This window comes from Mytilus galloprovincialis, chromosome 2 (assembly GCF_965363235.1).
Source record: "Mytilus galloprovincialis chromosome 2, xbMytGall1.hap1.1, whole genome shotgun sequence".
NCBI lineage: Eukaryota > Metazoa > Mollusca > Bivalvia > Mytilida > Mytilidae > Mytilus > Mytilus galloprovincialis.
Window position 1 is genome coordinate 107,844,890 of NC_134839.1, and position 121,896 is coordinate 107,966,785.

Consider the following 121,896-nt stretch of genomic DNA (forward strand, 5'->3'; position numbering starts at 1 on the left):
CTCCTTTTCACATTTCCAAACGGGTGCTTTTACAGTTAGAGTTCTCATCTTTATGTAAGATGTTGTTTGCAGTTTCAATAACACATCGATAAAAACAAACAAAAAATGTTAGGATGGCTAGCGTTAGACTGCTCGTTCAAGTGGGCATGAAAAGACTCGGCACTATTCGTGTTTTCGTAACAGCAGTATGCATTACACATTCAAAGTCATTATGACCTACCTCGGGAAGTTATTCTTCGTGTAGTGCACACATCAATAAGCCGATCCAACAGTTTCGTGTAACATTCCTCGGATTTAAGTGGAAGTAACGCAAATACAAGACGAATGTAGTTACCATTTTTACATCCATGTATCGAATAAACTGAGTTGGTAGAAGAATTTCGGACAGGATTTAGATGTGCCATCTATAAAAATATCAGTCATTTCATTAAATAGACATACCAAGTTGGTGAAACATGAAAGTATAACGATTCCCGAATCAAAATCATTGACTAATTAAAAGTTGAAATAAGTTTCAATTTTGTTAGTGTTCAAATCTATTTGTCTTAATGTCTCGTGAATTTCTAATCTACATTTAGGTAATTTTGGAAACTGCTTTCGCCTGTCTCTGTATAAGGACATAGCAACATTTTTCAAGTCAATATATATTCAATTATTTATAATTTACCAGGTAAATTTCCGGAAAAGTAATAATTGCAAATTGCGGAAACGTATACTTAAGAAATAATTCCTTCATGTCATGCTCTATGCTCATTTTAACATGGGTAGGCATTATATTTGTCGATATTTTACACTGAGCGTTAGCGAGGTGTAAAATGTGGTCAAATATAATGCCTACCCATGTTAAAATGAGCATAGAGCATGACATGAAGGAATTATTTCGATTCTAATAGGACAAATACAGTATTTTTATAGGTCGAAGCGTACGAAATTACCGTAAAAATGTTTGGCTGTTCCCGTTTCCTCCTCGAGGAGTCTGTGCATTGCATTTCATATTCGATAAGTTTAAAAACTACAAGCAGGATAAATATATGTTGTTTCATAAAAATGTATTATAAAAGTTTATGTTAGCTGCCTAAATGTATATATTTTAAAAAGATAACGATGGAAATAACGTTAATTTAAACAGTAAGTTTGTGCGCATGTGTCAAACATATGTTGTGCTCATTAGAACACGGCTTTGTTTACAAAGCGTAATAAGGTCGTCATATTAGAATTTAAATTTGCGGAAACGTAGCATTGGGACTTTGAAAAATTAGCGGAAATGCAATACGCCCGGACGTTAAACCCTAATTCGTCAGTATCATCCAATTAGTTCTTTTCTTCTATTACTTAAACATATGTTGTTTACAAATCATTCTAAAGAAGTAAACGGAAAGGAGCGAATGCAGCTACATTTGGTTATTTTAAGTTTCAATTCATTTTATTACGTTTAGTTCCTTTCTTCATAAGTGCAGAGGAGAACTACAGTTGTAAATGGAGGCCGGTGAAGTCCATTCGCGTTTTCGTGTTTTCCCGTTTTCGAATAGTTTTGGTTAATTATAAATATAATTCTATTAAGGAAATGTTGATAATTTGAAACAGATATTGACTGCCAGAAACAAGACGGGCACGCCAACATTTTAATCTATTTGTAAACATTTAAAATAATAGTTTGATACGAATTTCATCATTTAGAATATTTAGAGAGTTATACAATGAAACATGCTGAACTTTCAATGATTTTCTCGATAACACCTGATTAACACTTTAAGACTTTAGCCAACCCGATTAATAGTAACAGACGAACCGCCGATATAACCGCATACTCAATATAGATTAACCGACCGATCTCTCGGTTAGCCGAGTGTCGGCCGTGGACATGTCAGCTTCAGAATTCCAATATTATCACATAGCACATTAAAATGTATACATGTAAAAAGCAATAAATTAACGACATTATATCCATTTATAATGACTACAAGTCAATGTATATCGTGTTTTATCGAACAGAATATAATCGAGATTTTTAATAATAAGGGGAATAGTTTTGGTTAATTAGGTCTTTCAACCTTTCAGGTGAAAGACCTATTGTTTTTGTTCTGATTATTATTTTTTTTTTTCTTCCGCCAAATTTTTTTTCCTTCACTGTTTTTTTGTTTCCCAAGATGTCGCTTACATATATGGTATATGATATTGAACAGTTCATACGCTTCTGAAACTGACACCGCGTAACAAAAACCTTTACCATGTAAGAGTTATCTCCCCGAACACTGTTTTTCTTGTTATGTCTAAGGCTTCGCAACCGTATAAGAAACCGACAAATTTATTTTTCCAAATTGCTCGTTATATCCTCAGGATGTTCTGTTTTATTTTGACCGAAGCTATCCGGAGACTCCATATGAGCGTTATCCCCCCTTTTGTATATGATATAAGTGATATGCATTTCTAACTGGTAAACCATAAGTGATAGAGACCTAGGGTCGTTTGATTTAAGATCCTTGGTCCAAAAAAATGAAAATTAGGTCAAGGTCAAAGGTCAAGGTCAAATTCTAAATTTTGATTTTGGCTTAATTTTACTTATTTTCATTAACCTTATAAGATATCGACAAATTATTTTTACTAAATTGTTAGTTGCGACATGTCGTAACTTATAAATTTTGGTTGCAAGGGTGCGTAGACAATAAACGGGAGTTTTTGCCCCTCTTATATTTAGAATTATGCGTAAAGTGATATTACTCATGAACCATACATATTAAGGAACTAGTGTCTTTTGATTCGAGATGTTTAGTCTATGACCTTGAAATTGAGGTCAAGGTCAAAGGTTAATTGGAAGTTCTAGATTTTGACCTTTGCTCGAAATTCATATTTATACATCATAAAGCCATTGGAACTGACATTTTCAACTGAATTTTAATATTTTCATATCAAAATAGATCCTTTTTTGTTGAAAGACCTTCAATTGTTCTCTGAACAATTGGTTTTTAATTATAAATATAATTCTATTAAGGAAATGTTGATAATTTGAAACAGATATTGACTGCCAGAAACAAGACGGGCACGCCAACATTTTAATCTATTTGTAAACATTTAAAATAATAGTTTGATACGAATTTCATCATATCGTACAATATAACTGCCCACATAGATGTACTTTTCAAATTGATGCTATAACTGTTTTCAGCTTCAGTAAATTCTAGCAATAAGACCTGTCTGACTATGTTGGAAGAATTCAAAATTCATTTTATCTACTCCTACATTTATAGAAAACTGTTAAAATTCAAGTTTACTATTTGAAGATCTAGAATTAACCAATATTCGTGCAATTGAGACACTCCTAGCATTCATATAAAACAGACAAATTGAGTTACAGGTTTTGTACTTCAAATGTAAAGAAGGTCTAATTGACAGTTTTGTTTTTTAATCATTTACAAAGGATAGCAATTGTGTAGTACTTATAGGTAAAGTCCGCCTTTTATCACTGTCATAGAATGGCGAATGTGGAGTAAGCATAGGTCTGATTTTTTGACAATAATGGTGAATGTGTAGAAAGCACAACCTAGAGCTAATCACGGATCTGATATTTTGATCACGGACCTGGGATGCCTTCAATACGTTCATATCATAATAGCTGCTATACACTATGTCCTGTAGAGAATCACAGATTTGGGCTATTCAACTTATAGCTAGGCGGTAGCCTGGCCACTAAATAGATATAGTATTGATAACACTGAACTGAATACACCAAGAGAACAACTCTAAGACGAAGTTAGAATATGATCACGACGGATGAGATGCCGTGTCGTTAAAAGATAAAAACATGAAAGCATTACAAGAAGGGAAAGGTTGTCTAAGGGGTTATTCTTGTAAATGGGAATTTAAGGGCTGTCACTCAACCAAAGACGACTTCTTGATACATTCTAAAGATGAACTTATATTTAAAATCAATTCGTGATATTGGTCCCAGAATGACATTTTAAAAGTTATCTTTTGTTATAGCATATAAAGATATGCATCTAGGATCAAACAAACAGAAATCAAACTATGTGCGTGCAGTATATAGAAATATATGCCATGTGCAACGTACAATTACACGACACAGACATAGTTTCATTAATAAATAAACTAAACAAATTACCGACTCACTTTCAATAGGATTTTTGTCTATATATCCTTTCAAAAGTTGATAAAAGGACAGGTGGGTTTACGTGAAATATCATTTATTATAAAACTCATGATATTAATAAATTTTGTTGTTATATTTTATTCAATATTTTCTAGAATATTATCTTCTGATTGACTTGAATAATATGAGTTGCTAGGGATACGCCAAACAAAGACACAAATCCTTTTTTTAAATTAAAAGAATACTTGTCAAATTTTAACCATTGATAATCTTTGCTTGTTTTGTAAAGTTTTGCAAAATGGTATTTATTGATAAACTTTAATGACTTGGATCATTGGCACTCATACCATATCTTCTTATATCTATTTAACCACTATAAACTCTTGCATTTGTGGGTGGTTGTCTGCAAAATGAATACTAGAGGCTCTAAAGAGCCTGTGTCGCTCACCTTGGTCTATGTGCATATTAAACAAAGGACACAAATGGATTCATGACAAAATTGTATTTTGGTGATGGTGATGTGTTTGAAGTTCTTACTTTACTGAACGATTTTGCTTCTTACAATTATATCTATCATGAACTTTGCCCATTAGTAACAGAGAACTATATTTGGTAAAAATTTACATAAATTTACCAAATTAATGAAAATTGTTAAAAATTTACTATAAAGGGCAATAACTCCTTAAGGGGTCAATTGACCATTTAGGTCATGTTGACTTATTTGTAGATCTTACTTTGCTGAACATTATTGCTGTTTACAGTTTATCGCTATCTATAATAGTATTCAAGATAACCAAAAACGGCAAAATTTCTTTAAAAATTACCAATTGGAGGGCAGCAACCCAACAACCAGTTGTCCAATTCATCTGAAAAATTCAGGGCAGATAGATATTGACTTGATTAACAATTTAACTTCTTGTCAGATTTGCTCTAGATGCTTTGGTTTCATAGTTATAAGCAAAAAACTGCATTTTACCCCTATGTTCTATTTTTAGCTGTGGCGGCCATCTTGGTTGAATGGCCAGGTCATCGGACACATTTTTCAAACTAGATACCCCAAAGATGATTGTGGCCTAGTAGTTTCAGTGGAGATTTTGTAAAAGATTACTTAGATTTATGAAAAATGGTTAAAGATTGACTATAAAGGGCAATAACTCCTAAAGGGGTCAACTGACCATTTTGGTCATGTTGACTTATTTGTAGATCTTACTTTGCTGAACATTATTGCTGTTTACAATTTATCTCTATCTATAATAATATTCAAGATAATAACCAAAAACAGCAAAATTTCCTCAAAATTACCAATTCAGGGGCAGCAACCCAACAACCGATTGACCGATTCATCTGAAAATTTCAGGGCAGATAGTTCTTGACCTGATAAACATTTTTATCCCCATGTCAGATTTCCTCAAAATGCTTTGGTTTTTGAGTTATAAGCCAAAAACTGCATTTTACCCCTATGTTCTATTTTTACAGTGGCGGCCATCTTGGTTGGTTGACCAGGTCACGCCACACATTTTTTTTTAAACTAGATACCCCAAAGATGATTGTGGCCAAGTTTGGATTAATTTGGCCAAGTAGTTTCAGAGGAGAAGATTTTTGTAAAAGATTACTTTAATTTACGAAAAATGGTTAAAAATTGACTATAAAGGGCAATAACTCCTAAACGGGTCAACTGGCCATTTTGGTCATGTTGACTTATTTGTAGATCTTACTTTGCTGAACATTATTGCTGTTTACAGTTTATCTCTATCTATAATAATATTCAAGATAATAACCAAAAACAGCAAAATTTCCTCAAAATTACCAATTCAGGGGCAGCAACCCAACAACCGATTGACCGATTCATCTGAAAATTTTAGAGCAGATAGATCTTGACCTGATAAACATTTTTATCCCATGTCAGATTTCCTCAAAATGCTTTGGTTTTTGAGTTATAAGCCAAAAACTGCATTTTACCCCTTTGTTCTATTTTTAGCCGTGGCGGCCATCTTGGTTGGTTGACCAGGTCACACCACACATTTTTTAAACTAGATACCCCAAAGATGATTGTGGCCAAGTTTGGATTAATTTGGCCAAGTAGTTTCAGAGGAGAAGATTTTTGTAAAAGATTACTTTAATTAACGAAAAATGGTTAAAAATTGACTATAAAGGGCAATAACTCCTAAACGGGTCAACTGACCATTTTGGTCATGTTGACTTATTTGTAGATCTTACTTTGCTGAACATTATTGCTGTTTACAGTTTATCTCTAACTATAATAATATTCAAGATAATAACCAAAAACAGCAAAATTTCTTCAAAATTACCAATTCAGGGGCAGCAACCCAACAACCGATTGACCGATTCATCTGAAAATTTCAGGGCAGATAGATCTTGACCTGATAAACATTTTTACCCCATGTCAGATTTGCTCTAAATGCTTTGGTTTTTGAGTTATAAGCCAAAAACTGCATTTTACCCCTATGTTCTATTTTTAGCCGTGGCGGCCATCTTGGTTGGTTGACCGGGTCACGCCACACATTTTTTAAACTAGATACCCCAATGATGATTGTGGCCAAGTTTGGTTTGATTTGGCCCAGTAGTTTCAGAGGAGAAGATTTTTGTAAAAGTTAACGACGACGGACGACGACGACGACGACGGACGACGGACGACGGACGACGACGGACGACGGACGCCAAGTGATGAGAAAAGCTCACTTGGCCCTTCGGGCCAGGTGAGCTAACTAGTAGTACCTATAACCATCAATACTAACGGAAAACCAAAATCACTTCATATTTGACAATGTCTTCTTTAAATATAGGGTCTGGAGTTTTTTGTACATTCCAGACACAGAATGATCAATTTCAAAAATTGTTCGAGTTTGTATCGTTAACGGTTTTCTTGTTCATTATTGCCGAAGTATCTATATATACAAGTAAAGAACAGTTAAGTAAAATGTTTTAAAATACTTAAAGTAGACCGAAAACCAAATCTTTCATATTCTATCTTGTGGGAGAAAGATTTTCAGCTGTCCTAAATAAGGTGGAATGATTTGTTTGAAAAAAAGATGTCCTGTAATTTCCTCATGCAAGCTGTCAATTAGTTGAAATGAAATGTAATTCTAAATGACATACAACTTCAACAACATTGACGCATTTTCTTAAATAACTAGACTAAAAGGGAAATTAGACGTGACACTTCATCTTTTTCTTCTTAATTAAATTATTTCTCTATACCAAATATCAATAAAAGTGAAACATCTATCCCCAGAACTAATATGCTGTCTACAAAAATGGAATTTCAAGATAGTCTTTTGCAGATGGCGTCTCGGAATGATTGATAAAATTGAGAATGGAATTAACATATTTGCTCATTAAACTGAGAAGGGAGAAGAAAAATTTAAGTGGCAGACCTTACAAATAGCACCAGTCACTAAGGTTGAATTCAGATGGTTTGAACTGTTTTGTTTAACATATATGACACTGAGACATATCTCTTATCCCTGAAGCAAAGATGACAAACGCAATTTCAAGGAATCAGTCCCTGGGCAGGTAAATTGTATGAAAATAGAATATTTCTCATCCAGTTGAAGGTAACCTATCGCATGGTTTCTATAAACTAATATATCCCCCCAAAAAACTACTGGCTTCTACAGTTTACGCGTACATTTTCTTCAAATAAGAACCAACCTCTAACATCCATGCAACACCTCGAACATTTTCGGATAAATTTGCTGAAATTTCTCGACATCTCTGAATAGGTCAATCCCCGTCAGATATTGGGAATCTAACTCGTGGGTCTCTTAGAATTCCCGTTTTTTTACTTTTCTTGTGTTCATTTTATTTATCTTTTGTAAGGTACAAAAACTGGTTTATATCAAACGCCTGCTGTAAGAACCTTTCTTAAAGCAACTTATTCACAAACTTTAAGCTGTAAAATATTCAAAACATTCTAAGTCAAAGAAATATAGCTGCTATTTCTGTACAATCCTAATATGATACACTCAGGTTAACAATATACACTATAAAATTGAGAATGGAAATGGGGAATGTCACGGTCAAAGAAACAACCCGACCATACAGCAGACAACAACCCACTGCCACCAATGGGCTTCAATGTGTATAAGATACATAAAGATTAATGAATATAGAATATAGGATAAGGAACGGAAAGTCTTTCACATTGTTATGTAAATCACGAGAAGAGAACGAACAAGTAAAACATGATCTTAAGACAACTTTTCTATACTAATCTACCGCACATGTAAATGAATCTTTAACCCTGGAAGCATACACATACAACAATTATCCATTATTTAATAATCTGTAATAAGATTGCCAGATTTTATAATTAAAACTATTCGAAGGGCAAATTTGACTGCTAATTTTAATTTTCAGTGTGGAAAGATGAAACGTGACTTTATTAAGATAATTTGGTACAACTGGAAGGCTTCAGCATTTGTCAAACTACGTGAAATTTAATACAAGAAATCTGTATTCTGACAAATTAAGAAGAAATAGAAGTTAAGACAATAAAATTACCGAAGCTTGATAACGATAAACAGACATCAGTACAGAATCAGTTAGCATGTTGCATAGTTTCTTAAACATTCAATCGTTTATTGAAACGATTGAAATCTGGTATTAACCAATTTTATCACTCTCATAGACACGTCATTAAAAGTACCTTGTCATGCAAGTATCGAAGAATTATAAAATGCATACATAATAAACGTCTATATCTACTGATGGAATTATTAAGCAGTTCTACCATAAAATTCTCCTTCAATCCAACACTATTGGAATATGTTTTTCGTTCAGAACCTGTGATCTTCAAATTGGATAGCCTTGACATGACCTTCAAGATGTTTGTCATAAGTTACGTTTTGATTTTTCCTTTGATATAAGAACTTGGTATAAGAACCTGCATGACAAAGAACTCATTGACTTTAATTTGTACAGTTTAGAAGCTAAACTGTAGCTAGACATCCAAGTAGCCTCTCTTAAAGTAAAACATGTAGTTGGAACCTGAACTTTGAAATCTACTAGTACTCTTTGGGGGGGGGAATGTATGGGTTAAGTAGTAAGTTTGGTAAAATAGTAGAAAAATAAAATGCTCTACAAGGCGCAGTTTGATACGACCGTAGAGGTGGTACTCTGAACAATTGGGGCACAACATTCGAGCTTGATACAGCTCTGAATTTGGATTGTGATTAAATAGTTGACATAGCATAGGTTTCTAACACAGAATGAATGTGGTCTAATGAACTTAAAAAAATAAAATTTACTTATTATGGTCCAATATCCAAAATCTAAATACATGGATTGATTCAGTATATCAAAGAATTCCAAGAAATTAATTTTTGGTGAAATCAAACAAGTTAAATTTTAGACCCTTTTGATCTCAAAGTGGACTAATTTGATAACAGGGTCCAAAACTCAAAAATCAAGTTATTGTCTGAAAACTAGAAAAATACTTATTTTGACCCCTTGTTCCTAAAACTGTTGGGACCATTGCCCCCAAAATCAACCCCAACCTTCCTTCTTTTTTTTTTGTTTCAAACCTAGTGTTTAAATTTTATAGAGATCCATTAACTTAAACTAAAATCATTGTCCGGAAACTAAGTGTTTTCGGACGACGCTGACAACGTGATACCAATATACGAATGCACAATTTTTTTGTGGTTGTATAATAATGAGTATTTACGGAAGATAGAACCTTTGTGATGTCCACAAGATTGATTATAGATTGACCCAGTTGCCATACTGGACAAACAGTCATACTGACATAAAGTCATACCTCTAAGATGCCTTCAAGACTTGCTATAGATTGACATGCTCAACAGTCATACCTATGATGCATACAATACTGACAAAGTGCCCTAGCTAGACAAACAGTCAGATCTATGTGATGCCTATTGAACGTGTAATAGATTGACAGTGGCCAAGCTCGACAAACAGTCATACTGACATATTGGCCTAGCTAGACAAACAGTCAACCCTCTGTGATGCCTACAAAGCGTGTAATAGATTTACATAGTGGCCTAGCTAGACAAACAGCCATACCTCTGTGATGCCTATGAAATGTGTAATTGATTGACACAGTGGCCTATCTAAACAAATAGTCAGACCTTTGTGATGTCTACGAAATGTGTAATTGATTGACACAGTGGACAAACTCGACAAACAGTCATACTGACATAGTGGCCTAGCTAGACCCAGTCAGATCTCGGTGATGCCTACGAAATGTGTAATAGATTGACACAGTGGACAAACTCGACAAACAGTCATACTGACATAGTGACATAGTGACAAACAGTCAGACCTCTGTGATGCCTACAAAACGTGTAATAGATTTACTTAGAGGCCAAGCTCGACAAACAGTTATACTAACATAATGGCCATGCTAGACATCTCTGCAATGTCTACATATGTGTAATAGATTGACTTGGTGGCCAAGCTTGACAAACAGTCAGACCTCTGTGATACCAACAAGATTGGTTATAGATTGACATAGTTGTCATACTGATAGAGTGATCTTGCTAGAAAACCATCATACTGACACACAGTGGCCGACCATACTGTATAAAAGTCATATTGACCTAACATTTACCATAGCGTTTCACAAACTTTGTTTGGACTCTTTGAATCAAATAATTAACAGCTCTCCTTTTCAGAATGACACTTCCTACACAGATTTCTTGTTCTGTCAATTTTTTCATGAAAGAAGTGTATGCTTGCTTTTTTTTATTAATTCATGAAGATTGAATTATGAGAATGAACTTTTTGTGTGTATAATTCCTCATTTTGACTGTTAGGAGGTTAAATCTGTTATGCAGTCCATCCTATTCATATGTTTTGTCTGGTTATGTAGCCTTTGGTTGACTTAATGTTTGTAATTTATGTTAAGATTGCTGATAAAACTATGACAGTATTTGATTGATATCTCTTTACCTGTTATTGCACAAATGTTACATAAACACTATGTAATTCGGTTATATTAGCCCTCACCAATGTTCTTCAACGCACAAATGTAGCATAATCAACATTTGGTAATAAAGTCTAGCATTCCACTTTCAGACAGTTTTGAATTTGCAATCAGATATGAGCTTTGCTCCATGTAAGATGTCCTTAATACATCTTTAAAATGAAGAACAACAATAAAATCTTTTTTTTCGTTTTGGCATTTAATATTGTAATGTTTTATGAATTAACTACCACATATCCCTCCATTCCAAATATTACTGAAACATTGATATTCAATATTGTTTCATGTCATGGAACCTTTATCTTGTGTATAAAGAACAGCATATAAAACTGGTCAAATGTCAACCTGAGACTTATCAGCACAGGAACACAGTAAACAATGTGGAACATGTTTAATTCTGACCTAAATGACAAATGATATCAGAGATAAAGTTATGTATATGTCTATTAGCACTACTTCCATTGTTTCTTGATGGACATATTCTTCTCAGAATCTTTCTGCATAACCTGTAATGATAGAAACATCAAGTTTACATTTCTTTTACATAATATATACAATCTATTTTATGGTGATACACATGCATTCCTTACCTGGATGATTCTAAATTTAAAATAAATATCAATTTGACCAAAATATAAATATAAATCATGATGTGATAAAACATAAACAGCCACATGTCACATGCCATATATCTTCAGTCTCTTTCAAAAGACAACAAATGTGGCAAGTTTATGGCAAAAAATAAATCAATAACTTAATAATTGGGGATAAATATCAATCAGTATTTTTTAGTATGAGACACAACATTTCTAATGCAACAACGTTTGTAACGTTCATTTTGATTGGATAACGTCACTTTCTTACATGGCATCAATTGACAATTGATGCTATGGGACGTACGCGCAAGCGCAGACGGCATATGACAGATTTTAAATACATGTTTTAACGTTGTTTTCTGTCAGTTTCATTAGAATGGAGATAACAATATTGTATTTTAAGCTCCGACAGCATCAATTTGGGATTTGATGGTCGCAAATACCCGTTTACTGTCTCCGCTAATGCGTCGCTAGTAAACTTAATTTGCGACCATCAAATCCCCAATTGATGCCGTCGGAGCTTAAAATACAATACAGTTATCTCCTAACTAACGGTGTTAAAACCACAAGCCAAACATATTAAATTTATTTTATAGAATTCTGTCCTTACTTCAAATCGTTGGAATTAATATAGCGATGCTAGCTCAAAACTATAAAGACCTTGACATAAAGGGTCATAGTCCTGTTGTTCCTTATATTGCAGAACACATTTTTGTGAAGGTATAAAAAAGAAGATGTGGTATGATTGCCAATTAGACAACTATCCACAAAACACCAAAATGACACAGACATTAACAACTATAGGTCACCATAGGCTCACCCTTATGTCAAATATCAGACAGGTAAGTGTAAGGAGAATAGGATCAACGATAGGCAAAAGAAAAATCAATATAGATTGATTGATTGTCCTTTAATGCCACTGACAATCCATATCAATTTAGACTGAAGTCCTATTCACCTGCCATATATATGCAGGATTGGAACTCACAACACAAGTGTTAACAGGATAGTGATAAAATAGATGAACTTCTTACACTACTCAACCACCAAAGGCCTTAGTCTTGTGAATAAAATACAACAATTATTTTAATCAGCTCCGGGCATTTCAAAATATTTCAGTTTTTAAGGATCTTCATTCTTCTGTTATACAGTATCCATCAAAGTGATGCCTGGAGTTTTCTTAAGAAACATGTAAGAGGAAGAATTTCCATTTCCATCAGAACACTTAAAGGATTATAAGATGGATCGACACAACATTTGTGCTTAATTCAAGCATTTGAGATAGCAAAAACTAAAATCCATTATGTAATTTGAGGTTTAAAGAACTTAAGTGGTAGACCTTATTGTCAGGTGTCAATGTATCACTACAATATACATGATGTATCTTTAAATGTACCCCCCAATTAGAATGTTACTAGACAAGTAATTAGTATTATATATCTGTAATTTGTTTACTCATTATTATTCTCATACATCATTAGGACATGTCCATTACTATTCTTTCACCATCCATCAAAATTTCTCAACAATTTTGACAGGACAGAATTTCGACCTAAATGTAAGTTGTCTGTGGTATGAATACAAATCTTTAAAATGAACATCAATAATATGACAAAATTACAATTGGGTTTCAAATACATACAATTATTGCAGCACATTTTGCTTTTGTATTTGTGTTTATTTAGTGGTTGTTATCCATTTGGCAGTATGGATTTTCTGATAATGTAAATACTGGAAAATTGATATCAATTTGTTTTACAACATTGAAACTGACATCCAAGATACAAGTTACATTTCAGTAATTGATCTGTCAGAAACTGAAAAACTCCTGCTCTTATTTTAACCTTAATCTATTCCAGCAGACAAATGTTCTAGATATACAAAGAAACTTAATATATCTGATCTATATAAACCAAAACAAAGATATGGAGAAATTTGATTAAATTTCTAAAAAAGTAAAATATTAGTTAAAATATGGAAATCAAAGTAAGACCAGGTGCTCCGCAGGGCACAGCTTTATACGACCGCAAAGGTCGAACCCTGAACAACTGGGGCAAGTATGGACAAAATATTCAAGCGTGATACAGCTCTGAATTTGGATTGTGATCAAATTTTTGACATTACATGGTTTTTTTTTTACACAAAACAAATGTCAAGATTTTACAAATCAATTAAAGATTTCTTCTTCAAACTTTTTAAATCTAAAATTAAATAGTTGACACAGCATAGGTTTCTGACACAGAATGAATGTGGTCTAATGAACTTAAAAATTTTTTTTTGCCTTTGAGCAATTCACTATGCTGTTGAATATTAATCCTCTCAAAAAAATGTTTGAAGAAATTTTCTTTTTATTTATGAAATCTGAAATGAGAAAAATTTAACCCCCCCCCTTTTTTTCACATCCCCGTTTCCCTTTTTCCAAAACTGATATCAATTCAAATTTCTAATGGAGTTTGCAACAATAACTACTCTTTTTAATACATCATAAAATATTAAAATGTAAAATAAAGTGCTTGTTATCACTGAATGGTAAAGATTGGTTGGTAGTAAAAGTGAATATACATTGTTTATTGTATAAAACAATAAAAAAAACTTCATCAGCAACATTTTATATTGGCAAATTTCCAATGAAGTTATTTACATAAAGTTATTGGCAAATAAAAATAGAAAATGACATCATAGTCATGTCTGGCAAATGTCCAACATACATTATCTAAAAACATTTTAGATAAGATAAGGAAAAAAAGCTTCATCAGCAACATTTTATATTGGCAAATTTCCAATGAAGTTATTTACATAAAGTTATTGGCAAATAAAAATAGAAAATGACATCATAGTCATGTCTGGCAAATGTCCAACATACATTATCTAAAAACATTTTAGATAAGATAAGGAAAAAAAGCTTCATCAGCAACATTTTATATTGGCAAATTTCCAATGAAGTTATTTACATAAAGTTATTGGCAAATAAAAATAGAAAATGACATCATAGTCATGTCTGGCAAATTTCCAACATATATTATCAACTACTATTCTGGACAAAGAAAGATAACTCCAATTGAAAATTAATTGCTAATGCACAATATTGTGCAATTAGATATTTCTTGCTATTGTGCGTGCAATTGAAAATTTCTTGCTATTGCACAAGACTTGATATGGAATCCTGATTTGGACCAACTTGAAAACTGGGCCCATAATCAAAAATCAAAGTACATATTTAGATAAAGCATATCAAATAAGCCCAAGAATTTAATTTTTGTTAAAATCAAACTTAGTTTAATTTTGGACCCTTTGGACCTTAATGTAGACCAATTTGAAAACTGGACCAAAAATTAAGAATCTACATACACAGTTAGATTTGGCATATCAAAGAACCCATTTATTCAATTTTTGATGAAATCAAACAAAGTTTAATTTTGGACCCCCATTTGGACCAACTTGAAAACTAGGCCAATAATTAAAAATCTAAGTACATTTTTAAATTCAGCATATCAAAGAACCCCAAGGATTCAATTTTTGTTAAAATCAAACTAAGTTTAATTTTGGACCCTTTGGACCTTAATGTAGACCAATTTGAAAATGGGACCAAAAATTAAGAATCTACATACATAGTTAGATTTCGGCATATCAAAGAACCCCAATTATTCAATTTTTGATGAAATCACACAAATTTCAATTTTGGACCCTTTGGGCCCCTTATTCCTAAACTGTTAGGACCAAAACTCCCAAAATCAAACCCAACCTTCCTTTTATGGTCATAAACCTTGTGTTTAAATTTCATAGATTTCTATTTACTTATACTAAAGTTATGGTGCAAAAACCAAAAATTATGCTTATTTGGGCCCCTTGTTGGCTCCTAATTCATAAACTGTTGTGACCTCAACTCCAAAAATCAATCCCAACCTTCCTTTTGTGGTCATAAACTTTGTGTTAAAATTTCATTGATTTCTATTTACTTATACTAAAGTTATTGTGCGAAAACCAAGAATAATGCTTATTTGGGCCCTTTTTTGGCCCTTAATTCCTAAACTGTTGGAACCAAAACTCCCAAAATCAATCCCAACCTTCCTTTTGTGGTCATAAACCTTGTGTCAAAATTTCATAGATTTCTATTTACTTAAACTAAAGTTATAGTGCGAAAACCAAGAAAATGCTTATTTGGGCCCTTTTTGGCCCCTAATTCCTAAAATATTGGGACCAAAACTCCCAAAATCAATCCCAACCTTCCTTTTGTGGTCGTAAACCATGTGTTAAAATTTCATTGATTTCTATTCACTTTTACTAAAGTTAGAGTGCGAAAACTAAAAGTATTCGGACAACGACGACGACGCAGACAACGACGCCAACGTGATAGCAATATACGACCAAAAAATTAAAATTTTTGCGGTCGTATAAAAACTCTTGTTTACTAATCTGCATTTTTTTTTTCAAGAAGTGAAAATTGAAATATGTCTACTGATTATTGCAGTACAACTTCTTTTAGCTACATAAGCCAAAAGGGCAAGTCCAATCAAATTGTTTTGTATCACTTTTTAAATCAACGATACATTTTAAATTGTAAATCTGTAGACTTTAAGGATGTTCAGGTCAACTAATAACTAGCTTTTTTTTAAATTAAGAAATTGTCATTTATACTGTTTCTATAACCTATACTAGGTTACATTGATCACTTCAATTCACTTATTCACTTGTAGTATAAAAAAAAGAATAATAAATGTGACACTGTAAAAATAAGCCAAAGTTGGAGAAAAAAAACAGTCGACAGCTGAACTACATGGCTATGACTAAAATTAACATTTCATAACAAAATATATATCATCATTTAAGTTTATGATTTATGTCAAAGGGGCACTAGCTTCAAGATATATAAAACATTTAAATATGATTTTTTTCTTCAATCATTTTTGAAAGTAAAACAGTAAAGTAATAATTCTCTTTTAGCAGTAAGATGGTTCAATTTAATCAAAATAAGCTAAGAAACATCTATAATGAATTATTCGTTTCCAAGTGAATATTTTGACCTCATTGAATACATATTCATGTGACCTTCAATTTAACTAAACCCCTTAGCTAGAGATGGATAACACATGAATTATACATGTTTAGTTATTAAAAGGAAAAGAAGTCAACATTGAAAGTGAAACCAAGGTAAATAATTTGATTGACTGATTCCATTTACAAAAAGTCATTCTTATACGATTGTTAAGGCCACACCAATTTGATCCCTTGTTCGACGGACCCGCCCGCACCTATTTTTTTCAAAACAAAATTTTTTTATTTTTTTTACATTCCCGCTTCCCGCATCCGGAATTGTAAACATGTCCATTTCCCCCACCGTTTTTTTTTTTTGTAAATATTATAAAAATATATCAACATTTGTTAAATCACAGTCTAACCTGTATATAACGATTTTAAACATAAAAGCACCCCACCACACTGTGTACATATCTGTGAGAATATTTGTTTCAGCATGAAACCTGGAGTGCTCCGATAAAAATTTATAATAGCGGGTATTTCCGTGAAGAACAAAAAATTGGTTTCTTTCCCCCTTACTTATATTCCCTATCAAAAAATGTTCGTTGTTTGAATAAAGAACAAAGAACTTCTGAAGGATTTGCCTTCAACTGCAATTATATTGTATGCTGGCGAAACAAAACTATCCATAGCCGCTGCATGTTTATGCACCTGTCCTGATTGATTCAGGAGCATGTCGTTCAGCAGTTATCGTTTGTTGATGTTGTTCATTGGTATTTTCCCGTTTGGATATATAAATTAGATCGTTGGTTTTCCTGTTCGAATTGTGCACGCTAATAATTTTGGGGTCCTTTATAGCTTGCTGTCTGGTCTGTATCAAAGCCCTGTGTAAAAGGCCGTACTTTGACCTGTGTTTGTTTATTATCAGGTTGAGAACAACCCTCCCTCTGACAAGGGGTCATTTCACTGATGTAGAAAAGAAAATAGAAATACCAAGGATTTGTATAGTTCTTCTATACAAAACCTTTGAACACTTAGAATTTTGTACTCAAAAAGAGGAGAGTTACATCATATTTTAAACAAATTTTTCTAAAAGAGGGGTCCACTTATTTTGAATAATATTAAACTGTTAAAGTAAATGTGTTAACATGGTTAAAGTCCAGGAATATTACTAAATTCTTGGACATGTTTTGACCATTTAATACCAGATAGATATATAGTTCTATGAGAAAATATGAGCCCTTTTGTACAAACAAATATATTATAACTTATATTGATCACTCATAAAACATGTAAAAGGGATATTTATAACATTAAGGGGTTGCCCCCAAACTGATTATGATTTGGATGAGAATTGTCTCATTGTCAGTCACACATACATAGACCAGATTTAATTATTTCTTGGTAAACAGGGAAAAAATACTTCAGAAATTAAAGAAATGTCAAAGTACAAGTGATAAATCAAGTTTTAATATTGTCAAAACCTATTATTTTATGTTTACAAAAAAAAATTATAATTGCTCGCCTTTACTTTTCAAGCTTCGCCTCAAAAATTTGCAAATTAAATATTTTTTAATTAAAATTTTCAAATCGCTCGCTCGCCCCAAATTTTGGAGTCCAAAAATCCATAGAACAAGAAATTAAATTGGTGTGGCCTAACATGTACTTTTAATCTATAACACAAAATTAAACAATTGCATGTGTTAGCTATCTATATTTATTCTAATATTGCTTATGTGACCGTCTACTGACTTCAGAGGTCAACTTGATAGTCAACCAGATGGTGTCTAGAATAAAATACACACAAAACGAAGATACATTTTATTGAGGCCATGACTTGTTAATTGTTTATTATAGACTTTGATATTTTGGATATACATTTTAGTATTTATATATTAAATTGGTGAACATGAATTTGACAGCCAATGCCCCTTGAAAAATAGAACAGGGTTGCAAATTGCATATAGTTTATCTATCCAAGGAGATAACTAACCAAACACTTTTTTTCTTTAAAACTTTTTATAAATGTAAAAGAAATGAAAGGTGAAAATGCAATGCAATTACCAATTTAATTAGTTATTTTCAAGGGGCATAACTCTTTTCAAAATATTTCTTACACTGTTTTGCACTGAATTTTTAAATTGGCCAAACATTGTATGAGACATTATTTGAAATAAACCTACGATATAAGCATGATAAGTTTCATAAAAATCTGGCAGGAATTGTACATATGAGAGCACTTACAATAAACATTTCTGTGTATACATTGTGTAATTTATAGTTATAAGTCCATTACTCTTTTAACAGGCACACAATGAAATGTCTCGCTTGTAGGACTTATTATTTAACTCATGTTGAGAGTCTGTAATATGATGTTTTACTAAAAGTATCACAGAAACTAAACATTATCAATATTCTATGAAAATGAGGTCAAGGTCAGATGGACCATGCCAAACAGACGTGTACATATTACAATCATTCCCTACACAAAACATAATAGTCCTACTGCTAATAGTAACTGAGAGACAGATCAAACAACAAAATCTAAATATTGACTGATGAACCATAAAAATGATGTCAAGGTCAGATGAACTCTGCCTGACAGACATGTATTTCACACACTGTATATATTTGCCCTAATGGTTATAGATTAGTATCAGAGATACTGTTTTGACTATGTAACTTTAACCTTGATTTCTAATCCATGAAATAATATCAAGCTTAGAATTTAATGTAGATCAATGAACAGTGAAATGGTAGACATGTACATCCTGCAATGGTTCTATAACTTTGAAAATGAGGTCAAGGTCAGATGAACTGTTTTTTAGACATTAACATCTTACAATGATTCTTATTACCAATCAAAGTTGACCTTTTATCACTGGTCTGTGAGAAGTTACCCAGAAAATTTAGCCAAACATGTCTCATCTTTGAAACAAGCTGTCATACATATCCAACTTTACCATACGGAAGATGGTACTAAAGAAAATGCTTTTATTACCCTTTAAGATGGTATGGGTGTCATTCGCCATTCTTTGATCGTAAAAAACATAGAACCTTAAGTCCAGATTTTCAATTAAGTTAGCAAAATTTGATGCAAGAATGATGATAACTAATGTGAATTTTCCTGAGAACAAATTTCATAAGATAATAACTTAAAAATATTAATATGTTTACAGGTGTAGATCATTTTTTGTTGATTTTTATTGATGTTAGGATTGGCATCTTAAAGGGGAGATAACTCTGAAACACTGCATTTTCTGAAGGAATCTACATGGAATTTTCCTATTTTTTATTTAAGCTGGAAAAAACGTATGGTGACCTTATCTTTTCTTTTGATATTCTCAAAGCATTTTCTAAATGCTATCTTTTCGTATAATATTTTAAAATTCAATCATTTACTTTAGCTTCCAATCACACAATTATGTTTTTTTTTCTGTATAATCCCTACAAAATGTGTAGCTTAAGAAAATGTATGGAGACCTATCATTTCTATTATATTTAAACATAAATCAATATATACTAAGTTTTAGCAAGTATGAAAAAATTCTATCAGTTTTATTTTAGACTTCTTTCCCACCTTAACTAAATTATTTCCAAAAGTAAGAAAACAATATGCTTGTTTAGATATATTCTGGCTTTACTTTGTCTCACAGCTCTCTTTATTTATTTCGGGCTTTGCACTTTTACTGATGAACATTATCCAATTGATCAGAAATTTAAACAGAACTAAATCTCTTGAACAAAATCTGTTCTCACTTACAATTAGAATACAAGTTTTCTTTACAAGTGGATATTTTATTCATCACCAGACATCATTTATCAAGTGAAGTGAACATTTTGAAACTAAGTTTGAATGGTATTTAACATTAGAAAAGCTATAATCTGAGTACAGGAAGGCATAAATTCCATTTGTAATCTCTTTCAGAAATATACAAAATCATATTAATCAACAAATTAATGTTTAACTGTGCTTCCAATTTATAAAGTATAAACTTATCATATAATGCAAGTAATACAGGCTAATCTGTAGAGCAAATCAATACTTCCCCAAAACAATATTCTTGTATGGGGACAAACATCAATTGAACTCTAACAATATTCTTGTATGGAGATAAACATCAATTTAACTCTAACAATATTCTTGTATGGGGACAAACATCAATTTAACTCTAACAATATTCTTGTATGGGGACAAACATTAATTTAACTCTAACAATATTCTTGTATGGGGATAAACATCAATTTAACTCTAACAATATTCTTGTATGGGGACAAACATCAATTTAACTCTAACAATATTCTTGTATGGGGACAAACATTAATTTAACTCTAACAATATTCTTGTATGGGGACAAACATTAATTTAACTCTAACAATATTCTTGTATGGAGACAAACATTTATTTAACTCTAACAATATTCTTGTATGGGGACAAACATTAATTTAACTCTAACAATATTCTTGTATGGAGATAAACATTAATTTAACTCTAACAATATTCTTGTATGGGGACAAACATCAATTTAACTCTAACAATATTCTTGTATGGGGACAAACATCAATTGAACTCTAACAATATTCTTGTATGGGGACAAACATCAATTGAACTCTAACAATATTTTTGTATGGGGATAAACATCAATTGAACTCTAACAGTATTCTTGTATGGGGATAAACATTAATTTATCTCTAACAATATTCTTGTATGGGGATAAACATCAATTTAACTCTAACAATATTCTTGTATGGGGATAAACATCAATTTAATTCTAACAATATTCTTGTATGGCCATTGGGGACAAAACATTAATTTAACTCTAACAATATTCTTGTATGGGGATAAACATTAATTTAACTCTAACAATATTCTTGTATGGGGACAAACATTAATTTAACTCTAACAGTATTTTTGTATGGGGATAAACATTAATTTAACTCTAACAATATTCTTGTATGGCCATTGGGAACAAACATTAATTTAACTCTAACAATATTCTTGTATGGGGATAAACATTATTAATTTAACTCTAACAATATTCTTGTATGGCCATTGGGGACAAACATTAATTTAACTCTAACAATATTCTTGTATGGAGACAAACATTAATTTAACTTTAACAATATTCTTGTATGGGGACAAACATCAATTTAACTCTAACAATATTCTTGTATGGGGATAAACATCAATTTAACTCTAACAATATCCTTGTATGGAGACAAACATCAATTTAACTCTAACAATATTCTTGAATGGGGATAAACATTAATTTATCTCTAACAATATTCTTGTATGGGGATAAACATCAATTTAACTCTAACAATATTCTTGTATGGGGACAAACATTAATTTAACGATAAACATCAATTTAACTCTAACAATATTCTTGTATGGAGACAAACATCAATTTAACTCTAACAATATTCTTGTATGGGGATAAACATTAATTTATCTCTAACAATATTCTTGTATGGGGATAAATATCAATTTAACTCTAACAATATTCTTGTATGGGGACAAACATTAATTTAACTCTAACAGTATTCTTGTATGGGGATAAACATTAATTTAACTCTAACAATATTCTTGTATGGCCATTGGGGACAAAACATTAATTTAACTCTAACAATATTCTTGTATGGGGATAAACATTAATTTAACTCTAACAATATTCTTGTATGGCCATTGGGGACAAACATTAATTTAACTCTAACAATATTCTTGTATGGGGATAAACATCAATTTAACTCTAACAATATTCTTGTATGGAGACAAACATCAATTTAACTCTAACAATATTCTTGTATGGGGATAAACATTAATTTATCTCTAACAATATTCTTGTATGGGGATAAATATCAATTTAACTCTAACAATATTCTTGTATGGGGACAAACATTAATTTAACTCTAACAGTATTCTTGTATGGGGATAAACATTAATTTAACTCTAACAATATTCTTGTATGGCCATTGGGGACAAAACATTAATTTAACTCTAACAATATTCTTGTATGGGGATAAACATTAATTTAACTCTAACAATATTCTTGTATGGCCATTGGGGACAAACATTAATTTAACTCTAACAATATTCTTGTATGGGGATAAACATCAATTTAACTCTAACAATATTCTTGTATGGAGACAAACATCAATTTAACTCTAACAGTATTTTTGTATGGGGATAAACATTAATTTAACTCTAACAATATTCTTGTATGGCCATTGGGAACAAACATTAATTTAACTCTAACAATATTCTTGTATGGGGATAAACATTATTAATTTAACTCTAACAATATTCTTGTATGGCCATTGGGGACAAACATTAATTTAACTCTAACAATATTCTTGTATGGAGACAAACATTAATTTAACTTTAACAATATTCTTGTATGGGGACAAACATCAATTTAACTCTAACAATATTCTTGTATGGGGATAAACATCAATTTAACTCTAACAATATCCTTGTATGGAGACAAACATCAATTTAACTCTAACAATATTCTTGTATGGGGATAAACATTAATTTATCTCTAACAATATTCTTGTATGGGGATAAACATCAATTTAACTCTAACAATATTCTTGTATGGGGACAAACATTAATTTAACGATAAACATCAATTTAACTCTAACAATATTCTTGTATGGAGACAAACATCAATTTAACTCTAACAATATTCTTGTATGGGGATAAACATTAATTTATCTCTAACAATATTCTTGTATGGGGATAAATATCAATTTAACTCTAACAATATTCTTGTATGGGGACAAACATTAATTTAACTCTAACAGTATTCTTGTATGGGGATAAACATTAATTTAACTCTAACAATATTCTTGTATGGCCATTGGGGACAAAACATTAATTTAACTCTAACAATATTCTTGTATGGGGATAAACATTAATTTAACTCTAACAATATTCTTGTATGGCCATTGGGGACAAACATTAATTTAACTCTAACAATATTCTTGTATGGGGATAAACATCAATTTAACTCTAACAATATTCTTGTATGGAGACAAACATCAATTTAACTCTAACAATATTCTTGTATGGGGATAAACATTAATTTATCTCTAACAAAATTCTTGTATGGGGATAAACATCAATTTAACACTAACAATATTCTTGTATGGGGACAAACATTAATTTAACTCTAACAGTATTCTTGTATGGGGATAAACATTAATTTAACTCTAACAATATTCTTATATGGCCATTGGGGACAAAACATTAATTTAACTCTAACAATATTCTTGTATGGGGACAAACATTCATTTAACTCTAACAATATTCTTGTATGGCCATTGGGGACAAACATTAATTTAACTCTAACAATATTCTTGTATGGGGATAAACATCAATTTAAATCTAACAATATTCTTGTATGGGGACAAACATTAATTTAACTCTAACAATATTCTTGTATGGCCATTGGGGACAAACATTAATTTAACTCTAACAATATTCTTGTATGGGGACAAACATTAATTTAACTCTAACAATATTCTTGTATGGGGATAAACATCAATTTAACTCTAAAAATATTCTTGTATGGGGACAAACATCAATTGAACTCTAACAATATTCTTGTATGGAGACAAACATCAATTGAACTCTAACAATATTCTTGTATGGAGACAAACATCAATTTAACTCTAACAATATTCTTGTATGGAGACAATCATTAATTTAACTCTAACAATATTCTTGTATGGAGACAAACATCAATTTAACTCTAACAATATTCTTGTATGGAGACAAACATCAATTTAACTCTAACAATATTCTTGTATGGAGACAAACATTAATTTAACTCTAACAATATTCTTCTCTAACAATATTCTTGTATGGAGACAAACATCAATTGAACTCTAACAATATTCTTGTATGGAGATAAACATTAATTTAACTCTAACAATATTCTTGTATGGAGATAAACATTAATTTAACTCTAACAATATTCTTGTATGGGGACAAACATCAATTTAACTCTAACAGTATTCTTGTATGGGGATAAACATCAATTTAACTCTAACAATATTCTTGTATGAAGACAAACATCAATTTAACTCTAACAAACAATATTCTTGTATGGAGATAAACATCAATTTAACTCTAACAATATTCTTGTATGGAGACAAACATCAATTTAACTCTAACAATATTCTTGTATGGAGACAAACATCAATTTAACTCTAACAATATTCTTGTATGGAGATAAACATCAATTTAACTCTAACAATATTCTTGTATGGGGACAAACATTAATTTAACTCTAACAATATTCTTGTATGGGGACAAACATCAATTTAACTCTAACAGTATTCTTGTATGGCCATTGGGGACAAACATTAATTTAACTCTAACAATATTCTTGTATGGGGACAAACATCAATTTAACTCTAACAATATTCTTGTATGGGGATAAACATTAATTTAACTCTAACAATATTCTTGTATGGGGACAAACATCAATTTAATTCTAACAATATTCTTGTATGGGGACAAACATTAATTTAACTCTAACAATATTCTTGTATGGGGACAAACATCAATTTAACTCTAACAGTATTCTTGTATGGCCATTGGGGACAAACATTAATTTAACTCTAACAATATTCTTGTATGGGGACAAACATTAATTTAACTCTAACAATATTCTTGTATGGGGATAAACATTAATTCAACTCTAACAATATTCTTGTATGGGGACAAACATCAATTTAACTCTAACAATATTCTTGTATGGGGACAAACATCAATTTAATTCTAACAATATTCTTGTATGGGGACAAACATCAATTTAACTCTAACAGTATTCTTGTATGGGGACAAACATCAATTTAATTCTAACAATATTCTTGTATGGGGACAAACATTAATTTAACTGTAACAATAATTGATATCATTGCTGCAATAATACCACTATAATTGTGAAACACCCTGTCAATAATTATTAGTGCAATCCTCAAATAACAAACCTTAGCTACAGCTAATTCAAAATCTTCTTGTGTGACATGTACTCTTCTTTCTCTCAAAGCATACATTCCTGCTTCTGTGCACACTCCCTACAATATCAATTATGTATTTCATCAATTAACGTTTTAAGCATAGTTGTTTTTCATTTAGATTATTTCTATATCTACCGCAAATAAATGATTACAAAATCTTATAAATTGTAAAATAGAGGCATTTTGAATTTTACAAACCCTAAAGCTTTATCAATCTGTTTTTAAAAATACATCTGTACATGATTAAGTTTTTCGGAAGAAATGAAGTTAAGAAAATTAGATATTGTAAGAAACCTTTTCTTCATTAAGCTGTTGTAGACAATACATATAATATAAATTAAAGTAATTCCAGACGAGAGAATTAGATTTCTTGTGATGCAGACGACACTTTTCCTTGGAGTGTTTTGTTATTTTGAAAGAAAAGTAAGAAGATTTAAATGCTTCTGGAATTGTATTACTAATGGGCCTACTCTGAAAAGAGCTTAAATAGACATATGTAAAAAAATCTGTAAAATTAAGTAACTAAGTTAAATTCTATCATGAACATTTTCCATTAAGGTTGTTTTTAGTGGAAAAAAAAGATGTTTATCTATGAAATTCCAAACATGGACAGCTTTAAGATATATCCCATTTATGTGAATGTCAAATAAAAAAAGTCAACTTAATTTCTTCTATTCCAAGCATTTATCTGTGCAAATTTCTGCACATTTACTATGATTTCATAAAGTATACAAGAAATTTGAAAACATGTTCTGTAAAGGCAACATCAAAAGTTCAATGTACGATAAAAAACTTAATTCATATAGTTATTTCACTGACCTCCCTACTCCCTCTTACCTTAATTTGTGAAAAATTTATTGACCAATAAGGATATATATAAAATCAAGTCAATTCAACAAAATTTGCAGCAATTTTAACTCCCCACCCCCAAATTATTTGAATTAAGTTCTTTTATCCTTCATTGATTTTTTGATGTCATCCCTAAATAAAAAGTACATATACATGATTGCTTTGTACTAAATACCTACCCGTTGACATATACAAAGTCAAATTCTATGTGTTATCAAATGTCTATATGCTTGTAACAGATAGAGACATCAACTTTAAATTTTAAAATCAAATTTAATTTTATCTTTATAAGGCCTATTTTGTGAAGCCAAAAAAACAAGTGTTGAAAAGTTGTTAGAGTTCAAATAAAATTGTTTGTTTTCACATCTGATAATTATTTTAATGAAGATTTGAAATTTGATGGGTATTAAATTAAATGGTTTTATTGCATTATCCACTGATATCAAATGAATTATAATATACAAGAACTATGACTTCTCATAAAGACGGTGAAGCATTGAATTACTACTAGTTCTAGTTTAATAGAATGTTCATCAAAACTATGTTGAGTTGGAGAAATCAAAGTAGCGTTCTACAGAAATAAAGTTACTACTGTACTTTTCATATGTTTTAAATCAACATAAACTTCATCACATTAACTGGAAAATCAGGTAAAATGCAGACCATGAGCATGTCCTACATTAATATGTTCTATGCTTACCTTGACCTCAGCACCTGAAGCTCCAGGCATCATTTCTGCTATTTTTCTAAGATTAATTCCTCTAGTTAAATTCATTTTTCTAGAGTGAATTTTGAGGATATCTGCTCTGGCCTGAAATTTAAACAAGCATTTCATAATTGCATGTGGGTTTTTTAATACAAAGTATTCTTTTCCACATAAATCTTCTATAGCTTTAACAACTCTAGGATTCTGTGTTGAAATGATAATTTAACCAATCATTAAATAAAGGAATTTTAAAAAAAAACTCAAAAAATGTCCTTGTCACAGATGTGTATTTTGACATTTCGATTGAAGAACAAAAAATGCATATTAAACCAATGAGAAGCAAGTTACTTTGTGTATATATATCACTTTGGGAACCAGCTATTCAATGTAAGAATGAAGCAAGTTACGTTGTGTGTATATATCACTTTGGGAACCAGCTATTCATTGTAAGAATGAAGCAAGTTACGTTGTGTGTATATATCACTTTGGGAACCAGCTATTCAATGTAAGAATGAAGCAAGTTACGTTGTGTGTATATATCACTTTGGGAACCAGCTATTCAATGTAAGAATGAAGCAAGTTACGTTGTGTGTATATATCACTTTGGGAACCAGCTATTCAATGTAAGAATGAAGCAAGTTACGTTGTGTGTATATATCACTTTGGGAACCAGCTTTTCAATGTAAGAATGAAGCAAGTTACGTTGTGTGTATATATCACTTTGGGAACCAGCTATTCAATGTAAGAATGAAGCAAGTTACGTTGTGTGTATATATCACTTTGGGAACCAGCTTTTCAATGTAAGAATGAAGCAAGTTACGTTGTGTGTATATATCACTTTGGGAACCAGCTTTTCAATGTAAGAATGAAGCAAGTTACGTTGTGTGTATATATCACTTTGGGAACCAGCTATTCAATGTAAGAATAAAGCAAGTTACTTTGTGTGTATATATCACTTTGGGAACCAGCTATTCAATATAAGAATGAAGCAAGTTACGTTGTGTGTATATATCACTTTGGGAACCAGCTTTTCAATGTAAGATGAAATAATTTTGTTTTTGTTAAAAAGTTTTTCTTACTTCTTCGTTTGGTGGTGGAAATTCTATTTTTCTGTCAATTCTTCCAGGTCGTAATAAAGCAGAATCTAATATATCTATTCTGTTTGTTGCCATAATGACCTAAAAATGTAAATGCATTTTATTGAATCAATAACTACTGAAAAAGATAATACATTATTTTCAATTTAGATGTTATTCAGGTGTATTATAACTTGTCAATAAGTAAATGAATATTCAATTTGTTTTAAAACGCAGTTTTGAAATTCTTAGTACGTTATTCCTAACATTTTTATGCAAAATCATGAAAATTAACAAACAAGAGGCTCTCAAGAGCCTGAATCGCTCACCTGGTAAACAATGCCTTCGGCCATGTTTTTTGACGAAATAGAAAATAAAACATAAACTTTATTTTATACACCCTACTGATCATTCAAATGAAGTTTGGTTGAATTTGGTTGAGTAGTTTTAGAGGAGAAGATTTTTTAAAGTTAGCAAATATGATGAACAAATTGTGAAAAAATTGTCATTAAAGGACAATAACCCCTTAAGGGGTCAATTGACAATTTTGGTCATATTTAACTTATTTGTAGATCTTAGGGACGACATCAAAAGATCAATGTAAGATAAAAAACTTAATTCAAATAGTTTGGGGGTGGGGGGTTGAACTGATGCAAGATGTGGTTATTCGACATTGATTTTTACACATATCTTTATGGGTAAATCAATTTTTCCCAAATTAAGTTAAGAGGGGGGTTGGGGGGACAGTGAAAAAACTATGTGAATTAAGTTTTTTATCCTTCATTGAACTTTTGATGTCGTCCCTTACTTTGCTGATCATTTTTGCTGTTTACAGTTTATCTTTATCTATAATGATATTCAAGATAATGACCAAAAACTGCAAAATTTCCTTAAAATTACCAATTAAGTGGCAGCAACCCAACAATGGTTTGTTTGATTCGTCTAAAAATTTCAGGGCTGATAGATCTTGACCTAATGAACATTTTTACCCCCATGTCAGATTTGCTCTAAATGCTTTCGTTGTTGAGATATAAGCCAAAAAACTGCATTTGACCCCTATGTTCTATTTAAAGTAAGGGCGGCCATGTTTTTTGACGGATCAAAAATTGAAGCACACATTTTGTGCAGGATAATCTAAGGAACTATCATGCTAAGTTTCATCCAAATCCATTCAGTAGTTTCAGAGGAGAAGATTTTTTAAAGTTAGCAAATATGATGAACAAATTGTGAAAAATTGTCATTAAAGGACATTTACCCCTTAAGGGGTCAATTGACAATTTTGGTCATATTAACCTATTTGTAGATCTTACTTTGCTGATCATTTTTGCTGTTTACAGTTTATCTTTATCTATAATGATATTCAAGATAATGACCAAAAACTGCAAAATTTCCTTAAAATTACCAATTAAGTGGCAGCAACCCAACAATAGTTTGTTTGATTCGTCTGAAAATTTCAGGGCTGATAGACCTTGACCTAATGAACATTTTTACCCCATGTCAGATTTGCTCTAAATGCTTTCGTTTTTGAGATATAAGCCAAAAACTGCATTTGACCCTATGTTCTATTTAAAGTAAGGGCGGCCATGTTTTTTGACGGATCAAAAATCGAAGCACACACTTTGTGCAGGATAATCTAAGGAACTATCATGCTAAGTTTCATCCAAATCCATTCAGTAGTTTCAGAGGAGAAGATTTTTTAAAGTTGGCAAATATGATGAACAAATTGTGAAAAATTGTCATTAAAGGACATTTACCCCTTAAGGGGTCAATTGACAATTTTGGTCATATTAACCTATTTGTAGATCTTACTTTGCTGATCATTTTTGCTGTTTACAGTTTATCTTCATCTATAATAATATTCAAGATAATGACCAAAAACTGCAAAATTTCCTTAAAATTACCAATTAAGTGGCAGCAACCCAACAATGGTTTGTTTGATTCATCTGAAAATTTCTGGGCTGATAGATCTTGACCTAATGAACATTTTTACCCCATGTCAGATTTGCTCTAAATGCTTCCGTTTTTGAGATATAAGCCAAAAACTGCATTTGACCCCTATGTTCTATTTTAAGTAACGGCGGCCATGTTTTTTGACGGATCAAAAATCGAAGCACACACATTGTGCAGGATAATCTAAGGAACAATCATTTTAAGTTTCATTCAAATCCATTCAGTAGTTTCAGAGGAGAAGATGTTTGAAAAATTGTTAACGACGACGACGACGACGACGACGACGACGGACGCCAAGTGATGAGAAAAGCTCACATGGCCTTTTAGGCCAGGTGAGCTAAAAATTACCTCCAGTAAAGCTGACCTATCCAAGTAACATGACTCTGTGTGTACTGTATGTATAATATATGAATAAACAAACAGAAAATAATAATAATACTTTTAAGTCAATCAAAAAGCTTCTATAAAGTATATACTCATTCTCAATTTTACTCATATTTTTTTTTGCAAAATGGATTTTACAAATATTTACCACAGTCATGAAAGAAAACTGATGGACATCAGCCAAAATAATAATGTGCCCTTTGTAGTGACAGATCCCTACCCAATCAATTTCTAGCTTGAAAAAAAGAGAGTATGTGTACAAAACAGGATTTATTTAATTACCTTAATATTTTGTTTTGGTTCAAATCCATCTAACTGATTCAATAATTCTAACATAGTTCTCTGTACTTCACTGTCTCCTGCAAGATATCAAGCAAATATGTTGTAATACTTTGGTATAAATGTGATATTAAAAAAAGTAACTCTGACTGTCCGTAAATATCATACAGGTTATTCTAGGAAAGCACCTTGAAAAAGTGTATCTATATATCATTCTTTCAAGTTTTGTCTAATGAAATTGAGAAATAATCGAGAAATTGAAAATATTCAAATAATACCATGGAATAATAACAGAACAACAGCTTAGCTGCAATTCCGTAAAAGTGTAAATTGGTAAGTCTTATTAAGCCATATAAGTTGTTATTTCACATTTTACAGATTTATCTATAAAGGGAGATAATAGTCTACAAATCCTAAAAATGTGCAAAATATTCAAATGTAAGTTTTATATTACTTTGTGTACTTATTTAAAGGACTCATTGATGACCTCCGTGCAACTTTAAATCTGTTTTGGTAGATACTCTTAGTTTTATGTATTTATTGTCTTAAAATGTATAACAAACAAAACAACATCAATTAAATGTATGAACTGTGAACTTACCGCCAGATCCTCCCTCCAGACGTGATGATCCAATGGAATCAATTTCATCCATGAAAATAATTGAAGGAGCATGCTCTCTACAACATCAGATATTAACAGTTAAACACTTATCACAGATTAGTTGAGGAAGATTTTTTTTTAATTAAGAAGTTAATTTTTGAATTTTCATTTGCTATCCAGTTCATTTTTTTATCAATTTTTCCAAAGTGTTAAGGTTTAAGCCATGATGACTACATTCATTGTTAAATGTTTTTTTAATGAATATCTTCCTTTTTTCAAGGCATGTTTTCTATACTACAAAAAATCATTGCAGTAACGTTTAAAAATATCATTCATCTTTTCATAGAAAAAATCTGACATCAATTTATATTTTTTTACATTTTGTCTGACAAAAATGTTTTCCTTTAGACTTTCTATTCTTAAAATTTAATCTTCACATATTACATAATACATTATATTTTATTCCTACCTTGCCATAACAAATAACTCTCTAACCATTCTGGACCCCTCACCAATAAACTTTTGGACCAATTCCGACCCTGAGACTCTGATGAAGGTACATTCTGTATGATGGGCTACAGCCCTAGCCAGTAAAGTCTTTCCTGTGCCAGGTGGTCCATATAAAAGGACACCCTTAAATACAAAATAGACCATGAATAAAAATGTGATATATAAACATTCTATGGCAGTCTACAACTCTAGCTATTCCCTTTCTATTGGTCAAATAAAAACTCAGTCTAAAATAAAATGTATAATGGCTTGTCATAATAAACTTACTTAACAATTTTATCCACTTGGATTGTAAAGGTATGGTTTATTGAAATAACTGTGTATATTATATTTAACAACCATCTAAAAACACCTTTTAGGTCATAATTACAGGTCATATTTCATATCTTTCAGCTTATATTGTTTTGTGCCTTTAATTTTTTATGTTTTTATCTTATAAATATGGAGGTTTATTTGAAGGGCTCTATATTTGCATTGTTCTTTTTTCTTTTCAATCTGATTTGTATCTTTGTGACTACTCCTGCTATCATACCTTTGGCTGTGCTATTCCTAATGCCTCAAATAGTTCTGGATGCTTTACGGGCAATTCTATAACTTCTTTGATCTCTTTAATCTGTTTATCTAATCCTCCAACCATCTCATATGTAGAATCTGGGACTTTCTCTACCATCATCAAACTGACTAATGGATCCACCTATAAATAAAGGAGTTATAATTAAGAAATAATTCATGGGGGCTTGAATATATCGTGATTTTACCACGGGTTGGCCCTTTATGACAAATATTTTACCCCTGAGCGATAGCGAGGGGTAAAATATCGGCATAAAGGGACAACCCGTGGTAAAATCTAGATATATTCAAGCCCCCATGAATTATTTCGATTCTGATAGGACACATATGGCAATTCTTTTGGATCGAAGCGCTCTAGGTGTAGGCAAATATTTGCCGTTCCCATAAATAAACGCACTAATAAACTAGCGTAAAAGAACGGAGCAAACTGCATTAGTGACATGCTTAAACTATTTAAAATAATGTATTTAGACAGTTTTGGATGAATTTGAATGATAATTTATTTATATGTCTTATATGATGTACAATAAAGGGCTTTTGCCACATTTTAGCATCATTTGTGTATGTTTCCTTGTGATGATTTTCGGATTCACAATCGTGTATTTTCCCGTAAAATGCTTACATTCTAACTTCATTGTTCTATGACGTCGGGTATCTCATTCATAAAAAAGCATATGAGGTCCTAACAGTGGTTCCTGTTTATATCATGTAGATTTCATTTAAAAACAAATTAAACAATTTGGCAAGCCTTGCCATTCTTTCTATTTCTAAAGCTCGTCAAATAAGTTATATTTTTTCAGTCACTGTACAAATCTTGTGGAATGTGATGGCAGACATCATTTAAACAAAAGTCATATGTTTTATGTACTATCAGTACATCTTATTTGTGTATGTATTCTTGGAGAAGTTTTCAGTCACAATAAAAAAATATTTATGTACGAAATCCAAAAATTATTATCCAGTGACTTTAGCCTAAAAGGACATTGATAGTGTAATATTAAGTGAAGACTAACCTTATTAGGTAATATTAAATGAAGACTATCCTTATTAGGTAATATTAAGTGAAGACTAACCTTATTAGGTAATATTTTGTGAAGAGCATAACTATCATTTCTGAGGGCCACTCTACAGTTTGGTGTTATATCATTGATATCAATGTTTTTGTCTAAGTCTACTACAAACTTTCCTTCTGGATGCACCTGAAAAAAGAGTGTATAAATGGCACTGTTTACTTTTGAATGCCCATGTAATAAATTGCAATGGATTTCATTGCTTATATATCCATTGCTAAATGGACTTATACAAGCTTCTACCTTCAAAAAATTACAATGTAAACATGTATGACTAATTAAACAAAATTTTCTTTGTTTTGTGAGTACTCAAACTTCTTTGAGCATCTTTTAAGTTGTACTTGATAAGAGCAGATGGTCTTTCCTGAGCAATCTGAAATTTTACCACATTGGTTTGTTCTATATACCACCCTGAATGACAAAGATCTTATTTCAGTACAGAAATACAACCTAATACGCTTACGATTTGTTCTATACAGTGTGCTTATGACGGTTATATCATTTGAAGTTAAGGCAAGTCACAATTGTGCACAACTATGTTGTTCTAAACCATTTAGTGTATATGGTTGACGGTTATATTATTTGAACTCAAAGCAAACCAAAACTATGCAGGATTATTCTGTCCATAACCATTAAAGTGTATTAGGTTGCATTTCTATACTGAAATAAGTTCTTTGTCATACAGGGTGGTCTATTATGTGAGTGCTTGCACATGTTTTTCATGAATGACTGCATTGTTATCTCTTAATAACTTATTTAGCATGTTTAGGTGATTTTGGTTTGTTGGTTACTGCCTCACAGCTAAACACATGTATGTCATTGACAAATTATAGGTGTGAGAAACCTGTTCATCACAAAAAACAATTATCACCAATTTGTCAGTTTAATGACAATTCTTTGCTTTTTAATTTGTTGCATGTTAACTTTTCGAAAGGACAAATGTTCTTTACTACTTTTTTGAAGCCTAGTTTACTACTGTGACACCTTGTACATTAAAACCATATTGGCTCTTATCTTGATTTTGATCGTTTGTCATAAAAGTTGTTACTGTCATTGTATTATGTAGATACATGTAATATCACCAGACATATGTTGAGATATATCAATATTTTATACCTTAACTAACACTTTTTTCTTGTCCATTGCTTTAACTACTTCACCAACATAGGATCCTTGCTCTTGTAGAAGTTGTAATTCTTCTCTCAACATTCGAACTACAGTAAAAAAATTAGAGCCATTTGAATTTCAAATCATTTGATAACATTCATTGAAATTGTGAAATCAATTTACATGTACCTTATTACAAATCTTTTTAATTTCTGTTAATAAAACAGGAAAAATTTTGATATATAGGTCACCTTTAATAAGAGACTGTATTATGTCCTTAAATCTGTTTTTTTTTTTTTGTAATTCTAATATCTTTTTTCCCTCGAGCAACAGCAACAGCTTAACGGTAGTGGTAATAAAACATAATAAGCAACAGCTTAACGGTAGTGGTAATAAAACAAAATAAGCAACAGCTTAACTGTAGTGGTAATAAAACCAAATAGACTGTAGAGATGGTTTAATTTGGCACAGTAGTTAAAGTAAACGCAGGTCCTCCTATTGTAGTCTTACAATAGTTACTTAAGGGGGTACCCATCACTATACCCAAAAAAAAATCTGTCGTTTAATCTTTCTTAATTTTTTTTTCATTGATAAACTAGAGATAGGCCAACCTAAACATCTTGTAAATATTTTAAAAGACCCCTTATCATTATTTAAATAAGTTCTCTAAAGTTGTGACTTTTTGAAATTGTTTTTAAACTATTTTTCCATTAGACTTTCTGATCTATAGTAATCCCCTATGTTCTAATTTTAGCCATGGCAGTCATGTTGGTTGGATGACAGGGTCATCAGATACATTTTTCAATTTGTGGCTAAGTTTAATTCTATTTGGCCTAGTAAATCAAGACGAGGAGATTTTAGGAAAAAATCACAACAAGAGGCTGTCACAACGACAGCAAACCGGATTAATTAACATTTATTTGTGTCCTGGCAATATCACAAGAACCATAACGGATGAACAGTGAAGTGAAAATCGTAAATATCAAATTTGACCTCCATTTTGTGATCAGTATCAACATATCAAAATTCGAAAAGCTTAGGCTGAATGGTTCATGAGTAAATGCAACCACATGAATGGAAACACCATTCCTCAATCTTTCAAGAACCATAACTCCTGAACAGTAAAAGTCAAAATTGACATTGTTGACCTTGACCTCCATTTTGTCATCAGTAACAACATATTAAAATTTGAAAAGCTTTGGTTGAACAGTTCATGAGTAAATGCGTGGACACGACTGGAAACACCATTTTTCAATCTTTCAAGAACAATACAGTAACTCCTGAACGGTAAAAGTCAAAATCGTCATTATTGAACTTGACCTCCCATTTTGTCATCTCTATCTATAATAATATTTCAAAAAGTAGCCAAAAACTGCAAAATTTCCTTAAAATTATCAATTCAGGGGCAGCAACCCAACAACCTGTTACCCGATTCGTCTGAATATTTCACAGGGAATAAATCTCAACCTAATAGCTCATGTCAGATTTGCTCTATTTAAAATGCTTTAATCTCTGTGTTTTACCCCTATGTTCTATTTTTAGCCATGTTGGTTAGTTGGCAGGGTCATCAGACACATTTTTAAAACAAGATACCCTAATGATGATTGTGGCTAAATATATTTAAGTTTGGCCCAGTAGTTTCAGAGAATATTTTTGTAAATGGTGATGGTCGGCCGAGACGGACAATGGACAACAAGTGAAGACAAAAGCTCTGTATCCGTATTTGTCAAATTGTAGAATTTAAGATAATCTTGTTTGAAAATATAAGAGAAAGAATATTTTTTTTGTAGTTTTGCCCCCCGTTTGATAATATTATATTGATGTAAGAATATTGTACATGTATAGAAATATATCGAAGTTTGATAAATGTATCATTTTCACTATTGATTATTTATTCACCCTACCAATGCTGAGGGAGAAGAGACAAAAGATTTGACGGTCGTATTTATTTATTCCTCTGTGTATTTACTAGCTTTGTTAGATTATTCGTATTTGCTGGCTTTATAACTATTCAAAACATAGCAAAAAGCAGAAATTACAACATTTGTGGCAGCGGTGGGACTTTGTACTTGATCTGAGTTTTGTGGTAATAATAATAGTAATAAGAATTGTGTATAGGTTTCATATTGTTTGGTTGGGGCAAACGTTAGTTAAAGAACAGACGCTAAACATTTTGCAACTTTTCCATAAAGGGACATAACTCAAGAATGGTTAAAGGGATGCCACAAAAATTCAAACTTGATCTGTGTTCTGTGGTAATAAGCATTGTGTATAAGTTTCATAACATTTGGTGGAGGAACTAGAGGCTCTCAAGAGCCTGTGTCGCTCACCTTGGTCTATGTGCATATTAAACAATGGACACAGGTAAATTCATGACCAAATTGTGTTTTGATGATCATGATGTGTTTGTAGATCTTACTTTACTGGACATTCTACTTGCTATAATTATCTCTATCTATAATGAACTTGGCCAAGTAATTACAGTGGAAAATATATTCTAAAAATTTACAAAAACTTACAAAAATTTATGAAAATTGTTAAAAAATGACTATAAAGGGCAACAACTCCTTAATGGGTCAACTGACAATTTTGGTCATGTTGACTTATTTGTAGATCTTACCTTGCTGAACATTATTGCTGTTTACAGTTTATCTCTATCTATTATAATATTCAAGATAATAACCAAAAACTGCAAAATTTCCTTAAAATTACTCGTTCTGGGGCAGCAACCCAACAACAGGTTGTCTGTTTTGTCTGAAAATTTCAGGGCAGATAGATCTTGACCTGATAAACAATTTATCTCCGTCAGATTTGCTCTAAATGCTTTGGTTTCAGAGATATAAGCCAAAATCTACATTTCGCCCCTATGTACTATTTTTAGCAATGGTGGCCATCTTGGTTGGTTGGCAGGGTCACACCACACATTTTTAAAACTAGATACCCAAATGATGATTGTGGCCAAGTTTGGTTAAATTTGGCCCAGTAGTTTCAGAGGAGAAGATTTTCTAAAAGAATACTAAAATTTTAGAAAAATGGTTAAAAATTGACTGTAAAGGGCAATAACTCCTTTAGTCCTTAATGGGTCAACTGACAATTTTGGTCATGTTGACTTATTTGTAGATCTTACTTTGCTGAACATTATTGCTGTTTACAGTTTATCTCTATCTATAATAATAGTCAAGATAATAACCAACAAGAGGCTGTCACAACGACAGCAAACCGGATTTATTCACATTTATTTGTGTCCTCCGAATATCACAAGAACCATAACTGATGAACAGTGAAAGTCAAAATCAACATTATTGAACTTGACCTCCATTTTGTCATCAGTAACAACATATTAAAATTTGAAAAGCTTTGGTTGAACAGTTCATGAGTAAATGCACGGACACGACTGGAAAAGCCATTTTTCAATCTTTCAAGAACCATAACTCCTGAACGGTAAAAGTCAAAATCGTCATTATTGAACTTGACCTCCATTTTGTCATCAGTAACAACATATTAAAATTTGGGAAGCTTTGGTTGAACAGTTCATGCGTAAATGCACGGACACGACTGGAAATGCCATTTTTCAATCTTTCAAGAACCATAACTCCTGAACGGTAAAAGTCAAAAATGTCATTATTGAACTTGACCTCCATTTTGTCATCAGTAACAACATATTAAAATTTGAAAAGCTTTGGTTGAACAGTTCATGAGTAAATGCACGGACATGACTGGAAAAGCCATTTTTCAATCTTTCAAGAACCCTAACTCCTGAACAGTAAAAGTCAAAATCGTCATTATTGAACTTGACCTTCATTTTGTTGTCAGTAACAACATATTAAGATTTTAAAAGCTTTGATTGAACGGTTCATGAGTAAATGCATGGACAACATTTGGTTGCCGCCTGCCCGGCCGCCCGCCGTACATCCCCAAATCAATAACCGACATTTTTGTCACAAAAATCCGGTTAAAAACAGTAAAATTTCGTTAAAACTACCAATTTAGGGGCAGCAACCCAACAACGGGTTGTCCGATTCATCTGAAAATTTCAGGGCAGATAGATCTTGACCTGATAAACAATTTTACCCCATGTCAGATTTGCTCTAAATGCTTTGGTTTTTGAGTTATAAGCCAAAAACTGCATTTTACCCCTATGTTCTATTTTTAGACGTGGTGGCCAGGTGAGCTAAAAATTAAGTTAGAGAACGGAAACCAATTTTGGGACATACATTTGTACAGATGGACAAGGGTCAAACTTTTAAAAAGCCTCCTCCGTTACTGCAGGGGCATAAAAATCTAAATGCACAATTAAATCCAGCATATCATAGATTACCTTTTGCATTTAATTCATTTCTTTGGGCCTCTAATCTTCTTAAATTCTGTGTCTTTTCTGTATTTACTAACTGTGAAGAATAATACTTCATTTGTATCTAATCAAATACATCCTAATTTAATAGCTGATTATGTGGTATGGGCTTTTGTTGAAGGCTGTACGGTGATCTATGATTGTTAATTTCTGCTTCATTTGGTCTCTTATGGAGAGTTGTCTCATTGGCAATCATACCACATCGTCTTTTTTATATATATATAAGTTACATAAAATTGTATATGTAAGAGCTATATTATAAGAAATAGAGATGAATTATTGTTAAAACTTTAATTTGTCATCTATGGCTTTTTGGAACAACATCTACATGTGTACACTTCAAGTAGTGATTGAATATAACTAGAGCAAACTTAAACATGTGCTATTATCATGATTATCTGTATTATCTGTATTATCATGATTATTCAAATGATATCAAACAACTTAAAAAAACATGTACATGTATTACTCATTTAACTGTTGAATTTTATGTGTAATACTGTTAAAATAATATACATTTTCGTCACATTCAGTTTTCACTTGTATTAAGAATAAAATATGCTTCAATTAAACAATATAATGAATATCAATAGTCAATACTTTTGTCTTTTAGTGACTACATTTGTTACCTGTAAATCTTCAATTTTACTGATGTAATACTGTTTGATTCCTTCATGGTTTACTGTACTGTCATCAACTTCCATTTTCTGCATCAAAATCACAGATTTTAAAGAAAGTTATATACTGTCAGACTGTAGAAACATTAATTTTCGTGGAGTTAAAATTTCATGGGGATTTAATTTCGTGGTTTCCTTAAGTGTAAGTGGTATTATATGGAGGTTAAATTTTCGTTGGGGTTTTATTTTTGTGGATATATTCTTTCCACGAAATAAAAGAAATTAAATCCTCAACGAAAATTTCTGCTTTTACAGTAGTTGTTACACATATCATGCATACAATACAGGCCAAAAATAAATGTATTATCATAGTACAAAATAAAGTCCTTCATTCTAATCTTGGGCCTAAGACCTGATTTTTTCATGTACATGATGTAAAGAATTTTAGAAATTAAACATGTTAACCAGTAACGAGCTAGAGGAACATATTTCTCATTTACTAAATAGCTTTGCTGAGCACAGCTGGATACGACCTTAGAGGTCCAACCCTGAATAGTTAGGGCAAAAATGGACACAATATTCGTGCTTGAAACAGGTACAAATGTATAAATTTGGATTATAATCAAATATTTGACACAAAAAGGTTTCTGACACAGAATAACTATAGTCAAAGAACTTAGAATTGGTTATTATATATGTTTTGAATTTATATTCAATTGTTTGCTATTGTGCAATACACTATGCTGTTGTCAATTGACCCCTCAAAAAAATATTAAAAGAAATGTTCTGAAATCCAAATGAGAATTTTTTTTAATATAATACCACATCTATCGATAGAGCGAGTTAATTTTTCTCGACGTATCGTTGTATTTTGATTCAGTATTGACGGAAGTTACTTACGGAAGGGAGACAACGCGAAGCTATAATATGGAAGACTCCATTTCGGCTGAAGGGGTGTTCTAGTTACACCTTTACGTCGTGGACTATATTTATCTTAATTTAAATGATACATATGATTTAAAATTATGCAACAACAATAACCCTCAATAGCAGACAGACATAGAAAGGATCTCAAGAGTATCAAATTAATCAATGGAGTTGGGAATCCAGAGAAACCATTCAATCTGATACCCCTTGAAGTCAAGAAAACTATACGCATGAGCATAATTACCTAAACAAACCCTATACTTGTAATTTGTAGCAAGGACATATATTAAATGTTAATTAAACGACCTAGGTGGTTCTCCATTTCTTTATGGAAGTACATGTACAATATCAAATATCAGTTTCAGAACGGTGACATATAAGAAAAATTCCAATTTAGTTTTTATATGACAAAAATAGATTTATCGGAATTCAGAGAACTCTGCATTTTATCAAAACTGGGGAATTCCCTCCGACGCGTTTCTAAATTTATAAAAACACTAAATATAAATACTGCTTAATGTTGTTATAAAAACGCATATAAATCAAGGGAAATATATATGGAAACATGAAGATTATGAGAAGAACATTCAAAGAAAGTTGTCTAAATTAAATCCTTTTGTTTGTTTTTATCTTTTAAAGCAAGACAATCTTAAGAATTTGAGATGTTCCTTTATGTTTAGAATAAAACGGTTGACGTGAGGGCATGGACCTGAGTCAATGGTAAAAGTCTACAGATTGCTTGAAAGCAATCGTATCCCAAAAATTTGTAAGGGTTCCAGTGTCTCGCCTACTTTTGCTGTAATCACAGGCTCAACAAAAATGAGGAAAAAAGTCAATAAAAATATTCCTCTTGATACTATCTTTTGGTTGTAAAAATAAAGCTTCTGTCCAAGTTTGGTAAAATCCCAGGATAATTTATGAATCTTATAAATGTTTAAAAACTTAACTGCAGACTGAATGAAATGATAACTGGAAATTTCCTGGCAGAAAATCTAAGTCATGTAACAGTAAAATACAGAAAAAATGAATTTATTATTTTTTAAAATTTTCTTCTAGATACTAGCTTTTGACCATAAACAAGCTTCTGTCCAAGTTTAGTACAAATCCAAAATAGTATAAAAAAGTTATTAAAATTTTAAAAACTTTAACCAGAGTGAATGTGTTGTTTTCTGGCAGAAAATCTAAATCCATTTAAAAGTAAAATATGGAAAAAATGGAAATATTAATTTTTTTACAAAATTTACTTCTGCATGCTACATGTATCTTACAATCTGACATAAACAAGCTTCTGTCCAAGTTTGGTAGAAATCCAGGATACTATAAGAAAGTTATTAAAATTTCAAAAACTTTAACCACAGAGTGAATATTTGAGAACGCCACTGCCGCCGGCTGCGGCATGTAGCATTGCTATGTCTCGCTTTTTCGACTAAAGTGAAGGCTCGACAAAAAATGAACTAGTAAATCTGTTTCATGATTTACAGTCCAGTGATATTGTTAGCATTTTTCAAAAACTATTGGGAAAATATGAGTCATTTTTATCAAATTTGGAAATTTAGAATAAACCATGAATTTGACTGAAACTTCAATTTGCAGACCCCCTTTCAAGAGTCAAACCCTGCTTTGAAATAGGACCCCTTATTGTCAGTGGTGATACATAAATGGACCCTCAAATCTACACATATAATCATTTTAGGCATGGAAAATGTATAAATGAGTCTGTATTCTGTTTGCATTCATGCACAAATACTACTGAGACTGCACTATTTGGGAAAAAAGTTGTCTTTTTGGGAATAATTTAAAGCCATTTTTTTTTCAAATTGGGATTTTTCTCCAGGGGAAAAAGCCTTTATTCTCCAGTAATTTAAGGCAAACAATATCACTGCAGTCGTACATCATTGTTTTAATTAATTTCAAGCTGAATATTTTATCAAAACAAAACGTTTGTTTTTATTATTAATCCATCAAAAGACAAGTATCACAATAATAAGTGATCCGAATTATTTTGTCATTGAACAATTAATGATCCTAAACAAGCCATAAACTTTTCAATATTTCCATGTTTCCATAAATTTCAAGAATATATACAATGATATACCATAGTCAGATAGTAATATCTGAATACGTTTATTCAATTTTAATGCCCTGAATATTAATATTTTTTTGTAGGGCGAACAAACTATGTGGGCGAAAGAACTCAGGGCGAACATGTTATTAGGACTAACTCACTGTGGCCGTGGGCTAACTGACACCAACTCGCCCTATTTGTGATTTTACAAATAAGTTGGTCGAGTTGGTAAACCAGTTTAGGTTTTTTTTTCAAAAGTGGGTTGAATTGGTGAAAAAGTGGGGCAATTAGCAGTCTTCACGCTGAGTGGCAGCCCAGGCTGGTAAAATTGCTCTCGGGCCTGTAAAAATCATATCTACAGACCAACAGAATCTAACTAAAAAATTTCAAAAATTGAGCTCCGGGCCTGTAGATTTTGCAGTTCATCGTGAAGACTGAATTAGCCTAGGTGTGGTGCAATTTGGCAGTGGGGATATTTGTCCTGCTTCCATTGATAATTGAGTTGAGGTCATGAAAGATTTACCCAGCAATCAATGTAGTTATAATCAGAATAAGCAATTTTTAGAGCTGGCTTGTTGTTCCAACAGTCTGAAAATATTTGGAACAACTGCAAATTCATACATAAATTAAAACCTTTTGTTTAGAATATTGTGTATAACATAATTTATACCACATAAAATAAAGCTGAAAGTGGAAAGCCTGAAGGGAAATCTTTTAGCTCAGTTGGTAGGGGTGCTTACTGACAAGGGTCAATGTCTACCAATGTCTGGTGAAGACAAAGTTATGAGAGGGAAAACATGCTTTCCTTATATTTTTGAAAAATTGTTCGATAATTTGTCGTTAGTCGGTATTTACCTGATCCATTTTCGCTGAGTAGTTATAGATCTTGGTTGATTTGCTCTTCATAACAACTATTAAATACGGCGTCTAAAAGCGTTTAACTGATCTACACATAAATCAATGACGTATTTAACACAGACACTTGTAATTTGAGATACTTTGAAGTACTTTAAAGTCTTTAACTTAGGAGAGGTGGGTTAAAAGTATGGTATCCAATTTTTAAATAAGCCAGATAATTCTGATTGCCAAGAGAACAAATTAGTGTTTCCCAATTTCTTGAAATGTCATTGTTGGGGAGGAACAGCTTTGTTCGATCATGTATACCTGTTTTGATAGGGATTTGCATGGGTATAGCCCTGAACATGATGGTGGCACCATTTCTTGATGATCTGTGTGATCCCATAGATACAAAGGATACAGAAAATTTAATTAAATTACGAGAAACAAAGATGGTCCATGAGTTAGATACTAAAAACAAGGAACAAGAACCAGGAAAAGGTGAAGTGAATGACCAAGAGACTGAATCAGATGGGAATGATTTCTACATTCATGAGCAAAAATATCAGCGTGAAGAAATAAAAGATGGTAAAAAATTTGTTCGACCAAGATTTGCCTCAACTGAACTTGGTATAAGAGAAAAGCTGTTTGTTGGAGTACTCTCCACTCCTCACACAGTCAATTCATTTGGAATGGCACTGAACAAAACATTTGCACATTATGTCACTAAAACAGTTTTCTTTACAAATGGTAAAAGTGGAATGCCTCCCCCTGGGATGCAAGTCATTAGTTTTCCTGATCAGGACAATAAGAAACTTCCAATACATGCACTTAAATACATAAAGGAACATTATGCAAGTACATTTGATTATTACTTGTTCATCACTGATCGTACTTATATAAGAGGAGAAAAACTTTATGAACTTGTTGGTCACATCAGTATCAGTGAAGAGGTACATATGGGAGCCATATTGCATAGAGGTGACCAAGGAGACACGTGTACACTTGATGGTGGTATTATTCTTTCACAGGTAAATGTACATGCAATTAGTCAACGTTAGTTAAGACACTTCTTTAAAAATTCTTTTGACATTAAATCAAACATACATGTACATGTAAATGTAACTTTAGATTAAACTTGAGCAAAATAGCAATTAAGGACAACCAAAAAGAGTTTATTCAAATTCAAATATTTTATTGGACAAAGCACATATGATACAATGCGTATTCCAAGATACAAACACATTAAACATGACAATTTATGCAAATACAACATAAAGAAACATTTCAAGTACTAATACATGTAAATTATTAACAAAGATTTGTTTCTGCCTAACAGAAGTTCCCCTGGAAACTTTGTTTAAACAATGTCCTTATACATGTTATACCTGCACCTGTAGGAACAAATATTCTATAATTTTCCAAAGGAAATAATGTTACAGAATATTATGAAGGAACCAGATAAAAGGAACTCCTTTTTCGTGACAACATTCAAGCATTGTTTTTTACAATCTGTTGAACATTTCTTATCCAGATGGACCAATGCCTAAAGTAACAAAATGTTAGTTACAAATATTATCATGATTGTTATCTTGTACTTAACTTGCTTTCATCTAGGACATGCTTTTGGTTTTTTTTATCTATTTATACAATAAACTATTTTCATTTACTGTAACTAACTTATGACTCTGGAGAATAATGTAAAGTATTCATTTCTTAACAATGATTAATTAACTGTTTTCAATGATTTTGCTACATTCAAAGAAAATTTAAACATGTTTAGTAGTTTGGTGTGATATCAATTTTCATTGAATTAGTACAGATTTTTGTTAAGTGGCCAGCTGATGTCTGGTTGCAAGATTTTTTTGCGGTTTTGAAGATCCCTTGGTGGCCTTGGGCTGTTTTCTTGTCACTTAGAACCATTCCGTTTCCATTTCCAATTTGATAAACACTTATTTTTTTCCCAAGTTGCGTCAACTATAAGCTTTTTTTAAAACTTATTTTACTTGCTCATACTTGACCATGTTGACTGTGTACCAGAATAGCCTACCACAGAGAACGAAACTTGTTGAAAAAGCACATTGTACATATATGTTCATGTATATTTGTACAAAATACAATGAATTTGTAAAATACTTGGAATAGTTAGTGATTTTGTAAAATCACTACAAAATCACTAACAGTCTATTACATGTGATTACAGTATTTGAAATGCATTTTCCTAATACATGTAATACAAATAAACCAATGATTTTGAAATATATTTTTAAATAAATACATGAAATACAATGAAATAGTACAATGTACTAGTCAAAACTATTAATATGAACATGATGAATAATAGGCATTTAAACTTATACTACTGTATGATATTTCAGAACATTCACAAATGGTAGAGTTTAGATATTCTAAATGCTTGTTGAAAAGATATGAAACTTTCTTTTGAGATGCACAGCTGTCTGACTCAAAAGCAGAGCATCAGTGCACATGGGTTTATTGGGCTGGTTCTAGTACATGCCCCTAAAACATATTGCCATGTTTAATTTGGTAACAAGACTATGTCCTGTATGTTGTACATGTCCTCAAGCATAATATTTGACATCTTCATCTTACATATATCTGATGAATACCAGGGTTTTTTTTACAATTTTTTTACATTTCCACATTGAAGAACTTCATACCTACATTAAACAAATGTTAACTTTTAATTTAATTTGTGGAGAAAGTTTAGAAACTTATTTCAAGTTTGTTCACTTTGTGCATGTTGTGATAGATTTTATTTATAAGACAATATCTTAGATATGACCAAAGTCAAAATCAGGAATTTTATAAAATCACTAATCAGTTCAGTGATCAGTTCAGTGATTATACAGAATCACCGACATTTTAGGGATTTGACTGTAACCAATGATTTGTACATATAGTACAGTAAGATTTACTATACAAATCCTTGCTGTAACCTATATACTCAAAATTCGAAAGTCCACAATATGAAAATAGTCTTTTGATTTTGGGCCACCTAAGATCACTGCTACCTCTAGTTAAAAATACTGGTGCTTTGTTTTTAGGTAGAATAAAGGATATGTGGTATGATAGCCAATGAGTAAACTATCCTACAGAGTAAAAATGAAGTAGCACCGTCTAAAACTGTAGACATCAATAAAAGGCTAACAGACTGCCTTCAACAATGAGATAAACCAATACATATATTGTACATGCTGAGAAATACTACAGAGCAGATTTCATGTCCAACATCATGCCATTTTGATAAATAAATCACCACAAAAGGTGACCAATGCACATGATGCAAGTGGGATGTGTTTTGTGCACAATGTATATCTGTTCTGAATGTGATACCACACTAATTATTTTGTCAATACTTTTATTTTTGTTCAATCAGCAATACTTTTCATACTGTCATGACTGTTTTTGTGAATACTAACATTTTTGTTGTATAATTTTTTCTGAGTTAAATTATAAATTCATGATATTCACAAATGTTTTCATATTTGTCTGTTTCAGAATGTTTTGTCAAAAGTATATCCTAAAATAGATTCCTGTTTTTTGAAGTCGGAACAGAATCCAAGCCTTGCATTTGAAGCTTGTATTTTACAAACTGCCAATTCAAAGTGTTCAGAGAAAGGAGGGGTAATTTATGTTTATAATTTAGATTCTTTGAATTTCTATATATTTCATACTCTTATTTCGTTGAATCCTGTATTGCTTTAGAAATTTAGCAAATTAACCACATCTTTTAGTAAATATTATACAACCTCCTCATCACCATTAGATACAGATATAAATTTCAGAGGTCCATTAAATACACCTCACAATTATGAAGAAAGAGACCCTACATTTACTTTAGTATTGTGTATTAAAACATCAACTGTCATACAAATTCATCGGTTGCTTCTTAATAGTCTAATTTATAGATTTTATATTTTTTAGGATAAAAACTTTCGATCTTATAAAGTAGATGATTTTGAGTTTGATGATGACATTACAAGTTTACGTAACGATGCCATGTTTAACAGTTCATTCTCAATATATCCGATGCCAGACGATATATCTCTGTATAAAATACACAGGTTTGTAGTTTGTTATTTATACATTGTACATAAGTTAATATGTTCAGAATGATGCTATGTTTTCATTATAATAAAAACTATATATTGGAAATACATCAATATACAGGCAGCAACTCAATGACACCATAAAACCACTATACACCTGGAGGCAAATATACTCTACACAGAGATGACACCATAAAAACACTACACATCTAGAGGCAAGTAAATGTGCATCCAGTCTTCACACAGATTACACCATTTAAACACTACACATCTAGAGGCAACAGTAAGTCTTCACACTGATGACACCATGAAAACACTACACATCTAGAGGCACACATTCAGTCTTCACACAGAAAATACCATAAAAACACTACACTTCTAAGAGACAAACATTCAGTCCCCACACAGATGACACCATAAAAAACACTACACATCTAGAGGCAAACATTCAGTCTAAACTCAGATGACACCATAAAAACACTACTCATCTAGAGGCAAACATTCAGTCTTCACACTGATGACACCATATAATCATTACACATTTAGAGACAAACATTCAGTCTTCACACAGATGACACCATTAAAACACTACACATCTAGAGGTAAACATTCAGTCTTCACACTGATGACACCAAAAAAATGCTACACATCTAGAGGCAAATATTCAGTCTTCACACAGATGACACCATAAAATCATTACACATCTAGAGGCAAACATTAAGTTTTCACTCTGATGACACCATAAAAACACTACACATCTAGAGGCAATCAATCAGTCTTCACACAGATGACACCATAAAACACTACACATCTATAGGAAAACATTCAGTCTTCACATAGATGAGACCATAAAAGCACTTCACCTCTATAGGCAAACATTCAGTCTTTACATAGATGAGACCATAAAAGCACTTCACCTCTATAGGCAAACATTCAGTCTTCACACAGATGACACCATAAAAAACTACACATTTAAAGGCAAACATTCAGTCTTCACACTGATGACACTATAAAAACACTACACATCTAGAGGCAAACATTCAGTCTTCACATAGATGACACCATAAAAACACTACATGTCTTGAGGTTAATTTTCAGTCTTCACACAGATGACACCTTAAAATTACTTCACATCTGGAGGCAAACATTCAGTCCCCACACAGATGACACCATAAAAAACACTACACATCTAGAGGCAAACATTCAGTCTAAACTCAGATGACACCATAAAAACACTACTCATCTAGAGGCAAACATTCAGTCTTCACACTGATGACACCATATAATCATTACACATTTAGAGACAAACATTCAGTCTTCACACAGATGACACCATTAAAACACTACACATCTAGAGGTAAACATTCAGTCTTCACACTGATGACACCAAAAAAATGCTACACATCTAGAGGCAAATATTCAGTCTTCACACAGATGACACCATAAAATCATTACACATCTAGAGGCAAACATTAAGTTTTCACTCTGATGACACCATAAAAACACTACACATCTAGAGGCAATCAATCAGTCTTCACACAGATGACACCATAAAACACTACACATCTATAGGAAAACATTCAGTCTTCACATAGATGAGACCATAAAAGCACTTCACCTCTATAGGCAAACATTCAGTCTTTACATAGATGAGACCATAAAAGCACTTCACCTCTATAGGCAAACATTCAGTCTTCACACAGATGACACCATAAAAAACTACACATTTAAAGGCAAACATTCAGTCTTCACACTGATGACACTATAAAAACACTACACATCTAGAGGCAAACATTCAGTCTTCACATAGATGACACCATAAAAACACTACATGTCTTGAGGTTAATTTTCAGTCTTCACACAGATGACACCTTAAAATTACTTCACATCTGGAGGCAAACATTCAGTCTAAACTCAGATGACACCATAAAAACACTACACATCTAGAGGCAATCAATCAGTCTTCACACAGATGACACCATAAAACACTACACATCTATAGGAAAACATTCAGTCTTCACATAGATGACACCATAAAAGCACTTCACCTCTATAGGGAAACATTCAGTCTTCACACTGATGACACCTTAAATCACTACACATCTGTAGGCAAACATTCAGTCTTTACACAGATGACACCATAAAATCATTACACATCTAGAGGCAAACATTCAGTCTAACATAAAAACACTTCACCTCTATAGGCAAACATTCAGTCTTCACACTGATGACACCATAAACACACTACACCTCTAGAGGCAATCATTCAGTCTTTTCACAGATGACACCATAAACACACTACACCTCTAGAGGCAAACATTCAGTCTTTACACAGATGACACCATAAAAAACTACACATTCAAAGGCAAACATTCAGTCTTCACACTGATGACACTATAAAACGCTACACATCTAGAGGCAAACATTCAATCTTCACACAGATAACACCATAAAAACACTACATGTCTTGAGGTTAATTTTCAGTCTTCACACAGATGACACCTTAAAATTACTACACATCTGGAGGCAAACATTCAGTCTAAACACAGATGACACAATAAAAACACTACACATCTAGAGGCAAACATTCAGTCTTAGCACAGATGACACCATAAAAACACTGCACATCTTGAGGCAAACATTCATTCTAAACACAGATAACACAATAAAAGCACTACACATCTAGAGGCAAACATTCAGTCTTCACACAGATAACACCATAAACAATAATCAATGATTATAATCTCTTGTGTAAACAATGTGTTATGAATATTGTTTATTTATAGCCAACAATATGTAAATTAAAAAGAATTTTGATCTATACAATGATATTTGCAGCATGGATGGATTTATATGACTATTTATGGTGAAACAAGTAATATTATTTTGTCATAGTTATCTTTGAATATCAACTGTAATATAAGAAAGAGATAATACATTAAAGCAATTTGTTTCCATAGTGTATGTTATATTGTGATAGATGTAGTACTATTTTCAGATATTTTTGTCAGTTGGAAATCAACCTTACTCGTCAAGAAATTCAGAAAGCAAAGGACAGTATAATTGGTTTGAGTGAATTTGCACCTGGTGGAAAAGATTCTCTTCAGTGGCCAATAGGTATTTGGATTCAAACTGATCATGCTGATGTTTTTCAGAGAAAGTTAAAAATTATACTCAGTGTTGTTTTATTGGTGAAATAAAAATGCATTTTATTCAACACAAGATGCATAAATTTTGCTTGTGAATTTCTTCCATATTTTTATTGAATTTTTAATTCCTTGTTTTCCTCCCCTTGACAGAGGTATGGGAAATAATAATATTTATACTGTTTAGAATATCTATAAGATTGAGTGTATCCTCTAAGTGATAGAAGATATAAATGCCTATGAAATTGTATTTTCCTTCTCTTTTCAAAATCATGAAAACTCAGTGCTTGCAAAAACTTGGAAAGTGTTTTATGAAGTTATTGTTTGTTAATGATCCAAGTAAAAGTAAAATGCCATAATAAAGCTGTAGGTCAAATTAGGTTTATATGCTTGAATATGATAAACAATTTAATAAGTCAGTAATGTCATGGTTTTTTTTCTGTGTATTTATATGGAAATTAATCAAATACACAAATTTTCTATATCATTCCCAGTACAAACTACAAAGTGTACTGCTTCAAGATTAAGTAAATATGTCTTTGCTTGACCTCACCACAAAGGAATAAAATGTGGTAAAAAAGTAACATCATAATTTTAATGAAAATTGAATATGTACTTTCTACATAACAGGTGTGCCTGAAGCCTTTAAACCGAACACCAGATTTGATGTAGTGCAGTGGTCCTACTTCACAGACACACATATATATTTTGATGATGACTTTACCAACATTAGACCATTGCAAGGTAACTTAAATGATACTCTACCAACATTTTAATATGAGGCAGGCATTACCTGTGAATGGGGACGAAGTTTGTTTAAATTAATTTTTTTGTAACTTAAATATTTGTTAAAAAAAGAAACGGAAATACCGTAACGTTTCGGATTTTGGTTCTGTTGTTAGGGATTTTACTTGTGACGTTATTTAAGTTATGACGTCATGTTCAATGTAAAAAAAAGAAACTCAATGCATCAGGTAATGTTTATTCATACCAAAGACAAAGAATGATTAAAAATAAAATATTGGTATTGTGTTCCTTGAGTTCCTATATTTTACTAGACTAATCAAAGTCTCACGACAACAAGACCGGAAGAAGGAATTAGAGTTATGTGTTCTGCGCAGATCCGGAAATTAAAAAACATGACAAAAATAAAATTGAACGATTTTGAGTTCATTAGTACAATGAAAAATTCGGGAAATTTTCCCATTTTTTTTTTTTTTTTTTTTTTTATTGCATTTTCTACTGTAATAGGGGACTTCGTCCCCATATAAAGGAAATTGTTATTGTCCCTCTTGCAACTCATTGTGGGGAACATTGAAATACCGTGCATCTGTATGTGTGATTTTGTTAACGCTCTCTCCTGTACAATTCTTGCCAGAGTTTTCAGGACCGTAACTACCTATGAGGCAGGGGAGGCAGGGGAGGCAACTGCCTCCCCTGAATTTTCTACACCAAAACTTTTTTTTTAAGTAATAAAATGAAATACTGACAATATGTACATGAAGAACTTGAATTTATATTATAAACAACACAAGTTTACAGTTTTAACAGTGTTATCATGATACGCGATATATCTGTCATTTTCCGGATTTTTGATCGAAAGTGAACCGTTTCAGTATTTTTTATTTTTTTTTTCGTGTGGCCGTCCGTCTGTTATTCAGTTAAGCTGGTTCTCGACTGACTACTACACTTTGTTCATAGTTTGACTGTAGCGATAATACAAGCGGATTTCCAGTTTATTATTCAGTATTTGTACGAGAACAAATATGAAACTTTGCTTTTGACAATTTTGAATAAAACTTTACTATTCACATTTATTTAGGGGCTCAATTAAGCAGAGGAAGTTCCCTTTGTATTGTGAATCTTTTATGACATCGGAAATTCGTTACCGGCTGAATAAGCTGTTGGGTCATTTATTTAACCGCGTCTCCCGATCGTACGAGAACATTATGGTCAATGCCTTAGTAGTTAAACACTCCCATTCGTTGTAGCAGGGACTTTCTATACTAGTAAGTATATACTAGTATTGAAAGTCCCTGGTTGTAGTTATATACATGTCTGTTCAGCTTTCAACAATATTGAAATTCAAGGTCCTCGATAAAAAAAAAATATCTTGCATTCTATGATCTTGCTTTACATGTTTTTTTTTTAACTTACCAGTTTGATTTCTAACAAACATATCTTTAAATACAGATAATAATTGTTTGCATAAAAACTGCTTCCAGGATCCAGCAATACTGATGTTTCTTAAAGTAAGGAAATCGAAGGAAAACGGGTCATTTGTAGCCATTTTACTGAGAGAGAAATCGGCGGGGGGCTGAGCCCCCAAACCCCCTCTATATGGGGCCTGAATCGGCGGCCCCCAAACCCCTGCCTCTCCTGAATTCGAACCCTAGTTACGGCCCTGGTTTTATGAAATACAATGTATATATAATGTCCCTTATATTGAAAATTGCATCGTAAGTGCTCTCATTTGTACAATTCTTGTCAATTTTTAATGAAACTTATATCATAGGTATTTATCAACTATGTTTTGGACAAATTTAAAAATCAGTGCCGATAAAGTATTTTAAAAAAAATATGCCCCCTGGAAATATTAATTTTATAGAAAATTGCATTGTTAGCATTCTCATGTGTTAAAATTTTGCCAGATTTAATGAACTTTATAAAGATAAAATATGCACAATGGGGGGGCATTGTAACTCTTGTTTTATTTAATTTTAACTGAGAGTGAAACTTATTATCATTATGAGTAGTTTAATATAGAGGACAAATATTAATTAATGAAATTTCATTTTGTTAATTATGTATAATAAATTTAATGTATGTCAGATTATATTTGGTTTAGGTATCATTGTTAACAAACCTTAATGTTTCATGGTTTCAGGAGCTGACAAACAAGATATACAGGAAATTCAGCAGATTGCTTTTGATAGATTAAACAGCATTTATGGTGACAATTTCAAACAGTTCAAACTTGTAAACGGATACAGAAGATTTGAGCCTTCGAGAGGCATGGAATACACATTAGATTTAGAACTGTATGGTAAACATAGGCATGAAAAGACAGAACAGAAACGAGTTCATTTACTCCGTCCTTTAGGTAAAGTGGAAATTGTCCCAATGCCTTACGTGACAGAAAATTCTCAAATACATTTAATCTTGCCTGTTTATGAAAGTGAGATGGGAGATTTTGGGAATTTTATGGAAGGATTTGCAAAGACAGTCTTAGAAACCAGTGATAATTCCTATCTTTATGTTATATTTGTGTATGAGAAAAAGAAGGGGAAAAGTGGGGATCCTTTTGCTGTTCCCAAAACTGTAATAGATTACCATCTAAATAACCATCCCAGTAGGAAGGGTACTGTCACGTGGAAGGTATTAGAGACTTCTGAGAAATCAGAACTAGATCTCCTGGACTACGTTGTCAGAGATTTACAATCGGGAGATCTAGTCAGTGTATGTAGTATAGGAATGGAAATGGACATAGACTACTTGAACCGAGTCCGTATGAATACCATACCAAATGTTCAAGTCTTTTTCCCAATAAGTTTCTGGCAATATAAACAAAATATGGTATATCAAAAGCCCCCCTATCCACCTGGTGTTGAGCTTGGTCAGAGATATGGTCATTTTGACGTGGATTCTTATGAACACAGCTCATTCTACATGTCAGACTATATGAACAGTAGGAAACATGTGTCACCAAGTGATACAAAGAAAACTTCATTAATAGACTTATTCTTAAAGGTTCAAAGTCTCCATGTCTTCAGAGCTGCTGAACCCTCTCTCAGAATTCGTTGGAAATTGCTTGATTGTCCAGTCAGAGATGATGATAAGTTACGCTGTAATAAAAGAAAATCAGAAAGTTTAGCTAGCCGTTCACAGCTTGCAAAAGCAGTGTTTGATTACGCTGAAAAGAAACATTTATCGGTAGAGGAGGTTGTCAAATCTGCCAAACAGCTTACAAATACCATTGGGTAACAATTACTTCGTATCAATCATTGAATTTTGTTTCTTTCATGTTCTTACCATGAATATATAATAAGATGTAATTTTCAATCATCATGATCATCAAACTGCTTACAATAATTGCTGCCAGCTTTATGCTTTTTTGCCAATCAGCAACAAAAAAATATTTATAAGCCACAATCCCCCTTATACATTATCATGTTTATAGATACTCTGAAACAAGATGTTGATTCAGGTAAATTTGATTTTTTATTTTGCTCATCTAATTTTGGATAAATAACACGAACAATGAATAAAACAAACTTTTTTAATCAAACATGTCCATTTTGACGTCAAAGTTTCATCCAAACTGACATTTGTGCAATACAGTCACTTGCTTATTAAACCTTTTCATTTATTTTAGCATTATTAAACATCATTTTACAGTATTGAAGAATGTCTTTCTAAGAAAAGTATTGAGTAGCTCTCATTATTTATATATCCTGTTTTCAATTTTATAATCAATTGTGAGATTTCTAAAAAAATTATCAAGCTATTTTGAAAATCTGACAAAACTATGACATTCAGATGTAAAGAGACTACATAAATTATTTAAAATTGTTGAATACAACTTATTAATTTCAAAACTAAAACCAACTTTGGTTAGTTATGTTAGTATGACAATGTGTTGAAAGTGGCAGATAGATCTTAGTTACAAAGAATCTCTAGAATTCATCTCAGTGATCAAACTACTGAAGGTTAATTATTTTATAGCGAGATATATATTACCTTGTAGTACATTAAATGTACCTGCTTGATAAAATCTTGAATGTTGTGCCAAATATACATATAGCATTTATATACTTACACATATATATATTGATGTTCATGTTTTTAAACATGTTATCTTTTAAAACCTTTTAGAATAAAATTTGTTTCATTTTCTGAGGTCTTTTTATTTCATTCACAATAGTGAGAAAAGTTTCTTACTACTTATGAGCAAAATGACAGAATTCAACCAGTTGTCAATCTTGGTGGTACAAGTCTCACCGAAGGTACTAAATATAATATCAAGTGAAATGTTTCCCTGGAGGAAAATGTGATTACTAGTTAAATGTTTCCCTGGAGGAAAATGTGATAACTAGTTAAATGTTTCCCTAGAGGTAAATGTGATAACTAGTTAAATGTTTCCCTGGAGGAAAATGTGATAACTAGTTAAATGTTTCTCTGGAGGTAAATGTGATAACTAGTTAAATGTTTCCCTAGAGGTAAATGTGATAACTAGTTAAATGTTTCCATGGAGGTAAATGTGATAACTAGTTAAATGTTTCCCTAGAGGTCAATGTGATAACTAGTTAAATGTTTCCCTGGAGGTCAATGTGATAACTAGTTAAATGTTTCCCTGGAGGTCAATGTGATAACTAGTTATATGTTTCCCTGGAGGTCAATGTGATAACTAGTTAAATGTTTCCCTGGAGGTCAATGTGATAACTAGATAAATATTTTCCTGGAGGTCAATGTGATAACTAGTTAAATGTTTCCCTGGAGGTCAATGTGATAACTAGTTAAATGTTTCCCTGGAGGTCAATGTGATAACTAGATAAATGTTTCCCTGGAGGTCAATGTGATAACTAGTTAAATGTTTCCCTGGAGGTCAATGTGATAACTAGATAAATGTTTCCCTGGAGGTCAATGTGATAACTAGTTAAATGTTTCCCTGGAGGTCAATGTGATAACTAGATAAATGTTTCCCTGGAGGTCAATGTGATAACTAGTTAAATGTTTCCCTGGAGGTCAATGTGATAAATAGATAAATGTTTCCCTGGAGGTCAATGTGATAACTAGTTAAATGTTTCCCTGGAGGTAAATGTGATATCTAGTTAAATGTTTCCCTGGAGGTAAATGTGATAACTAGTTAAATGTTTCCCTAGAGGTAAATGTGATAACTAGATAAATGTTTCCCTGCTGGTTATTGACACATTGAGCCTAATAATAGAATATATACCTCATCAAAATGATTACAAATATTACATATTTAATCTGTCCTATGGTTAACTTCATCATAATGATGCATAAAAAAAGAAACAGAAATAACCACAGTTATAACACATTACGACTGATCACACCTACCACATTTCATCTCAAACAAACAATAAACAACAAAGCTTGTCTTAGGTTTATCCAACGATTGACAGCCTTTTTATGACATGTTTGGGCCGTTGAACCAATGGCCTAAGTTCCTAAAAGCTGGCAAAGCAATCTCGGACTTCACTATCCTCACATTGTATAATCATAAAACATGGTCAGTCACTATCCTCACATGGTATAGTCATAAAACATGGTCAGTCACTATCCTCACATGGTATAGTCAAAACATGGTCAGGTTTTATGTCGGACTTCACTATCCTCACATGGTATAGTCATAAAACATGGTCACATTTTATGTGAGACTTCACTATCCTCACATGGTATAGTCATAAACATGGTCACGTTTTATGTGAGTAAATATTGCCCTAACAGTTAAAAAATATGTTCAGCACTCCAGCAAACAACAAGATTTATCCTAAGTCAGAAAACAGGGTTGTGATGCTTTTCAAATGAAACTGTATATGGTTAGCTAGTTAAACAAGAAGAAACTATAACAGCTGTTTCACTTTATTTCTTCATACTTAGGTTGATTTGTCTGAGACAATGTAAGACACCATATCTATTAGGGCAGTTGATATAGTACAACCTAAAAATTCACAACATGAATTTATGTTAAAAAAATGTAATTTAATGGTTCATTTGTTTGGTAAAGCATAGATGTAATTACATCTATGAGTAAAGTGTTTAGGTAAAGATTGCACGAAATGCAATCAAAACCTTATGGGAATGACTTGTCATCTAAATCTTCCAAGGCTTTTCACTACCTTTTTGATACCCAAAATATAGTGCATTGACCATTACATTCTATACATCCTATCCATGAATATTTCGGGAAAGTTATAGATGTAATTTATACTCAGATATTCAAGGTACAAAATGATTTTACACTTGTCAAGAAAATTACATAACTTTTCCAAGGTGCAGGAATTTAATATATGTTCTAAAATATAAACGATGTCATTGTTTAAGTCATCTTTAAAAATGGAGTTATCTTCCTTTGTCTAGAATTGTGGTTTAATCAGCTACAATCAATGTAATATTTATTTTTACTTTCCACTGATAAATTGGAGTTATCTTACCATCAGTACTTGCACGCATTTTGATTGTAATTAGAGTTGTTTCTATATTAGTTGTGTAGAATAATTTAAGGGGTTTACCACAGTCAGACAGAGTTCTTATTACCTTGGCCTCATTTTAATGATTCCGGCAGTAATCTACAATCAGCCATGGGTATTTTGGGGACAAGACAATTTTTTTCTTGATCTCACACTTTTTTCCAAAATCCTTAATTTTTATACGACCGCAAAAAATTTAATTTTTCGTCGTATATTGCTATCACGTTGGCGTCGTCGTCGTCGTCCGAATACTTTTAGTTTTCGCACTCTAACTTTAGTAAAAATGAATAGAAATTGATGAAATTTTGACACAAGGTTTATGACCACAAAAGGAAGGTTGGGAGTTTTGGTTCCAACAGTTTAGGAATTAGGGGCCAAAAAAGAGCCCAAATAAGCATTATTCATGGTTTTCGCACAATAACTTTAGTATAAGTAAATAGATATCAGTGAAATTTAAACACAAGGTTTATGACCACAAAAGGAAGGTTGGGATTGATTTTGGGAGTTGAGGTCCCAACGGTTTAGGAATTAGGGTCCAAAAAAGGGCCCAAATAAGCATTATTCTTGGTTTTCGCACAATAACTTTAGTATAAGTAAATAGAAATCAATAAAATTTTAAAAACACAAGGTTTATGACCACAAAAGGAAGGTTGGGATTGATCTTGGGAGTTGAGGTCCCAACAGTTTAGGAAAAAGGGGCCAAAAAGGGGCCCATTTAAGCATTATTCTTGGTTTTCGCACCATAACTTTAGTATAAGTAAATAGAAATCTATGAAATTTAAACACAAGGTTTATGACCATCAAAGGAAGGTTGGGTTTGATTTTGGGAGTTTTGGTCCCAACAGTTTAGGAATAAGGGGCCCAAAGGTTCCAAAATTTAACTTTGTTTGATTTCATCAAAAATTGAATAATTGGGGTTCTTTGATATGCTAAATCTAACTGTGTATGTAGATTCTTAATTTTTGGTCCCGTTTTCAAATTGGTCTACATTAAGGTCCAAAGGGTCCAAAATTAAACTTAGTTTGATTTTAACAAAAATTGAATCCTTGGGGTTCTTTAATATGTTGAATCTAAAAATGAACTTAGATTTTGATTATTGGACCAGTTTTTAAGTTGGTCCAAATCGGGGTCCAAAATTAAACTTTGTTTGATTTCATCAAAAATTGAATAATTGGGGTTCTTTGATATGCCAAATCTAACTGTGTATGTAGATTCTTAATTTTTGGTCCCGTTTTCAAATTGGTCTACATTAAAGTCCAAAGGGTCCAAAATTAAACTAAATTTGATTTTAACAAAAATTGAATTCTTGGGCTTTTTTGATATGCTGAATCTAAACATGTACTTAGATTTTTGTTTATGGGCTCAGTTTTCAAGTTGGTTCAAATCAGGATCCAAAATTATTATATTAAGTATTGTGCAATAGCAAGAAATTTTCAATTGCACAGTATTCAGCAATAGCAAGAAATCTTCAATTGCACAGTATTGTGCAATAGCAAGAAATTTTCAATTGCTCAGTATTGCGCAATAGCAAGAAATCATCAATTGCACAGTATTGTGCAATAGCAAATATTTTCAATTGCACAGTATTGCGCAATAGCCAGAAATATCTTATTGCACAATATTGTGCAATAGCAAGAAATTTTCAATTGATTGGAGTTATCTTTCTTTGTCCAGAATAGTAGTTGAGTCAACTTAAATCATTGTTTTATACTATATACAATGTAAATTCACTTTTACTACCAACTGATAAATTAAAACAATCTTTACCATTCAGTGATAACAAGCACCTTTTGTTACATTTTAATATTTTATGATGTATTTAAATGAGTAGTTATTGTTGCAAACTCCATTAGAAATTTGAATTGAGATCAGTTTTGGTAAAAGGGAATGGGGGATGTGAAAAAAAAATGGGGGGAGGGTTAAATTTTTCTCATTTCAGATTTCATAAATAAAAAGAAAATTTCTTCAAACATTTTTTTGAGAGGATTAATATTCAACATTATAGTGAATTGCTCAAAGGCAAAAAAAAATTTTAAGTTCATTAGACCACATTCATTCTGTGTCAGAACCCTATGCTGTGTCAACTATTTAATCACAATCCAAATTTAGAGCTGTATCCAGCTTGAATGTTGTGTCCATACTTGCCCCAACCGTTCAGGGTTCAACCTCTGCGGTCGTATAAAGCTGCGCCCTGCGGAGCATCTGGTTTCGTTTTTTAACCAGATTTTTCGAAGTGAAAATCAGTAAATGATTTTGGGATGTACAGCGGGCGGGCGGCTGTCAAACAGTGACCGTTCAATAAAATAAAATAAACTTTGACGAAATTTGTTCAAATTTGATATATATATTTTCCTGTCACTAAATGAAACTCAAATTCAATTTTGACCATTTCTGCTTTTCTCCTTGTTAAGTTATGCCCTTTTTTGTATTGGTACTTATTATGTGATTGAGTTATTTACCTTTGAACAGAAATTTTTAATTATATATACAAAGTTCGATTACACCAGTGTGTATATATGTCTGATTACACTAATTGTTTTTAGAAAATGTTCACCTGTTTTCATATTACAAAGCATGTGGTAAATGTCTTATCACACAATTATAATTGGAGTGACAGATTTATTTGAAAATTTTCTGTTTCCTAAGTGTTGGTGATTATAAGCTATATTAAAAGGACAGTATAGATATAGGCAGAAATTAGCTGTTCATTATTAGCCATTTTTAAGATAATTACAGATAATATCATGCGCGTAGCTACGTTTACGTCAAAACGCCCGGGCGTACACTTGAATTTTGAAAATAAAACAAATATTCTACATAGAATAAGACAAACTGGTCAAAAGCTCATCAGCCTTGTTCCTTTTTGTCAATGGATTGTAATTTTGAATACAAAGGGACCAAATTTACTCAAATATATCATTTAATATATTTGTTCGAATCTTTTGTAAAAGTCTGAATCTACCATGAATTCTACGTACTTTTCTTATATTTAAAGCAATTTACTGCTCAGATTCGATATGCTGCCTTTGTATTTTTGTCGAACCAGTGATTTATGTCCCAAAAAGCGAGACAAAGTGGCGTCAACATTTAGGTTCCGAATGTGGATAAAGTCTTTTGAATGACTCTTCGTGAAATTTTACGAAAGTTGGACAGAAACTGTTTATGATCAAAAGAGTATTCAGAGCAATATAATAATGCAATTATATCTTTAATTTTCCCACATTTTAAGGACAAAATGTATTTCTTTCTGCAATTAATAAGTGGTCGCAGTTTTGGCTTACATTTTGTTATTTCTCAATTACATTAACTACTTGTCGAACCTTCATCGAATTTTATGAAAATGCCGAAGAAGCTTTTTCTATTACGTATGTCTAAAACTAAAATTTTGAAAGCATTTTTTTCGTTCATTTTACTGTTCTTTTCTGATAGACAGCCGGATAGCCGGACTCTTCTTTACGCAATTAATTGTTTTACATGCTCAATTTATAATCTTCATAGATTGTCGTGAAATATTCCAGATCAAGAAAAAGATATCAAATTTTTTTTTTAGATTTTTTTTAAATCCCTTTAAAGGAACGATACATTGATTCACTTATTGTGGGAAGAAATCCTAGGTGTTCCAGATTTTTTTTATATTGCACCTCTTAGAAACATTTTTTTTTTCGTGTTCATTAAAAGGTGCTTTTGTGGATTGTATGCTAACTTACGGCACCATTTAAACTTATTTAAAAGTAATATTGGTTTGGACGTTTTCTCTAAAACCAATGACCATTAGGCTAGCTTCCAGTTTAACACGATGATTAAGTAAACATATTACAAGATTTAACCAAAACAAACAAACCATTTAGATGCAAAAGTATGTTGCTATCAATGATTTTTTACTGATAGGAATCATTACGGTATCTCGTTCTCGATAGCTTTTGGGGGCTTCGTCCCTTTCGAACCCACTACTAGCAGGTGCTTTAACATTGAGCGGTTGGCACCCCTCATATTCCTCGCCAAGGTTCGGGCGTACACGTAAAAATGACCCGGCTACGCCACTGAATATCTGTAATTTAAAGTTTTATAGATTTTCAGAAGACATTGTATAAATGATAAATAAATTTTTCTTTTCTTTGGTAAATTGTTTGAAGAATTTTGCGGTAGGTTTGTTTGTTATTCTTTAAAAACTAAGCTTATATATTGTATATTAATAAACATATATTTCGATCTCGAGATTTCGATTTCTGATTTTGGACCCAGTTTTAAAGATCGTCCAAATGGGGGCCTAAACTTAAACTTTGTTTGATTTAACATAATTTGTGTACACAGGCATAGGCGGATCCAGGGGGGGGGGGGGGGCCCTTTCGTGGGAAAAATTTGGTTGATTACATAGGGAATCACTGAAGGCATGACTGGAGCGGGCCCCCCCTTAGGAAAAGTTCTGGATCCGCCACTGACAGGGTTCTTTGAAATGCTGAATCTAAACCTGTATTTATTTTCATTATTAATTAGTGTGCGTTCTCAAATCTTGCATGTGACCATGGTGACAGCAGTCAAGGAAACTTGACGGTAATTCGTCTCCTTTTTTGGAAATTGGTATGACAATGGTTTCTTTCCAAGGCTTGTCAAAGAGACTTGCACCATACTGCCTGGTAGAAACATTTACAACATTTTCCAATTATCAAACAATCAAGGCATCATGTCAAATCTATATTTTTTTTTTTCGTTCAATGCTACATGCTTGTAGTGTTTAATGTCTATTGTTTTCTTATTCTTGTCACCAGATTGGAAAGAAACCATTGTCATACCAATTTCCAAAAAAGGAGACAAATTATTTTTATGCTTTGTACAGAATATTACCATAAAGGACTGGGTGTCAAATACCTGCACGTAATATAAGATGTCAACATATTGATTTATATTTAGGAATGATGTCCTTGTACCGATGATAAAATCTAAATGTTTTGACTAGTTTGTGATATCGAAAACCCTGTTGTAATATTTTTTTCAGTAAACCATTATTAACCATATGTGCATTCTTAAAAATTCTAAAGAACTTCTGCATAATTTTAAATCTCTGTCTGTTTCTGAAATAAGTTCTAAAATACTTTTGACTTTTTAACCCTGTATATCACCATTTCCCAAATAAAATTATATTTTTTTTAGAAAAAACATCCAACGGCAAAATTATTTTATATTTCTTCATATGTGAAGTTTACATTTTATGGCGTCAAACACAAGAAGCAATGCATGTAGTTTTTAAATTTGATAGATGCATTTTGTGCTTTTTTGTTAAATATTTGTTTGTTTTAAGATTGTGACACAGTGATGACTGCTGTACCCATATTTTGACACTATTTTACCTATTATTTCTGTTTTGTTCACGCATCATTGTAAATATAATGGAATTTGATGCGACTGTCATACAAGTAAGAGGTTTAGCGCTATAAAAATATGATATTTGAAATGAAAATTGCCGGTTTGTTTTGCCGTTCGATTTACTTATTTCATAAACTAATTGTGTCCAAAATAGTTAGAAATAAAGAGTTAAGCCCAAAATCATACTAGTGGATAATATATTGCTGGAGACATATTGTTCGCACCCGATATTACATAATTATAACGTTAACTACGGAAATGTTAGTCCGTATCTTACTTTGTTTATTGTAAGAATAAGAAAACGAAAATAGACCTGTCTATTGGAATTTAGGCAATTCTGTTCTTCCAACTTCTAATAAAGCAACACATATAGGAATATGTCGTACAGACGATGATTCATATAAAGCTACAATAGATGAGAATTTAAAGAAAGCAAGAAGGACACTTTATAGTTTAATGGGGGTTGGACTTTATGGCAAAAATGGACTAGATCCACAAACCTCAATGTCAATTATGAATACTTATATTATACCAATAATGTTTTATGGATTGGAAATAGTGATCCCTAGAGGAAGATGTTTAGAAAATTTAAATATACAATTTAAGAAGTTCTTGAAACAATTGTTATCTTTACCAAAAACAGTAGCAGATCCTGCTATATATATGATTTCTGGGATGTTACCTGTAGAAGCTCAAATAGATGTAAAAAAAATAACTTTTTATGGAAATATTACTAGACAAGGAAAAAATTCTATTGAATGGCAACTAGCGGAAAGGCAATTAAATGTTAAAGCTATTAATAGTAATAGTTGGTTTAGTTTACTGAGGAAAATATTTTTGAAATATGAACTTAATGATCCTGCACAATACTTAGTTAATCCAATTAGTAAATGCCAATGGAAAAGGGAAATAACTTCCAAAGTTCAAAAATTCTGGATTGAGAAGATACTGAATCAAGCAAAACTTTATACCAGTTTAAAATATTTATCGTTGATAATATATAAACCAGGACAATGTCATCCTATTGCAAATACAAATACTATGAATTCAAGGGAAATTATTAGAATTCCTACAAAATTGAAAATAGCTACTGGGAGTTACATTCTGCAAACAGTTAGAGCCAAATTTATAAGTAATACAGAACTGTCTATATGCAAACTGTGTAATGAAACAGAAGAAACTTTACCACATTTTTTATTAACGTGTAAAAGTTTAGAAGATATCAGAAAACCAATTTTGGAAGATTTAATTAATTCCTGTAGTGAAGAGTTAGCTGTTTTTAATATGAAAGATGAACATTTTGACATTTTACAACTGATCATAGATCCCTTTACTTACATGAAAATGTTAAGTTTTCCTCAGTTAAGAAATGAAAAAGTTTTTAAAGTGATACAGAACATTATAGATCCAAAATGTAGACGATTATGTTACAATCTCCATTGTGAAAGGTATAGACTGTTGCAATTGGATGATATAAAGAAAAAGAAAAGAAAGTAGATAATTAAACTGTCAATTGTTCTTGAACAATTGAGAGGTCTTTCCTTTTTTAATGTAAAATACATGTTCCAACAGACGTAGAATGTATTGAAAAGGTCAAGGTCAACCTTAAAAAGCTTGAAAACACACTAAAAATCCTTTAAATAAGGTTAAAAACACTAAATTCGCTATCTGGGACATGACCTTGACCTTTGACCTTTTGACCTTTGTCAAGGTCATTGGTCCCCAATGCCATTACTGAAGACCCCAAGGGTCTAGGACCTTTGGTTATACAGTAAAAGCTGATTTTGTCTTTTCAAAAACCTAAAACAGGGGTTATGCCCCTTATAGAAAGGTCAAATCTCTTTGGTCAAAATGTAACAAAGTTGCGCCATAATGACCCAAACATTTTCCACCATTTAAAACTTCTGTAAGTATAATGGTTTCTGAGATTATCCCATAACAAGGTGTTAGGTCAAAGGTCAAGGTCAACATACAAATTTGACCTTGAGGTATTTTTTAAAGATACATGAAATGATGATGATTGGTGAAGATCCTATGTGTCTACGACTTACGGTTTTTGAGTTTTGGTGGCCAACCGACACCGGTTAATTTTCATAGGGGCATAACCCTACCAATGAGTCGTTGAATCTTTTCGATCCAAATGTAACGAAGAACCGGGGTCTGGTCCTGAACAAATTTCACCCTTCATTTTTTTTCTACCTATTACGGTTACGGTGTTGGAACGATAACAAGGTTTTTGGGTTTCGGAGGGATTACTCCGAACCGACAAAATATTTCGACTCACAGGGTGAGTTCCGGATAGGTATTCATGACACCGATACAAAGTGTGAACATGAAAGCGACACGTCTTACGGTTACGGAGGGAAATTTTGTCAAAGTTTGGCGGAACAAGAAGAATAATAATAATAATAATAATAATAATAATCAGAAGAAATACAGTAAGGTCTTTCCCTTTAGTAAAAGGAAAGACCTTAATAACATTTTATGAATCCTAAGTGACGATTGGTTGTCTACTCTTAAACAGTGATATCTTTTGATAAATATTTTAGATTTTAAAATATTTAATGAGTTGATGATATTGACATTAAGCCCAATTTTATCGTCAAGAATATGTTAACTTGTACAATGTAAATAGTGTATAGTGATATTGGTGGAAGATATTTTTTATTCATATTGTGAAATCCAATACTCGGAAGAGGTGTGCCTACATTGGCAGAATTTATATAACAGATTACAGATTACAGGTAGTTTCGCTTTGTTCTCTGTAAGTAAAGATGTCTTTTGATTTCTATTAAAATATCTACATTAAACAATACATTTATTGGATCAGTTCTGCAACGACCTGTATCTTAATGTTTATAATACAGACGAATACACATTTAAATGTCATTTTATTTTTGAGTTTCCTGATCACGAGATCATTTGTAATGTTTTTTTACACATCTGTCATTATTGATTTTAAGTACACACAAACCTGTAAATCTTGAAATGTTATCAAGTCTAGTCGGACCTTAATATACTAAAGTTATGTGGTTAGTCAATGACCATAATGACCTTTTTACAAGGTAGGTGACATGCTAATGACTTATAATGTTAGAGACACAATTGTACTAAACACAACTACATGTGTGAGTGCATCACTTAGGGAGCTACCATTTGATTTTTATGGGGGGGGGTCTAGGATGAAATTTGAAAAAAATAGGCAGGACAGGAGTTTTGAGTAAAAAGAACAGACAGGATGAGACACTTTGCAAAAAAAAAAGGGAGGATGACAATTTAGGTAAAAAAAGTCAGGATAAACTAATAAAAAAAAAGGCAGGACCGAATAGAGTGAAAAATAAAAAGACAGGACAGAGATTACAACTAAAAAAAAATGCTAGACAAATTTTTCATCCTAGCCCCCCCCCCCCCCCCCTAAAAATCAAATGGTAGCTCCCTTAAATGATAAATGTATTAAATTTCCCAGAAACTACTTCAAAGTAATGGAAAGAATTTGAAAAGTAATTCATAACATTAGACAAAATTAAAAACAATTCAATTCATTATTTTCACATATATGTGATATCAGTGGCAAATATTACATGCATATCAGGCCAAGCATATCTCATAGTGATATGCAAATTTATAAATAAAAAACAAATAAATTTTGTATTATTGATTTGCAGCCTTTCAAAGACGTTTATAACCACAAAATAATAAAATTAAAAAAAAACAACAGATATATGTATGAGGGTAGTAATGCCCTTTACTGTCAGGCGTCAAATGGTCATTTTTAGCTACTGTTAGCATCAAATTGGTTAAATTTTTACTGTGATTTGTGAAACTATCCTTATTGTTATTCGTCAGAGGTCTCAAATAATTATCGTTACCGTCATTTTGGGGGAAAATTTAACTTGATTCGTCAAAATCAGTCAATTTTGTTATCGTCTAAAAGAAAGTACATTTTATTATCAATGTCATGCATCAAAAATTACCGTTTACGTTATTTGGCAAGAATTTTTACTGTGATTCATCATGAAGGTACCCCCATTACTACCCTTTGACATGTATAGGTATTAACTTTAAACAACTTTGGTTCTTACTTTGGTCATATCTCAGATACTAGTGGCGGTTCCAGAAATTTGCATAAGTGGGGGCCACTGACTGACCTAAGGGGGGGCCCGCTCCAGTCATGCATCAATGATTCCCTATATAAGCAACCAAATTTTTTCCCAAAAAGGGGGAGCCAGGCTTTCTGGGCCCCCCCCCCCCCTAAATCCGCCTCTGATACTGTCTTATACATGTATTCTATCATGTCTATCACAAAGTGATACTGTCTTATACATGTATTCTATCATGTCTATCACAAAGTGATAAAACCTAATTAAGTTTCTATACTTTCTCCACTCTTTAGATTCAAATTAAATTAAAAGTGATATTTGTTAAATGTAGGTATAAAGTTCTTCAATCAGGAAATGTGAACAAAAATAGTAAAAAACATTATTCCTCAGCTGAAGATATCAAGTATAATTATGAATGTCTTGAAGACAAATGGTCCGAGAACACAATTATTTCGTAGTGCATTTCTTTTAGAACATAAATGAAAATTAAAAAAATCCCACCTGCGCTTTCTCAAAGAAACTTTTACAGTGTGTTGTACTACTTTTGGGACAAATTATATCAAAATTATAGAAAACTTCATCGGCTCTAACTCAAAATATGGACAATTTTATGTTTAGGGCGTCTTGAAATCTTTTGACAGCTTCCGAAGTGCTAATTTTCAACCTTTTTCAGCTGGACCAAATCACTACTTTCCTTTAAAATTCTGGACCCAAATTTTTTTACAGTGTAATTTCATCCCCCTATTTGCAATTTGAGGCATTAAACATGGAGAAATAAATTTGGAAGGGGTATACAAATTAATGGTAAGTAACCCACTGTCAACACTAGGGACTATATTCGTGAACAACGAAAATCAAGGGACGACAATTGTGGTCTCAGACCTAATAGGATAGAAAGAGTTGACAAATCTTAAAAAAACTTGGTATGACCAAAGCTTAATAAATTATAACACTGCTTACAAAGTTTCATGACAATAGGATGTATATGATAGACAATAAGTTAAGTTCTATACTCATCTTTGCGCGTAAAAGTTTGACGTTAAAATTGAAAATTTTCAACTATCAACATTTGGGGCTTTAAAAATTAAAATATTGCAAAAAAATACTTTTTAAATGCCTTAATATATAACTTATCATGTATTAAATGCAATAGAGTACTCATTTGATTTATCAGACTTGGCATAATTATTCAAAAGTAAAATTTATATGAGCCTGCGCCTAAAAATTGAGGTTTTTCAATGAAGGGGAGCCTTACATGAAGATGTAATATTTTCCAGCAATATTAAATTTGTGAAGCTTTTTGGTTTTAAATGATCCTTACATATGTATTGAAAGTACTTTAAATGGAAAGAAAAGTTACAAATAACATATCATATTAGTTTAAAAGGGTCTTAGGCCAAGTAAGGCTGGAAAAAATTTAGGGTCAATTTAGGCGGTGCCATATATTTACATTAAAAATGCATACTGAGGCTATAAGAAATAAAAATTTGTGTCTTTTTTATCATTTCTATACTCATGTGACATGATACAACAAATCTGAGCACAAAAAGACTCTTGCAATTAACTTTTCTTACATGGTATGGTCTGATACAAAGATTTTTGCCTTTTTAGGGAAAAACTTGCATGCAATTTATTCTCAACAGGCTTATATTTAAATCACTTACTATCCTACAGAAGAAAAGAAAGATATTATGTGAAATGGAACAGGTACAATAGACATTGTAAAGTGCTTTTGATACAAATTTAGCGAGGTCTTTATTATGGACTTCAAATTTTATGTACCAAGCTCCCCACTTTTTACTTCATCCAAACAGGGCGTTAAACAAGGGTAATTTATACAACACATTTTGCACATATTTTCTGAGATAATCTTCTTTTCTGTAGAATCAGAGTTCATAAATAAGTAAAAGAACTAGATAAAGGCATAGAAACACAAATATTGACACATGAAAACCTGTCAGATAAAAAGTCAGGATGCTATTTATGCATCAATATTGAAAAAGCTATAAATGCCTATTTTGACCATAAAATGCCAAAATTGGTCATTTTTACAGAAATTCTATAAAATCAAAGTTTAAATCCTTTAGTTTCATGCTATTTGACAAATTGACACCATCAAAACATTTAGGGAAGTTGCCAAAGTACAGATTCTATATTTACAGATTTCACCTCTTAGGTCCGAGAACACAATTATTTCGTAGTGCATTTCTTTTAGAACATAAATGAAAATTAAAAAAATCCCACCTGCGCTTTCTCAAAGAAACTTTTACAGTGTGTTGTACTACTTTTGGGACAAATTATATCAAAATTATAGAAAACTTCATCGGCTCTAACTCAAAATATGGACAATTTTATGTTTAGGGCGCCTTGAAATCTTTTGACAGCTTCCGAAGTGTTAATTTTCAACCTTTTTCAGCTGGACCAAATCACTACTTTCCTTTAAAATTCTGGACCCAAATTTTTTTACAGTGTAATTTCATCCCCCTATTTGCAATTTGAGGCATTAAACATGGAGAAATAAATTTGGAAGGGGTATACAAATTAATGGCAAGTAACCCACTGTCAACACTAGGGACTATATTCGTGAACAACGAAAATCAAGGGACGACAATTGTGGTCTCGGACCAAATACAAATACAAATACAAATATTTTTATTGGCACAAACTCATTAACAATAAATGGTTAAGACCTATGGCATGACATGCAACTATAATAATTGACATGGTAGAATGAAAGGTTCCATGATAACATATCATGCTAAATTATGAAAAGTTACAAAATGATGTATCATATAAGTTCACTATTTCTTATATTTAGACACTCTGATATGAAAGAGGAAGACAGTCTAAGTAATAATGCTGAGCTATTATTGACCAAAAGAGATATTTTTTCATCAGCGGTAATGTTACGCTGTATTTGAAATATAACATTTATTTTATTTTCTAATATTTCTCGCTTTGAGGTATATCTATTACATTTTAATAAAAAATGTTGTTCATCCTCAATTTCCCTATTTTTACAGACAGGACAGTATCATCAGTAAGACATGAACAATATAGTCTTGTTAACAGACATGACATTTTGTTAGGGTCATACACTAGAAAACAGCTTGAACCCACTGATGCTTTGTTTTTGAGTGTCAGCTGTATCTATTGTCAATTTCTTACCTTTTCAACAAGCAGTTAAACTATCTTCCATTTGTGATGTTTTGGAAAGAATAAATCATGAAGGTTGGAACAAAATATGTGTCCTGTCCAAAAGTAGGACAATTGCAAAACAGATGTCACCCAAACTTATTCAAAAACAAGTAAATTGTAGTCTTTATAAAATACATTATTAATAATAAAATTAAAATTAATAACAAGTTTCAATTTGTAATCAGATATTTTATAACAATCCCTAGCAATATTTTCAGTGGTTTTACAAAATCCCTAATTTACAAATTCACTGTAACATACATATATCATATCTGAACTAATACAGGAAATCTGGATTCATTACTAAATCATAGTCAAATCTGAAATGATGGAGTTATTCCTCTTTGTCCAAACCTTGCTGGATATCCTTAACAAAAAGTTGTCATTTCTATTAAATGATTAAGTTAAAAGTTATAAACAATCAAGACAAAATTATCATTTATATGAACCATCATTGTATTATTAGTTTATTTTTTAGTTTGACTTTGTTTTTTTTTATATAATGAATAATAACATTGTAATTTATGTGCCATTCAAAAGGCACCTTGATCAGGGGTGGATCTCTAAGATTTTTGAAGGGAGCCAGGTATAAGTTCTGGTAATGAAATGTATACTGGTGAAAAAGTTTTGGACATTTTTATACTGAAAAGGGGGGGGGGGGCATATGGTTTATTAGTTAATGAAATTATCTGTACCTGTATATAAAGATCATGTGTATATTTTAACTAACAGAAACATTAAAATAACTTACATATTTCTTCATTTTTGGCAACTTTGTAAGAATCTGAATTTATACCATGTATATATGATACACTGGATATTTTTTGTTAATTTTCATACTTTTGCTTTTAAAAAGGAGAAGTGCAAACAAGATTTATAAAGGAGCATGGATCTGCTGTATTGTATACTTTTAGCTATAATTTCTCTTGGTGTTAAAGCAGATGTGAATACGTATGGTAAGTTAGTTATTGTGAATTAGAATTAATGACAAAATTAAATTGAGGGTATACAGGGTAGATAACAACCTCTTGTACTGTCACCTGAATGAGTTTCATAATTATACCCCAAGCACCATTAAACGAAGTTGTGGAGGGTATAATGTTTTTGACCTGTCTGTCTGTCTGTCAGTTGTCCTGTTCTTGTCATTGCAACTCCTCTGAAACCACACAACAGAATTTCATGAAACCTTTTTAAATAATAAGGACATACTATGTAGATGTGCTTATCAACAGGAAATTATGATTCAATTTTTTTTTTAGGAGTTACACCCCTTTCAACTTCTTTAATTGGTATTATTTTTGTTTACAGTGAGGACATTTGAGCAACCTGAAGAGAGAATCTCAACATTTAAGACAGTGTGTTATTATCCTATGAGTAATACAATCAATACCACAACAAAAGATCCTTTACCAGAAGGCTTTAATTCAAGCCTGTGTTCACATGTTATATTTATACCAACTGTTATAGATAGAAATAACCGAATACAGCCAGCAACTCCTTCACATGCAGCCCTTTTCCAGAAGGCCATTCCTGTTATTAGACAACAGAATCCAAAGTTAATAATTATGGTATCAAATGGTGGCCACTTTGATCCAGTAATGGAAAGTAGGGAAAACATTTCACAGTAAGTAAAACTGATTTGTTCATTTTTTTTTTTTTGGTAATCTCTTTTTTGTCAAAGATCAAAAGCATCCAATGAAACTACAGATTAAATGATAAGTACAAAAGACAGTTTATTCTTAAAATCATTATAGCTGGCTTGCCAGGTCTTCAATAATGTTTGTACATCTATTTCAGATTTGTACAAAGTGCTGTTGTATTACTGAGGAAATATAATTTTGATGGCCTAGATTTAGATTGGGAGTTTCCTGGCTGGCCTATGACAGAAAAACCACACGGACAAATCCATAATTTCAGCATAGTACTTACAGTAAATATTATATAATATATTTTTGACAAACAAAAAAATCATCAGAAATCACAAATTTAAATATTTTTTATAATACGAAACATGTATAATATATGCTTCCTAAATGATTATAAATATCAACCATTATGAAACTAATGGTATCAGAAAGTACAATGTGTCTACATTTTTTAGTACGGTTCTAAATATCTAATAAAATATTTCTTGTAAAAAGAATGTTCATTAATACAAACAATATTTATTTTGTAGGAATTGAGAAAATCTTTTGAAATGGAAGCCTTGCAGACAAACAGAACCAGGCTTCACCTCTCAGCAGCTGTGGCTGCAACAAAAGAAATGGCAGAAAAAATATATGAAATGGATTATTTAAAAAAGTAAGACTTCTTGTATATTAAAAAATGTTAATTTCTACTAGCAAAAAGATAGAAAAGTTCAACCAATTCTTCTTTGTCTAGAAAATACATAAGTTTTTTAGATGCAAGCTACAGATTTCATAGTTGTAAAATAAGTATGATTTGTACAAGTACAGTTACTATACAGTTATCTACAACAAAACTTCAAAAAAATACAATGTCTAACTTTTAAAACTATCAAGAATGAACAAAAATAGAACCGTATTTATCTAACTGTAGTTCTCCCCTACAGGGCCTTAGACTTTGTCAACATGATGGGATATGATTACAACGGATGGGGACTCTTGAGTCCATTGACAGCTTATAACTCACCACTGTTTCCTGAAGCCTATGATAAATATGCCTTCAATACTAATAATCTGGTAAGAGCAATTATTTAGTGGCATTTTAAGAATGTCATGTCTGTCTATCTGTTCTACAAAAATGCCTGATAAAATAGGTTTTTTGTCTGATATATTAATGAACAGTGTGGATAGTAAACTTAGAAGTAATAGGAAAAAGAAAATACAAGTTGTTTGCAGTATATTTATGTTCATAAAATACAGAAAACACAAAAAATTATTGAATTAATAGAAAATAAAATAAATAACATATTTTGGAAAAAAAGGGGGAGGACTAAAAAAATGTGTCATGAATGCCCAATTTTGTTTTATTTGATTTTCTACATGTGATCACATATTGTACTCTTTGAGATTTCTATTCCAGAAATATGCATCTAAATATGCAGCACTCATTGTGTGCTTCACTGGTTGTTTGCATGAGTATATATGATATATCTTGTAATTTGTAGGCATGGTCAGCAACTCACTGGGGATCATGGGTTGGTAAAGACAAGTTAATGGTTGGCATTCCATTCTATTGTCATGCATTCAGACTATTGACCCCATCAATGCACGGTTACCATGCTATAGCCACTGGTAGAGGGGAATGTGATATGGCAGATTATCTCTGTGTAAGTATTTATTTATCCATCCCTTCTTTTGGGTACCATGATATAGCCACTGGTAGAGGGGAATGTGATATGGCAGCCTATCTCTGTTTAAGTATTTATTTATCCATCCCTTCTTTTGGGTACCATGATATAGCCACAGGTAGAGGGGAATGTGATATGGCAGTCTATCTCTGTGTAAGTATTTATTTATCCATCCCTTCTCCTTGGTACCATGCTATAGCCACTGGTAGAGGGGAATGTGATATGGCAGCCTATCTCTGTGTAAGTATTTATTTATCCATCCCTTCTCCTTGGTACCATGCTATAGTCACTGGTAGAGGGGAATGTGATATGGCAGTCTATCTCTGTGTAAGTATTTATTTATCCATCCCTTCTCCTTGGTACCATGCTATAGCCACTGGTAGAGGGGAATGTGATATGGCAGCCTATCTCTGTGTAAGTATTTATTTATCCATCCCTTCTCCTTGGTACCATGCTATAGTCACTGGTAGAGGGGAATGTGATATGGCAGTCTATCTCTGTGTAAGTATTTATTTATCCATCCCTTCTCCTTGGTACCATGCTATAGCCACTGGTAGAGGGGAATGTGATATGGCAGCCTATCTCTGTGTAAGTATTTATTTATCCATCCCTTCTCTAGGGTACCATGCTATAGCCACTGGTAGAGGGGAATGTGATATGGCAGCCTATCTCTGTGTAAGTATTTATTTATCCATCCCTTCTCCTTGGTACCATGCTATAGCCACTGGTAGAGGGGAATGTGATATGGCAGTCTATCTCTGTGTAAGTATTTATTTATCCATCCCTTCTCCGGGGTACCATGCTATAGCCACTGGTAGAGGGGAATGTGATATGGCAGCCTATCTCTGTGTAAGTATTTATTTATCCATCCCTTCTCTGGGGTACCATGCTATAGCCACTGGTAGAGGGGAATGTGATATGGCAGTCTATCTCTGTGTAAGTATTTATTTATCCATCCCTTCTCCTTGGTACCATGCTATAGCCACTGGTAGAGGGGAATGTGATATGGCAGCCTATCTCTGTGTAAGTATTTATTTATCCATCCCTTCTCTAGGGTACCATGCTATAGCCACTGGTAGAGGGGAATGTGATATGGCAGCCTATCTCTGTGTAAGTATTTATTTATCCATCCCTTCTCCTTGGTACCATGCTATAGCCACTGGTAGAGGGGAATGTGATATGGCAGTCTATCTCTGTGTAAGTATTTATTTATCCATCCCTTCTCTAGGGTACCATGCTATAGCCTCTGGTAGAGGGGAATGTGATATGGCAGCCTATCTCTGTGTAAGTATTTATTTATCCATCCCTTCTCTAGGGTACCATGCTATAGCCTCTGGTAGAGGGGAATGTGATATGGCAGATTATCTCTGTGTAAGTATTTATTTATCCATCCCTTCTCTAGGGTACCATGCTATAGCCTCTGGTAGAGGGGAATGTGATATGGCAGCCTATCTCTGTGTAAGTATTTATTTATCCATCCCTTCTCTAGGGTACCATGCTATAGCCTCTGGTAGAGGGGAATGTGATATGGCAGATTATCTCTGTGTAAGTATTTATTTATCCATCCCTTCTCTGGGGTACCATGCTATAGCCTCTGGTAGAGGGGAATGTGATATGGCAGATTATCTCTGTGTAAGTATTTATTTATCCATCCCTTCTCTGGGGTACCATGCTATAGCCTCTGGTAGAGGGGAATGTGATATGGCAGTCTATCTCTGTGTAAGTATTTATTTATCCATCCCTTCTCCTTGGTACCATGCTATAGCCACTGGTAGAGGGGAATGTGATATGGCAGCCTATCTCTGTGTAAGTATTTATTTATCCATCCCTTCTTTTGGGTACCATGCTATAGCCACTGGTAGAGGGGAATGTGATATGGCAGCCTATCTCTGTGTAAGTATTTATTTATCCATCCCTTCTCTGGGGTACCATGCTATAGCCACTGGTAGACTATTAAACTTTTTATGCTTGTTAGCTGTGACCCCATGCCAAAAAGATTCAAATTGTGGTTCTCAGCTGATATTTTACTCTATCAATGGTTAGAAAACCTGGCTTTCAATACATATTGTATATTTCCATGATAATTATAATATAAAAATTTTAGTACACATAATTTATTACTTAGAGAGAGTACAAAGTTGTTATTAAAAAGCAGTAAAATAAGAATAGATTTTTTAGATCTACTCTGACACCTGCCTCCCTATATATATAGACTGAGAACTTTTCTTGATGAAAATACCAATACTAAAAATATAGTACTTATCCAATCAGGATATTGATGTGTTCAAGTAGACATGATTAATGAAAGGTTAGTTTGTAGCCATTTATTTGATAGTAATTTACTTGACTTTTTTAGGCATGTGACGCCCTAAAGAAGAAGAATGCCACTCGTGTATTTGACAATGCTGCTAAAGTTCCATACCTTTACTATGGTGACCAGTGGGTCAGTTATGATGATGTACAAAGTACTACAATAAAGGTGAAACAATATTATACATTGTTTAAAAAAATTATAATGTGACTTCTTTGGGAATCTTTGAATATCTTTGAAAACAAAATTTTCGATATTATTTTTTTAAAGGATCATCATAGTGATTGATAATTTATTAAAAATATTGCAAACACTTTAAAATTCGAGGATTAGTTAGAAAAAGTAAAACATTTGATTGATATTGATAACACATGACTCTTCTAAAGTTAATTTATGAACTTAGTATTAAAAACATACTGCTTTGATAGGGCGATATTGCATTGCATTCATATTTGTTACATTAATTATTATGTATATGTATTTAGGCAAAATGGATTAAAGAACATGGTTTTGGAGGCCTTATGACATGGAACATGAAGTCTGATGATTATGCAGGAGTTTGCGACGGCAAAACAAAATACCCACTGATGAATGCTGTTCTGAGGACCATTAATAACCAGACATAGCAATACATACATCAAGAAATCAGAACATATGTATATGATTAATTATTTGATTGTTTGACAGTTCAATCTTTGCAGTAAGGTCAATCACTTCCAAGATAGCAGTGCTTGTCTGCCCATAGTATGGATGATTGTATTGACATTTTGTATGGACACTTATTTTTTATTGAAGACCAAATGTGAACCTCTAAATGTCTCTTGTTATTAGCTCACCTGGCCCTGAGGGCCAAGTGAGCTTTTCTCATCACTTGGTGTCCGTCATCTGTCATCCATCCTCATCGTCCATCGTCGTTAACTTTGACAAAAATCTTCTCCTCTGAAACTACTGGGCAAAATTTTACCAAACTTGGCCACAATCATCATTTGGGTATCTAGTTTAAAAAATGTGTCTGGTGACCCAGCCAACCAACCAACCAAGATGGCCGCCATGGCTAAAAATAAAACATAGGGGCAAATTGTAGATTTTGGATTATATCTCTGAAACCAAAGCATTAAGAGCAAAATCTGACATGGGTTAAATTGTTTATCAGGTCAAGATCTATCTGCTCTAAAATTTTCAGACCAATCAGGCAACTTGTTGTGTTGCTGCCCTTAAATTGGTAATTTTAAGGAAATTTTGCTGTTTTTGGTTATTATCTTGAATATTATTATAGATAGAGATAAACTGTAAACAGCAATAATGTTCAGCAAAGTAAATTCTACAAATAAGTCAATATGACCAAAATAGTTATTTGACCCCTTAAGGAGTAATGGCCCTTTATAGTCGATTTTTAACAAATTTTTGTAAATTTTTGTTATCTTTTACAAAAATCTTCTCCTCTGAAACTACTAGGACAAATTTAACCAAACTTGTCCACAATCATCATTAGGGTATCTAGTTTTAAAAATGTGTCTAATGACCCCGCCCGTGAACCAAGATGGCCGACATGGCTAAAAATAGTACATAGGGTAAAATGCAGTTTTTGGCTCATATCTCTGAAACCAAAGCATTTAGAGCAAATCTGCTGTGCATAAAATTTTTCATTAGGTCAAGATCTATCTGCTCTGAAATTTTCAGACCAAGCAGGCAACTTGTTGTTGGGTTGCTGCCCTTGAAATGGTAATCAGTTTAAGAACATTTTGCAGCTTTTGGTTATTATCTTGAATATTATTTTAGAAAGATATAAACTGTAAACAGCAATAATGTAAAGGAAAGTAAGAGCTACCATGAAGTCAGCATGACCAAAGTGGTCAATTGACCCCTTAAGGAGTTATTGCCTTTTATAGTCAATATTTAACAATTTTCATAAATTTTGTAATTTTTTGTAAATTTTTACAAAATATTTTCCATTGTCACTTCAGGGCCTTGTTCATTATAGTTAGAGATAATTGTAAGCAGCAAGATTGTTCAGTAAAGTAAGATCTACAAACGCAGCACCAACACCAAAACACATTTTTTTCATGAATCCTTCTGTGTCCTTTGCTTTTATATGCACATAGACTAAGGTGAGCGACACAGGCTCTTTAGAGCCTCTTGTTTATATTATTATTGTTTTTCTGTCTTATCTGTGCAAATCTCACATGCCCTTTTAATCATGTATTTCTCAGGGACAGTAGCATTGACTAAACTTCCATAAATAATTATTTCCTAGGCTAGCCATCAAGTACTATGTGCTGTTTGAATAGCTAATCCTTAATTATGTTGTTCTTGTAGTGAAAGTTGAATTACATTACACCAATAAATAACCTGATTATCATTTAACCATCTTTTTTTTTGTATGAGGATGAATAATGCAGATTCCTTGACTTTAACCTTTAACCTTAAAAACCTTAAAATTGAGATTTCTCATTTAAGAATCAATTAGATTTAACTTTAGTCTGTATGTCATATTTCAAATAATGTTTACTACAGTAACTTTGGATTCATTATTATAAGTTGGATGCAAATTTCGTGGATTTCGTGGGTACAGGTGAACTACGAAATTTAATTTTCAAAGAATGATTAATTTTCTAAAGGTTTGTATAAAATTGAGAAAGGAATGTATGCAAACTTTGGCAAAACCACTAAATTAAATATTTACGGACATGCAATTTTTCCTTCATCTTCAAAAATTAGGACTAACGAAAATAAATAAATCCACAGTATATGATTTTAATTCCATGATATGTGAAAATCTGTGTTATTGATTCATACTATTATAGTTTACTGTGTTATTGATTCATACTATTATAGTTTACTGTGTGATTGGTTCATACTATTATAGTTTACTGTGTGATTGGTTCATACTATTATAGTTTACTGTGTGATTGGTTCATACTATTATAGTTTACTGTGTGATTGGTTCATACTATTATAGTATACTGTGTGATTGGTTCATACTATTATAGTATACTGTGTGATTGGTTCATACTATTATAGTTTACTGTGTGATTGATTCATACTATTATAGTTTACTGTGTTATTGGTTCATACTATTATAGTTTACTGTGTGATTGGTTCATACTATTATATTATACTGTGTGATTGGTTCATACTATTATAGTATACTGTGTGATTGGTTCATACTATTATAGTTTACTGTGTGATTGATTCATACTATTATAGTTTACTGTGTTATTGGTTCATACTATTATAGTTTACTGTGTGATTGGTTCATACTATTATATTATACTGTGTTATTGATTCATACTATTATAGTTTACTGTGTGATTGATTCATACTATTATATTATACTGTGTTATTGGTTCATACTATTATATTATACTGTGTTATTGGTTCATACTATTATAGTTTACTGTGTTATTGATTCATACTATTATATTATACTGTGTTATTGGTTCATACTATTATATTATACTGTGTTATTGGTTCATACTATTATAGTTTACTGTGTGATTGATTCATACTATTATATTATACTGTGTGATTGGTTCATACTATTATATTATACTGTGTGATTGATTCATACTATTATATTATACTGTGTGATTGATTCATACTATTATATTATACTGTGTTATTGGTTCATACTATTATATTATACTGTGTTATTGATTCATACTATTATATTATACTGTGTTATTGGTTCATACTATTATATTATACTGTGTTATTAATTCATACTATTATATTATACTGTGTGATTGGTTCATACTATTATATTATACTGTGTTATTGATTCATACTATTATAGTTTACTGTGTGATTGATTCATACTATTATAGTTTACTGTGTGATTGATTCATACTATTATATTATACTGTGTTATTGATTCATACTATTATATTATACTGTGTTATTAATTCATACTATTATATTATACTGTGTGATTGGTTCATACTATTATATTATACAATTATACATATTTTTGTACAAATGTATGATGATGAACATTTCTTATTTCTTCATGCTGTGAATAAATTATGTTACATGCTATTTTTCTTGTATTTCTTTTCAGTATCTTTCATACACCACAAAACTGTTTTGACCAATCAACATCTTTGTTTCTTTTAGCTTTTATCATTAATTTGTATTCTGAGATGAAGATCACATGACCCATAGTTCATTGTTCAATTGCTTTCATAAAGTTTTCAGTTCCCCTCCAAGTTGAAAGGACTATTGGAGTTCCATGAACATCTACAGTAATAAGAAGTTCACATGACCTACAGTGTATGGTTCATTTGCTTTAATACAGCTTTTAATGACAGTATAAGGTCCATATTTATTTTTCAGATTCTAATTGACCAACAATTAAACCTGCTTTAAAGAGGTATCTAGGATACTAGTATTGCAATGGCTTATTAAAAGAACTTCAAGCTGGCTTCCTTTTCACTGTTACATACTAGTAGATTAGATTTACATCCTAGGTAAAATGTAAATTGTTATTATAGTCTTGGATATTACTAAGCTTCTGTAAAAATGAATGATTGTTTGGTTGTATAACTTCCAGTGGCAAATAGTTCAAGCTTATTCAGGAGGATAAAATAGAATGATATATGTTGGCTATAAGAAGAACATGACATCCAAATAGGTTTCTTCTGACTTTGATTCAAGATTCACAGTGAAGTTTTTATTTGTTTCGTCCTTTCACAGAGTATTTGAGGTCACTGATAGTAGGAATATCAAGGCTCTGTAGACAAACATTGTGTGTGACAGTTGTCATATAGTCATGTTCGTTGGTCAATGATAGTAGGAATATCAAGGCTCTATAGACAAACATTATGTGTGACAGTTGTCATTATGTTCGTTAGTCAATGATAGTATGTATATCAAGATTCTGTAGACAAACATTATGTGTGACAGTTGTCATATAGTCATGTTCGTTGGTCAATGATAGTAGGAATATCAAGGCTCTGTAAACAAACATTATGTGTGACAGTTGTCATAGGTTCGTTAGTCAATGATGGTATGTATATCAAGGCTCTGTAGACAAACATTATGTGTGACAGTTGTCATATGTTCGTTAGTCAATGATGGTATGTATATCAAGATTCTGTAGACAAACATTATGTGTGACAGTTGTCATATAGTCATGTTTGTTGGTCAATGATAGTAGGAATATCAAGGCTCTATAGACAAACATTATGTGTGACAGTTGTCATGTTCGTTGGTCAATGATAGTATGTATATCGACAAGGCTCTGTAGACAAACATTATGTGTGACAGTTGTCATATGTTCGTTGGTCAAGGATAGTAGGAATATCAAGGCTCTATAGACAAACATTATGTGTGACAGTTGTCATAGGTTCGTTGGTCAATGATAGTAGGAATATCAAGGCTCTGTAGACAAACATTATGTGTGACAGTTGTCATAGGTTCGTTGGTCAATGATAGTAGGAATATCAAGGCTCTGTAGACAAACATTATGTGTGACAGTTGTCATAGGTTCGTTGGTCAATGATAGTATGTATATCAAGGCTCTATAGACAAACATTATGTGTGACAGTTGTCATGTTCGTTGGTCAATGATAGGATGTATATCAAGGCTCTATAGACAAACATTATGTGTGACAGTTGTCATATGTTCGTTGGTCAATGATAGTAGGAATATCAAGGCTCTATAGACAAACATTATGTGTGACAGTTGTCATAGGTTCGTTGGTCAATGATAGTATGTATATCAAGGCTCTATAGACAAACATTGTGTGTGACAGTTGTCATGTTCGTTGGTCAATGATGGTATGTATATCAAGATTCTGTAGACAAACAATATGTGTGACAGTTGTCATATAATCATGTTCGTTGGTCAATGATAGTATGTATATCAAGGCTCTATAGACAAACATTATGTGTGACAGTTGTCATATGTTCGTTGGTCAATGATAGTAGGAATATCAAGGCTCTGTAGACAAACATTATGTGTGACAGTTGTCATAAGTTCGTTGGTCAATGATAGTAGGAATATCAAGGCCTCTAATCCACGTCCTTTCCTCAAATCAAATTTTGTATTCTGTGTCCAACACGAACGTTGGATAGAGAAATAAAAAAATGGACGTCGATTAAAGAAACCAAAAAATGGACTTCATTTAGATAGGCATAAAATTGGCCGTCGATTTGGAATGTTATTTTATTGTGACGTCAGATTTGGACGTCGGTTTGAGGAACGGACGTCGATTAGAGAACGGACGTCAATTTGAGTCGTACATATATATCTGATTAAGGTTTACAGGATTTTTTTCTGTTCAGAGTGACATGTGCCTGTCGATAGAAGCTATTAGGCATCACCTCAAATCCTTGGTACAATAACAATTTACCACATATGGTTCGTAAGATTTCCCCGCAAATATTTTAATGTAATTGCTAATGAAACGCCCTACTCATAATGAAAAGCAACTCTTCTGGAAATAATGTCAAATATGTCGAAACCATTAAAACTATAACTTTGATATTAGTCCAGGGTTGACGTATGGTCAAAATTCACTAGTAGAAAACATATTTGATTTTTGGCTATCTAGTAGGACTTATAGGGTTAGGCATATAGGTATAACCGTAATACAAAAGAATTGACAATAAAGGAGTATTTGTATTAATCAAGATTAATAAGGGTTCCATTATGAGGGGTATGGGGTTTTTATATACAAGACATGCCGCTGACAGATACCTAATATTACGTGTTAAAAGAAACAGCAACAATATCCATGTAACCAAACGACATCTAGAAAGTAACAGACAGTCTTAGTTTTTTCGTAAGAGTTGTGTTTTACATTTGTCATTTCGGAGCTTTTATAGTCGACTATGCGATATGGGTTTTACTTATTGCTGGAAGCTGTACGGTGACCTATAGTTGTTAATGTCTGTGTCATTTGGTCTGACTGTTTTGTGAAGAGTTGTCTCATTGGCAATCATACCACATCTTCTTATTTGTTTTATTAGACAGACGTATGTAATACATGTATACTTTAACACACATACCCCTGGTCAGACAAATATTATATTTATTGTCCGTATGAGGACTTCTGTTATCTTTATTTCCTTCATATCATAACGGGTAAAGGAAGACAGCTAGAAGTAAGATAATAAATAACAGAGTTGCTGCATTTGGAAATAATCGCTCAAAAATCGTATAGCAAAACATATAAAAAATCCATTTCGTTGCATATACATTTGTATATGAAATAATTGCCACTGGACGTTAAACAAGCAACAATCAATCAATCATCACCTACACGAAAACTGTTCTGACCCGGTAGTAGAACGAAATATTCTACTTTCTACATGTTATTGAGTTTTTAGGCAAAAGTTTTCAATCGGTTTACATAAAGTGTTATAAATTGTTTATAAAACCAATGAATACGATCAGAATGATCCATTTGTGTCTGAAAAATAAGTCTTCTTATAAATATATGTAACATTTTTCTCAAAGATATGTGTGAATTTTCTAACTCTGCAGAATGTGCACGTTCTCCAGGTGATTATTTGGAAACTGTTATGCAATGGGGAATGTTCCAATCTCATTAAAAGGGGAATGTTCCTTTGTACTGCTGATGGTATTTACGAAGACATTCAGTGTATAAGTTCAGTGTGTGTTCCTTTGTACTTCCGTCTGCCGATGGGATCTTTGAAGATAATCAGTTTACAGGTTCATTGTGGAACTGTGTTGACGAAGGACAACAAATCGTAAGGAACAGTGTTCATTTGTACTGCCGTCTGCCGATGGGATCTTTGAAGATAATCGGTTGGCTACAGGTTCATTGTGGAACTGTGTTGACGAAGGACAACAAGTCGTAAGGGACCGTGTTCCTATTGGCCTGCTTGGATCTCTTGGTTGTTTATCAGAAGTTGATTATTTTACAGTTTTGTATAATTATGTTAACTCGAATTCTGATAATAATATAATTTGAACTTAAATGATTGTTCTTAAAATGCTTACATAGCATGTTGTTTCTAAAAAAGAATCTGTGCACCATTATTGTAAATAATTCAAGTTAACAAAAAATATAAGGCCACACACATTAATGTCAGGAAAAAAATGAAACTAACACAACGGATTAAAAGTTTTCAGCTTCAGAATTAGATAGATTGGTTATTTCAAGGTTACACCTTGGAACTATGAATGCATGTGTGGGTCATAAACCAACTTTTTGATAAACACAAATTATTGGTTTTTTTTTTTTCTGACAATTTAAACAGTGAGAATAGATACTTCTTTGTCACCTTAACCGCAAGATACATCCCCTATACATGGCAACTTTTTATATATAAAAAAAAAAGACTTTTAATTAATTTTTTTTTTTCAATTTTTTTTTAATTAACACGTAAGTGCAATCTCATTAAATACTTATATTTTATAGCGTAAAACAAGAATAAATTCATCGTTAGTTTTTGTTTTCTTTTTGTTTGAATTGTTTTACATTTGTCATTTCTGGGCCTTTTGTAGCTTTCGTTGTATGAGGTATAAGTTTTGCTCATTGTTAAAAACAAAAGGCCGATCGATGCACTAGTCTCTTCTGGAGAGTTGTCAAATTGGCAATCAAATCACTTCTATTTAAATACAAAAAACTACTGTTTGTTAGTTGAAAGCCAATTACAACTAACAAATAAATCAATTTTTCCCAGACTAAAGAATCAATCAATACACATCCAACAGATTTAATCCTGTTTGTTAAAACCACAACCTTGTGCAAAACCTAAATATAAGCACATAGTATCGACAATATATAGTACGATAACTGCATATCCATACATATTTAGTAAAAAAAAAATAATTGATTGAAAACAAAATCTTTGATAGAGTATCTGCATTCGTCATTATGCTTTTATCGCGCCTTTCTAAGATATGATATATTAACTGTATGCTGTTTTCGTCCTTGATCATACCAATAATACCACATCATAATATCGTAATGTCTATTAGTCAAACTCTAACGTCCTTGATCATACCAATAATACCACATCATAATATCGTAATGTTTATTAGTCAAACTCTAAGACCAAATCGTCTTGGACGACAAAGATAAACTCATCGTAGATACTAGGATTGAAATTCATATTTACCTCAGGCGCGCATTTCGTCTACAAAAAAACTCATCAGTGACGCTCAAATAAAAAAATGTTAAAAAGGCCAAATAAAGTACGAAGTTGAAAAGCTTTGAGGACCAAATATTCCTAAAAAATTTGCCAATTACTGCTAAGGTAATCTTTGCCTGAGATAGAAAAGCCTTAGTATTTCAAAAATTCAAAGTTTTGTTAACAGTTAATTTATAGTTATGAACATATCAATGATAACTCAAGTCAACACAGAAGATGATTCTAAATATTCTTATACATCATTTTAATTTTGATGTCGTAACGGGTGGCAACAAAACTAGTCCGACAACAAAGACGTAAGTTGCTCGAGAATATTTGTCTGCGGAAAAAACAATAAAATATCAATGATAACATGTTTATTATATATATATACATATTACAATTATTGTACTTTCGAAAAGTTCAAGTTATTTGATGGCAGGAGAAATCAGTTATAGCACATGTATGAATGACTGACAGCTACGCATCGAAATTTGCATGACGATTGAATCCCCACATCTGTTGTCCAAAATAAGGACTGCCATGATAACTTTGAACATATGGATTATGAAAACCTTGGTAATACTGATTATGTCTGTACAAGTTTGGATTGTTGTTGGAACGTTGCTGCAAATTAGATTTTGGACTTTTTGCTGAGGAATTAGGGTGTGCCACCATTTTTTGGTGCTGATGATGTGGAGGTGATGGGGGTGGCTGAATATAAGCTGTAGATTCTTTATTATGCACTGGTACAATGGCAACACCAGGAGGAACGTATTGCTGTGTTGGAGGTGGTACATATGCCATTTGTGGTGGAGTTGGTGGTCTGGTTGGTGCCGGTACGTATGCCATTTGAGGTGGAGTTGGTGGCCCGGTGGGAGATGGTACATATGCCATTTGTTGTGGTGTTGGTGGTCTGGTTGGTGCCGGTACGTATGCCGTTAGTGGAGGAGTTGGTGGTCGGGTGGGTGCTGGTACGTGTGCCATTTGTGGTGGAGTTGGTGGTCGGGTGGGAGGCGGTACATATGCCATTTGTCTTGGAGGCGGTTGTTGTGTGGGTGCTGGTACAAAAGCTATTTGTCTTGGAGGCGGTGGTTGCGTGGGTGCTGGTACAACAGCCACTACCGCTGGGGCTTGTTGCTGCTGTGGTGGAGCTACAATAGCAACGACTTTTGCAGGTGGTGGTGGTGGTCGAGGATTCGCTACCACCACAACTGTATTGTCGCTATCACTACCAGGTCTCGCGTGATTACAGTAGGCATACTGGTCAACTGGATGTTTAGTGCAGTGTGCGGAATTGTCTTGTCCACAAAAACAATTATTAACCAAATCAAAACTGAGAAAAGCTTCTCCATTATGATGTTTCTTACCACCATCGATACAGCTACCTGAAAAAGCAATGTGGATTTTTCAGTCTATAATCAAGTCCGTCAACTAAACAAGTGGATTAGAGACTATAAAGACCCAGTGTCGCTCACCTAGGTCTATTATATGCCCATCACCAACAACTGATATTCTCCCACATTGTAGAAAAGAATATAAATCACAACTAAATTTTCTTTTTGGTTGATTTTGAATTTATTTTTTTTTGTTGCTATTTACAAAAACTAAGGACATTGGCAACAATTAGAAAACAAATAACGATTTCATCACTTGACCAAGTTGCTGCATGTCTTGTTTTGCGGATCATTTTTGCTTTTAAATTTCTATCTATCTATTAATAGTCCAATATGCAATGCAAAGGGATGAAATTAGTCATCATTAAAGACCAATAACTGCTATACTGAGTTGACCATCAATGTTTACTGATTTGTATATCTTGTTTTGCAATATTTTTTGTTCTTGAAAAAAAAATCTTATCCTCAATTTGATGGGGGGGAGGGGGGTATATTGTGGTCAAGCTGATGATAAAAAAAAAAATAATTTATCTATTTCCAGATTTCCTATTCTTTATATGAATTGATAGCGTAAAAAAAAATATTTGTATCTTGTTTTAATGTTATGCTAATTTTGTTCGTTATTTTAAGCTTTTCTCTGGCTATTTCAGTTTTTAAGGTAAAAGGTAGACAAACATTAATGATTTTAGAGCTTTCATGAGAAGTCGTCTGCAAGTTTTGATACAAATGGGCAGTAAGTAGATCTCAAGGTTCTGATAATTGTTTACTTGTAAGGTCAAACTTTATATATCCTTAGCGCTTTCCAGCCACAAGGTTCTATTTTTAGTCACGTGATGGGAAATAACGCACTTTTCCCGTCGGAGAGAGTTAGATAAAACAAAGCAATATCAATTTATCATACGATACGGTTACCAAAAAAAAAAACAGAAGTAAAATATCAGTCTAGTTTACAATACAGTTCCCTCAAATAAAGCAATATCAATTTATCAACCAATACAGTGACCTACAATAAAGCAACACAATAATAGAGTTACCTAAAATACAGCAATATCATTTTATTATAAATACAGAAACTGAGAATTTCGATGTTTCGTGTAATAGTTACCTTCAATAAAGCAATATCAATTAATCAGACGGTACATAGTCAATCAAATTATATAAAAACAATATCAATTTGTCATACTTTATTACAAAGTCTTGAAATGAAGCAATACGACACAATAACTTCAAATGAACAATTTGTAGTATGGTTTGAGAATTAAGCATTTTCTGCCAAGTATTTGATATATTTAACTAATGCAGTCATTTGCAGTGTATGCATTCTAGGCTTCGTAACTTTCATTGTACGAAATATTGATATCGCTTTATTTTAGGTAACTATATTGTATGATAAATTGACGTAGCCATATTCTGGGTAACTGTATTGTATGATAAATTGATATAGTTTTATTTTAGGTAACTATATTGTATGATTAATTATATTGCTTTAATTGAGGTAACTATATTGTCAATCTAATTAAAAACCGATCTCTCATCGCTCCTGTTTTCTGATATGTCGCGTGGGAGATCTAACGAAACCGGCTTTGAGGTCGTGACATGTGAGTGAACTAAAAGTTATGAATTTATAATGATATGCAAATGAGTTGACGACCTATTAATAAACCAATCAAAAAAGTTTATGAATTATTTTGACTGACGATTTCGCCGTAAATAAAATGAGTTACATCCCTCTACCTTACGTTAACCTTTCAAGATCGTGGAAGACTCAATTTCATTGGTTGAAAAAGATACAGCTACGAGGTCACTCACATGTGACCTCAAAGCGGGTTTCGTTAGATCTCCCACGCGACATATCAGAAACAGGAGCGATGGGAGATCGGTTTTTAATTAGATTGCTATATTGTATGATAAATTGATAGTTTTATTTTTTTGCAACAGTAATGTATGCTAAAATGATGTTGCTTTATTTTTGGTAACTATATTGTATGATAAATTGATATCGCTTTATTTTAGGTAACTATATTGTATGATAAATTGATATAGTTTTGTTTAAGGTAACTGTATTTTATGATAAATTGATATTGCTTTATTGTAGGTGTCTGTATTGTATGATAATTTATAGTTTTATTTTAGGTAACTATATTGTATGGTAAATTGATATAGTTTAATTTTAGGTAACTATATTGTATGATAAATTGATATTGCTTTATTGCAGGTGTCTGTTTTGTATGATAAATTTATATAGTTTTATTTTATGTAACTGTATTTTATGATAAACTGATACAGTTTTGTTTTAGGTAACTGTATTGTATGATCAATTGAAATTGCTTCATTTTAGGTAACTATATTGAATTATCAATTGATATCGCTTTATTTTAGGTATCTGTATTGTATAATCAATTGATATAGCTTTATTATAGTAAATGTATTGTATGTTCAACTGATATTGCTTTATTTCAGGTGTCTGTATTGTATGATAAATTTATAGTTTTATTTTAGGTAACTATATTGTATGGCAAATTGATATAGTTTAATTTCAGGTAACTGTATTGTATGATAAATTGATATTGCTTGATTGCAGGTGTCTGTTTTGTATGATAAATTTATATAGTTTTATTTTATATAACTGTATTTTATGATAAATTGATACAGTTTTGTTTTAGGTAACTGTATTTTATGATCAATTGATGTGCTTTATTTTAGGTAACTATATTAAATTATAAATTGATATTGCTTTATTTTAGGTAGCTGTATTGTATGCTAAATTGATATCGCTTTATTTTAGGTATCTGTATTGTATTATAAATTGATATAACTTTATTTTAGGTCAATGTATTGTATGTTAAATTGATATTGCTTTATTTCAGATAACTGTATTGTATGATAAATTGATATTATTTAATTATAGGTAACTATATTTTGTGATAAACTGATATAGTTTTATTTTAGGTAAATATATTATATGATATATTGATATAGCTTTATTTTAGGTAACTGTATTGTATAATAAATTGATATTGTTTAATTATAAGTAACTATATTTTATGATAAATTGATATAGTTTAATTCTAGGTAACTGTATTGTATGATAGTTTGATATTGCTTTATTTTAGGTAACAATAATGAATTATGAATTGATATTGCTTCATTTTAGATATCTGTATCGTATTATCAATTGATATCGCTTTATTTTAGGTAACTGTATTTTATGATCAATTGATACAGTTTTGTTTTAGGTAACTGTATGGTATGATAAATTGATATTCCTTTATTTTAGGTAACTATATAATGAATTATGAATTGATATTGCTTCATTTTAGGTATCTGTATCGTATCATTTATTGATATCGCTTTATTTTAGGTAACTGTATTGTATGATAAATTGATATCGCTTTATTTTAGGTACCTGTATTGTATTATAAATTGATATAGCTTTATTTATGGTTAATGTATTATATGTTAAATTGATATTGTTTTATTTCAGGTGTCCGTATTGTATGATAAATTTATAGTTTTATTTTAGGTAACTATATTGTATGGCAAATTGATATAGTTTAATTTTAGGTAACTGTATTGTATGATAAATTGATATCGCTCTATTTTATGTAACTATATTGTATGGTAAATTGATATAGTTTAATTTTAGGTAACTGTATTGTATGATAAATTGATATCGCTTTATTTTAGGTATCTGTATTGTATAAAAAATTGATATAGCTTTATTTATGGTTAATGTATTGTACGTTAAATTGATATTGCTTTATTCCAGGTGTCTGTATTGTATGATAAATTTATAGTTTTATTTTAGGTAACTATATTGTATAGTAAATTGATATAGTTTAATTTTAGGTAACTGTATTGTATGATAAATTGATATTGCTTTATTGCAGGTGTCTGTTTTGTATGATAAATTTATATAGTTTTATTTTATGTAACTGTATTTTATGATAAATTGATACATTTTTGTTTTAGGTAACTGTATTTTATGATAAATTGATATTGCTTTATTTTAGGTAACTATATTGAATTATGAATTGATATCGCTTTATTTTAGGTATTTGTATTGTATTATCAATTGATATTGCTTTATTTTAGGTAAATGTATTGTATGTTAAATTGATATTGCTTTATTTCAGGTAACTATATTGTATGATAAATTGATATTATTTAATTATAGGTAACTATATTTTGTGATCAACTGATATAGTTTTATTTTAGGTAAATATTTTATATGATATATTGATATAACTTTATTTTAGGTAACTGTATTGTATAATAAATTGATATTGTTTAATTATAGGTAACTATATTTTATGATCAATTGATATAATTTTATTCTAGGTAACTGTATTGTATGATAATTTGATATTGCTTTATTTTATATCTCGCTTACGTTAAACAAACACACGACAAAAGAATAACAGACAGCAACAGACGACATCCACTGTAACATAAACTGTAAAAAACAGTCGAAAATAGCTTGACCCATCAGAGACGACACATAGACAAAACACAAAATGCTTTTCTACTAGTATGTGTAGTCACTAATGAAGGTTAGTTCAAAATCAATTCCAACTAATGATTAGATCATGTTTTCCAAAAGACCAAAATATAAGTTCGCACATCGTATTGAAAGGATGCAAGACATAAAACAGGGGTGAAAGATACCAGAGTGGCATTCAAACTCCTTAAACAAAAACAAAAACTGACACCGCAATGGCTAAAAAATAAAGATAAACAGACAAACACTGTCCAGTACACAGAACACAACATAGAAAATTAAAGAATGAGCAAAACGAACCTCACCAAAACATACTAGCAATACATATATCTACGTTGTAGTTTATTAAAACAAAATCAATTATAGCATGTCTTTGTATCTCTTCCTTTTCAGCATTATGTTTTATAGCGACATTTATATATCTCTCCTAACGTTTATCGCGCTATTTATAGCTTTCCTAGTTGATAAAATGATATAGCTTTATTTTAGGTAACTATATTGTATGATAAATTGATATTGCTTTATTTTTGGTATCTATATTGTATGATAAATTGATATTGCTTTATTTTTGGTGTCTATATTGTATGATAAATTGATATTGCTTTATTTTTGGTATCTATATTGTATGATAAATTGATATAGCTTTATTTTTTGGTATCTATATTGTATGATAAATTGATGAAGTTTTATTTTAGGTAACTGTATTGTATGATAAGTTGATATTACTTAATTGCAGGTATCTGTATTGTAGATAGATCGATATAGTTTTATTTTAGGTAACTATTATTGTATGATAAATTGATATAATTTTGTTTTAGGTAACTGTATTTTATGATAAATTGATATTGCTTTATTGCAGGTGTCTGTATTGTATGATAAATTTATAGTTTTATTTTAGGTAACTATATTGTATGGTAAATTGATATAGTTTAATTTTAAGTAACTGTATTGTATGATAAATTGATATCGCTTGATTTTAGGTATCTGTATTGTATTATCAATTGATATCGCTTGATTTTAGGTAAATGTATTGTATCTTAAATTGATATTGCTTTATTTCAGGTGTCTGTATTGTATGATAAATTTATAGTTTTATTTTAGGTAATTTTATTGTATGGTAAATTGATATAGTTTAATTTTAGGTAACTGTATTGTGTGATAAATTGATATTGCTCTATTGCAGGTGTCTGTTTTGTATGATAAATTTATATAGTTTTATTTTATGTAACTGTATTTTATGATAAATTGATACAGTTGTGTTTTAGGTAACTGTATTGTATGATAAATTGATATTGCTTTATTTTAGGTGTCTGTATTGTATGATAAATTGATATCGCTTTATTTTAGGTATCTGTATTGTATTATAAATTGATATAGCTTTATTTTAGGTAAATGTATTGTATGTTAAATTGATATTGCTTTATTTCAGGTAACTATATTGTAGATAGATCGATATAGTTTTATTTTAGGTAACTATTATTGTATGATAAATTGATATAGTTTTGTTTTAGGTAACTGTATTTTATGATCAATTGAAATTGCTTTATTGCAGGTGTCTGTATTGTATAAATTTAGTTTTATTTTAGGTAACTATATTGTTTGGTAAATTGATATAGTTTAATTTTAGGTAAGTGTGTTGTACGATAAATTGATATTGCTTTATTGCAGGTGTTTGTTTTTTATGATAAATTTATATAGTTTTATTTTATGTAACTGTATTTTATGATAAATTGATATTATTTAATTATAGGTAACTATATTTTGTGATAAACTGATATAGTTTTATTTTAGGTAAATATATTATATGATATATTGATATAGCTTTATTTTAGGTAAATATATTATATGATATATTGATATAGCTTTATTTTAGGTAACTGTATTGTATAATAAATTGATATTGTTTAATTTTAGGTAACTGTATTGTATGATAAATTGATATTGCTTTATTGCAGGTGTCTGTTTTGTATGATAAATTTATATAGTTTTATTTTATGTAACTGTATTTTATGATAAATTGATACAGTTTTGTTTTAGGTAACTGTATTGTATGATAAATTGATATTGCTTTATTTTATTGAGGTTTGGCATGCCTTAAAACCAGGTTCAACCCACCACTTTTATTCCCCTTTAAAAGTGTCCTGTACCAAGTCAGGAAGATGGTCATTGTTATATATTGTTCGTTTCTCTTTGTGTTGCATTTTAACGTTGAGTCGTTTGTGTTTTCTCTTATTTTTGAGATATTGAGATAAGACGTGGCACGGTACTTGTCTATCCCAAATTCATGTATTTGGTTTTCATGTTACATTTGTTATTCTCGTGGTGTTTTGTCTGATGATTGGTCTGTTTCTGTGTGTGTTGCGTTTCGATGTTGTGTCGTTGTTCTCCTCTCTTATATTTAATGCGTTTCGCTCGGTTTTGGTTTGTTACCCCGATTTTGTTTTTTGTCCATGGATTTATGAGTTTTGAACAGCGGTATACTACTGTTGCCTTTATTTAGGTAACTATAATGAATAATGAATTGGTATTGCTTTATTTTAGGTATCTGTATCGTATTATAAATTGATATAGCTTTATTTTAGGTAAATGTATTGTATGTTAAATTGATATTGCTTTATTTCAGGTAACTATATTGTATGATAAATTGATATTAAATAATTATAGGTAACTATATTTTGTGATATACTGATATAGTTTTATTTTAGGTAAATATATAATATGATATATTGATATAGCTTTATTTTAGGTAAATATATTATATGATATATTGATATAGCTTTATTTTAGGTAAATATATTATATGATATATTGATATAGCTTTATTTTAGGTAAATATATTATATGATATATTGATATAGCTTTATTTTAGGTAACTGTATTGTATAATAAATTGATATTGTTTAATTATAGGTAACTATATTTTATGATAAACTGATATAGTTTTATTTTAGGTAAATATATTATATGATACTAGTATATTGATATAGCTTTATTCTAGGTAACTGTATTGTATAATAAATTGATATTGTTTAATTATAGGTAACTATATTTTATGATAAATTGATATATTTTTATTCTAGGTAACTGTATTGTATGATAATTTGATATTGCTTTATTCTATATCTCTCTTACGTTAAACAAACACACGACAAAAGAATAACAGACAGCAACAGACGACATCCACTGTAACATAAACTGTAAAAAACAGTCAAAAATAGATCGACCCATCAGAGACGACATATAAACAAAACACAAAATGCTTTTCTACTAGTATGTGTAGTTACTAATAAAGGCTAGTTCAAAATCAATTCCAACTAATGATTAGATCATGTTTTCCAAAAGACCAAAGATCAGTCAATACACATCCTACGTTTTTAGTTTAAAGACGTCATAAAAAGTTTAAGAACATCAAAAACTTGTGCAATACCAAAAAATAAGTTCGTACATCGTATTGACAGGATGCAAGACATAAAACAGGGGTGAAAGATACCAGAGTGACATTCAAGCTCCTTAAACGAAAACAAAAACAAAAACTGACACTGCAATGGCTAAAAAATAAAGATAAACAGACAAACACTGTCCAGTACACAGAACACAACATAGAAAATTAAAGAATGAGCAAAACGAACCTCACCAAAACATACTAGCAATACATATATCTACGTTGTAGTTTATTAAAACAAAATCAATGATAGCATGTCTTTGTATCTCTTCCTTTTCAGCATTATGTTTTATAGCGACATTTATATATCTCTCCTAACGTTTATCGCGCTATTTATAGCTCTCCTAGCGGTCTATGCTGTTGAAAAATTGTCCTTTACCGGACCATTTAATACAGGATGACTCATTAGCAATCATACCACTTCTGAAAATCGTGATGTCCATCCGTGAAAATGCCCATGAAATAAGGAACGACCAAATCATATCTGACATGGACATGCAAGATTGATTTGTAAGGAAACTTAAGGTCCTTATACGTTTTGTATTCATCCGTACAATACTCAAAATTCATATTCTAAAATAAATATCACCAATTAATACAAAATTATTTAATATGATAATTGTAGCTACAAACACTCCGAAATCCTTTCAACTTTGTTGTCGTATCGCCTGACAACTGATAGAACAACACAGTAAATTGTTCGAAAAAAATGTCGGCTTAAAAAGAAACAATAAAATATCCATGAAAATTGTTTATATATTTTTCTTCAACTACTGTTCTTTGGAAAGATTTCAATTTTCTGATGACAGGAATTAAAGTCAAATCACTTGTTAGAATGACTAATAGTTACGCTTCTATTTCCTTATTAGAATTGAATCCCCACATCTGCTGTTGAAAGAAAGGATTTCCATGGTAACCATAAAACTGTTGATTATTTGGAAAGCCTTGGTAATACTGATTATGTCTGTACAAATTTGGATTGTTGTTGGAACGTTGCTGCAAATTAGATTTTGGACTTTTTGCAGAGAAATTAGGGTGTGCCACCATTTTTTGGTGTTTATGTTGCTGCATATAAGCTGTCGATTCCTGATTATTAGCAAAGGCAGAACCAGGAGGAACGTATGGCTGTGATGGAGCTGGTACGTATGCTCTTTGTGGTGGAGTTGGTGGTCGGGTGGGAGATGGTACATATGGCATTTGTCGGGTAGTCGGTTGTTGTGTTGGTGCTGACACAATAGCCATTACCGCTGGGGCTTGTTGCTGCTGTGGTGGAGCTACAATAGCAACGACTTTAGAAGATGGTGGTGGTGGTCGAGGATTCGCTACCACTACAACTGTATTGTCGCCATCACTACCAGGTCTCGCGTGATTACAGTAGGCATACTGATCTACTGATTTTTTAGTGCAGTGTTTGGAATTATCTTGTCCACAAAAACAATTATTAACCAAATCAAAACTGATAAAAGCTTGTCCATTATGATGTTTTCTACCACCATCAACACAGCTACCTAAAAAAAGTAATATCGATTTATCAGACTATACAGTCAGTCAACTAAACCAGAGGCTGTAAAGACCCAGTGTTGCGCACCGTGGTCTATGTCCATCAAAAAGCAATATCGATTTATCAGTCTTTACAAGGTCAGTCAACTAATCAGGAGCTACAACAAGCCAGTGTCGCTCACCTAGATATTGGTAATCTTCAACATTTGACACTCTCCAACAATTTAGACTAAAATAGAATTCATAAGCACAGACAAACAAAGGACGCTAAGTGATAGGAAAGCTCACACTTGTCCTTTGTGACATGGGAGCTTAAAAAGTAATATCACCTTTTGGTCATGTGAGCTAAAAAAAAGCAATATCAATTCAGCAGTTACATTAAACAAGACAATACAGACGATACAGTGTCAGTAAACTAAAAATAAAGCAATATCAATTCAACATCCAGTACCACAGTTACCTTAAATAATGCAATATCAATTAAGCATACAATACAAGAGTTACCTAAAATTACGCAATGTCAATTTATTATACGAGAAATAGTTTGACAGATAAATATTTTGTCCAAATAATCAATTGGAGGAAACTCGTCTTTACAAAGTAGAAAGTGTTTTCTTTATTTTACTAACACTGCCATTCTATTTTTGATACGTAATGCTGATAAATGAGCTAAGTATACTGTTCATGTCGTTTCTTATCCATTTTGGATATCATTTTTGTTACTAGATAATTTTTATACGTTACATATGTACAACAATGGTTAACATTCGTATAAGACTTATCTGGACAAAAGTAGCGTTTTACCTTCCTTTGTTTTAAAAGACTTATCTACTTGTACAGAATCATTCTCCGTTCATTTGTTTAAAATACTTATACCTGATACCTGGACCGAAGTAGCATTTAATTTCTCACTTCTTTATTTAAACTACTTACGTGGATCGAAGTAGCATTATCCTTCCTTTGTTTAAAATACTTACGTAGATCGAAGTAGCATTTTCCCTTCCTTTGTTTAAAAGACATACCTGTCCCGAAGTAGCTTTTCCCTTCCTCTGTTTAAAATACTTACATCGATCGAAGTAGCATTCTCCTTCCTTTGTTTAAAATACTTACGTGGATCGAAGTAGCATTCTCCTTCCTCTGTTTAAAATACTTACGTAGATCGAAGTAGCATTCTCCTTCCTCTGTTTAAAATACTTACATGGATCGAAGTAGCATTCTCCTTTCTTTGTTTAAAATACCTACATGGATCGAAGTAGCATTTTCTTTCCTTTGTTTAAAATACTAACGTGGATCGAAGTAGTATTCTCCTTCCTTTGTTTAAAATACTTACACGTGGATCGAAGTAGCATTCTCCTTCCTCTGTTTAAAATACTTATACCTGATACCTGGACCGAAGTAGCATTTAATTTCTCACTTCTTTATTTAAACTACTTCCGTGGATCGAAGTAGCATTCTCCTTTCTTTGTTTAAAATACTTACGTAGATCGAAGTAGCATTTTCCCTTCCTTTGTTTAAAAGACATACCTGTCCCGAAGTAGCTTTTCCCTTCCTCTGTTTAAAATGCTTACATCGATCGAAGTAGCATTCTCCTTCCTTTGTTTAAAATACTTACGTGGATCGAAGTAGCATTCTCCTTCCTCTGTTTAAAATACTTACATCGATCGAAGTAGCATTCTCCTTTCTTTGTTTAGAATACTTACATGGATCGAAGTAGCATTCTCTTTCCTTTGTTTAAAATACTAACGTGGATCGAAGTAGCATTCTCCTTCCTTTGTTTAAAATACTTACGTGGATCGAATAAAATACTTACGTGGAATGAAGGAGCATCCTCCTTCCTTTGTTTAAAATACTTACGTGGATCGAAGTAGCATTCTCCTTCCTTTGGTTAAAATACTTACGTTTAAAATACTTACGTGGATCGAAGTAGCATTCTCCTTCCTTTGTTTAAAATACTTACGTGGATACAAGTAGCATTCTCCTTCCTTTGTTTAAAATATTAACGTGGATCGAAGTAGCATTCTCCTTCCTTTGCTTAAAATAATTACGTGGACCGAAGTAGCATTTTCCTTCCTTTGTTTAAAATACTTACGTGGATCGAAGTAGCATTCTCTTTCCTTCGTTTAAAATACTAACGTGGATCGAAGTAGTATTCTCCTTCCTTTGTTTAAAATACTTACGTGGAATGAAGGAGCATCCTCCTTCCTTTGTTTAAAATACTTACGTGGATCGAAGTAGCATTCTCCTTCCTTTGTTTAAAATACTTACGTGGATCGAATAAAATACTTACGTGGAATGAAGGAGCATCCTCCTTCCTTTGTTTAAGATACTTACGTGGATCGAAGTAGCATTCTCCTTCCTTTGTTTAAAATACTTACGTGGATCGAATAAAATACTTACGTGGAATGAAGGAGCATCCTCCTTCCTTTGTTTAAAATACTTACGTGGATCGAAGTAGCATTCTCCTTCCTTTGTTTAAAATACTTACGTGGATCGAAGTAGCATTCTCCTTCCTTTGTTTAAAATACTTACATGGATCGAAGTAGCATTTTCCTTCCTTCGTTTAAAATACTTACGTGGATCGAAGTAGCATTCTCCTTCCCTTGTTTAAAATACTTACGTGGATCGAAGAAGCATTCTCCTTCCTTTGTTTAAAATATTAACGTGGATCGAAGTAGCATTCTCCTTCCTTTGGTTAAAATAATTACGTGGATCGAAGTAGCATTCTCCTTCCTCTGTTTAAAATACTTACGTGGATCGAAGTAGCATTCTCCTTCCTTTGTTTAAAATATTAACGTGGATCGAAGTAGCATTCTCCTTCCTTTGGTTAAAATAATTACGTGGATCGAAGTAGCATTCTCCTTCCTCTGTTTAAAATACTTACGTGGATCGAAGTAGCATTCTCCTTCCTTTGTTTAAAAATACTTACATGGATCGAAGTAGCATGCTCCATTCCTTTGTATATAGACTTACTTAGACTGAAGAAGCATTATCCCTTCATCCTTTGTTTAAAATACTTGCGTGGACCGAAGTAGCTTACTTTGTTTAAAAGACTAACATGGCACGAAGTAGCAATTTGCCTGCCTTTGTTTAAAAGACTTATTAGGACAGAAGTAGATTTCTTCCTTCTTTTATTTAAAATACTATCCTACAGACAGAAGTAGCATTCTTTGTATTAAAGACTTATTATACATGTCGCATAGTAGTATGCTCCTTTCTATCGTATACAAGTCTTACCTGAGCAGAAGTATAGTGTAGTATAAACAAATGTATGAAAACAGAAGCAGCATTCTCCGTGGCTGCTTTCATTCGACTTTACACTTCGTTTAAGGACATTATAGGATAATATTAGCATTTGTCGTGCCTTCTTCTAAAAGACGTAGGATTTTGACAAGACAAACATTTTTAATTAAGAAATAAATCAAAAACACACAGTTAGAGAACACATTTTTTTATTTAACAAATGTTGTATTTCTTATTTTCAATAAAAGTTTTACTTTCCGTCTAAAAAATAAATTTTGATCAAGTAATTCAAAAAAATTTTTAACAAATAAAAATTAAAAAAAAACCCCTGCCCGCTCCCCCTCCCCACTTCCCACACACAGATCATTGGTCGATGCCTTACCTCGACAATAGCATTTGCTTTGCCTCAACAGATTGACCTCAACAAATGTATAACTAATGTTGTTTTTCAATACAGAAAACTTACCCGGGCAGTAATAGCATTTCCCGTACAAATCCTTCTTTTTTCCTCGGCATTTTGCAGGCGGACAATGATAAAATTTACAGAACTGGTAACCTGCTGTGTTAGTAATACAGGAGCTCTCTATGCCCTCTAAGTCTGGAATTCTCTCCCCTGGGCAATATCTAAGACACTCTCCAAAATGTGTAAAACATGGCGTTTGTGGTTCTAATGGAATTGGCACCAAAGCAAACACATCTAAAACAATAGGCAAGGATAACGTATAAGTTTATAACATGGCCGTGTGTTCCTGTACAAACCAGGACTAAATTTAGAAAATACGCCAGACGCGCGTTTTCGTCTACTCATCAGTGACGCTGGAATCCAAAAAAGTTAAAAAGGCCAAATAAAGTACGAAGTTGAAGAGTATTGAGAACCAAAATTCCTAAAAGTTTTGCCAAATACAGCTAAGGTAATCTATTCCTGAGGTAGAAAAGCCTTAGTATTTCAAAAAATTCAAAAATTTGTAAACAGTAAATTTACAAATATAACCATATCAATGACAATTCATGTCAGCACAAAAAGTGCGGACTACTGGGCTTGTGATACCCTCGGGGAAATAAATCTCCACCAGCAGTGGCATCGATCTAGTGGTTGTAAATAAACTCATCATAGATACCAGGACTGAAAACCAAAGCAAATACAGCTAAACCAATATATATAGATTATATATAAATTTATAACATGGCAATTTGTTCCTGTCTGGGCGGGTGTAGATTTAATACCGAAAAGGCTGGTTTATTAAACTTTGCAACAATTATCTGATACAGATGGAAAACCGATATCGTAAGTTGGCATCGAAAGAATGTTTGTTTTGCTTTTATTGTTAGGGGACGACCATTTGATATTCTGTGGGGGGGGGGGGGGGGGGGGGGGCAGGAGGATTTTGAAAATAGATAACTCAGCCTTGATAATCACAAAAATAAATGGTTTGTTCTGTGGTAGTTTGAAAATGGATTACCTGACTTGCAATGTATAGAAAATAAATAACTCAGCAGATCTAATCGAAAGTATGAGATGGCACCAGATTCTTCATAAATTCATCTTTTTTCCCGAAAATAATCGTGAAACACTTCCCAAATTTTTTAATAACAAAAGTATAAATATTATTTAAATATACTTGAAATGTCTGAAAATTGGTTTCATTTAACTTGAAGTATATTGTCTCAGAAAACCTTACCTCACCTTTATTTTAACAGGGCCGTAACTACATGTAGGAAATTTCAAAACCAAACGCTTGTCTCCATATCAAATTGTGTTCACGGCCTTGCAAGAAGAAAGTTCTGTTTTCCCTCAGACTTATAGCCCTGATTTTTCGGGATCAATGTTTCTTATTTATTTGTCTTTTGTTCATTGATTGCCCTTCTGTATTCTGTTAGTGTTGCATTCCTTTTGTAATCTAGTAATTTTGTTATGAACTTGATCATGAGTTTTAAAAAAAAAAAAAAAACAGCAGCCACAGGCTTAACTATGTGAATTCCATTTTTGCGTTATCATGCACATTGGTCTTTTGATGTTGTCCATAGAAACTTCAGTCTTACACTGAATTTATACATTTTGCTTTGAGACCAAAATATTGTCAAAAAATTATTAAATCAAAACTTTATTTTCAGATTATGAAAGGGTCTTCCGAACACCCAGAAAGGCATGATTTTGCATCATTTGTTCTATAGCTTCTTGGGCCTTCATTGGCTCCAAAACCCTTCAAAAAAAATTTTGGGAAAAGTTGGGAATTTAAAAGATTCATTTCTGCAGCGGGGGATGGTTAATCTAATTAAATGGTACATAATGACTTGACTATACTATATGTATTATTTATAAACAAATCATTTAAAAAATTGTATGTTTTCGAATATCAAAAATATAGTTGTAAAAATGAATAATCAGTCCCTTGCTTTAATGAAAATGAAAAATCTTGCTTCAATAGTGCAGAAAATGAATAATCTGTCCTCTTAGTTTACAAAAATAAATAAACGATCAAAAACAAATCCTCCTGCCCCCCCCCCCCCCCCCCCCCCAGAATATCAAATGGTCGTCCCCTTACGTTCTTGGGTTGCAGTTTCATTGACGTGTACTTATCTTATTTTTCTATTCAAAAAGTATAATTGAATATTACTGTCAAATGATTTGTAATTGAGAACACCTATGTACTAAAAGTTATCTCGATAAAAAAAACATGGACGAAAACCAAAGATAAACATGGCAAATATATTTCATCGTCTAATTGTTACCAAAGGAGATGCGGAGGAAAATATGCCAAAACATCATTTCTCTTTATAACAATACTGTTTGAAGGTTGTTGTATCTAGAGAGTGAATTGACGCTTTCCCCGATATGGTGTACAAGTTATAAAAAAGTTCAACATTGTATGTTTTCCTGGAAAATTAATAGGAATTCAATCTCTGAATAATATTGGAAGTGGGTATCTTACTGTGATCATTATTCGAAATACACAAAAATATAACTTACTGACAACACAGATAGAGATGAAGAAAACAAAAAGCATTCCAACTGTTCTCTGTTGTCTTTCCTGTTGTAAATGAAAAATAATTCAGACAAATTGTTATCTGTATCAATACAATGTATGACAGAAATGTTTTAGCTAATTTCCAATCTAAACAATCAAGGGGATATATAGTTTGTCTCGTTGGCAATAAAACCACATTTTATTTTTATATTTTATGTTAACACGTTTTAATGTACAAAATGTATTAAAATGTACAGCATGTATGCAACATGTTTAATTAAAACAAAGTAATTAATATCATGCGACATATTTGTCAAATAAAAATTATGAAGTCGTGTTATCTTAAATTGTTTTCAAAAATACTCTTAGTTAATCTTTAAATGAATAATTTAGAAAACGTGATTTTGCAGAATTTTAAAAAATAGTTCAATTGTATTTTAATATCATATTGCTATGTATATTAAATTCCTTTTTTTTACACGGCTGTGATCAGTTTTTATTTATTTATGTGTGGATGTCACTGAGTGTTGTTTGGAATATGATTTGTTAATACCCATTTATTCTTTAACTGAAATGTAAAAATATTAATTGATAGAACTAAATATCAAAAACATAAACTCACCCGTTCAAACTATTTGGTCAAAAGATGCTAAAATCCACAAGGAATTGAAATAAAACGCTATGTCTTAACTTAGGCGATGACATCAAAAACGTGACAACATTAAAATGTACATTTTAATTACATATGAACCTTTCAGTCCTTCCTAACAATTTGTTTATTAATTAATGACCGCATGAAATAATATTCATTAATTAATACACAACATTTGACAAGTTTATTTGGACCTTTCTATTAGATCCATTTTATTTGCTATTCACACGGTTGTTGTTTTTCTTTTTTGGGGCATTCATTTATTTTGGTATATTTTTTTTCTTTTTTCACGAAAGCGGCCATTAAAGTAAATATAAATTACAACACATAGTAATTAATGGTGACCCAGTAATTAATGGTGACCCGGTGTCCACATAAAATTCAGTATTCATCTTTTCAAACTATCTGTTTCATATCTAAACTTTAAAATGAAAATATTCTTATAGTTTGAGCTATGATTATATAGGTTACAAAACATATAAAATGTCATAGTCTTAATATTCAGTTGTCATTAGTTTGAGGGTATAATTATATAACACATATTTGGTTTTTTTTCCTGAAATCATCGGAGGATAGGAAAGAGTTTAATCGTAGTTGTTTTGATTCTCGTCTTCTAATGTTTTAAAAGTGTCAAGTTTTCTGAACTTTTTACTATTCATACAGTGTATTCTTGATGTTCACAGTGTTAGAAACATGGAGTTTTCAAATTTTAACGTTTACAATTTGAGAACATGCTGGTTTCAAATTATACAGTATATATACCTAATGTTTTTGGCGGGACCAAATAATCTCCATGGAAATGAAATATGGCAATGCTAATTCGTCTGCATACCAAGTGTCATTGACCTATACCACTAGCATGACTAGTGGTTGTCATTAAACTGACATTAAATCGCAATAAAACATTGTTGACGCCGCCGACGCCGACGCCGAAATCAGAATACCTAAGTCTCGATTTTCGACTCCATCAAGGCAATCAAAAAAATGAAATGCATGATTTGTAGAGTTTTATTGTAGTTTTTAATAGAACAGTCCTGTTAATAGGCATATGGACAGCATTTAAAAAAGCTACGGACATACAAATGTGCGCCATGTAATAGAAATTGTCGTTGAATCGAATATTCCTTGGCCACATCTTTCAACCATATTTTAAAACTACCCAAAAGTTACCAGTTAATATCTGAAATAATAAACAAGTCACCCATTCATTGATATATTTATTCTTAGAATATTGGAGTCATTTGTCACTTGTTATCGTTATATTAGTATGTGTGCTAAACAGACAAATAAGATACCTAGGGACAACCATACATTATAAATGGAAAAGGAATAGCCTACACCATAACTCACGAGAAAGCAGATGGATAAGAAAAACAGTGCATTAAGACAATCATAAACTAATCATTGCACAACACAAATACTTTTTAAGCAAAACATATGAATAAAAATTAATCGTTAATATTTATGATAGATATATGTACAGGTAAATTGGCGCAATTGATACATTTTGAAAACAAAATTTGGCGCAAATGATAGCCCCGAAAAACAGTAATTGGCGCAAAAGGACTGCTGTCGACATGAATTTTATGCCCTTTGAAGTTGAGCGCCAAACTATCAATCAATATTCATATATAGTATTTATTATACCCTACTTTATGTCAGTTTATTCATGATATATTCTTTACGTATGTAACTGTTTGTAGTAAGTATGACAGAACATCCACATGTTTTCGGCTCAAATTTTATAAATAAATAGTTTCTAAAAGATAAAAATAATCTACATGTCTGTAATTAAGAACATGTCAGTATACATTAGTATTTATAATAATCTCACCTTATTAAAATACATTATCAAGTTATGAACACTTAGAGTTTTTGGTCTTTCTGTCAAATATTTACTACTGTAATGTCGTTTTTGATCTTCAGGAAAAGTAAGTAAATTAAGCCAAGGATTTGATTTCCACAAATTACTTACAACCTTTACTTAATTCGTTCGTAGATGCACAGTTTGGTTTGTAAGTTTTTTCTCTTTCTGTAGAATTAAATACAAAGCTTAGTTTGGAAATTTTGGCTCTATCCGTAGAAATGTTATTTAACGCGGGACATAACATCATATTTTTAACGGGGATGTTGTTTATATAGCTCGTAAAGTGTAGGGGTCAATTTCATTTCACACCAGGCCCATTTTTATACAATATTTAGGAATCCTCTCATCGAGTCCCTGAATTCCGCTCAATGAAATAACAAACGCCTACATGAAATTGCAAGTGTGTATCAAAATGCCTTAAACAGCAACAAGTGGTGCAGAATAGCATGTTGATTTAATGTTAATATGTAAAATTGTGAAACACTGTTTTACAGTATATAATCCGGATTCGTTCAAATTCCGGTAGAATTTGACAAATGTTAGATTATAACCCTGCGAGTGGAAAATATGCATGAAGAATTGCCTAGATACCTTTATATTATAAATACGATTCATGTAAACAATCTTATTAATAAATTAAATATTGCTATACAATTATTTACATAAATGGTCTTGTGTACGTTGAGTAGATACTTATATGGTGTCATATTCATAATGGCACATGCACAATCATACCACATCTTTTCTTTAATTTATATAAATGGTATCTATACCAGGAACAATTAATTAAAAAATAACGTTACGCACAATATGCAATTTTTCCGGGGGGGGGGGGGGGGAATTTCCATGCATGATCAAGGAATGATTTGTATGAAATTTAATAAATGATCGCAGTTATTATGTCTTTAAAGCGTTATTTTCGTTATTAACATGTTTAATGACTCATAAAACTATTTGAATGAATAACTTTGATCCTATGCATATCTACATCAGTAGATTTACATTCTTGGTCTTTTATTGTTTTCAAACTATTACGCCTATTTCATACGAAATGGGTATTATTTGACCCACTGTAGAAAATGTCTACTTCCAAAGATATTTTTAGTTCTTGAAAGTGACTAAGTCATCTGTTGTATACGATTTAATTGTGAAACAAGCTGGAGATCAGAGCAGATAGCACTTTTCCTTTGTTGTTTTTTTTTTTGTTGTGCATGTAATAATTTAATGTCATGAATGATATCTCATATATATTCTTTCTTTTGGCCTTGTTGGACATTTTTTTTTAAGTTATCTTATTATTCGCGATATTAAATATAAACAATTAACTGCTTGTAGTCCATAACTTTAAGTTAGATTAAGAATGTCATAAACAAGTACCTTTGATAGGACTATACTACACAGCCAATAGCCAACAGCAGCGCTCATGAAATCCTTATGAATCTATGTGGAAGTCATGCGAATTCTTTTTGCACATTTACAAACTTATAAATTAACATGGCAAAATTATGACAACTTCGTTTTACAAAATAAAAAGGGTGACCTCAATGATCATGTAGCCAAGTGTGCTGAAATTGCATCCGATTTTATAGCCTCTCCTCCATTACTGTGTGGGATTTGTATTTTATAAAATTCTATCTCAGATGTTAAACGTAGCAATTACAAAAATAAAGTAAATTATATATCATGTGTACCTGTTAATTTATGTTAAATGCATAGATACCCCAGTATCCACATGCAAGTCCATATGTTCCATAGTCTTTTATAAGAGAACCAACTCTGTATGACTTGTTTTCATATATACACATGTCTAAAAATATATAGTGATATGAATGAATAAAAGATAATAGGTATTTTCAGGGAGACAGCTGTCACAAATAAGAACATGAGACACTTATTATTTGCTTACCTGTCCCAAGAGAAGAACCTCTTTGTTTTGTTGCTTGTAGAATTTGATAGTATCTGTCGACTTTTTTTTTAACTTTAGGAATACCCCCCCCCCCAAAAAAAAAATGAGGGAGGAAAATACAAACTGTTGTTGTAGAGGCTATTAAAACATTAAATGTTATAAATCTCTAGTCTTAATTGCAAATGTTTTAAAATGAACACTTTTTTTTTATAAAACATTGAAAAAAGCTGTAAATATATGTCTTTGTACCATATAGACAAGAATTTTAAACAACACAACTATATCTTTTTGTATGTTATTCAAGAAACCTTTAAAAAAATCACCATTATCATCTTTGTTAATAGAAGACACAGAGCATACTCTCACGAGACAACCTTACCCGCAGTGCTGATTCGAAACAAATTCAGTGAACATTGGACCTATACCCACTTTGGGTGTTGTTGGTTCTGTTGATGATGTTGAAAGTTTAGTTGTCTTTTGGTTCTTTGAATCGTCTTAAAATGAAAGATTTAAAAGTCTCAACGAACTTAATGTATACATATAGACATAAAAAGATGTGTTTATACATATAACTTCAACAAACTTCGAATTGCAAGTAACTTGTAAGTGAATTTATACGTTTAAGAATAACTTACAGATGGACATTGGTATTCTTCGTAGGGTAACTGCCTTTGGGAGGATGAACTTATAACTCCTTACAAATGTCTTAAATCTTTACTCAATATCTTCTCCTATTTGTCAGTTTTTAGTCCCATTTGTACGTTTTTTCAACAATTTTGACTGTTCCACATAAGCAGGCCAAACAATAAAACGTACCAACAAGGCATGTACATATATCTTAACTTTACATTTGACTGCCATATAAACAGGTTAACAAAAACACAACATTTCATGTTTAAACTATTATTTCCGCATCTTGCAAAGTTTTTAAAGAAATACCTTGGTAATTCTCCCAAGCTGTTATTCCCCATTTTCCACACTGAAGTCCATAATTTCCGTAGTCGTTTATCTTTTCACCAACTTTATAGTGTTTGCCTTCATACACACAACCAGCTAAACGTAAAAAAATGTCATTCATGCTATAAAAAGATTATAAACGGAAGGCCCGAGCCCCCCAGGATCCGCCTATGCCCCTTTAGTAGCCGACGTGTTCTTGTGACTGTTATGCGTCATAGTGTATGGCCAAACTTGGTGTAGACCCGTCTTAGTTGCATTTAATTGATAAATTTAACAATACTTACCGTATCTTGATGCTATATTTTCGTTAATTTATCAAGAACTTTCTAAATAAACTACCGAAATTAACACAAAGGAACGTATCTAAATAAATTAAATATAAACTGTATCAGTCCATTCCTATATAGATGTAGATATTTCAGTCTAACGCGAGAAAACTCTACTCACTCCGACGACAGAAGGATAAGATTTTTCCGGCGTTTTGTTGCGCCGATTTTTTCTTTCATTTGCGCCGATTTTTTTTTCTTCACTTGCGACGATTTTTTTAAAAGGTAAATTGCAGGTGAATAAATATAAGAAGATGTGGTATGAGTGCAAATGAGTCGAGAACTCAACTCTCCATCCAAGTCATGTTATTTTTCATTATCATTTTAGACCTATTCCATTAGCCATTTGTACAAATGTAACGAATTGTCAATCATAACATGTATATAACTGTTGTCCCCTGCTCACTACGGGGAGATGGAAGAAGGCCTACAAGATACTATATGGAACGCCATGACTGCCTTATGATGATGATCAGCATTATATGCAGTACTCACACCACTATATGCAGTGCTCAAAAATATGATTAAAGAATTGACTCCTCGGCTTTTTTCAGTGTGTAATATGTCCATCATGTTACAACGAAGTTCCAGAACAATATGAATCAAAATTAACTTAAACATAAATGAAAAACAATTATAACTAGATTTTATCAATGGTATAGTACACAGTATATGTACAAGTTTTAACTTACCTGTAAATCTAATTAGGAGCAAATATAAAATCGGCGCAAATGAAAAAATGAAAATTTTCAAAATCGGCGCAAATGTCATACGCCCGATTGTTCGTTCCCTATTGTTAATTTTCCTTTTTTTGGACGGTGATGTTTCTTTGGAACCATCTTACGATGTTTATATATCACAACTCGATTGCTTTTCCCTTGTCTGTTGTGACATTTTAGATTTCAATGAACGTGATCTATTACTGGTAAATAATTGCAAGATTCATTTTCGGAATATGTAACTAAGATAAATTTTATTCAGATAGACATGCATTTGTAAAGGCCTTTCTCAACTACTCTTGCTTTGAACATCATTTCCACCATTTAAACAGCTGTAGCGAGTCGAACAAAGTCTGGAGTGAAATGATCTAAACCAAAGTTCTAGTTTATAGTTTCTATATAAGGTAAAATCGTAAAAACATTCAATTCTATTCAATTCTATCTATGACATGCGCATTAAATGGCCGGACAAATAGCCCTTGCACTATTCGTCCGGCTAGCCGGACAAATAGCAACTCCGTTACTAAATTATTCCGTTCACTAAGGACGAGAAGAGACTAGTGTACACATGACATTCGATAATTAAAGAGTTTTGTCAACTTCATCTACAGATAACGTTGTTTATTATTTTTTTTAAATAAAAAAAAAGTATTTGTGAAAAAATTATGTATAACGTTGTTTATTTTTTTTTTTGATAAAAAAAAAATATTTGTGAAAAAATTATGTGTAGGCATGTGCCTAAAGTGCCTAACGGCAGCTACGCCCCTGGCGTGTTCCATTGTCACATTCCGAAAACTGCAAAATATATCCCAAATATTGGTATCGCCGTTTTCAGCCATGATATATTAAAATTGAAAATCAGTGATCGGATTAGTCCTTGGTGCTAGCCGGACAAATAGCAACTCCGTTACTAAATTATTCCGTTGATATAAAGATTTGGTTTTGAAGTTTGGTTGTACTTGTAGAAAACTTATTTCAAATTGAATAGCATATTCTCATTTTTACGGATATTTCATTTGCCGAGCACGGAAGTTAAACGATTCGGGTAAACTTATCGATCCTTTCAAGAAACTTATTCTAAAAGTTACCAAGTCAACACTGTTATTAGATCTTTGCATATTATTTTTATTGGTATTAACATTAGTTTTGTTATCAGTAAATTAAAATCAATCTAAACATAAGCTGTTTCTACATATGCAAGATGGCTCTACAATCTGTCGATACCTGCATCTTGGCATTGTACAATGTCATGTTTTTCTCTGACTATATTATACATGTATACGTATTTATGCTAAATCTATTGGTTCATGATTGGATGTATACTGATTGATATGTTAGTCTTAGATGCATGACTTCAGTTCTTTTATTAGTTTTTATTAGCGTTGAACTAGCTATAATATATATACATATATATTTATTTAGAAACTACCCCTTTACAACGGGGTCACTTGCAAACGGGGTATCCACAAATGCGTCTAACAACATATGCAATGAATATATACAGACAAGTAAAAATATTCATAAAACATTTTCAGTGGTACATTGTAAAATAAGACATCATCATTACATAAGAAAAATAAACATTATGTGCAGCATAAAAATATGAACTAAACTTAAAGTAACGTAAAAAATAACATTTAAAGTTTAGGTTCCAAAACCAATTGTCTCTTAGAGTACATTTCACTGAACATCTTTTTACTTAAACTGTCCAAAGTTTTACTAATGTAGGGATCAACCTGATAAAAGCAATCACCAGTATTTGTATTTTATCGAAGGACGATAACTCTGTAAAACAGAGGCCCGGGAAAGTAAAACTTAAGATATTCATTTTTATCATACATTTAGTAGTAAATACAGTAGTTTTGAATATTTGATAAATAGCCTGCTGTTTAATCCATATCGCGCATTTTGATGCACACCCTTTACCATACCCTTTATCACACCCAACTCATTTTTTTTTTTCATTTTTACATACATAAACTCATGTTTAAGGAAGTTGACTTGTCATGTTTTAGATTTTGTTGTCAGATTTTCGGAATCCTCTGGTTTTATCCACTTGACAAAAATGCCTGGTGACACCCATTGTTCTTTTTGTAAATCTTTTACATGTATAATGATAAGTCATCTGTAAAAGTCATATAAAATTTAAATTACTTTTTAACAGTTTTTGAGAACTTCAACTTGTCAATGATAAAGCTATGAAAAGTCAAGAGCGAATGTTTTCCCGCCAAAATTTCAATGGCTAATATCTCGAAAACAAGCACGGTGACATACATTTTTTGTTTTGCTCTTTGGATTCCTTTATTAACAGTGGCGTAGCCGGGTCATTTTTACGTGTACGCCCGAACCTTGGCGAGGGATATGAGGGGTGCCAACCGCTCAATGTTAAAGCACCTGCTAGTAGTGGGTTCGAAAGGGACGAAGCCCCCAAAAGCTATCGAGAACGAGATACCGTAATGATTCCTATCAGTAAAAAATCATTGATAGCAACATACTTTTGCATCTAAATGGTTTGTTTGTTTTGGTTAAATCTTGTAATATGTTTACTTAATCATCGTGTTAAACTGGAAGCTAGCCTAATGGTCATTGGTTTTAGAGAAAACGTCCAAACCAATAATACTTTTAAATAAGTTTAAATGGTGCCGTAAGTTAGCATACAATCCACAAAAGCACCTTTTAATGAACACGAAAAAAAAATGTTTCTAAGAGGTGCAATATAAAAAAAATCTGGAACACCCATGATTTCTTCCCACAAAAAGTGAATCAATGTATCGTTCCTTTAAAGGGATTTAAAAAAAATCTAAAAAAAAAATTTGATATCTTTTTCTTGATCTGGAATATTTCACGACAATCTATGAAGATTATAAATTGAGCATGTAAAACAATTAATTGCGTAAAGAAGAGTCCGGCTATCCGCCTGTCTATCAGAAAAGAACAGTAAAATGAACGAAAAAAATGCTTTCAAAATTTTAGTTTTAGACATACGTAATAGAAAAAGCTTCTTCGGCATTTTCATAAAATTCGATGAAGGTTCGACAAGTAGTTAATGTAATTGAGAAATAACAAAATGTAAGCCAAAACTGCGACCACTTATTAATTGCAGAAAGAAATACATTTTGTCTTTAAAATGTGGGAAAATTAAAGATATAATAGCATTATTATATTGCTCTGAATACTCTTTTGATCATAAACAGTTTCTGTCCAACTGTCGTAAAATTTCACGGAGAGTCATTCAAAAGACTTTATCCACATTCGGAACCTAAATGTTGACGCCACTCTGTCTCGCTTTTTGGGATATAAATCACTGGTTCGACAAAAATACAAAGGCAGCATATCGAATCTGAGCAGACAGTAAATTGCTTTAAATACAAGAAAAGTACGTAGAATTCATGGTAGATTCAGACTTTTACAAAAGATTCGAACAAATATATTAAATGGTATATTTGAGTAAATTTGGTCCCTTTGTATTCAAAATTACAATCCATTGACAAAAAGGAACAAGGCTGATGAGCTTTTGACCAGTATGTCTTATTCTATGTAGAATATTTGTTTTATTTTCAAAATACAAGTGTACGCCCGGGCGTTTTGACGTAAACGTAGCTACGCGCATGATATTTCTTCATTCAAATGCAATATTTTTTATTCAATTGCTATGAAATGTCATTTGAATACAATATTTGGTAGAATAGTTTTTTTTTTTATTTATATGCAATAAGGGAGCTACCATTTGATTTTTAGGGGGGGGGGGGGGGGCTAGGATGAAAAATTTTGTCCTGCATTTTTTTTTAGCAGTAATCTCTGTCTTGCTTTTTTATTTTTCACTCTGTTCGGTCCTGCCTTTTTTTTTTTTAGTTTATCCTGACTTTTTTTTACCTAAATTGTCGTCCTGACTTTTTTTTGCAAGTGTCTCATCCTGCCTTTTTTTTTACTCAAAACTCCTGTCCTGACTATTTTTTTCAAATTTCATCCTAGCCCCCCCATAAAAATCAAATGGTAGCTCCCTAATTGCATCATGGGAAATTCTTTGACGCCTTAAGGTAAAATTTGCAACAACGATTTTGATTGGTCGGTATTATTTTAAGATTTTCTCCCCTTTCTAACTAAATTTGGCGTTCGTGGGAGTTCGTGCACTGGCAATTAATGCCAATAATGGCCAGGTCGAGCAAAAAATGCGAGTGACAAGTAATAATAATTAATTTGACACACAACTTGTTCATGGAAAGAAACAAATGCCTGCGTGCAATGCAAAAATATTTCCAGTAAAAACCCTTTCTGAAGAAACTCCCTACAGTAAATACACATTGAAATAAATAAAAAAATATATACATAGCCCTTTCCCCCTCTACGTCCAGATACATATTATCATGACCTATTTTTGTGCTACATGTATATTATTTTTAACTTTTCTTGATCCTCAGAGACGTTGCAGGAGGGCAAACATGAAAAAAAGAATAAAAAGCCTTCAGGACGTTATAATTATTTGAACTAAGCCACCTCTTTTTTTGCTACACGAAGGAAAAAAAGTCACCTAATTACAACAGCAGAACCCAAAACCCCGTAACAAGGAGAGACATAAGCTGTTATACTCCGGAACTAGTTCTTTAATAAAGACAATTCAGGATAAATTGGAACCAGTTACTAACCCATGTTACAACAATAGTCCTATGACATAGGACTTCACTGTATGGGGCGTAAACTTCATATTTATTACTATATATATAATATGTGCTCTCATGTATTATGCCGCAAATCATTTTTCATTTAGGATTCGTTGCTGAGCTTTTTTTTACTGTTCTCATCTCCGAATCCCTTAAATAGATTTTTTCAAGCCCCACAGTAGTTCAATAATTACTATATGTCATTGTTCAAATAAGTATGCGGGACATATTTCAAAACATATTTGATCTGAATTCAGGATTTTTAAATGATTTACTTTTCAATACTGCATTGGGAAAGGAGGGGGGTATACAAGTTTATTTTGTGATACAGTATATAATATAATTAGGTATCCAACAAATTATATGATTGTACGTTTAGCTATTATCTAGACCCGTACAAAATGTATATAATAAGACACATATAACAGGAGCGGATGAAAAACCTCGGTGTCTTAGGGAGGGGGTTCAAATTTAGATATTTGTATAGAGATGTACATATGCGAGTATTGGCAGTAATGGTTATGGTGTGTGTGTGAAGTGAGGGTTTCAGGTCAAAGATCGTTTCTATAATTCTATATCTTTTAGTTTTTACCATTTCACTATATTCTTTATCCTTTGATCTCTATTATATTTGTCCTAAACATGCATGACATATTTGCCACTGGACATAAGGCAACCGAAAATCAGTCAACTTATTCTGTATATTTTATTTTTTTTTTATTATGTTATTTATAGGTTTGTTCCCGCCCCTTATGTATTTTTTGTTTATATATTTGATAATGCCAATGTTCTTCGGAAGTGAGCTAGAAGAAGTCTGTTTCTGTTTTTTTTTTGCATTTGGAAGATATTCTGGCTCTCTTTCACCTTTTCTTTTTTAAAAAAGGTTATTAAGACGGCAGAGGCACATAACAAACATGGCGTCATTTAGTATACTGAATGATATTAATAAATTTATGAATGCAGATATATTAGAATGTGAGTTGTTTTTTAAACGTTTTTATGGTATGACAGTAGGACGATAAGCTGGATAAATATAAGAACTACACGGACAATATCCATAAAAGGACAATTATTTGATATTCTAGGGAAGGGATTTTGATTGATTTATAAATATAGTGTTTAACGCTACTTTCAACACTATTGGGTTATTCCGCGGTGGTCAGTCTAAATTTATAAATGAAGGGTGGAGAAGGGAAGGGAGGGCATTATTATTAATTTCAATCTGTCGCTTATTATGCCCATTTTTAAGCTCTTACCAGGCAACCATATTCATATATGAAATCCTTCTGTCCCCCACCCGAACAAATAAATAAATATAAAATGGCTCTTATTTAACACAAGTTTAAATTGATTGATTGTATGTTGCTAATTTTAACACCCAGTGACAAATATTTCATGCTTGTTCATCAAAAACACGAGTTTATAAGTCAGGTCTATAATATAAAAACGAAGACATGGACTGTGATTGCAAATAAGGCAACTATCCACCGGAGTTCAAAAATGAAGTGGATATAAGCAATTATAGACAATCGTAAGGCCTTCAACAATGACAAAAACCTGATACTGTAAAGTCGTCTATAAAAGGCCCGACATGAAAATGTAAACAATTCAAACAAAATAACTAACAGCCTAATTATACATAACATAACAATTTACTAACTATCAAATATGAGTCGAGACATGAACCAACGACAACCACTAAACTACAGGCTCCTGGCCTTGGACAGGTAAATAAAGAATATGGCAGGGTTGATATAGAAACGAAGATGTTGTATGATTGCAATAAGACAACGCTCCACAAGAGACCAAAATGACACAAAAATCAACAGTTATAAGACATCGTACGGCCTTCGACTATAAGCTCAGCCTACATCGCATAGTCAGCTATATAAAATATACAAATGTAAAACAATTCAATCGAGAAAACTAACGGCCGAATTAATGTACAAAAAAATGAACGAACACAAATATGTTACACAAGAACAAACGACAACCACTGAATTACAGGATCCTGACTTGGGACAAGCACATACATACAGAATGTGGTGAGTTGTTTCAATGACAATCATATCACTACTTCTTTTTAATATAAAATATAAATATAAAAGTCCACTTACGTTTTCCTGGTTTGGCATGCACGAAATGAACAAATAAAACAATATGCAACAAAATATGCATTGTAAAATACATCTAGTGAAGGTTTAGTACATAAACAGATGCAGTTAGCTCTGGATATAATTATTACTGATTGTGACAAATATCCGGACATAATATCCTGCATGTGATTAGAGGTATAATTGACGGGAAAATCGATTTGTTAAGCAGACATGTACTTGAAATTATTGATACCATATATAAAACATATAACGTACTATATATTAGTACTTACATTTTGTTATGGTTGTGTATATCAAGTTGCGTTAATTCGATGTTTTACTATAGATTTTTGATTTTGACTTAAATTGATACTTGAAGGATATATTATTTTTTAGAGTTTGTTCTTATGTTGTACCAACTTTCAAGAAAGGACCGAAACTCATACACTCGGCAATAAATTCGGTCCTTGCTTGTTTGTCAATTCGGGACCTGTTATAGCTGACTATATGTCAAATATGTGTATAAATGTGAAACTCTCTGAGGGTTTCATAGCTCTAGAGATACTTGAAACAATTTATTCGGCCTAATTTATTTGACAGAAGAAAGAAAAAATAATGTTCAGAATTAACGGTAAATTATACCATTTTATTTCTTTATTTCCTTTCATATAGTCCAGTCTGTTGCGTGACCCATACAACAAATACTGTTCACGGGCCAGTTTTCCTATTTTTATAATCTGCAGAAACTGTTATGTATAGCACCGTGTATAGCCTCGGAACGCCACATTCGGGGCGTCGGCTATGTTTACACGGTGTGGCGGTTTTGAAGCGAAGAAAAACGATCGTGGTAAGTTCAAGTATCAAAGGCTAGTTTTGAAAATTGTTTGTTCAAAATAATAACCAATTGCCATCTTCTTAGTTTAGATTTATTGATTTTAAGGATGTGCTTGTGAAATTAACAAAAAAAAATAAAGATTTTAAAATTGATAGTATGAATGGAAAGAGCATCAAGGATGGAACAAAATAAGCTAACAATATTGATAGGTCATGGAGCTCTTTTTCGAGATATTCGAGTTTTTAAAAACGACGGGAAATGGCTGACTCGGCCTTTATGTTACATTTGCAATGGTATTTTTTGGGTCTCAAATCGAGAGAAAAAAAACCCCAACAATCTGCTTAAATTTGGGGAAATGACCTTTTATGAGCTGCATGGGTCATTTTCAAAAAATGTACACTCATGCTAAAATTTGTATTTCTAATGGAAATTTCAGTTGTAATGGTTTAAATGAAAGCTTGTCGGATTTGTGATTCAGAAATTAATAATAAAGATCAATAAACACACCTTACATGAGAGTTTGGATGGGGTTAAATGATTAAAGAATAATGCCCTTAAAAAATGAAGATTAGAGAATAATGGGCCAAAAAAATGAAGATTGCATGCATCCAAATGCTTAATTGGGAAGATTAAGACGTTATAACCTTAAGATGAGTTCAAACAGGATAGACAATTGTAGACAAAAACGTCGTTAAATTTTTTATCTTAACATTTATATGTGCAATAATCTTCCCAATTAAGCATTTGGATGCATGCATGCAGGTGCAATACTGATATCGGTAACAGGATAGACAAATAGGTAACAGGATAGACTTTTATATAGTGATATATCAGACACGTACGTTCCTGTTACCAATGAAATAACCAATAAGTAAACTAACTTATGAGGGATTTACTTGATGTTGGGTTTATTTGAAAGGGTGAAAAAATGCCGAACAATATAAATTGCTATCTTAGGCTTGCATTACTGGTGGTAATTTTTACAACCTTTGAACACCAATTTTTAGAGGCATTTTTCAGTACAACCTGAAAAATTGGCAAATAATCTATTATTTTACAGAATGAATATATATAGAAGTTTATTCTCTTGAAAACCATCTAATTAGCTACGTAAAACAAGCTTAACATTGTATCTAAACCTTTTCTTAATAACCCAAAATTTCAAGGCTTTTGAAAATGGTAACAGGATCATAGACAAAATATTGTACCACCGATCAAAATATGTTTCAAGATATTCTTGTATGAAATCATTAAGATTGCATCTTTTAATATGTTGTTTTTAAAGTACTGTTTGTTTGGGTTTGCTTATGTAGAGGGTTGTTTGAATAAGTAATTTTAATAAATTTTTCAATTTCAAAATTCGACATTTTTTGAAAATGACCCAGCTAATAAAAACTTGGTGTTAGGATCAACCTTTTCGGCTTTTTACGTAATGTTTTTTTTTTAATGTAAATGCATATGAAAATGTATATTCGAGATCGTAAATGATTTGCACATATCTTTTTATTTCAACTCTATAAAAGAGGGACGAAAGATACCAGAGGGAGAGTGACCCGGTGCATAGGGTAGGAGGTTTTATCTGGCTTCGTTCACAAAAGAGTCAATGTAATAGTGCTGAAATTGGCGTTGAATACAAATTAATCAATTTTTCCCCAGTAAAAATCACATTTACACAATACTAATATAAAAAAGAAGATGTGGTATGATTGCCAATAAGACAATATCCACAAAAGACCAAAATGACACAGACATTAACAACTATAGGTCACCGTACGGCTTTCAACAATGAGCAAAGCCCATACCGCATAGTCAGCTATAAACGGCCCCGATAAGACAATGTAAAGACGTTACGCACAGTGTTCGGTTTAGTAATGGTAACGTTACTCGACGTAGTTTTCAATTATTTTCGACCGACTTCTGTACAAAACGTCAAAGCTTTGCACCATTTTTAATACAGCTGGCATTTTTATGTTTAATTACTCATTTAAAAAAATAGACTGTTTACATGACTGATCTTATACTTTTGACAATTAAATAAACTTTATTTACTCATAATCTTAACTTAACGAAAGTGTACATTTCAAATATTTGTCACTGCCCAAGCATGTCAATTGTTGCAAAATGCTTATCCTCTATGATGCTCAGGATTCTAAGTATCTAAGTCTGGGCGTATACATCGCGTGGAAACAGCCAGTACCAAAGTTGTCTAGGGGTTTAAGAGTATAAATGTTATAAACCCGCCTTCATCTGTAGTTTTTGAACTACAGTTAGAGAATAATGTAAAGCCTTTTTATCCGTACTATCAACATCCCAAATGTGTGTCTTTCAAGAAGATTATAAATAATAAAAAAAAAAAATAATCCTCGTTGGGGTCAATGGCAGCAACAGCTACTATATATCTTCTCTTTGCTTGATCTATAATTTCAATTTCATCCTCAGATTTTTAAATGAAAACGGCAGTTTTGAATTTTTCATTTTATTTAAAATTAAAAAGTGATCTACAGCGATTGAATTCGAATAAGTATTTTTCACATGGGTCTGCTTGTCGGATGCGTGGAAATGACTGTTAGTATATATACAACAAACATCCGCACATACATGTTACTAGGTTCCAAAGTCGAAAGGTTCGGTATTATAGAAAACTTATTATTCATCAAAAGCTTCGACGCCTTTAAGATCAGCACACGGTTTACAAAACTTTGATGGAAGTCAAATTTTCTTGTCGATTTATTACCTTTTAAATTATTAAAAATTATCCCCAAAAAAATATATCATTACACAAATGCCAGAGCTCTGGTCAAATGCTAAAAACACAACAATGCTAAACTTTCAGTCAAAGGAAAACAAAATTATAATATATTACGTTACATTGACGTTCCGTGCAAAAAACGTTCAATTTGGACGTGGTAACATTTTGGGGAGACACGGACAACTTGATGGAAATTTATGAAAAATTTAGTATTTCCTTAGCATTGAAGGCTTAAACGACTCTTTACAAAAAAAATCACATTTCGGGAGTATTATTTGTTTCATAGTTCATTTGTCGATCACAAATTTAAAATACCCTTAATTATCATGGTACTGAAAAAATCTTGAACAATGTCTCTATGGTAACATTTAAGGGAGACACGGAAAATACTGAAAAAAATAAAATGAGAGAAGTTATGTAAGAAATAAAAATGTTTTCGTAAAATTCAATAAAATCACATTTTCATGTAAAGGTGGCGAACCCTTTCTATAATTTATGTGTAATATTATAATATCGAAGTCGTTGCTTTCATTTTTGTATACTTGAATTTTCAAATCTTACAGCTCTATGGAATTTCGAAAATGACCGCTAAATTGCGAACTGACATAATATTCACGGTGGGTATGGTTGTCCTGCGAGAGAACGTACTGTGCTGGTGATTTGGTCCTGACGGGTGCTGGTGGGTCCTGATTCTGTGCTGGTGGGTTTGTTTACATTGTATCAGAACGGCAATAAAACGACTGTTTTGTTGCTTAATTTTTCTCTGATGCGTCATAAGTACCATGCAAAGTATATTTCAACAATATAAAATTGCAAAAGTCGTGCAAGTTCGTTAAACGGAATTGTCCTGACGATGTGCTGGTGATAAGAAAAACGGTCCTGGTTCTGTGCTCCTATGTCCTGGTTCTGTGCCTTTATATTTTAGTTAAAAGTGGCAAATATTCAAGATCATTGATGCTGTACTGTTATTGACTACTAGTAATTAACTGTTGTCTGCTTTCTTGAAATTGACATTGTTATGAATCTGTTTACTGTTATTATGAGAGAAAAAAAAAACCTATTTTTTATTCTTTTTAAAATTAACTGTGATTTTATTTATTGGCCTGTTAATGGAACCCTTCTTGCCCCCTTTTAAGATAAGAAAATGTGTTTACGATTTTCGGGATTACGATCATTTTGCAAGATCGCCAAAATACGTTGTAATTTATACAATACTTATATAAAGTAGATGATGTTGTATGTTTGTTGTCAAAGGACAAATTTCCATAAGAAACCAAAGAAAGTATGTGTTAACAACCATACGTCATTGTACGACCTTCAACAATAACCCATAAAATAAAAATGTATAAGGTTTTGTATAAAAATGGAGAGCAAAAATATAGAAGAAAAGACTTTCTGAGCGTTTGAATCATATGTCTTTAGCAGCTTAAAACACATTTGTTTGCGAAAAATTGAGTGCTGACTATAAGAATGACAATAGTATTGCGGGTTTGTTTGTTTTTTTTGTTTTTTTTTTTGGGGGGGGGGGGGGGATGGGGGATAAGTTAGAGCGAGGTTACAGTGAAAGTGTTAAGCTTGGAATAGTTTCCCGTAAGATTTAAAAGTTGTATTTTAAAAGAAAAATGTATCTTACAGCTATTAAGAATCACTTGCTGTATCTGTAAGATTTTTTCAACATATTTTTTTTTGTCTGAACGGTTATCAGGTAATTTTTTTCGAAAGTTCGATAGAACACTAAAAAAATCACTATTTTATGAAAGGGCAGACTAGAATATGTCAGAGAATATGTAAGAGAATGAAGACGAGATAACCTAGAGAACATTAACAAAACTAAGATTTCTTAGCTTTTTCATTTCAAAATTCCAAAATAAATAAATATTTTTGATAAAGAATTACAGGGGAGGAAGTGAACAATGTGTCCTACTTTTCTATATTTAAATATTTTTATGAATAAAAATAAAATGTGCCTTAATTATGATTGAAAATGAGTAAATGGAAAAACAACCAAACTAAAATACACTTTTATTTTAATATTGGTAATATCACTAAGCTTTTAAGTTTTGTGTGTCAAACACACCATCTCTGTAGTAATGACTCCTTATTAAGATATTTCACATCTCCATTTTTTTTCTGCATTTTTTTATATTGTGAATTCTTAGTATTATTATATTAAAATGTAGACTTAATTTATATTTAAAAAAAACTGAATCTAAAGCCAGATAAATCAAACATTTTTGTTTCTATCTATCCGTTTTCAGGACTTTAACAATCAACGTAAACACGCCTGGAAAGTAAAATGCGTACTCGGCTGTCTGTAATCGACCATTTTTAGACACCCTCCTAAAAAAACAAGCCGGGGTGGGGTTCAGAGATGCAAATTAAGTACTTAGATCAATATTTTATGTTTTCGTGTATGGTTTATCACCCCCTCCTGTGGTCTGTCAATTACGAAAATGTGCAAACTGCAATAGTATCAAAACAGCACAGACAATGAATAATAGAGATATAATTTTGTACATATACATGTATCAAGGGATAATAGAGATATAATTTTGTACATATACATGTATCAAGGGGAAACTTCTTGCAAAGCATTATTATTTATAGTTCATTATTGTATTTAGTAGAAAAAGAGAATTTGGTGAAAATAAAATCACTATTTTTGTAGAAAATTCACAGACCTT

The 121,896-nt window shown here is 31.9% G+C and overlaps 5 protein-coding genes across 9 annotated transcripts; 2 read left to right on the forward strand and 3 right to left on the reverse strand.

Annotated features, from left to right (window-relative positions):
- Positions 1 to 11,451: 11,451 nt before the first annotated feature.
- On the reverse strand, positions 11,452 to 43,706 carry LOC143065307 (26S proteasome regulatory subunit 8). The gene is made up of 13 exons (XM_076238810.1): positions 43,596 to 43,706; positions 39,761 to 39,838; positions 39,099 to 39,168; positions 34,790 to 34,887; positions 33,677 to 33,802; positions 32,566 to 32,727; positions 31,993 to 32,156; positions 31,524 to 31,600; positions 30,926 to 31,002; positions 28,313 to 28,411; positions 27,228 to 27,338; positions 25,649 to 25,735; positions 11,452 to 11,581 (listed from the first exon to the last, which is right to left on the reverse strand). The coding sequence occupies exons 1-13, from the start codon at positions 43,644 to 43,646 to the stop codon at positions 11,528 to 11,530; spliced, it is 1,254 nt and encodes a 417-aa protein (XP_076094925.1). The 5' UTR covers positions 43,647 to 43,706; the 3' UTR covers positions 11,452 to 11,527.
- A 13-nt stretch (positions 43,707 to 43,719) lies between these two features.
- On the forward strand, positions 43,720 to 55,692 carry LOC143065306 (chondroitin sulfate glucuronyltransferase-like). Its single transcript, XM_076238809.1, has 6 exons — positions 43,720 to 44,608; positions 47,100 to 47,225; positions 47,526 to 47,665; positions 50,649 to 50,767; positions 51,427 to 51,540; positions 53,684 to 55,692. The coding sequence occupies exons 1-6, from the start codon at positions 43,862 to 43,864 to the stop codon at positions 54,778 to 54,780; spliced, it is 2,343 nt and encodes a 780-aa protein (XP_076094924.1). The 5' UTR covers positions 43,720 to 43,861; the 3' UTR covers positions 54,781 to 55,692.
- Positions 55,693 to 65,869: 10,177 nt separating this feature from the next.
- Positions 65,870 to 80,331, forward strand: LOC143065308 (chitinase-3-like protein 2). 3 transcript variants are annotated; one of them, XM_076238813.1, is made up of 10 exons: positions 65,870 to 66,135; positions 71,526 to 71,625; positions 71,978 to 72,293; positions 72,467 to 72,599; positions 72,846 to 72,970; positions 73,242 to 73,371; positions 73,800 to 73,905; positions 74,602 to 74,657; positions 76,339 to 76,461; positions 76,779 to 80,331. In XM_076238813.1, exons 2-10 carry the CDS (start codon positions 71,556 to 71,558, stop codon positions 76,917 to 76,919), a joined length of 1,200 nt encoding a protein of 399 aa, XP_076094928.1. In that variant the 5' UTR covers positions 65,870 to 66,135; positions 71,526 to 71,555; the 3' UTR covers positions 76,920 to 80,331. The 3 variants fall into 3 exon arrangements, with proteins under 3 accessions (XP_076094928.1, XP_076094926.1, XP_076094927.1); XM_076238811.1 differs by lacking the exon at positions 74,602 to 74,657 and having other exon boundaries at positions 73,800 to 73,961; XM_076238812.1 differs by lacking the exons at positions 65,870 to 66,135; positions 74,602 to 74,657 and adding an exon at positions 66,301 to 66,436 and having other exon boundaries at positions 73,800 to 73,961.
- A 5,435-nt stretch (positions 80,332 to 85,766) lies between these two features.
- On the reverse strand, positions 85,767 to 106,775 carry LOC143065310 (uncharacterized). 3 transcript variants are annotated; one of them, XM_076238814.1, is made up of 5 exons: positions 106,658 to 106,775; positions 103,070 to 104,279; positions 102,450 to 102,510; positions 99,948 to 100,178; positions 85,767 to 86,789 (listed from the first exon to the last, which is right to left on the reverse strand). In XM_076238814.1, the coding sequence occupies exons 3-5, from the start codon at positions 102,484 to 102,486 to the stop codon at positions 85,882 to 85,884; spliced, it is 1,176 nt and encodes a 391-aa protein (XP_076094929.1). In that variant the 5' UTR covers positions 102,487 to 102,510; positions 103,070 to 104,279; positions 106,658 to 106,775; the 3' UTR covers positions 85,767 to 85,881. The 3 variants fall into 3 exon arrangements, with proteins under 3 accessions (XP_076094929.1, XP_076094930.1, XP_076094931.1); XM_076238815.1 differs by lacking the exon at positions 85,767 to 86,789 and adding an exon at positions 95,333 to 96,249; XM_076238816.1 differs by lacking the exons at positions 85,767 to 86,789; positions 103,070 to 104,279; positions 106,658 to 106,775 and adding an exon at positions 95,333 to 96,249 and having other exon boundaries at positions 102,450 to 103,049.
- On the reverse strand, positions 103,005 to 115,789 carry LOC143062600 (uncharacterized). The gene is made up of 5 exons (XM_076234265.1): positions 115,650 to 115,789; positions 107,812 to 107,925; positions 107,298 to 107,366; positions 105,075 to 105,131; positions 103,005 to 103,015 (listed from the first exon to the last, which is right to left on the reverse strand). The coding sequence occupies exons 1-5, from the start codon at positions 115,720 to 115,722 to the stop codon at positions 103,005 to 103,007; spliced, it is 324 nt and encodes a 107-aa protein (XP_076090380.1). The 5' UTR covers positions 115,723 to 115,789.
- Positions 115,790 to 121,896: the final 6,107 nt, after the last annotated feature.

What these genes read in the sequence shown, in the direction of transcription:
- LOC143065306 (XM_076238809.1), top strand. Translation starts at nt 43,862, where the DNA reads ATGTCATTGTTGGGGAGGAACAGCTTTGTTCGATCATGTATACCTGTT. An exon ending in GTGGTATTATTCTTTCACAG is followed by an intron (nt 44,609 to 47,099) that starts GTAAATGTACAT and finishes TGTCTGTTTCAG; the next exon opens with AATGTTTTGTCAAAAGTATA. An exon ending in CAACATTAGACCATTGCAAG is followed by an intron (nt 51,541 to 53,683) that starts GTAACTTAAATG and finishes TCATGGTTTCAG; the next exon opens with GAGCTGACAAACAAGATATA.
- LOC143065308 (XM_076238811.1), top strand. Translation starts at nt 71,556, where the DNA reads ATGGATCTGCTGTATTGTATACTTTTAGCTATAATTTCTCTTGGTGTT. An exon ending in GAAATGGATTATTTAAAAAA is followed by an intron (nt 72,971 to 73,241) that starts GTAAGACTTCTT and finishes TCTCCCCTACAG; the next exon opens with GGCCTTAGACTTTGTCAACA. An exon ending in CCTTCAATACTAATAATCTG is followed by an intron (nt 73,372 to 73,799) that starts GTAAGAGCAATT and finishes TGTAATTTGTAG; the next exon opens with GCATGGTCAGCAACTCACTG.
- LOC143065307 (XM_076238810.1), bottom strand. Translation starts at nt 43,646, where the DNA reads ATGAAGAGCAAATCAACCAAGATCTATAACTACTCAGCGAAAATGGAT. An exon ending in GTAAAATTGAAGATTTACAG is followed by an intron (nt 39,169 to 39,760) that starts GTAACAAATGTA and finishes TATTCTTCACAG; the next exon opens with TTAGTAAATACAGAAAAGAC. An exon ending in AACCAAAACAAAATATTAAG is followed by an intron (nt 28,412 to 30,925) that starts GTAATTAAATAA and finishes TTACATTTTTAG; the next exon opens with GTCATTATGGCAACAAACAG.
- LOC143062600 (XM_076234265.1), bottom strand. Translation starts at nt 115,722, where the DNA reads ATGTATTTTACAATGCATATTTTGTTGCATATTGTTTTATTTGTTCAT. An exon ending in AGCTTGGGAGAATTACCAAG is followed by an intron (nt 107,367 to 107,811) that starts GTATTTCTTTAA and finishes TTTCATTTTAAG; the next exon opens with ACGATTCAAAGAACCAAAAG. An exon ending in ACCAACAACACCCAAAGTGG is followed by an intron (nt 105,132 to 107,297) that starts GTATAGGTCCAA and finishes TTAATTCTACAG; the next exon opens with AAAGAGAAAAAACTTACAAA.
- LOC143065310 (XM_076238814.1), bottom strand. Translation starts at nt 102,486, where the DNA reads ATGCTTTTTGTTTTCTTCATCTCTATCTGTGTTGTCA. An exon ending in CATCTCTATCTGTGTTGTCA is followed by an intron (nt 100,179 to 102,449) that starts GTAAGTTATATT and finishes CTATTGTTTTAG; the next exon opens with ATGTGTTTGCTTTGGTGCCA. An exon ending in GAAATGCTATTACTGCCCGG is followed by an intron (nt 86,790 to 99,947) that starts GTAAGTTTTCTG and finishes TTGCTTTTTCAG; the next exon opens with GTAGCTGTATCGATGGTGGT.